Below are 129,887 nucleotides of genomic sequence, written 5' to 3'. Positions count from 1 at the left end.
ATCCCCTCCGCACCCACCATAAAGTTCAGAAAGCATATACGGCTTACAGTCTTTTTTAAAAAACCGCACAACAACCCTGCAAGGTAGGTCAGCTGCAGATCAGAATGACAGCAAACCCAGTACGGCGCTTTGGAGAGTCCCTGTTGTAAATCTGACTGGGTTCTTTGGAACCAGCTGTGCTCTCTGGCAACCTCACCTACCTCGCAGGGTTGTTGAGCAGACAAACTGTGGGTGAGGGGGCATCATGCATCCATGAGCTTCCTGGAGGAAAAGCGCAGTTTAAATGAAATGAATAAATAAACCCAGGTTTCCTCAGTCTAAGCCTAACACTTCAAGCCAAGTTCTACCTTGCAGGGTTGCTACAAGGGCTGGCCGGAGCTGAACTTTTAAACTGCAAGGAGAAATATTTCCTCTACCATGGCTGGCCTTCAGCTATCAACCTCAGTGTTCCCCCTCTGTAAAATGGGTCCATCCACTGGGCTATCTTTCATGAGGTCTTTGTTGGAATAGCTCCTCTGGAGCAACCCAGATACCCAGCTTGTCCTCGCGGAAGAGGAAGTGCATCAGAAATTACGAGGGTGCAAAGGGGATACACACACGCATAAAGCATCATGTTCTCATTTAGATGCATCAATGCAACGCAAGAAGAAAATGTTGAATAACAGAAATACAAGACGCGTCTGAGATTGCACAACCTGTGCGCTGGCTTCATCTGCTGAAACGCTGAATTAATTGACCCATCCACCTTATTCTACCAAACGAAAGCAGGAATAACAAGGCTTTCAAGTCTGACTGTTTCTTGCATCTTAGCAAAGAGATGAAGCTGGGAAATGAAAAAAGCAGAACAAAAGCAATCTAGCAGCTCTTGGATTCCCTTTTCTTTGTTGGCACGCCTGCTTTGCTCTTGATCTGCTTTGCAAGAGTTTGCATTTCCATGTTGAAGCTAAAGGCTGAATTTCAGCTTGCTGAAGATCTTTTGCTAAACCTCAGCATGTTTTACAAGTTGAACCTAATAAATCAGAAGTGATCAATATGAAACTTTTATTAGTAGTAGTTTGCATTGTTATTATTGAAAGCGTTTCATCTACAGCCAAAAAGCCCCCAAAGTGACTTAAGGAGTTTAATAAGAAAACAGTCCCCTGTGTTCTGCTCACACTTTCTGCAAAAAGCTGTGTCACCTGCCCCATTCAAGCCCCCTTGCTCAGTAGGGACTTCCCCCCTCCCAGGCAAGATACTTCCAAACCATCTTCAAGGGCAGCCCCATGTGGAGTGGATTGCAGCAATCCAACTTGGAAGCTACCAGAGCGAAGACAAGGCAAAGCCAAAGCTTTACCCAGTCTGGCATTCTGTTCCCAGCTGCCCACAGGAAATCCACCAGGAAATTCACTCTCATGCCCAGCAAGTGGTATACACAGACATAATGCTGTTGATGTGGAGGTAGCATATAACCATGAGGACTAGCAGCCACGGAGAGTCTGCTCCTCTATAAATGTGTCCAATTCCCCCTTTAAAGCCCTCCAAACGGGTTCCAAAAATCCATCCTGCGGAAGCGGATTCCATGCATTAGCTCTGCGCTGTGGGTCGTGCGGACAAACAGCCCCCAGCCTGGTGCGCTGGTGAATGGCACTACTCCTGTGTAACTTGCAGCCTGGGATCTGGTCCACCATTCCTTCCCTATTGATCCGGGAGGGTTTAGCAAGTCGGCATCGTTGCGGCCTGAGATGGGTCTTTCCATTTTTTTCTGTTTGGATAAGCAAGGACGTGGCACCTGCAGTGAATTCCCCGGCTAACGGGGGAAGTGCCAAGCCAGCGGGCCTGGGAAGCTCCTCTCCCTCGCCCCCCCTCCCTGATCTGCAGTGAGCTGCAATGCACCTGCAGCATGTCCGAACGCGCACCAGGCGCCGCGCGAGCCGCTGCAGTTACAAGAGGTTGGAGAGCTGCAGAGGCGAAAGAAGGAACGCCACACACGGCGAGCCAAGCATCGCCACCCCCTCCCTGCGGTCTCTTTGCTGAGCATGGGGTTGCTCTGATAGTACAAATCTTCCCGCCCCATCTGCCCCCCCCCCCACAACACATCCCGCGATGAGACGAGGCCTTCTATCAGTGCCACGGCCGGGGCCGCAAATCAGAACTGCGCGCCGCAAATAATTAACTTTGACATTGTCGCGCTTGACCCAAGTGGGAATCCATCTCGGCGTATGAATTGCGTTGCGGCAGCGGCTTGCTAAGGAGGGGGGTGGCTCAGAGGGGAGGCTTTTCCTCTGGAATAGAAGCACCCACTCCCCAAAAGGGTCAAGGCCAACCCAAACTGAGTCCTCGGAACCAAGACTGCCAGCGGGCCAAGACAGAGAAAGGGCCCGCCTGCCTCCGTTTGCCTTCAGTGGTGGAGCTCAGCAAGAGGAGAGTTTCATTGGGACGGAGGTCACCTTACGTTTATTTATTTAAAACATTTCTATGCCGCCCCATTGCAACAAAGCCTCGGGGCGGCTTACGTTGGCACTTCGGTGTGTGCAGAGCACCTCCTAAAAGCACAGGAGCAGGGATGGTGGATGGAAATAAGTTGGCAACCTGAGCATAGGCTCCTGGCCATTGGAAGGGTTTGCCTGGTTCTCCTTTTTTTGATGGGAAGGAGAGAAAACGATGGAAAGGAAAAAGGGACAGACAGACAGGAAGGAAAGACGAAACGCCTGGATTCTCCTCACCTCACTGGCTAGAGGTCCTCAACTTACGCTTTGCGCCCCGTCTCTCCCACCTAGCTGACCACAGCTGGAAACAGGATGATGGGCTAGCTGAAGCCTAGACGGATGCAATGGGACCAAGAGCTTGATGGAACCCATGTGTTCAGAGGCGGTGTGCTCCCTGGATACTGGTTGGTCACTGTGGGAGAACATGGGAGAGGACTGCCTTTCCTATGGGCTTCCCTGTGACGGAAGCAGGAAACTGGGTGAGAAAGGCTCAGATCTGACTCATCAGGAACGCCAGTGCAGTGAGGTTATTTTCAACGTTGGACTTTATGGTCTTTTGGGGTACATTAGGTTTAAGCGAAAAAAGGGCCTAGCATGCCTACGATGCCCTCTTTCTTCTTAAATTTGTATAAAATCACACCCTGAAAGACTAATGGTGCAGCACCGGAAGGAAAAATGCAGGGTTCTTTAGACAGCTGTATGTATTACTTCACTGACTTTAAGCTCATATGATTTGCTTTTTAATTAATGATATTGGCATCCCGCCCCCTTTCCTGCACGAACCCAAGACTGCTTTTAAAAAATCCTATTTCCCCCCACACAGCAATCCTGCGAGGCAGTGAAGCCGAAAGTCAGTGCCTGGCCGAAAAGTTGCCCACTGAGCTTTAAGATCAAGCGGGGACTTGAACCCGGGTCTCTCGGCGATGCTGGTTATGAGCTATTGTGCTGAAATGCACAGGCTGTGTGTGATTCTTTGTATTCCTTGCAAGAAGAAAGCTTGGGATATAAAGTATTAACACATTTTAAAATTTTGAAAGGGTGGTTTGTTTAACTCTCACAAACTATTCTGTCTGTCAATTGGCTGTCTGTGTTTTGGCTTGTGGACACTGCTTTCAAATATGCGTAATTCTGAATGTCTCCCCAGGTGCTTTATGAAAGGGAAAGGGCAGGTTATAAACATTTTGAATTGTTATTTGCACACACATGGAAATCGACAATGAGGTCAGACGGTGACTGATTTGCATGTGTCGTCCATTCACAGGCCAGAAGCACACAAATCTCTGCCCCAAGGAGCTTGCAGACTCAGCCGTGTGATCACTGTGAACTTGGCTACGCTCTTCAGATAGTACAGAACCTGCTGCATGGGGCTGATGGGAGCTGTAGTGCAACCTTCCCAGACTTGCAACCCACCCCCCTCCCTGAGCCAACCACACTTCTCATCATCCCAAGCGTCTGGCCCTGCTTTGTGGGGATGATGGGAGCTGTAGTCCCCCAAACAGGGCAGCGGGTTGAAGGAGGATACCCTTGGGCGAGCAGAGTTAGGGCTCCTTGGCTGGGAAGTCTGGAAAGGAGATGGTCCTTGGCACGCTTTTTCCTGCCGCGGGGAGCAGCTCCCCTGCAGGGCCAGCGGCTTCGCTCGCTCTCGCGCCCCCGCGCCCCCGCTTTCCCCCTCCCAGCTCCAGCGGCTCCTCAAGCTCCCCCCGCCCGCGGCGCCGACACCCCGGATCCTATTGGACCCAGGCGTCCGCTCCCAGGTCCTGCCTCCTGCCCGGAGCCCCGTAACTTTTGACCGAGCCGCCCTCCCGGGGCGAGGGCGCGGGTCGCTGCGGCATCGCTCCGTCCAGGACGGGGGCGGCCAGGGAACCCGGGGGGTGCGTGCCTGTGTGCTTGCGGGGAAGGCGTGCCTCCCTCCGCACGCGGTGGCCACGGAACTGCCCCCCCCCCTTCCCCTCTCAAAACCTCTCCAGCGCGCACCGCAAGGCTCTCGCGCCCGTCGACCGGCAAGGCTGCCCGCGGGGTCGCGCATCGCTGCGGGGCCCGTGGGACGGAGTGCCACGTCGCGGCAACTTTTGGCGTGCAGAGCGGAGCGTTCCCCGCCGGAGGGGCCGATGCAAAGGTATTTGGTGCCTCCCGGTCTCTCCTCCGCGCTCTCGCGTCCTTCCCCCGTTGGGCTGCCAGGGAAGTGCCGTTGCGCATGAGGAGGGCGACGCGTCTCGGCGGAGAGGGGCTTTGGTCAGCAGCGAAGGTCTCGGGAAGTTGCAGGGTTGCATCGCACGCCCCCCCCCTTCTTAATTCTGATGCAGTCTTGCTGCAGTGGGAACTCTGGGGAAAGGATGGGGAAGCTGCAGAGGTTTCTCTCCGGCTCTTTCGCTCCCTCTTCCTGCTGCAGAGCGAGCGAGCGAGCGCGCATCGAGGGCATTCCCGTGCGCTAAAAGCATGCAGCCGGGGGGCGGGGGGCGGGGGGCGGGGGGGGTCTCCCAGGACGAATCCTGCTGGCCTGTGATTCCCTGCATCGCCAAAGCAGCCGTGCGCCTCGGCTTGCCCTCCTGCATTTCAATCCAGCCAACACTGCAGGCTGGGAAGCTCTTGGGCGCCAAACGCCCTCTTTTTCCTTGTCATCTTAGAGTGCTTTTTTCTCTTCCATCAAGTTCTCTGCAGTAGCGGCAGCGGCGGCGGCGGCGGCGGCGGCAGCGAGAAAACCCAATAAGCACAGAGATGCGGCCGGGGCATGTGAAGGTAGATACAAACAGCTGGTTAACCCCACAACAAGCCATAGTTGTCTTCAGGGACTGTTTGCCCTCTCGGCAGGCTTCTCGCTTCTTCGAGCAGCATCCCCAAAAGCACCACTAGCACAGATGCTTTTCCTGCCAAATTCTCCTAGGTATTTCCCCCGCCCTTCAACCCATACGCAAAATATTTAAAAATAATGATCTGCCTTGGCGGGTGATGCTTTAACAGCACAAGATGTTGCTTCAGACCAGGGGAGCACGTTCAGCAAGCTTTGCTTGCCATGGCTCAGAGTGGGCCCCCAGTTTCTGGCTTTCCAGGCACCCACGACGTGTGAGGCAGAGATGGGGACCCACCAACCAAGGGGGACAAGGCCAGCCTGCTCAGGGATCCAGTCTGGTCTCCTGGGGTTCCCCAAGGGCTCCCCCATCTCTCAGCTGTTTCATGTCTCTTCACACCCATTCTGAAAGGTCGAATACCTTAGACCTGCCCCCTCTGCCTGCGGCCCCGCCCCTTTGGTCCTCAGCCCCGCCCATCTGTGGACGCCGCTTGCCCACCACCCTGGTGGTCTCTCCATCCCTGGAGGTGTTCAAGAGGGGACCGCACAGCCCACCTCTCAGGGGTGCTCCGAACAGGTTGCCCACACCAAGCAAACATTTCAAGGGAAAGCTGGATTCGTTTGCAGGGGTCGCCCTGTAAATGGCCGTCTGTGCAAAGCCGGCTCGTTGGCACGCCTGGAAACGTGTGTTTGAGCCTGTATAACAGTGAGATCGGCACTGCACCCCAAATCCAGCCAGATGGTGGTCCCCTGCTTGCTGACCACCCGGCCAAAAGAAATAGGGCAGGAAGCAAGGCTTTCTGCTACGGTCAAACCTAGCAAGGGCCAGGTGGGGGGATGCGCTGGCCTTCCACGGTGCCCTTCCTCAGAGGAGTCCTCTGGGACGGTCCGCAGCTCTTTATTCTCTTTCTTCATAGCAATGAAGGAAACTGAGGGTTCCTATTCACTGCATGGCCAGAGGTTTTCAAGCACTGGTGCCGGTTCTGGGCTTGAGGGGCACCCCCAGCACTGCCCTCCGTGGTGAGCCTCCTTCTCAGGGCTGTTCTTGCTCCCCAAACCTTCCCCTCATGGCTACCGCTTGCTTGCCGAACTGGCCAAGAGCCAGGCAGCAGGCAAAGGCGCTGGGGCATCTTCCAGTCCTTCCTTTCCGCAGCCCCATTGCGAGGCTCCCATGGGGGAGAGGAAGGCCAGGTCCTTTAGCGTTTGCCAGTGGGTCTCTGGGTAGAGCCCAGCCATGCCATACCCTAACCCTAACCCTAACCCTGTCCTTGGCCCAGTGCATTCTCACGATGCGATGTAGAACAAAGCATCTTAGAACCTCAGCTTGCCTTCTGTCCCTCTATTCTTAATTGTTGGGAAGATAAAACCTCTGATTAACACGGTCTTTAATTAAGCTATTCTGCGGCATAGCATCCCCTTCTTCTCCTCCATCTCAGAGACTTTGCCAACAGTTCCACATCTGTCCCAGCTTATATTCGTGATCTTAAGGGCTAGAAATTTGTGTTGGGTCATAGAGGGAGCCAAGGTTTCCAAGTGGGTGTTACCTTCTGAACGCCAATATAATGGAGAGGTTCTCACAGGTTGTTCAAAACTCTGCATCTTGCTTTGGTTTTGCTCTTGCAGAAGTAAGGGCTAGATGGTGGAACTTAATTATTTTGAGGGACTTTACTTTGGGATGGGCTAGATCAGATGACCTTTTGGGGATCTCTCCCCAATCCACTGGATATACTTTGGAGGCAGGAATCCACAGGAGCTGCAAAGTAAGACATCATCGCCCATTCAGAGTGAGGGCAGGAAACACCGTCCTCACTCTGATCTGCATTCGCGATATTGTCACATGGCCCTCATGCTGTGATCCCTGATTGGCTGGACTGTGGAACCAACAAGGCCGCAAACTTATATACAAAAATCCCATTCATTTCAGAGGGGCTGCTCTAAATGAGAACCACACTGGATATAGGTTGTGTGTGTCATGGGGCGTGACATTGGGGCATGTCGTGTCGTGACAGTTTGATCTATTGCCGTCAATGCTGCAGGGGGAGATCTGGGTTCAAGTCCCCGCTCGGCCATGGAGCCAACTGGGTAACTTTGGGCCATGTACTGCCTCTCAGCCTGCCTTACCTCAAAGGGTTGTTGTGAGGCTAAAAGGGAAAGAAGGGGGAAGATGCTGTAAGCTGTCATGGATTCCTCACTAGGAAAAGGTGGGATAATGATAATAATAATACAAATTATATATCATCATCAACAACAATAATGCAAAATAGTTTCCCTTCTACCCCATCATGGAAAATGCGCTTATTCACACCAGAAGCATTTATTCATCAATACTTGGCCCAGTCACAGTTCGCAAAGGTAGAAAACTGTCCCCGTTTTGCACTCGGAACAAGGTGCGATTAATTCCCCACTGCCTCCCGTCTGCCCCCTTGCAGAAGCGAACCCCTTTCAAGGCGAGATGCTTTGCAGCAATTCCCAGACATTCCCAGTAATCAACTTCTCTGCCTGTGAATCAATTTCTCCCGGAGAGGTATCGCCCGTCAAGCAGCTGTTGGCTTTCCTGGCTACTTCATCTTTTTCCAAGTTATCGTTTCTCTCCCCTTCATAACTCAAATGAGCGGCACATTTCCTCAACCCAGCGGCCAGCACTGCCGCAAACAAGTATTTCAGTCTGTCTGTCGCTGCAAGAAGTGGGAGAGAGCGGGAGGAAGGGCTGTGGGGTCCGGTTGTGGGGACAAGAGGTCCCTTGAGTGACACTGGGGCTGAAATCAGGCACTCCTGCTACCTGAGTGTGGAGGTATTTAGCCAGAGCGTGGCAGGTGATGGGGAACCCAGGACAGCCTGGGCAGGAGGAATCCCCCAGGCCTGGAATAACATCTTCGTTTCAGTTTAAACAAGTAACAATTAGAATCAAGGCGCCATCAACTGCGGCCAAACATGGTTACAGGCCCTAATTTATGATTCTGAATTTTAAAAAGTGTTACCCTTTTCTGCAGCAAAATGGCACTTTTTTTCAAATTTGGTCCACGTGTTTTAATACATAGGTTGCTGAGATGGCAGAATTCAGAGCGCTGCAAAAATTAGCAGGGACAAGAACTGTCTTAATAAGCGAATGTTTATGTATTTATAACATTTCTGCACCACGTTTTTCCCTGTGAGTAGTTCCTCAACTCTCAATTTTATCCTCACAACAACCCTGCATGGTAGCTTAGGGGGAAAGTCACCAGCTGGCTTGAAGTTACCCAGGGAGCCTCAAGGCTGACTGAGGGAGTCGAACTCAGATCTCCTAAGTCCCAGTCCAAATCTAACCACTATACCACACTGTCCCTCATTGCCCCACTACTTGCTCTTTTGCTGTCCAACCCAACTGAGGAGTTGAGGTGTGGTGGGATTTAGCACCAGACAGAATGGCATTGTAGGAGGTCCGTCTCCAATGCTAGTCGAAATTCAGCATCGTTGAGCGATGCCCGTGAGTCTAAGGCAGAGAGATCTATGAATCAGCAAAACCTGAGCCTGTCAAATTTCGCCCAATTCCAGCTCACCACTCTCCACCTCACTTCTGCATTACATTGCAAGTTTCTATTGTCTGTGCACGAAAAATGCCTGGTGTATTTTTCTAAATGCATATTGTCAGTTGCACTGGTTTTTTAAACTTTTAGACTTTTCCCCCATTAATTAACACGTGCTTCATGCATTTTTCCAAAGTGTGCAGGCTGTCAGATGCAGCCCTCTCACTCTCGTTTGGTCTGGAAATCATGCTTCGGACTGAGAAAGACACAAGCTTTGACTGGGCTTGCATTTGGGTCTCCGTTGGCCCGGGAAATGGGAGCTGGACCGAATTTCTCATCCAATCCTCCTTTCAAGCCCTTTAAATGCCAGAGGACAATTTCCACCCTCCGGAGCCAGTGTGTGATGGTCGTTCACATGTTCGACAGAGAGGCAGGACACCCGGGTTCAAGTCTCCACTTGACCGTGGGGCGCACTGAATGGCTTTGGGCTGATCACAGTTGCCCAGTGTAACCTACCTCGCAAGGGGGTTGTTGTGAGGGAGGAGAGAGGAGAGTTCCTCAGAAGACAAGGGGACAAGAGCAGTGGGAAAGCTGCCTTTCTCAGGGAGGGTGGCCGTGAGGGAGGCCTTGCCGATCGGCCTCTGAACCCCGGAACTAGCCCTGCAATGGCCCTCATCTCTGCCCGCAACGGATCAGAACTGGCCCGTCTGTTAAAAAACACTCTCCTTCAGCCCAGCATCCTCTAAATGCATCAGACCCCCAGGACTCCCTGCCCCTTGGAGCTTCCTCCCCTCCCAAGAGGCTGAAATGCCTTTGACTGCCGGCTCAGGCTTAGCGATGGTCTAAGCCCCGCCCCATTCGCCTTTGCCCCGCCCACCCTGGGATGCAGCCCCCAGAACCTCTCCAAAGTGGACGCTCCCCCCTTGAGCTCAGTTCTTGCTGGCACTGAGCATTATTTCATGGTGTGAAGGCCCTTTATTTGGGTCTGGGGTGTGCTGGTTTGTTTGTTTTTTAAGCAGTTCTTAATCCTTGTGTTTTGGGAGGAAAATGGGTTTTGTTGCCTTGACTGTATTTGTGCGTTTGTAAATCGGGGTTGGTGCAAAGTGAACGGGAGAATTTGTAGAGGAGGTTTTTCTCGGTGTCCCGACGATCGTGGCCTTGGCAGGACTGTGGAACTCCAGGCCACAAGAAGCCCATGTGGCTGCCTCTTTTGTGACTTTCGGTCACTTAGTCACACTTTGGGCCTGCCAGACTGACACCCTTTCAAGTGGCTTCTCCCTGGTGGGAGATTTCTTCATTTTTATTTATTTTTCGGTTTATATCCTGCCTTTTTCCTACAAAGGGCTCAAGGCAGCTTACATCATCTCTCCTCCTCCATCTTCTCCCCACAACAACAACCCTGTGAGGGAGGTTGGGCTGAGAGTCTGTGGCTGGCCCAAAGTCCCCAGTCGGCTCCATGGTTTGTGGTGTTGGTCTGTTTTTCAGCTGTGGGACTGCAAGTTCCCTTGTTGGAGTCGGATTCCAACATCTGGGAAGCATCCACGTCTTCATCCCTGTTCTTAATGTTTTCAATGCTGTTGTCGTTTTGCATTCGATGTTTGGTTTAATTTCTGGGTGTGTAAAAATTCGGTTGACTCTTTCGTCTGGTTTTTTAATTAACTGCTTAAATCCCGTTTTTGGCTTCTGTGAGCTGCTTTGGCTTTTGCCACAGTGGCCTGACTTTATTTATTTATTATATTTATATCCCACCCTTTGTGGAACTCCAGGCGGGTAGTTGAGATTCCCGGGTGGTCTCCCCTCCAAGCCCAGGCCAGTCGCAGACCTGCTTAGCTTCGGGATGGTAGACCCCTAATGAGCCTTCAGAGCATCCTCTGGGCATGTGTGTTTGGGGGTATGTTATGCTTTGGGGGTAAGAAAGCCCCAAAGCATCCTCTGGCTTTGGTGCAGTCTGATGCAAGTTACACAGCTTTGCGACAGTGGAGGTTTTTAAAATGCAACCGTCTTTGTAGGGTTTGACGCGGAGGCAGGCAGCACAGAGTCCCCTTCGGAAAGCCAAGTGCTGCATTCGCAGGTGTCCACACACCTGGGATTCTCCTCTTCTTATGCTGCAGCCGAGGCAGCAATGCGGCCGGTGGAAATGGCAGAACTGCTCCAGCGCGTTGCCCATTTCTGCTGCAATGATTGGAGCGGGACTAAGTGATGCTTTTAAGTCCCGGTTCCTTCCAACCGACTGCGTTCCTGCAGAACTCAGCGTAATTGCGGGACTGCATGCAGGAGGGGAGGGAGAGGCGGGGAAACCGCTGACCGTTTTGTGGAGGGCACGTCGGCATTTGATTAGGAAGCGGCTTGGCTGCTCGTCGCAGCGCCGGCCGGCCCTCCCCTGCCAAAAGTCTGATGGGGCTTACTTCTATCCCCAGGTGCTCAAGCACAGTTCCCTTGGTGTCCATGCTCTGTGCGGGACTCACAGGATCAAAACCCCAAGAAGATTTGAATTGCAGACAAGCTGCATGCCCTGGGCCTGAGTTTTCTTGAGTTTTCTTGTTTATTCTGTGCTTTGCTGCCATCCTCTCTGCAGCCAGGGGGAGGGAGGGGGGGGGAGGGAGGGGGGGAGGGAGAGAGATTTAAATTTACTATCCTCTAGCATTCGCCTTTGCAAGACAAGAGCATCTTGGGGTATCCTGGGGCTCTTCTAAAGGAGACATTTATTATGTGCCTTACACAGAACCATCCTCTTCTAGGGCCCTTCTGCAGCATTTTCTTTCAGAGCGAGAAAAATGTGGTATTATCAGGAAATTGTGAGGAGAAACAAATTTTGCAAATTTGGCTATGCCGTGGCGCCACCTTGTGGGTGTTGAGAATGTTTACATATCAAGGTTACAATGAATACGAAGTTAAGGACCATTATGGTTCTAGTCATATGAACTCGGAACCAAACTGGAGCAGGAAACGGAGTGGCGTGATTCATGTTGTTTTAGAGGACTACAAGTCAAATGAACTGCTCCCCCATTCCCCACAAAAAACTTTTAAGTTGGCCATCTGACATCTTTCAGGTTGATGGCCCAAGGGGAACATTTCCCCCATTTTTATAACACAAGAATGTCGGGTTCCCCCATGAACATGCACAGGGCTGTGTTTCTACATGTGCAGTGAAAATCATTTGTGGCGCTCGTGGGCACTGCCACAAAATGGTGGCAGGTGGCTTGGGCAGCCATGGTTGCATATGGAATGCCCAACCGGACGACTCTGTGGGCTGAACCAGCTGATCCACGTCCCTATCCCTGCACACTGATGCTGATTTTGTGCAGAGCCGGGAGCAAGAGAAGGTGGGGAGGTTAGCCCCGCCCCTTTGTCCATGTCCCCACCCCCTTTTCAGCCCTGCCCACCCTGGAATGCAGCCCTGGGGAGCTTTGCTGGAATGGCATGCAGGGAGGGAAGGGGGCTTGTGTCGGATGTGGAAAGTGGGAAATGCAATCCGGCCCAAGGTTGCAGGCCAACCCCAACTGCCTAACTCGGTGAAGCGACTGGACCAAGGCCAGGCCCGCCGGAGGCTTTTCCCGCCGAGCTGACGGACTTTCCGCAAGATGCAGGCGGGGAACTCGGCGCATTTGTGCAAATACTGCCCTTGCTCCCCACTTTGGCAAGCCAGGCACTCCTGCGAAATATTCTTTAGCTGTTTTAATTAGTACAGGGACTAAGTGCCGTTCCTCACTTGGTAATGTCCCCTTGCCCGTCTCCGACACAAAAGAAACTTCGGATGCCAACCCGGCCTAAACATAGCCAGGTAACCTCTGCCAAAATCAACACTTCCCGCCACTGCCAAAGAGTGTTCTGATGTCCCGGATCTGTGCCATAAATCTTGGCAGAACAACCTGCTGGCACGGGGGGGCACATCTGTCCTGGCGTGGGGCGCGAGTGTTTGCCGGAGGGGGCAGAAACGTACTGAGATCATCCGAAATGTAGCTGACCCCGAGCCAGAGTTGGTGCAGGGAAGTGCGGGGAGCAAAGGCCATTTGCTCTTGCGGCAGAGATGGGCAGAGGAAACCGCAGCTCTGGCACGACATGGGCTGGGTTCGGACAACACAGGAACCCACACCTGGGGGCGGGGCACAGGTGGAGCGTGGCTTGTCTCTGAACAGGGGGTTATCATGCTGCCTCAGCCCATCCGTACTAACAAACCATGGCTGGTTATCCACAAACAAGCCATGAAGAGAGCCCATGGCTTGCGGCTGGGTTTTGAACGGTGGGTTCTTCATGGTTAACCAACCATGGTTGGCTTGCGTGGCTGGGTTCAGACAGCGCGACAACTGATGCTTCAAAGAGGGGCTATGCTCCACCCTGGATTAGAGTGTCGGCTGGATGCTTCCATGGGGTAAGTCTTATCGGCTGCCCTTGATCCACGAAGGAGACCCTTGCTTAACAGTTTTGCAGCTGAAGGTCTTGTGGGTTGCCAGCTCACTCCTTGCAGAGAGAAAAGGGCAACCGTTACGGGGTAGAAGGTGGAGGGTGGACTTTTGAGAGATTCCCACTGCATTGGTGCAGAGTTTTGCAATCACAGGGAGAACCTTCCCCTTCCCCGGGGATGCCTGAAAGCTCAGCCTTCACAGAAATCACAAGTGAATGCTGCTATTATTTATTTATTTATTAAAACATTTTTATTATCACCTGGGTATGTTGGAAACATTTTAAACGTGCGGTTTGTGCGCCATTCTGCAGCTGCTTTAATTCTGGGTTCGATGGCCCTAGGATGGTTTTATTCTTTGCTGCTAGATTTATCCTGGTTTCCTTCTGCATCGTCTTTTAAAAGCATGTACATTCAGTTCTTAACTGTTTTGAACCCTGCCTGCGAACTTCAGTTGCTGGGCGGCTTTCTCAGGACACTGGAAACAAAAAAATTGAATGGTGACGAAGATGATACTAGTAGTACCGAGTAGCAGCAATCGGGTGAACTTGTTTTTTGGAGATAAATGGAAATCGAGTCCACCTTCTGGTAGGGCAAGCTTTCAACAGCATGAAAAACAAAGCGAGTCATAGATGGATCATCGACCGGCGGCCATCCCTTCCTGACCACAGTTCCCTTCCTTCCTCCCTTGGCCATGACCCTAGTAACCTCTGAGTAACCAATGAGCACACTCTTAAACACCGATCAAGGCCACCACGCTATTCCGGTGACTAAGAGGGTGTTTCAGAAGCCCTCCCATGTCCAAGCCTCGGTCCAACACAACACCGTAAACTCGGCATCTCTCCATCGATGGCAATTTCCAGATGTTCCCCCCACCCCTGCTTCCTCTGAGGTGGTTGGAACAACGTTCGAAACGGCAGCCTGGCAAAGCTCTGCAAGACGCCGTTCTAATGCTTCTTCGAATACTCGGCTCAGGGGCTGAGGGCCACCGGGCGTGTGCCCAAGTGGGGCCGACTGGGAACCTCAGTGGCATGGTCAGGGGAAGGCCAAACTCTGCACAAGTGCCCAAATAAATACATAATTTTTAAGAGCCCTTGTGGGGGCAGCAAGAACGTCAACAAAATGAGGACGGACATAGTCAGTCATGAGTCAATGCGAAGTGAGTGCTGGAAAAGCAAAATGGAACACAGGCCTCGGATATGCAGAACGGCCTGTTTGCAGGGATCCACTTGCTGGAAAACAGAACAAGAGCTCCTTTTTAGAAGGAAAGTCCGGTGCAATATATTGTTGCAGCTCCTGCCTGCTAGGAAAAAAACCTATGTTTTGATTAAGGATGGTCACTACCAGCTTCACGCTTCTTTCTCTTTGTCACGCTCCAGTGAGACTGTCTCTTTCTCTGCCTCACTTCCCCATTTGTAAAATGGGCATAAGAAACGAATTGCTCACTCTACAGTAAATCCACGATTGGATCCCCTGATAAATGCTTGTTTGCAAAGGCAGTTCTTGTAGCTGTGTTTTTTGCTGTTATAAGGGGCAAACAACCATTTTGGGGGGGGGGGGGTATTTCAGAGCAGAGCCAGTGTGTAGTGGTTAGAGCACTGAGGCAGCACTCAGGACATCTGGGTTCTGGGCCCCACTCAGCCACAAAGCTCATTGGGTGTCCCCCAGAGAGTCTTCTCCTCCAGGAATTGTCCATTCCCCTTTTGAAAGCCTCCAAACTGGCAACCATCATCTTGTGGTTGAGATTCCATAGCTGAACTATGCACTGTTTGAAAAATGCGTCCCTTTGATCTGTCCTGGGGGAGCAAATTCCCTCATTAGCAATGACTAATAAGAGCTGAGCCGGACTGGGCCAGGGGCCGAATGTCTAACTCAAATAGCAACTTCTACAGGCGCCTGGAAAAGGCTCCCACAGGAAGTCCAGAAACGGAATTCATGCACGAGAGGCTCTGCTTGCAGCCGGAGGGCCTTCCCCTTCGTGAATTGGACTGGCCCCTTTTTAAAGCCTTCCAAACTGGTGGCCATCCCAACCTCCAATGCTAGCAAATTCCAGTTTCACTCTGCAGCATGCAGAAAAAGTCTTTCCTTTGGTCTGCCCCAAATCTCTCACCCGCTGCTTCCTTAGAGAGAGGAAGAGAGAGATACCAGAAGCCAGACTTACTTCTTGTCCAAATAATTTCAGTTGGAATGCATCCTGCAGTTAATTTGCACTCTGTCCCAGATCAACCTGAAGCAAGACAAAATATATTCTCCAGGCTTAATTGCCACACAAGGAAAGAGAGAGTTCCAGCACGTAAGGCAGGGAGAAATTCCCTCCCTTGGGAATCTCCACTGGACCTTGTCAGTACCTTGGACAGCACACTGTGGTCCATGCTTGCAGGCTGGCTCTCCTGCAAGCAGAGCTGTTGTCTCAGCAAAGCGCTGCGGACAACAGAGACGTTAAGTTGCTCATCCAGTAACTCTTCACTTGCTGGTTGCGAACTGCCAACCTTAAAGTGGCTCTTTTCCACAGGCCCATGTCCCTGCCTGACTCTAGGTTAAGATATACTGCAGCAGAGTCACCCCCAAAGCAAGACGTCACTGGGAAGGCTCTGTGCTGAGCAGAGAAGGTCCCGAAAAGAGCTCTGAGCTCTCCCCTTGATGTGGGCGGACCACTGACCCATCTGAATTTCAATCCTCCTTCTGGCTTCAGAACCCGAAGACAAGACGCCATTGAGGGAGGTCCATGTATGTAATATTTGGGTCTTGTTAACTTTGTTATACCTTTGCTTGCACGTACCCAGGTTTTGCTTTCAAGTTTAGCTCATTTCAGTACTTCACACCATGCGGTATTTTTATTTCTTTCTGGCTTATTATTTTATCACATGTGGGGGATTGTGTTGGTATGCATTTTGTGGGTCAGTTTGTGTGCTCCCTTTTGCATTTGTTGTGTGGGCAGTATCCAAGGAAAAGAATTATTAAAAGAAAAGTGAGCAATAAATGCTACCGTCAAAGTAATACAGGTGGGGGGGGGAAACACCACAATCAATCGGTGAAACCCCGCCAAGCTACAGACCAAGAATCCACGCAAATAATAAGAGAACTCTTTGCCTCGATGCTAGAAAGACATTAAACTTGGCATTAGGTGCGCTTATCTGGCTTCAGGCCCACTTCCCTGGGCTTTCTAGGTACGGAGTGCCGTCTCGTTTGCAGGGGCTTCAAAGAGGACTAAGGTAGGGTGTAAAATCTCAGGTCTGGGGGTAAAATCCCACCCCCCCCTTAGGGGGTCCCTTGCCCGCAACAATGTGGTGGTTTAATGGCTTTTGTGCAATTCCTCCCCCACCCCATTCTCAAGACTTCGCTACTGGCGGTAAGAGTTTTACGCTGAATTATGTTGGCACCTTTGGCCACGCCCCTTTTGCATCTGGCCCCGCCCATCACTGGAATGCAGCATCACAAAGTCTGGGGCTGAAAGAGGTGCATCTTTCACCTTTCTTTGGTCAAAATCTCGGGGGAGGCTCTGTATTGCAAGAGTGGGTGTGGCCATGGCAAGGTAGGCAGGGGCGGAGTCAAAGTGAGCATGATTCTGCATGAAGCCAGGCCAGGGTCCGCTGCGGCTCTTGGCCCGTAGTTCCTCGCCCTCTCCACTTGTCTGGCTCCTCAGAGCTTGCAGGAGAAGCTGGTTGCAAGATCAAAGTACAAAGACAGGAGAGGGAAGGAAGGGAGTAGGACCTTGAATAGCTCCAGGTGAGTTTCCCGGACGGAGCTATTGCAATTGGAAGATGTTGTCTCAGCGTGGAACTAAAGCCCACTGACGTCTTACTTGAGCTGGCAAGACCTATCGTGCGATCAGCTCCTACCTTCCTGAAAATAGTTAAAAAGTTGTTTTCTCACTTTTTGGGAGGCCTGTGCCTCATGCTTGTCAGAAGCTCAAGGCACAGTTCTGGGCAAAGGGCTCACCTTGAAAACGCCACAGAAAAGATGGATTTTGACCAATGCAGAAGTGTTAACCTCAAGAGTTGGCTTAGCACGTTGAACAGTAAGAACTGCCAACAGTTTGTGTCCAGGACTGCTTGTGCTAAGGGCTGTGCCTTAACATCCACGGCCCCACACTTAAGGAACAATTCGGCACAAGAAGGTTATTCCCTCTGGAGTTCAGTGAAGCTGCCTTCCCCGAGCTGATGCCCTCCAGATATATTGCTGGGGATGGTGGAATTTGCAGTCGGACCTCTGGGAGGGCCACCAGCTGGGGGAAGGCTGCCCATAGAGATGTGGTCTTCCAGGTGGAACTTCCTGATTTGTTGGGCTCTGTTTATTTTCTTTGACCTCTAAATATCTTTGGATTAATTACTTTTTAAAACTGGGGTGCCAGCCCACTGCAAAGTGAAGGGCCCAAAACGAGGATTTGGAGTTCACTTTCCCTAGTCCTTAGGTCTGGGTGTGAGTTACCTTTATGTACGCCTCGCTAATATTTAAAATTTAATATTTTCCAAGAGCTTTAGTTCCAAGGACGTCTTCCTTTATTTCTCTATTGCATTTCTATCCCACCTTGCAGTCAAAGTGCTCTCTCTCAATCCCTCCTCCTCTGCCAGGATGCCACCTCTCCTTAGACCCAGCTAGCATGGACAGAAGCCAGGGATCATGGGAGGTGTAGTCCCCCACATTCTGTAGGACCAGTCCTTTCTTTTTTGTCCAGGCTAAACTTTTCCTTCCTTAATTCCACACTCTTCCTGTTTTTTCTACCATCTTCTGAGACTCGGGATAAATTCCCTTCATTCATTTAGCCTTTACATCTGTGTTATTTTTAGCATCTCCGATCATGTCTGTCTGTCTGTCTGTCTGTCTGGTGTGCTCGCTCTCCTGCAGTCTTTGCTTTCCCAGAATATAGTTCTATGTCTCTGACCGAATTCTACTGGTCTCATGACTGCAGCTATACGTTCCTGCCAATTGTCTGTGTGCATGTCTTAAAACTCTACATTCTTTCTTGCTTGCTTATTTTGTAGTTATGATATACAGGCATATCTTGATCTATTTCACCTGGACTATTTTTGCCCTAAATCAATATTAGCCTTTTCCAAACATTTTATCAAAGTAATGCCGTGCATCTGTGCCTGCGCTTTGACAAACTGCAATTTCGTGACAGTCCTTCAGCCCCAGGGGATCCCGCTGTAGTGTACACAACAGGGAAAACAAACCAAAAGCTGAGTCCAATTTAAAAAATACAATTACAAATTGAAAGGCAACAGGAATGGTGACAATTCTTCCACCGAAGGAAAACCCTGCAATCACTTTGTTTTTAAAATCATTGATTTTGAACGTTTAAAAGGCACAACTGCTTGTGCTAAAGTTTGTGTCCTTTCCATCTCCTTTGGGATGGCATTGCAAAGGCGGAGGTGCCACTTCGGAGAAGTCCTTCTCCTTGGGAGATGCGCAGTGCCTGTCTCCCAGCGATGGTATTCTGGGAAGGGCATCCTCTGAGGATTTTAAGACATGGGCAGGAACCGCATGTACACAGGCAGTTTTAGTTTCAGGTCCCAATCCTATGGCTGGCTGGAGCATGCTGGAAGTGGTAGGCCTTTTTTAGTCTAAACTTGCATAGGATTCCACCTTAAATCACAGGTGTATGCCCACCAGCCACCTAGACGGCTTCCAGAAGCCCTCTGACCACTTGCCAGACAAGGCACAAACAGAATCTGTGCTTGTTGCCCAGTGCACCAGTTTTCCATTAACTGCGAAAGTTTAACCCGTTAGACAAGACAGACAGTGTGGTGTAGTGATGAAGGGCATGGAACTGGGACTCAGATGACCCGGGTTCCAGTCCCTGCAGTCTCTCAGCCTGACCTACCTCACAGGGTTGTTGTTGTGAGGATAAAACCGAGAGGAGGAGAATTCTGTAAGCTGGCTTGAGTTGCTTGGAAGGGAAAAAGGTGGGATATAGATCTAATGAATAAACAAAATAAGAGTCTTTTAAAATGGCCAGAATATACTGACCTTAGCTAGCCTGGTCTACAGAGAACTGCCTCCAGTCCTGGCTGTTCCAATCCCAGCTTCGAACAGGTCTCTGTTGGGGCAGATTTAGAGAGCAGTGTCATTTTCCAGCCACTAGGATAAAAACAAGAAGACGGCCATTCATCCTGGCCTGCCTTGCAGGGCTGTTGTGCTGAGAAAGAGGACTGAAGGAAGATACCCTAATAGGAGTTCTCCTATTATTGGCATTGTGTAATATGTTGTTGAATTACTATTCATGGGATGTGCAGTAACACCAACGTTGTGTCTGGGGAGCCTGTGTAGTTGAATCCTTCGAGAGTTAGACTCTGGAGATCAAGTTTCTAGTCCTCACTCAGCCACAAAATCTCCGGGAGACTTTGGGCCAGTCACTGACTCAGCCTCGCCTACTTCACAGGGCTGATGTGGGGATGAAATGGATAGGAGAACCCCGTAAGATGTTCTCCTCTTGATGAACCCCTTGGGCTCCTTGCGAGAAGGGGGGGAAAGCCAGGCTGTCAGCACAGCAAACGAATCAATAACTGGTCGAACGGTCCGGGAAAGGGCGCGATCAGCCGGCCACATCTGCCATCCACGGAGGGCGCATCACGTGCACAGCCTCCGCCAGTACCCAGTCTAGCGCATAGATTTATCCCATTCCCATTCGTGCCGGAATCCAGGCTCATCTGTGCCTGGAGAAGCTTCTCTCCATCATTAGGGCGAGGAAGAAAGGGTGGCGGTTTTCCGATGACCTTGGCGATGCTCCCATGCGCCCTTGAGGCGGGAAGCTGCCAGTAGCGCTCCTTGGGTGTATTTATTTCCCATCCACCACTACCCCGGCTCACGTCTCCTGCTCCTTCCGTGCCTGCCTTCCCCTTTAAGAGTCCCCGGCACATGCTGATATGCAGAACTCCGCAGCCCCGTGTTGCGGCACGGTTGGGGGAAGTCTGCTGAGCCGAGCAGTTTCCTCTGCCAGAGATCCTGAACAATGTCATTGTAAAAGGAAGAGGAGACACTGCAGTCAACTTTTCAGAGCCGGCTCTGCCTGGGAGTCATTCTCGTCCTCGCTGCCGTGCCCAGCCAAAGCCTGTGCTCCGTGGACCCGAGAGCAGGTAAGCCTCCCCTCTACCTTTCTCCAGGTAGAAAAATAAAAACCGAGACAGGCAGCAGCAAAGGTGGCCTGCCTCCCTCGGACTCCGCTTTTTAGAAAGAAAGAGCACTAACTAAAATTCTGCAATGCTCCTCAGCCATGGATTCGTTCGTCTTGCTTTCAAGTCGTCTCCAAAAGCCAGACGTAAGATCAGTAGTCGGATTTTGGATCTGACTTCGGCAGGAATTTAAGTTGACGCTCTTCACTCAAGTTAAACAAAAAAAAATGGCATTTGGATCTGTTAGAATGGCTTTTGATAGAATTAGGAAGGGTTTATTTCTATTTTTAATTTTCTTCTTTCCATCCTGTGTTATGAATGTATCGTATTATCTGATGACCCATGGCAAGTTAGCAGATCTAGAAGCTAATAGACAATGAAGAAATAGTCATTTTGAGAATGTGATCATTCTGGACAGTCAAGCTAATTCTGGAACTCAGGCTGGGTGGGAATTATTTGTGCAAATTTACTCAGGGAGTAAGTTGCACCAAACTCAGTGGGACTTACTCCTGAGTAATGTGCACTGTAAGAAAATGAAGACTGCAACATTACAGCTGGGGGGAAAAATGAATAGTGTTGCTACGTATTCATAAGTCGAATGTCAGTTTTCCAAATGGTTGGGTTTTGAATCGGAAGGGATCTTATACTGCATAAATGTTGAGCATCAAATTTGCTTACCTGGATTCTGCATTTCCATTCTGAGCATCTTTCTCTTGGCAAGCCACGGCTCGTCTTGTGCCTTCTGGTCTAAACCCAGAAGAGCAGAGTTTGATTACTGCAGGGAAAAATTAGCGTCAGGATAAGTTACGAGGACACTCGGAACTCCATTAGCTTTTAAAATTTATGGCTTACAGAAAGCTCCTTGGGTGTCATGGCTTTTTGTTTTCTTGTTAAGTCTTCCAGGAAAAAAGGGGGGTAAAGTATTTTAGTTATTTATTCAGAACCAGACGGTAGAATCTGGAGATCCTTGGAATAGCACCCATCTTAATTCTACAGACCTCCACATTTTAGATTAAAGTTTGCTTGCAGCCCAAAGGGTAACATTTTCGCAGGCCAGCCTCTCCTAGAGGGTCTTTCTAGGACACGCTGCACAGCTGCTTGGCTTGGAGGCTCTCGTGCCCAAGAGGACTAGGAGCTTGAACAGACTTTCAGGTTCATTGGTGTGCTTCAGAAAAGAAACCTTGCGGCTTCAGTTTTCAGACAAGCTGCTGAAAAATCGTAAGAGACAGGACTGAAATTGTGAAAACTGGCGCTGGTGTAGCCATGGGGACTCCAAGGGTATTGATCTTGACCAAAGTTCATTTTACAACGAAGCGCATTTATGGCTGCATTTTGCAGCATTGCTTCCAGGAAATGAGTCCCATAGAACTCAGTGGACCTGATTTTGAGTATTTTGAGTGGACCTTATAAACGCACATGCTGTGGATTCCACTGGGACTCCACACTGCAATCTGCCTGCAAATAATTGCAAAGAATTATTTGCAAATAAATGCAAAGAATTGGATAACCTTGAGGATGCTAATCATACTTAAGCGACTGTCCTAATGTTAGCAAATCTGGAATTACAGCTGTAAACTAACAAGTCCTTTTCGCATCAGAGCATCAGTGGAAACCGAAAGGGGGATGCGGGGAGGCAGGCCTTTCCTGACCCTTGTTACCCCTGTGCATTTGGAAGTGGGGGTTGTTTTCTGCCCAGCGAGACTGCAAAGATTGAAATTTGCATTTCTGGCAGGAGCAGAAATTAGGAAAAGTTCAAGCTGGCTGGGAAAAGGCAGATCGCTTGCGTGGGCTGATCGTGGCCTGACCGGGAGTTGTGGTTTGTGATGTCATCGCTGCAGTATGCCACGCTCGTCCACCAATCGGGCTTTTCCAACTTACTCATGGCTCCAAGTCGAATGACTGCAAAGTGGCCCTCTTGTGCTCCTTTTCCATGAGGAAGACCCCCCAAATAATCCCTGAAGCCATGACTCAGTGCAGAAGGGCTGCTGGATGAGCCAGAATGGGCCAAAATAAGCTTTCATTCTACCCAACCATCCTGTTTCCGGCAGAGGAAAGCTCAAAACTCACGAGCAGGCCGCAGAAATGGTGGCTGTCCCAATGTTTGCTCCTCAGTCGTTGTTCTGAGTGGCGAAGTGGAAACTGTATTTACTGTCCCAGACCTGCCCTCCCTGAATCCATCCAGGTCTTTTCCAAAGTCCTCGAACCTGGTGATTACAGCCACGTTCTCTGACCAAGAATTCCACTCGTCAGTTTCTGCATTTCTTCAATCTCTCCTGAACCAGCTGCAGCCAGCACCGTGGGCTGACCTGATCACAGTGCGGTTGAAATATTCCTTGCTGCTCACAAATTGTATTTTAAAATGATCACAGTCTTTAATAAATATATGATTAGCTACAATTTCAGCAGGGCAAGCCCACTCGCGGGCTGAGCGGCTCCGTTGGAAGGGAGTGCATACCCAAGAGCTTTCCGTGTGCATCTCCATTGCCCCAAAGAAGTTCAGGAGACTCGAGGTTCTCTCAACGGTTGCCCAAGGCCCGGTGGAACACCAGTGATGTGTTTAAGAAGCCCATGAAAATTTGGCTCAAAGGATGCAAATTCTCTAGAAGGCACGGAGCGGATAAATTTTGAGTATATCCTAATGGAGTTGTTCCTCATGAATTTCCTATGCAGAACATGCTTCCACACAGGGAATTAATAATGCTCAAAACATACAGCCTGTTGGAAGTTAATTACCAATATTAGCATGCGTTCGGTTTTTTTTATAAACTGCTAGTGAATGAAAGCAGCTTGGAAAAGCCCACAGTCTGAGACATTGCACAGTGGTGCAACGCATCGTGGCTGCCCCATCGGAGTGGAGCCAAGCCTGTTGGCATCCCAGGCGTAACCCCCAGCTTGGTGCACCCCCATAGCCCCCGCGAGGGGGTTCACCCGACAACAGGAAGGGGGACCGGCCTATAAAAGTCCCTGAACCTATTCATTTTCCCCAGCTGCAAACTGTATGGACTGCAAAGCTATGCGCAGGTTTGGGAAGTCTGCCTCTAGTGGCTCAAGATGTCACTGCAGCTTTCAATAACAAGTTTAAATGGATTAAAATTAAATCCTGTCTTTTAAAAAGCCAAATAACCCCAAGGTATGCACTCCTAGGATCCCCTTACCAGGCAAGCGAAGTTTCAGGTGTCCAGTTTTGAAGCTATGGTGCTGATGGGTAAACAGACAGACAAGCATCTTTTTTTAGCATTAAAGAGTATTATTTCTACTACTGCTAGAAGTAGTCAGAGCAATAATAATAATAACAACAACAACAATAATAATTTTCCGGTGATCTGGGTTGGAGTCCCCACTCAGCCATGGAGCCAGCTGGGTGACTTTGGGCCAATCAGAGACTTTCAGCCCAACCTACCTCACAGGGTTGTTGTTGTGAGAAGAACATGGAGAGGAAGAGGAGGAGAATCAGGTAAGCTGTTTTGCGTTCCTGTGAAGAAAAAAGGAGGAATATAAATGTAATAAACACAGACATAATCTCTATGGTGTTTGAGGGGGTATAATGAGCTTTGGTTACCGGGCGCAGCAGAAATGAAGATAGTCGTGGTGAATCACTGGGTCTCAGCACGTGGCTTCCCGGGTGTGTTTCACGTCGGCGGGGCGTGTCACTGTCCCTGCCTCGTTGTTGTTGTTGTTGTTGTTGTCAGTCGCGGAGTCCCGTCCGACGCATGGCGACCCCCTGGACAGCATCCCCCCAGGCCTCCCTGTCCTGTCCTCCACCGTCCCCCGGAGTCACCTTTCCGCCCACCGTCCTTTCCCCAGCCGTTGCTCGGCTCCGCACAACAGCCCTGCAAGGCAGACCGCCGCCCGCGCCCCTCCCTCGCGGCCGCCCCGCTGCCTCTCCGCAGGCGCCCCTGCCAGCGCCGCGGCTTCCTCTGCGCGGCCCCGCGGACGAAGGATGCTGTGTAACCCGAAGCGCGCCTCCTCCCACGCAGCGCGGCGGGGGCCGGGCGAGCACCGGCCGGGGGCGGCCAGCCCGCCGCCGCCGCGGCGCAGGGGGAAGTCCTCGGGCTTGCCCGGGCTTGTTCAGCCGCCGCCGCCGCCGCCGCCGCGCGGTGCTCGGCGCAGGGCGCGTCCCGGGGCGGGGGAAGCCGCGGCCCTCCGCGCCTCGCTGCAGGTAAGCCCTGGCGCCGTGCACGTGTCTGCGCGCTCGCGGAACGGTCGGGGGGCGAGGGGGCGTGCACGTGTGGATGCCGCCGGGCAGGAGTGCCCTCTGGACCCGGCGCTCCGTGCGGGTGGCGCTTGACCCGCGTGTGCGGATGCGGGTCGTGTGAGTGCGGAGCGGGGAGCCTGCGGGGAAAGGGCGGGGCCAGCGAGTTCTTGCTTGGGATGGAGCGAGGCAGAGGCGGTGCGGTGCAGTTCCGAGCGGTGTGAACGAGCCGCGGGCGCATGGCCCGGGGGGGGGGGGTCCTCCGAGCCGATGGCGTTGCCGTGCGTTCCCGCCGCGGATCGGGGCCGTCGTAACAGCATGGTGGGCCCCGGGCAAAGCCGTGTCCTGCGGCCCCTGCGACGGCGAGCTGTTGTGACAAGTCCTGAACTTGTTCGGTGCCGGTGTGTATCAGGAACGGTGCAAAGCAGAGAGGAACTTAAATTAGCAATTAGTGAAATAACTACACGCCTTTGATCGTATGTATCTTATATGATACAAGGTGCATCGAGGGGTTAACATGCACGGATTAGTGTGGGGCCCATCAGGCCCATGCGCTGAGACGCCCGGCTGCAGATTGCTAGGCCCTAAGGCCAGGCCCTCTTGCAATACTGCAGTCTTGTGGGGCTGCCCCAAAAGGGATGCAGCGGAAAGGACCCTGATCAGGAACTGTGGGTGTGTGGGGTCTGTGGGGTGGAGGAGGAGGAGGAGGAGGGTGGTCTCGCTCACTCCCTCCTTTGCTCATCCCCAGTTACATGCGAGCACCGCCCGCCCTCCAGAGGTTTTGGTCTCCCAGTGGTGCTAGTCCTGATGGCTGTGTGCTACTCCTAGCACCTGAGGCAGTGTGCCCATGTGCATGGGTGCTGGGGAGCATGGGCCGGAGGGTGCTGTGGCACCCCCGCCCTGCTTGTGAGGCCTCGTGGGTGCTCGTTGGCCGCTGTAGAGACGCGGTGGCCCAGAGGGACCTCCGTCTGGTCCAGCGTAGCGTGGCGCGTTTGTAATATTGACCTTTGATGGAGGAATCCAAACATCTCTGGGGGGGGGGGGCAAGGTAGGAAAGAGCGGCTGTAGGGGCACACCTCCAGAATCCTAAAAAAACCCCTGCATGCAATGCATCCGGCTCACATTCAGTTTCCGAAACAAGGAAAAATGGGATCACTATGCTGGGAAGAGACAAGTGGAACAGCATTTCACGGCATGTTGTGCAGATGAGGCACAATTTGGGGAGGGGGGGTTCAGCTGCTCTCCCCTTTGCTGCCCCCCCCCCAGCAAGCATTCTTGGCCTCTTCGTCAGAGGTCCTTCCACCAGGTTGCTACCCCCCTTTCTTGTACAAATTTCTGTACAATTTGGGTTGCCCCCAAGCCTCCTGAAACGGCCCGCTTGTGAATGGGTGGGGAATCATTTATGAATAACTGCTCAAGGGCTCGGACCCTGAAATAGCAGGAAATATCTGGTCCTATGTCCATGCATTTGGAAGTAAGTTTTACTAGGTTAGAGGGAATTTACTCTGACATGGGTGAGCCAGGCTGTCAAGAATCTGGGAACCCCCGGGGTCACTGAAGGAAGTGCTGGAGAAAGCGTTTTGAACTCTTGTTTGGTTGCGTTTTGGAGTGGGTGGGAGATGCTTGCCTGGCATTTGTGCAGAGTATCATATCAGTGGATGATGGTTCTTACGGCAGTTGTCAATCGAAATCTGTCCTAAAGGGACGTGCCTAAAGCAAAACACATTTTAGTTCGGAAAGAAGTGCTATAATATCGGTTATTGGCTTCCTTTATGTATATTTATTATTTTTACAAAGTCGTTTGATAAATGCTAGAAAAGCAGCATGTGTGTGTTATGGGAAAATAAGGTGAAATGCCCTCAGACAGCTTTTCCCAACTTGAGCTCTCCAGATGTGTCAGAACTGCAAATGGGCCATGCTGGCTGGGGATTATGGGGCCTGTAGTCCAGGACAGGCTGAAGGTGGCAAGCGAAGTGGGTTTGGTGGAGACTCAGAGACAGACTTAAAGTCTCCCTGTGGCTGAGCAAGGATTGGGACGCATATCTCCTGAGCCCCAGTTCCCTGTTATAACCATGCCGGCTATCACAACAACTCTGCGAGGTAGGCGAGGCTGGAGTCTGCGACTGCCCCCACGTCACCCAGCAAGTGTCATGGCCACGGGGACAAAAGCTAGACCCCCTTCCCCAAAATGCCAGTCCATAACTGGGGTTCAGGGAGCAAACCAACTTGGTTTTCTGCTTTTTAAAGGAGATTCTGCAGAAAACCGACACGGCTTGGACAGGACAGTGGCCCAGATCCAAAGCACAGATTACACGTGTCTCAGGTCGTGGACTCCCTTGACCTGGAAAGGGGGGAGCACTGCTGAAACCTGGCAAAGGGAACCGTGGATCCGTGTCCCCATTTCTGCTTACCTCAAAACCTGCTGCATCCAGACCAAGGGACCGAAATGACTAATTCCCACCATCTCTCTCCCCCTCTTCCTTCCTACATTCCTCTTTTTAGACGCCCAGGCAACAGACACCAGACATGTTCGCATTCACACTCCCCGCAGAGGCATCTTACCATTCCTCCCTCGTGTGCCCTGCAGACGTCCCTGCGCAGGTGGGACCAGGGCAGTGCGCAGGTGGGGTGAGCAGCAGCCCGGGATCTCCTGGATCCTTCTGTGCACCAGGACGAGGGCCCGGCCCGGCCTGGCAAGGCTGGCTCTTGGCAGGAGGGGTGTGTCCGTACCTGTCGGCCCAGGTGAAAGGGCGGCTGACGCAGAGTGCCCAACCCACAGGGAGGCGGCCGTGGTGGAGGGTTTCTTCTGCAGGCCGGCTGACGTCCGAGGGGATTGTCCTCTGGTCGAAGAAGGAAGAAGATGGTAACTCGGAAGAGGTTTCTGGAGAAGGTAAATGCGAGTTTCTTTCCCACTTTTCCTTCTGTCTTTCCTGCCTGTTTTCCTTCCTTTCTTTTGTGTATCCCCTCCTGTTTTCCCCTTCTCTTTCTTCTTTTGCTTTCTCCCTCTCTTCTCCTCTTTCCCCTCTCCCTTTTCTATTCTTTCCACTCTTTCTTTTGCTATGTTTCCCTTCCTCCGTCTTCTTTTTACGCACTCATCTTTTTCTTCTCTTTCCGTCTCTCTCTTTCACTCCTTCCCCACCCGAGCACAGCCAAGTGCCAGCCAGGTCTGTCTGCCTTTTCTCCCCTTCTTTCCTTCCTTGCTTTCTCTCTCTCCCGTGGTCCTTCCTGTCATTCTGCAAGATCTTGAGTCTTTTGAAAACACATCTGTGTAGCTTTTGTTCTGGATATTGAATGAGTCACAGAAGGGGAATAGATCCTTTCTTATACTCTCAAGCTATTCCAAATGTTTGGACATTTCTTCTCTGAAGAATGTCCATTTTGCAACCAAAATTTAGGCTATTGGACTTGCTCACCTGTTCAGTTATGTGCTGTCAGAATCTTTTACATCCTTAAAAAGGTATTTTATAAGTTCTACCCAACAGAACCCACAATTCTGAGCATTTGGGTGGTGTGTTTTATGTATAGGAAATCCTGAGCTTACCTCTCACCTCACGCGGCTTTAAGAAAATGGGGGCTGGCAAGGGGAGGGGGTGACTCCTGTCCCACATCTTCTGATGTAGGGATACTAACTCTGACCTACATCACAGGGTCTTTGTTATAGGATATCATGTGACTATTTGCTAATCAGTAATAGGTTGTTCTTATTAATTCTGCTACAAAACGCCTGATTTCTGCCACTTACATAATTTCCTTCAGTTCTTCAAGATTTGCCCATTTCAGCCAATTAATTCCATTGTCCCCCGTCATGGGTTCAGGTTAACGAGCTACCAAAGGAATGCAAAGTCTATCTTCTTATCATAAAACTCCCTTGCTTCCTGTTGCTACTTTGTTCCTGCATCACATTTCCAGCCTGTTTTTGCCACCCTGAGGACTAGAAACTTGGCACACATGAACATTGGTGTTCTTGTACGGGGGGCAGTTTAATGAAAGGCCTTTCTGGGCTCAGACTTTGGTAGCCAGAAAAAAACGCTGCAGCCATGCAGTGGCCCTGATCCGGATCAAGGCATTTGTCCTTAATTCTAGCCCTGGCATTTTCTTCCTCTGTCATGCCACATTCAGCATCCCCCTCATCCCTCTCTCCTCCTTCACGCACCAAGAGGTATTCCCCTTTCGATTCTATTTGCTGGTGTGGTTCCCCTTTTCTCAGCAATACGCGTGACTCAAGATGAATGCAGTGATTCACCGGCATCATGTTCCACCCTCCATAATCCCACTGTGGTTTCATCTTCTTCTTTCTGTTTTGAGGGAGGTGGAGGCAGGAGTGAGGTATCGGTGCTCCGGCTTATAGGACCAAGGGCTGAACCAACAGAATCTGGACTACCTGAGCTCCCACAAGCAGCCCATCTGGGAAGCCAAATCCATCCTTAAGGTCCTGCGACCGTGTCCCTTTCTCCTGCCTCTCAAGGGTTTGGTGTTTCCTGACTTGGGTGCTTTTTCTCTTTCCAAAAAGTCAATACGGTTTCCCTAAGACTGAGAACTTCAAGCTGCTGCTTGTCTTTGGCCCCATTCTGTCCTTTTGCTCTGGAATGTGCCTCCTGACCCCACGAGCTTCTCTGAAATAGAATTTGGCCCTCGGACAGGAAAAGGGGGTGCACCCTCCATCGAGGGGTTTGTGAAAGCCAGTCCCTCCAACTTTACTTCCTCAAACTAATTCTGTCTGGAGGGTTTGGCTTTCCACACCCAGCAGGGCAGTGCTCAGTCATTCTGGGAATTGTAGTCCAGAGCATCCGGAATGCACCAGGTTCCTGGAAACCTGCATCCAGGAGATCGTGGCCCAGGTCCAAGAGGCCATCCCTACATTCTGCCTGCTCCCTGCTCGTGGAGCAAAATTGTGCCCCAGAATCCTTTTCAGTAGGGCAAGGGATTCTGGGATGAGCCTATCTCATCCATGATGGCAGCACCGTGTGCGATCTTGGATGTGGCAGGAAAGGAGATATTCGTTGCCACTGAAATGATACTGCAGAGACATTTCGGTGCTGAGAGGACACAATCGCAGGTTAATAACTGACCAGATGTCTCCCTTCTCCGGTGTTCCATGGCTCCCACCTCAGGTCGCCCCGCAGCGGCCTCTCCTTGCTAGAGAAGCTTCTCCTTTTTCATCCGATTTCCAACCAGCTCTTCCTTGAAGGACTACAAGACAGTATACATCAATCTGTCCCATTTTATCCTCCCAACAACCCTGTGAGGTAGGCAGGGCCAGTGCCTAAAGTAGGCACAGTTGGGAATCTGCTGAGGACCCACACTACAACAGTGAACAAGGGGTAGCCATGATGAGGAAGAGGAGGAGGAGGAGGCGAAAAGGTGGACCTACTGAGGGGATCCTGGAAGATGTCCAGGGCACACTGACGTTGTCAACATCCGCTCCCACGAGCATCTCCCTTCCTTTGCTTCACTGGGAGCTGTGTCCAGATATCTGGAGGGTCCACACTGGGAAAGGGTCCTCCATCCACCATGTCAGCTCCCTTGGTTCATGTCCCCTTCACCACTCAATCCACCTGGACCATTAAAAGTACACTCTAGGAGCATCAGGGAATCTCGCCCCAGAGAATCCTGGGTGTGGGAGTTCAGAGAAGGTTCACCCAAGCAGCCCTTCCAGAACTACCATTCCCAGAATCCCCAAGGACAGGGCGTGGCTATGAAGCCAATTTAAATCCACGTCACCCCCATCGGTTTTCTAGTCCTCTTTGTTGTCGCCGCTCAATGTTTGTTATGCCCTGTCTGTCTGGATTGCCGTTGCTCTCAGGACATTTATCTTCAAGGAAGACGACGAGATGAAGAGGATGCATTTTCTCCTCGGCCGGCGCCAAAGAGCCATCTCTGTGAGTGTTTCTCTGGCAGTGTCTTAGCTGGTTGTTGTGTGGAACTATCAAGGAAGCAGTCAGCAAGAAAACTGCCCCAGAAGTGCTGCACACTGTCGGGCCTCCTGGAAGCCTCCTCGTCTCTGGAGCCAAAGGGGGCGGGCGATTCCCGCGATTTCTGGAAACGGGTTCGGCCCCCGGCGTCTGCTTGGTACAGCTGCGGTTTTGCAAGCTCTGAAAGCATCTTGGGACAAGGAAAGTCACGGTAGGGGGAAAAGGCAAGTCGGGGGAGATGTGCTGGCGACGGATGTCGTTTGGCGTGTTGTAGAACTCGGGTGTGGGACCTCTTTGCTTGGAGACCAGACGCCATTCCCAAGATGCTTGGGGAACACATCCTGGTGGTCAGCTGGGCCACAGACGGAAGAGGTAGATATAAAAACACCCCCCCCCAAAAAAAACCCCAATAACCCCCAACTTTTAAGTTCTTATTGCAGGTCACAAAGACTTCAAAGAGGCATTTCTACTGTTTAGGTGGAGGAAACGTGTGCACGAAAGCCAGCAAACCACAAACAAATTTGTGTGGGGAACAGGGGGCGCAGCCACCTGGGGGAGTAATCCAGTTGGCTGGATTTGGTCTCCACCTCTGGGGTAGAGAAAGAGAAATGACTTTTCTTTCTCGCTCTCAGTGGTGGAGCATTATGGGGACATCCCATGAAGCTGAATGATGAGATACTCAGGAGAGGGAGGGGGAATGTTTCCACACCGTGTGGGACTCACTACCAAGACGACTTGAACTGGGAATTAGATGTATTCGTGGAGCAGAAGGGGCGTTTATGAACTCACTGTTCACCTTGATTTGCTAAAAAGCCATCAAGGTGATCTATTTATTTATCTTATTGGACAATATGCATATATTGCTCTACACCAAGACAACCTCCAGATCAGTGAATAATACAAAATAAAACTAAACCTTATTTTTAGAAAGCTTTCTCTGTGCATACAGCCCCTTCAGGACATGCTCATGGAGTTGCGAAAGTTTTAGCAAATGCACATTTGTGCCTAAATCTCAGATCTTTCTGGTGCTTAGCAATACCCTTGGTATGTAAGAATGGAGCCCTTGTTGCATTTTAAACTCTGCAAAGAAAAGCCCTTAACTAAAGGGTCCATGTTGTGCATTATATTTGTGGGTGTCATCCTGAAAGTCCAACAAGGGAATGCAGCAAAGCAGTGTCTTGTCCAGAAATATATTCAGAGATCGAGCATTGGCCCCGTCTCATCGGCCAAGATATGTTAATCCCTGAAAAAAATAGCAGCCAGGCTTTCCTCAAACATAGATTTGCAATCATGAGTTCTAGAAACTTGCTGCTGCTGTTTTAAATGAAAGCTGAGATTCCCTCGGGAAGCCGCATTCTGTGCCAAATATTACTGTTCCAGGGTTACATTTGGGTGTTGAATGGCAGCTAAGAGCTTGAAGAGTCCCACCTTTCAGCTATTTTTAATCTGGAATGAACTACTGAAAAATATGCTGAGACTTGTGTTCTTCTTTTCCTCCTCTTCGTGAAATTCACCGAGTATTTCATAAATTAAAATGGAGCAAATGTGTGGCTTTGGGTCTCATCACCGTGCTGAGCCCTGCAAGAGAGGTACGGCTTGGCCTGCTCATCTTGATCTCTCTCGAAGTCACGTCCTTCAGGCCTGCCCCTCCCAAAATGTGACATGTTCTGCCTGAGAGGTCTCCCATGGCCGAGTCAAAGTCAGAAAATTTCTTTCTGCAGCAAAGAGCTGCCCTTCTGCATTCCAGCAAGACTAGATCGCCTTGGCTGAAAGGAACGTTGGCACGCACGGGACTCCGGAAGATGACCTCGGTGTATATATTTTCTAAAAAAGTTGGATCCAACAGACCCTGCATGCCTCTCTTCCCCACCCATCATCCTCAGCTGGAATAGCCAGTGGCAGAGAGAGCGAGAGGCAACAGCCAGAGGCCACAGCTACGAGCGTATTTTATTTTTAAAAACTCGTTGGAAGGAACTGAGCCTTAGAAGAGGAGAAAAATGGCACAGAATCATGGATGGTGGTTTGGGGGAGAGAGGCCCCTCTGGCAAACTAAGGCTGTGTTTCTTCCAAGGCCCTGAAGATCACCCCCCCCCCCCCCCCCCCCCCCCCCCCCCCCCCCGGTCCCGAAGGGTCTGCTGATGTTGTGCAGTGGTTAAGAATTTTGGACTTGCAGGGCTGAAGTTCCAGTTCCTTCTTGGCCACAGAACAATGTCGGTGGGTGGTCTTCACTCATGCATGATTTCCCAGCCTGACCTACCTCACTGGGTTGTTGTGTGGATAAAAAGGGGCGTAAAAATGCAATAAATGCATCTTTTATTTAAAACTTATTTTAATTGTTTATTGGTATTTATAGGATTTTAAATCTTTTAAGCCGAGATGCACCGAGTTTTAATATTTTTATTGTATAATTGTTACATTGGTATATTTTGTTTTTGTTGTGAGCCGCCCCGAGGCTTTGTTGCGATGGGGGCGGCATAAACATGTTTTAAATAAATAAATAATAAATATTGGAAGAACACTCCTGTATCCTAGAACAGGCATGACACCCCATTTGGAATGCCTGCTGATGCCCCCAAGAGGTTGCCAACTGACCAAAAATATCAGCCCTGATCCTGTGCTTTTAGACCATCTTCTTAAATCATCAGGCAAACTATTTCAAAACAAGATTAGCCTGCTAATGCCTGCATCTCCAGCCCCCTAAAGGCACAGCTCCAGAGATTGGTGGAAAAGTTGGCCACCCTGCTCCCGAAGACTATACTCGTCAGACTTAAAAAAAGAAGAGTTGAAAGTAATTCTCCAAAGGCCGTCTGTGGTCGGCCAAGTGCTTTCAGCTCCCTGGAAAGGACTGTCTGCTGGAGATAATGGAATGAGACGGATGAGAGCGAGATTTATACCGTGTGTGTACAGGGTGGGCCCATATCGAACTGTTAAGATTCCTCTCCAATCCTGCAACCTGAACCCTTTGGCAAGCTCAGTCCAATCAAGTTTGCTGCCTCATTCAGCTTTCTGCATCACACTAAACATCAAATGTTCCCTCCCCAGCTTTGCTTGCAGTCCATTCTGCTGAAAAGCTCTAGAATTTGCTCACCAATTTGTGGCTTTTCTTAAGGAAGACATGGCCAAAATGCTTAAATTTACACATTTCTCTGCTTTTGACTGCAGATTGTCTGAACAACACACTCCAATTTGTAGTAGAGTAGGCACTTCAGAAGTTTGGGACTCCTTTAAATTGCCCAGAAAGCTTTGGATACTGGATGGTATAAGAAATGGAATAATAACTACTGAAATAAAATTATCCCCACTATTATTTTGGGCAGCCTTGAATTAGCAGCTGTTAGTCCCCACCCTTTTGCAATATGGGGACAATCCATACTGATCTACCCTGTAGGTGTGTTGTAAGAATCCTACAAAGTGCTTGAAACCATCCTGAGCGCTTAACCTTGAGAAAATGCTGGCTTCCGTTTTATTTTTTATTTATTAAAACATTTCTATGCCGCCCCTTGCCGAAGCCGCAGCCTTAACGTATTTAACCCTGCTTTTTTTTTTTCCTTCCAAGGAACTGAAGGCAGTTTTTGTAATTCCCCCTCCTCGCAATCTCATTCTCACCACGACGACCCTGTGAGGTAGGTTAGGCGGAAGGCCTGAGCGAGCTCCATGGGGCTGAGTGGCGACTGGAACCCGGATCCCCCAAGTCGCGGTCCCGCACTCTTAACCACTACACCATACTGTCATCTAGAGGCCGAAGCGGAGAGAGCAGGCCTCCAATCCCAGTCGTCCCAATAGTACTTTGCAAAAGGGGTGCAGAAAAATACTGGCATGCCCCCCCCCGCCCTCTGGGGGCCAGACGGCTGTGGGCACTGCCACCCCCTCGGGGGCCGTCCACGCATCCACTCCCACACTGAGGGGGGCACAGAGCGTTACGGCCCCCTCGACGGGGCGGAAGGGGCTGGGCGCGCTGCGAAGGCACCGGCGAGATGCGCCACCGCGTGACCCGCCTGCGCACGTGCCTCGGCCCCCGCGGCTCACAGGTGCCCTCGGCCGGGAAGGGAGCCGAGCCGGCCACCCGTGCGAGGCGCCAGGGTGGGGGGGTCGCCTTAATGACTCCCACGTGCTCTTAATTACTTCGGGGCGTAAGGTCAGGGGCAGAGGGCAGCTCGGGGCTGCCAATCCGCTAGAAGCAGCCCCCCCGCCCCCCCCGAGGGGCTCGCTCCGGCGGGCCGCCACCCCCCAGGCTCTGTTCCGCCGAGCGCCGCGCGCTGCCGTCGAAGGCACCGGAGCGGGCGTGGCGGAGAGAAGTTGGCAACCCGGCCACCACCCTGACCCGGGCGCCCAATTCCCGAGAAAACCGAGGAGGAGGAACGCGACTCGAGGGCCGTCCTGGCGACGCGCGCTCTGCGTATGCTCAGAAACGGCGCGTCCGCCGATGCAAACGAGCCCCGTCGTCGGAGCAGGGGGCGGAGGCCGGGAGGCAGGCAGGCAGGCCGGGCGAGGCGGGCTCCAAAGGCGGAGCCTGCGCCGAGCGGGGCGCGCCCGGCCCTCTCTCCTCCCTCCCCCAGCCCGGGATGAGCCAGGCGCCGCCGCCGCCGCCCGCGAGGCCCCCGCCGGAGCCAGAGACGCGAGGCAGCCGGAGAGGGAGCGAGGCCGCCGGCGCCCCCCCGCCGCTTTGTTCCCTTTTCTGCAGCTTCTGCTTTGCGCCCTCGCTTTGCGCGCGCCTTTCACTTTCCCCGCCGCGCTTGCTCTCGCCACGCACTGCCAGGACGCGCCTCCCCGCGCCGACTCTTTCCAGCCCGCGTTGCCTCCCTCTCTGCAACCCCCTTGCCAGCCCCCTGTCCCCGCTCCCTCCCAGCCTGCTTTCTTTCCCAACAGCCTTTCGAAAAACGTCCCGTTCCGTCCACCTCTCCAACATCCTTCGACGCCTCCCTCGGCCCCGCTTTGCGCCCCTGGTTCCCTCCTGCTCCTCCAACACCCTCGCGCGCTCCCGCTCTCCTGCCCCGCTTCCTCCGACGAGCCTGAGTTCCCATCCCCTCGCCGAACTTCGCCCCCCTCCCCCGGCCTGCGCCATGCCGCTCGGCGCTGCGCCCCAGACGGAGGTCTTCCCCTGGGAGCGGGTCGTCGTCCTGGCCTCCTGCGCCCTCTCCTTCCTGGGCTGCTGCCTCCTGGTGGGCACACACGCCCTGTGGCCCGAGCTCCGCACCCGGCCACGCCAGCTGCTGCTCTGCCTCTCCCTGGCCGACCTCCTCTCGGCCGCCTCCTACTTCTACGGGGTGCTGATGGATTTTGGGGCGTCGTCCTGGGACTGCGTGGCGCAGGGCGCCGTCTCCACCTTCTCCAACACCAGCTCCTTCTTCTGGACCATGGCGATCGCGCTCTTCCTGTACATCACCATCGTCCGCGGCTTGCCCACCGGCACGGGGCTCCTCAGTCTCTTCCATGTGGTGAGGTTTGTGGCTCCAATCTGTGCATTATGGCCCAGGGCCCGGACAGCAAATGCTTGACGGCTTCCCTAGACTGGCCTCCAGATGCCTGGGCCGGCCGTGTGGGCTTGGGCTGGAGGGTGTGTGTTGTTATTAGCGCGTTGCATTTGTAACCCGCTCGTCTCCCTCTTGCAACAAACACACAGTCGCTTAGGAGGCCAAAACATCTGTGGGACGCCAAGTTGGGGAAGTGTTGAACTGCGTTGTATGCTGCTTGGAACAGGGACCTCTTTTCTGTGTGTCCGATCCCCCTCCTCAAAATCTTTGCTGTTTCCAGAGCCCCCTTGCACCAACACAGGTTCTTCATCCCTGCCCTTAAAGTTCCCAGCCCTGTGCTTTTGTCCTTTTGGCTCATTTTCATCTGGTCTTTGCACCCTGCACTAAAAGCCCCAGGGTGGTATTACCTCACGCCCTCCCATGAAACGTAGATTGTAGGCTCCTAGGGGCAGAGCTAGATAAGAATGTGAATGATCATGGGACCAAACACAAGGACACTTGGAAAGGACCGCCAGGGAACTAACGCTGAAATAATCTTCTAGTTGTTGTTTTTTGTTTTGCTCACAGTCGGCCCATTTTCCCAGAAAAAGGTTTTATTGTGTCAGGCACAGTGGCCCGGTCACACGCTGGTCTTTGGTGCTCTCGCCTGCCAAGTTTTTGAAAGGAATTATGTGGGAAATGATCTAGTTAAGGCAAAAGAAACTTGCAGATTTTCTAACGTGCTTCTTGTTGTTTGATGCAATCTTTAAAAGAAGCAGTGGAGAGAAGGACCGTGCTCCCCAGAGTTTAGGGGCAGGGGTTCCTAGATAGACTCTGGAATGGGGTCCTCTTTTGCTTAGGCTGCTTTTGCTACCCATTTTACAGATGGGAAAATAGGAGTCATTGCCTTGGCTGTAACTCCTATGTGTAGAAATGTTATGTAAAGGGGGGTGGGATTTTTTAGTTTGAGGAAGAGAACGGATGTGAGAGAGGATATGATTGAGATGCATGAACATAACCTGGTCTGAAGAAACCCAGGGGTGAAGCGAAGTGATTGGAAATTCAGGACAGATAAATGAAAATACTGCTTTGCACAGGGCAGAATTAAACTATGTAACTCACTGCCACAAGATGGAACAATGTCTGCCAACACAGGTGGCTTCAAGCTCACAGAGATTAAGCTATCCATAACCATTAGTTACAATGGCTGTATGTTCTCACCAAGAATACACTGACTTTTCTGACTCTGCAGAAGCTTTGTGGGGGGGGGGTTCCTCACCCATCCAGATATTCGACTGGGTCCTTTTTTCTGTCCAAACATGTCTGAAATGGTGTGTGTGTAATTTTGCTTTCCTGGTCCATGTGAAAGCCTCCAAGGCAGAGTGGAGTGCATTAAGGCATCCTGAGCAATTAAGGATGCCTTAATTAAGTGCTGTGCAAAAAAGAGAATGAGCTGAGCTCGCTAGTCCACCTGTGAGCTTTCAGGGCAGCTAGCTGCCTAAGATTGGAGACAGAAAACTGGTCTGAGTGGTCCTAGCCAGGTTTGCTTTCTGATCTCCAGCTCACATCTGCTTGTACCCATGGCCCTGCCAGCTGGGGCTGATGGGAGCTGAACCCTTGTCCTTTTGAGTGGCCTTTTTCTTGGTAGGAAGGTGGGCTATACATTAAATAAATGAAGGTCCCCAGTTCCCCCGTCCCCATCTCCATTCCAGGTTGCTCTGATATTGTCTCCCTCCTCCCCAGTTTTCTGCCTTTGCACCCTTCGGCATTCTTTTGACCCCCCCCCCCCCCGAGCTCTTGTGGGGTAATTTTCACCCTCTGCTTCTGGAACCCAAGAGGAAAAACTGCTCTTTGTTTCTCCCAGCACAGGTCTGACCTCTGTCCATGCGCCCGTCTGGTTTCTCCGCCCTCCCTCTTTTGCATTCTTTGACTTTTGCTTTGTGATTGTGGGTGTCATGAGAACCAGAGTCGGGAGTGGCTCCAGATTAGCAAATTGAACAGCTCAGTGTGTGTGCGTAGGTCGGTTTCTTTTCCTGTTTTTCAGGGTTGAAGGTGCTCTTCTCTCCTTCTTCCAGCCTGCTATGCACAGTTCTCCCTTCCACCTCCTACTTTCCCTTTCACCTTACTCTAGAAATGTTGCAAAATGAGTTGAGCCAAAGGGAAACTTACCCATCCGTCTCACATCGTCCCTTATTATGCTGATACACTGCCAAAACTTTTTGGCCAGCTGGCCAAGAGAAAACCCCTAAAGCACTGTATAATGATCTCATAGAAAACCATTTGCAAATGATGGCCAAATAGTCACAGCACGAGTATCTTTTTTTAAAAAAATAAAGGAGAAGAAAAGAGAGAACAAAGCTCAATTTCGAATACAAAAATGATAATTGCGAACTGGGAAGTGGAAATGAGGCGGCTCGCAGCTGGTTGTTGTAATGCTCTCTTGGAAGGTGAGCAGAAAAGTCACGCTTAAAAATAGGCCACAGACAGAGCTGCTCTTGTCACGCTGTGGTGCGAGAGGCCAACTTCTGTGCGCCAGTTGCTGGAACTCCTCAAAGCCACCGAGCGCGGACTGAGCACCCTGTGGCTTGCAGAGACGTGGACTGAAAGACTATACGGCCGGTCAATTGCAAAGCAGTATGAACATCTTTGCTTGTGATCCATACGTATTTATAGAATTGCAGCAGTATTTCACGGATCAGCCCACTCAGGGCAGCCGCTTGCTCTTTCTGAATGGCGTTTAGACCTCCCTGATGTAGCGTCTGGGTAGGTTTGGCTTGGCGTTGCTTTGGCGACTCGGAGTTGTTCTGGATTGACACATGTCTAGCTCACAGATATCAAGCAGGTTTTCCAGCCTGCTGAACTGGTTCCAAACAGGGCGTGCTGGGAAATTCTGAGCTGAGGAAGGGATTTGGCTTTCCAGAGTTCATGAAGATCATCCCTGCAAAGAGAACCCACAGAGCTTTTTGAGAGAAGCAATTCCTTTTCGTTTTAAAATCTTTTCCTCGAAGAGCAGATGCAAGCAGTGAGTGCCAACAGAAATGGAGCCAAAACAGGGCGGCTGAGAACCAGGAAGGTAGTCTCCGTATGTTGGGGAAATCTCCAAGATGCTTAGAATACATACATCTTTTCTTTTTAAACAAACGCGGCCAAACAAACAACCCCAATTCCAAACTAACTGAATGAGCATTGCAGCTGTGCATAGTCGGGGAAAATTGGGTATCACGTGGAAAATAGAAACAGCATGGGGTGGAAATTGAAGGGCTGGGGGTGACTTGAAAAAAGCTTGTTAAAGGTGAAGATAAACTCCAGTATTTTCCACTGGGGCCGTACTTCCAGCCAGCTTGGCTATGAAGCTGTTGGTCTTCCAAGGCTGCGGCTTTGGATGCTCTTGACCTGTTTGGACCCCTCAGGTTCTTAAACTCACTTAGGCGGGTCCTTTGTGTTGGTGGCATCGAGCAAAGTCACGGTGGCTTTGCATGCCTCGGGACTGAGCACCTCTGTGTTGGGCAGGCTGGATCCAGGGCCAGCTGGCTCAGATGTGGTTCCTGAAGTCCGTGTTTGTGTCTCGAGGCTGGGGGGTGTCACATTGCTCTTTTCAGCAACAGCACAAACAAGCTTGCCCTCTCGTAACCCCTTGTCTACCTCTGAAAATAATCAGGATGACAGAAAAGGGAAGTGGAGGCCGGAAAACTTGCAGATTTTTAGGGTTGTCCCCTGAGCTGCGGAAGCCGTGGGACCAGATGGGAATGGCTTCCTTCTTCCTCTCCATCTGGAATGAGCCTCTCCGATGCCTGGCCGGTTCCTTGGGGATCTTCCGCACGCAGTTCCAAGGGTGGAGGTGTGTTGCTGGGTGCTTACAAGATTCGGGGCACAGGTCCTGAGAGGACAAGCCTGTATGCAAAGTGCGTGTGCTCATATTTATGTACAGATGCAAATCTGGGGTGTCCTCTGCTGAACAGCTCCAAGCAGAAGTTAGATTTCTTGCTGCCAGGGCTTGCGGGAATCTACAGGGTGCAAACGGGATTTTCCGTGTCGCCTACCCACCCTGTGGGTCATCACTTGCCAGAGACTGCTTTTGTGTGTGTGTGTGTGTGTGTGTGTGTGTGTGTGTGTGTTAAGCGCGAACCCTTGTCCCGCGTCTGAGGTTTCTTCCTCCTGCTCGCCCTTCCCAGCTTGTGCATACACACAAGGGGGCGGACGGCTGTCCCGTCGCTGCCGTTTTCGCCTGCATTGTGGTCCACAAAGTGGGAGCGGTTTCCAGATGCACTAGAAGAATAAGAAGCGGTCTCACTCCAGTCTGCCCCAGCTTAGTGGCTTCCTGATGCTGGGGACTGCAACTCCCAGCATTCTTGACCAAAGGCCATGCTGGGTGATGGAGTCTTCCCCCCCATCTTATCCCCAGAACAACGACCCTGTGAGGTAGGTTGGGCTGAGGGTCTGTGGCTGGCCCAGTGCCTTGACTCCTTTGTGACTGACCCTCCACATCCATCACGGACATTTCACGAGAACATCTGCAGAGCTCTCTCAAAAGCCGAAATGGACCTGCCATCGCAAATAGGGGCAGCTGGTGGGCCGCAGCGGTGTACCAGGGTCTTGCACAGAGGTCTTTTCCTGCCCCGGGCAGCCCATTCAACCAGGCGGCGTGGGAACGGGGCTTCCCAGCGCTTCTGCAGGCGGATGCTCGTTGGCGGCTTTTGCAGCCGGTCGTCAGTCTCCCCATGACGAACTGCGTGGCGCAAGGATGGAACGCCCAGCGGGACGATGCCGGTTCAGCCCCTCTCCCTCCACGGATGGGAGCCCCCTCCCCTAACCCCCCGTCTCCCTGCTCTCTCCCCAGCTGGGGGATTCCGCTCAGCATCACGGCAGCTGCCGTTGCCCTAAAGAAAATAGGCTACGATGCCTCGGACATCTCTGTCGGCTGGTGCTGGGTCAACATTGACGCTGAGGACCGGGTGCTTTGGATGCTGCTCACGGGGAAGTTGTGGGAGATCCTGGCCTACCTGACCTTGCCTGTCTTCTACATCCTCATAAGGAAGCACATCAGCCGAGCGGTAGGTATTCCGCGTGGCTGCCTTTGCCCACTGCTTGAGCACAGCTTGTTGCCTGGTCCCCTGGGGCGAGTGCGCAGTCCCTCCGGGTGAGCAGGCACAGAAATGTTTCCACATCAGAAGGTGCATGACTCTACCCTGTTTTTCCTCAGCCTGGAGTCTCCTTGTGGGGGAAAAGGTGGTTGTCAATAGAATAAGCACGTGTATGAAATCGAACAATTAAGAACTGTTAATAGATAACGGTTTCCAGCTCACAATATGCTCCAGTTTGGTCGTGAATGTTGGATCCATGTTCCTATTTTGGCTGTTTTCCACCCCGCACAAGAGCAGCTGTTGGCTTCACAGCCTGGAAACGGGATCCTCGCACGAGCGACTGTGCCAAGACATGCCTTTTGCTTTTGAAGGCCTCGGCTTGTTGCCTCTGACCTGGCTTTCAAACTCTAGGCAAAAAGAACAGAGGCCAAGTAAATACAGCTGGGGTGCTGTTTGGTTGCGGTTGTGAATATATTCTTCTTCTTGCATTTATATTCTACCTTTTTTCCACTCACATCCAAGGCAGTTTTAGTAATCCTTTCCATTCTGTCCTCACAACAACCCTGTGAGGTAGACTAGGCTGAGCATCAGTAACTGGCCCAGAGTCACCCAGGCAGCCTCCCGGGCCAACCCTCAACACCACACTGGCCACAAACTCATGAGCAGTGTTAAGACGGCAGTCCAGTGCACAGTTTCTTGAGCGTAAACCTGCTGCATTCAATGGGGTTTCCTTCTGAGCTGCAGGATAGTGGATCAGTGTTTGCCACATGGTCTGAGCTCAGTCATGCTAACATGGTTTATTAACCACAAACAACCCATTTGAATGACCCACGGCTTGCGGTTGGGTTGTGAGCTGGGCTTCCCTAACCCTGGTTTGCTTGCGCGGCTGAGTTCAGACAACGCGACGGTCCACGTCCCAAGAACAGCCCCTGGTTCAGAGACAACCCACACCCAATCCATGCTCAACCCTTGATACACCTTATTGGAACCTCACCACGGCACAAGAAGCAAGCCACGCATTAACGCAATACGTGCTTTGGCGGCCGGCGTGAGATGCCTTTGGCGGCTCGGAAGCTTTTCCGCTGAGCTCTTTGTTCCTCTCCCAGCATGCCGCACTCTCGGAGTACCGTCCCCTCTTGCTGAGGGGCCCAGCTTTGCAGCCGAGAACGTCTGTTGCGGATAAGAAGTTGATTCTGATCCCGGTAATATTCATCTGTCTCCGCATCTGGAGCACCGTCCGGTTCGTGCTGACGCTCTGTGGCTCCCCAGCCGTTCAGAACCCGCTGCTGGTGGTCCTACACGTGAGTCTCAAGTTACAGGCTGGGCAGTGGGACTTGGAGGGCTAGGAAAGGGCTCGTTCCCTCCGAGAGGCTCCCCCAAACCTTCTGATGTAGCAGGAGAGGTCTTAGACCAGGCTGCTGAAATCTACGCCTGAGACCAACCTGCCCTTCTGGCATCCCAAATAGCCGCACACCCAACCCCAGAGCCCTCCTTGCCCCAACCTGGCACTGCCCCCCATCTTAAAAGGTTGATGTTATAGACATTATGTGCTGTAAAGCAGAATGGGCTGGTATTGTTGGTCCTTTTCCTTCCACTCTGCCCGTTTTGCGTTTGGCCCTGTGTTTCAGCATCTCTGAAACGGAATGCGGCCCTCAGGCTGAGCAACCCTGAATTGAAACTGAGAAAATTGATTTACAGCTAAACTCCAAGAGCTTAGCCAGAGAGAGACCCTTCCCACCACCTCCCGCTTGGTCCTTCTCAGGGCGGACGCCAGGGATTAACCCTGGTTTGGCCGGGGCTGATGGCCCTGAGGTCAGTGGGGCAGTGTATCCACTCCAGATTTCAGCCAACTTTCAAGGAACTGCCCATGGTGCTTTGGGGAGGGCAGCCTTGTCAGCACAGGACAGGGAGCACCTTCCAGGCTCAGACTAAGACCTGTTGTGGATGCCACCACCCCACTGACTTAGGGCCACTGCGTCTAATTTTGTTTCTGAAGACTTCTTAACGTTTTAAAGAAATGACCGAGCAGCTCCCCTCCTGCCAGGCAGCCTGCCACCCCATGGCGCTCTCTTTCTTCGGGATTTCGGCAGAGCGCCCACAACATCCTCCCCACGTTCCAAACGCGCCTCCCAGACTCCAGGCTGAGACTTAGGCAACAGCCGAAAGCGTTCCCCCCAAACAGGGGGCAGAGCCCTGGAAGTGTCACCAGCATTCCCAGCCGGTCCTGCTCCAACTCGGAACCTGCTGTTTGCGTCGGATGGCGAAGAGACGCTTTCTGAAATGCCCCCCTCCTCCTTCCCGTCCTTCAGGGCATCGGGAACACGTTCCAAGGAGGCGCCAATTGCATCTTGTTCGTTCTGTGCACGCGGGTGGTCCGGGAGAAGCTGCTCTCCTCCGTGTGTTGCTGGCACCGCAGCCACCCTGACCGTTCCCCGCCGAGCCCGGAGTCACACTCCCAAGCTCGGGAGCCGTCATCCCTCAAGGACTGGGAAGTGCGTGAGAGCGTGAGAGCCGAGTTTTCAAGCACCTGACATCCGAAGAGCCCGCTTTTCAGAGAAGGACCTGGCCTTACCCAGTAAGGATTTCAGCGGTGAGTGTCTTCATCCCCACCTGTAGATTCTGCCTCTGGCCAGCGTTGCAGAGGTTGGTGTGAGGTTTGTCAACTGGCGCTCGCCTCTGGAGAGTCAAATTTGCTGCCAGGCGACCAGACATGGTCTGAGAGCAGTTGGAAGCAGGTGCCACCCAACTCGATTTCGGGAGACAGATGGCCCGTAAATGACTTCCATGAATCTTTGACTGCAAATCAGCTAGTCAGACATTTTCTGGCTTAATATCTTCGGTAGACTTATTTGTAAGGGGAATGCAGGTCACAGGGGCTAGGAAATTTGCAGGAACTTTGGGCTCAAATCTCTCTTTAGCTAGCTTTGAAGCAGGGACGGAGGCTTAGAACGGGCAAAATTAGCTCGTTTATCTCTGCCCCCCTGATGTGGGGATTGTGGCAGAGGAAGTACAGCTGGGGAGAGAGAGGGGCCTCAAGAACAAGAGGGAAAGTAGCCCCTGGCCTACCCAAATTTTTGTAGCTGCCCTCCTGCCACTGCCCCATGGCGGAGGAGAAGCAGTAAGAGAAAAAGGATCAGACTGATGGAACATCAAGGCCCATTCTAACTGAACTGTCCCAACACCCCACAGGGGTTAAAAGGCAAGGCAGGGCCATTCCGCCACCCCCTTTGACAGTCTTTTTTTCCTTTCCCCTCCCCATCTCTCTTTCCTTGTGTGCTGTGTCTTTTTAAAATGTAAGATCACAGCCTGTTTTTCACTGATGGCTGGTTTATAAATAAATGAAACGGCAAATTAAAATGCTTCAGTTGCTCACTCCTGACCTAGACCTTGTCCTTGGATTGGGCCTGTTGCAACCCCCGTGCCCAGAAAAACTGTCCTGTGTGATCCAGAGGCTTTGACGCATAGCATTGGAACACATCAATGTTTATTTTAAGGGTTTCAATCAAATCAAATTATTCTCAGGCTGGCATAAAGTATATTATAACAATATGCCTGCATACAAGGTCTCATTGGCTTTCTCTTGTGTTTTTGTTTTGTTTTTTCTTCAGTCAGGGAACAGAAACATAACGAAGCAGCTGCAGAGGGAACTTCTGCCTTGAGGAAGGCAGGCAGCAAGTGTTCATTTGGATCCGTCGTGGGCAAAGGATAATAGTGCCCCTGTGACAGAGCTCTTGGGAATGCCGTCCCTTTTCCAGCTTTCTCATTTCGCAGGGTTTTGGGAAGATGCTGAAACTGACTCTTTCTAGCTTTCCGTTTTATGAGCTGTCCAGGAATGGAACACTGTTTGTTTTTTAGAAACTTGCAGGACGCTTAAATCCTTAGAAAGGACATTTTGCAGGACTGGGTGAGAAGGAAGAAGTGTGGAGTTTTAAGTTCCTGTAAAGCATTTCATGATTTTAAGAGAGCTTTTTTACTTGAGGTGGCTGAGATGGAGGAGACAAGAATTCTTCATGTTAGGAATCTGATCTTGTTGCAGAAATTCTCAGTCTTTGGGTGTTTGAATATAACAGGAGCGTTGTAGAAATTCACAATCTTTGTGTGTATGAATGTAACAGCAGTGCAACAGAGACTGAAGTAGCATTCTTGGCTGTGATGACACTGTCCTTGCGTGAGAAGTCGGACATGCACTGAGAATTCGTGGGTATCTAAGTTTGTGCGTAAGCGTCTGCTGTGGAATCCAGGCGGGATCGGTGTGGGAATGGGGATCGGTGTGGGGATGCGTCGGGAGGACAAATGATAAAGAGTTTGCTCTTAAAGGTATAAACATGTTTGGTGGTGAGTGGGAATGCTGGTCTCCTGGAGGGCAGGAATTCTTCGCCCTTGTTTGTGTGCCCGCTTCAATAAAGAGCTTTTCTGGTAGACCTCACGTCTGGTGGGTATTTTGTCTCTTGAAGTTGACAAAGTTGACTTCTCTTGAAGTCTCTTGACGACTGAACCTGGCTGGTGGGGTTAAAGTCCTCGAGGCAGGGACACCAAAATCCCCTGCCACCCCCACCGGACGCCCACTGGTCTTTGTGGCGGGTGGTGTGGAGTGGGGTGCCGGCCATCTGGTTGAAATGCAGAGTTTGAGAGTCGTTTAATCACAGATAGTATGAAGAGTATCACAAAAGACCTGCTCTTGGGGGAGAGGGGAACAGCTGGAGCGGGTTTGTGGATGCGGATTGAGGCCGCTGCGGGCATTTGGGGGGGTGGGGTCTCTTTGCAGGCCTGTTTTGAGGACTGGCTTCATCTCAGAACGGCGTTTCCATGAGTCCCAACTGCCAACCGTTCGCTAGAATCTTCCAACCTGGATTCCCTGATTGGTTCACACAACACGGGGGGCCTTCCGCGGCTTCCTTTCAAGGGAAGTCGGGCCGGGCTGATCTGTCGTTTTGCTGGTCTGGGAAGCGACGTAGGTTTGGGGGCCCCTTCCTCGCCCCCGTTGAGCCACTGGGACAGCTTTAGACAAGCCATTCTTCTGGAGTGCAGCAGGGGTGCGATCCCTGAATAAAAGGCCTGCAACTCCCATCATCCCCCAAAGTGAGCTAGGGCTGGTTGAGAGGGCGGTCTGGCCACATCTGGAAGTCCACAAGGATCCTGCCCCACCTTCCTGCATTCAGGCAGTGGGGTAGCGTTTTCCTGAATAAAAGCGTGTCCAGGTTATCCTGGGGAGGCCCTTGGGGGTCCCACCACCTTCACAAGGACAGGGCCTTCTTGGTGGCTGCCCCAAGGGAGCCACCAAGAAGGAAAGCTAGTTGGTGCCCTGCCCTTTTCGTTCCAGCAGGCACTTGGACTGGCTGGGGCTGTGAGTTTGCACTGGGCTATTTTTGCGCTCTCTCTGGTTTGTAGTGTCTTTAATCTGGGTATTTCGTATAATGTCACAGTGGAACTGATTTAATTAATGTCTGTATCTTTTTGAATGTTTTAATAGTGTAGGTTTTTGATGTGAGCTGGCTTGAGTCCCAGTCACTGTGGCCTGGGGCAGTGGAGGGTGAGGGAGATCCTTCCCCGCCTTTCTGCTGTGGGACTGCTCCCCTGCAAGGAAAGGCGTGGGCAGAGCCCCGCTTATGGGGTGCCCCGAAGGTGCCTGCATGCGCAGCCTCACTCGCTTGGGCAGGCACAGCGGAACCAGCTCGGGCAGCTGGAAGCTGCTCTGTGTCGAACGACGGGCCGTTCCAGCCCCGCCGAGCGAGGTCCATGCATGCGAGCCACGGAGCTTGTAATGCATCCCAAGTTCAGAGCACTCTCTACCTTGCCAGGTGCGCCAGCCTCAGGGATGCTGGGGGGCTGCTGGTGCCGAGGGTGGGCACGGCTGAGCCCCTGCCAAGGGCCCGCAAAATCGGCCTTCCGGCTCCCCAGCTCCCTCTTACAGGCATGGGACGCTGGGCCAGGTGAGCCGCTGGCCATCCCTGAGTCCTGCAGGGGGTCAAAAGAGCCGCATCACACGGTCCCACGTCATCTCTCCTTCGCAGCTGAGTGGGATTTCTACGTCCTCTCGAAGGAAGCATGAGAAGAGAAGACGAAGAGCAGGTCCCTCTCAGGAAAGGGGTGAGTTTGCAGGCTTCTGGGCTGCTCTCAGTGCCGGTGGGGAATTTGCATAGGCCCTCGGACAGGGCTCCCACCTGGCCCCCTTTCTCAGTCAGCCACCACTCCGTTTCCTTCCTCCTCCACCGGGACCTTGACAGGCAGAGGATGCAAGGACTGGAGGAGGGGTGAGTCCGGCGCCACAGCTGGGGGGTGGGCAAGTCCCCGAGCATCCCCCCCCCACACCCCAGAACTTCCCGCCAGACAGCTCCTAGCACCACCGACCAATTTCTCTGGGCAGCAATCCCCCCTCTGTTTGTCTTTAGTGGATTTTTGTGTTATTTGTTCTTCAAAAAGCAGGAGAAAGAAAGACCCTTGAATTTGGGGGGAGAATTTACACTGGGGCAGAAAGAGGAGAGAAAATCCTGGAAATTTGCAGGATTGAAAAGCCAAGGGAAGATACGGGAAGGGGGAATCCATGACAACCCATTCCAAACACGGGAGGAATTCTTTTGAAGTCATCTTGGCTTGGGGTCAGAATCTAGCGAGCATTTCTAAACGCTGCATCCTGCATTCCTGGGTGATGACATCCACCGCTTTTTCCTGTAGAAGCTGACACGGGCTCTTCTCCTGGCCACATTGATTTCCGCCTTTGGATCATCTTTCCAATATGGTTATAACCTCTCCGTGATCGACTCCCCGGCGAAGGTAAGGAAGATCTCGGACGTGGCTGACAACTTACAGAGAGACGCAGTGGGCTGTCCAGATGTATATTGTGAGCCGCCCAGAGGCTTCGGCGAATGGGGCGGCATATCAATGTCTTAATCAATAAATAAATGTGTGGAACAAAAACTCCCAGAATCCCCCAGCTGGCTCCACACATGTGGACAACTCCACCTTCCAGAAGTTTGCGTCGATGTATATATTCCAGCCATCCCTGTGTATTAGGATACCCGGCCTTTCGGAACTTGTCCGTGAATCTGCTCTTATGGAAGTTACAAGCATCATTCATTTGATGGCACCCTTAACCCGTGGCTTGTTTGCAAGGACGGGTTCGGATGTGTTGATGGTTCAGAGTTCGAGAATCCACACCGTGACTTGGCAGGATGTGCAAATGGGGCCTAAAACTCTCGAATCGCGGTAAAGCAAGAGGTATTTCCTAGGCAATGGAGTACCAGTGCCCGGTTTTTGAGGGCTCTTGGGAGTCAAGTGTCCCATTCCTATTGCCACCGGTGGCTCTTAGTCCACTATCAGACCCCTGGGTTAGTTGGCCGGGCCCTCCTCCTTGTCTGGGCCTGAGAGAGAGGCAGGTAAGCAAATGGCTCCAAGGTGAGGAGGAGGAGGAGGAGCTAGTGCAGGTGCTGGTCAACCCGCCCCTTGGTGCTGGCCTGGTCGAGAGGCACGGCCTTCCACTGGGCACGCGAATTGGGCAGGTGGGACCAGCGGCCCCCCTTGGCAGGGTGCCTGCCACCAGGTGGGCAGACAATGCCGACAGAGTGTGTTTCTCTCTCCTAGTTCATGAAAAAGTTTTACAGGGAGCTCTACCAAGAGCGGAACACGATCAACATCGACCAGAGCTTGCTCATGTTTCAGTGGGGCCTCACCGTGTTGTTCTTCCCACTCGGGGGCATTCTGGGGTCTCTCTTGGTTGGCCCGCTGGTGGACGGTTCTGGCAGGTAGGGAGACCATCTGGCGCAGGCGCGATCGTCTTCTCTCCTGCCTGATCGCAGGGGGTGCATTTGCAGCCGTGGCAGAGCCGCTCAGGAAAAGGAAGCGGGGTCCAAAACTGACAAAGCCCACTTGTTGTGACTTAAAATCCCTATTGCTGGTATCAAAGTTTTAGGAGAGCAATTTCAGACTTTCAGAGGGGAGGGGAGCATGCACGGAAACCTGGAAATAGCCCAACAGGTGGTGATTGGGGAGAAAAAGTCAGCGGAGGAAGCAGTCTGCGTTGCTTGGTTGCTTGGCCTTTCCAAGAAGCAGCAAAACCAGAATGATCTTTCCAATCTAAAGGCTTCTCTATATATGAGGCTTTTTTCGGGCTCTTGCAGTTCCTCCCTCTCAGCCATTTGAGGTTGCGTCCCACAATGTCGTCATCCCCCAAGGCTTTCCCTCATTGCTTTGCAGCCATTTCTGCAAGTTTCTTGGGGTTTTTTTATCTTTGGTTGGTGGGAAGTCTCACATTCTCTGGACATCCCCCTGTGAAAAGCACGCCTATTTTCACAATTCTGCCATCCACCTGCGCCACCTAGTGGTTGTGTAAAGGAGCACACAGCAAGGTAAAAAGCAAAACCCAGGGTGGGGGGCACGTGTAAAGGAGGCGACCTGAATCCTGCAACGAATCTTGTGGCAGAGGCCTCGATAAAGTGGCGGTTTCAAAGCCTCGTCCAGCCCTAATGCCACTTCACACCCTCCTTCTCTCTCCGTGGCTGCTCAGCGCACAGGCACTTCGGCTTCCGTTTTTGCTGGTCGGTCGGTTTGTCTTTTCAGGAAAGGAACCTTGCTGGCAAGCAGCGTCATGGTCATCGTCTCTGCAGTGCTCATGGGCTGTTCCAAAGCTATTCATTCCCACGAGTTCATCATCCTCGGCCGCCTGATCGTTGGAACTTGCGCGGGTGAGGCGTGGCCCAAGCTGTTTGCTTCCCCCGGTGTGGGATTCCTGAGCCACGACTGCAGCCGCTGAGAAATTCCTCTGAGGGACGCTTGGTGAATGACCACAAGGGAGACGGCCTTCTTGGGAGTGGCCCCTCCAACTGCAGAATGTGCCCCCCAGTGAAGCCCACCGGGTGCCGGTGTATTTTTGGATAGGCCTTGCTTCTATTTCCAGGTGTTTAACCACAATGGGTGGGGAGTTTTCATTTTGTTTAAATTAGCTCTTGGTTGATTTATAGCTCATTCTTTTCAAATTGTTTCAAAACAGCCCCGAATTCTGGAACGTGGAGGGTTTCGTGGTCCTGTGAACCACTCTGGCAGCTTTGTCTGTTGGATGGGGTAGAACTGCGATATATGAACGAAACAAATTCAGTGCTTTAAGCAGCCAGGAGCCGGGGTGAAATGTCACGAGCCTCGTTTTGCGTGTGTTTACCACGTCACGGGGGCTTGAGCTGGGTTTTTCTCGGCACACGGAAAAGGGAATTTTCGCTGGTGGTTTCCCCTCCCAAATCCCCACCAAAAAATCCCACTTCTGAAAACCCTTCACAGTCTTTAGCCCAGCCTCCCTCGCAGGGGAGGTGCTGTGAGGGTCAGATCGCAAGGGGAATTGTTTGAGCCTCTTTGAGCTTCTGGGAAGGAGAAAAAGAAACCATTAAAATGAATCAGATCAGCACTGATGGGCACTTGGGACTTTGGGAAGGGGATTCCAGGCGTACCGTAGCAACACTCCTGGCTTGCGAGTTTCCGCACACCCCGTGTGAGTGGTCCTCTTTCCCCTGCCGCCTCCCCAGGCATCTCCTTCAGCGTCGTGCCCATGTACCTCACCGAGATGGCCCCCAGGAACCTGCGAGGCACCGTTGGCAGCGTGCCCTACATCTTCACCGTCTGCGGCAGCCTGGTGGCCCACCTTCTCAGCCTCCCCAAACTCCTTGGCACCGAAGAAGGTAAGGTAATAAAGGGGCACGTGCCCTGAACTGAGCAGAGCAGGTGGCTCATGACCAGGAACGGTGCTAAGAGCTGAGGAGGTCTGGAGATCAGGGGCACAGGCGTGTTTGGGAAAAGCTATGCGATGGGGCGGCATGGAAATGTTTTAAATAAATAAATAAAAGCTCAGCTCTGCGCGGGCCAATTTCAGTAAGCTCTCACGCCTGTGCAGCGGATCTCCAGCCCACACAGGGGGATCAGATGTAGCAGGAACGTGTGAGTCCCTTTCTTTGATTTCCTGGACAGGAGGGTAGGGAGCTTCCCAGAAATCCAGGGCCCCAGCCCTTTTGGCCTCATCCTGACTCCACCTGTTTTCACCTGAAGGCCAGGGAGGCCAGGTTTCGCTCCCAGGTGTGAAGTTCCCGGCCCATTGGGATCCGATGAGCTCAGGGATGGTTTATCAGCAGAAGTGTTATCGTTGGTCAGCTGCTTTTGAGAGGAAGGACGGGAGGAGGAGAAGCCGGAACAAACCTGTCTCCTCGCACAGGCTGGCCCGTCCTTCTGAGCCTCACCGGCGTCCCAGCGTTGTTTGAGGTGGCCACTCTGCCTTTCTTCCCGGAGAGTCCCCGGTTTCTGCTGATCCAGAGGCAGGACATGCAGCGAGCGAGGCAAGGTAGGGGTCCTCGTGAGCCGCCTGGGGCAGGAAGAGGGGAACGATGTTGGCTCCTGGCCAGAGGGACCCTTCAGCATCTCCGGCCCCCCATCCTGCATATTCCCGCAGCCCATGACAGAACTAGAGTTGAAACGAGTTTAAAACCAGAAACTGCTTCTGCTCAGAGAATCCCCATAGCAAATGGGGGTGTCTGGCCAGTCTGTGATTCTTAATTTAAAGCCAGCCGTGGACTGGGCTGTCCGTTGAGCTGTCCGTTGACTGGGCTATGCTATGCAACTTTAATCATGAAACAAAATTTGGGCTGGACCGCCCATTAAGGGCGGAGGTGGGAGTCCTCTGGGACAGCTCTCCCAAACAGAGGACTGCCCTCTGCCAGCTAGGCCACCAGACCGTGCAGCGCGGTGTCCTGCAACAGCAGGGGGTTGGACTCGAAGGCCTTCATGGCCCCCTCCAGCGCTGCTTTTCTAGGCTTCTGTGAGCCGCCTCCTCAGCCAGCCTCTTCCCACCAGCCCCGGATTCAGGTCCTTTCTGCTTCTCCTTCCACCCAGTCCTGAAGCAGCTCCGGGGCTGGGATGACGTGGAGGACGAATTGGAAGAACTCCGCCAGGAGGACCTTGCCGAGAGCACGGAGAAAAAGATGGACGTGCTGAAGATGTTGCGCTGCGAGGAGCTGCGGTGGCACCTTGTCACGATCGTCGTCCTGATGGCCGGCCAGCAGCTCTCCGGCATCAACGCGGTGAGCCGGCACCCCGGGCGGGTCAGGGCCTGAGCAGCTCACACGGCCGGCAGCCGGGCACCTGCAACTCGGGCTCCCCCACGGGATCCCCAGACCCTCGGTTCAGCTCAGCATGGCAGATCCTCCGGCCCTCTTTCAGGCCCAGTATTACACTGAGAGGATCTACCTGTCTACGGGGGTAGGAGACAACGAGGTCTGGTACCTCCGGCTCTTCCTGCTCGTGCTCCTCATGTCGGTAGCTCTGTTGGTGGTAAGACACTCTCTCACCGTTGTTAATGCATCACAGGGGTCGGACATTCGAATGCAAGAGCTGGGGAACAGTGGGTTGAGGGTGAAGCAGGGGCATCCACCGAGAGCCCCTTCCCAGCAGGGTTCCCCCAACAAGAGCCCTCTGGAAATCTTTCCCTTTCCTGGGTCCCAGCAGAATTCTCCTGTTCCCCTGGAGAAAGGAACTCAGTCCTAAACCGGCTGACATCTAGGGTGAAAATGCTACCCTTGAGCTACAGTCCCTTTCGGTTGTTCTGTCAACACTGCATTTGAGCACGCTTGAACCTGTGGCGGAGGCGTTCTTCACAGCAGAAGGACCTTGAGGCCCCTGGCCGGCCGCTCATGTGGCGTCCGCAGCCAGCTTTGTCCAGAAAAATATTCTGGATTTTCCCCGATGCCCCTGAAAGACCCCCCAGCCCTCGCCTGTCCCGCATTTCAAGAGGCAAAAAGCTTTGCCAAAGCGAGGTGTGCTCAGCACAGCTGAGGTTTCCGCAGGGACTGCAGGATTCCTTTCAATGGGGCTTTTATCTTGCAATCTCCTTGCTGATGCAGGTAGATGGCAGCTGCCAAGAACTGCGCCTTAGGAGAGACTTTGGCACCGAAGGCAGGAAACCAGGGAGAGCCAGTGTGGCGTAGTGGTTAAAAGCACGGGACTGGGACTCGGACGATCCGGGTTCGAGTCCCCGCTCAGCCATGGAGCCCACCGGGTGACTTTGGGCCAGTCACAGACTCTCAGCCCAACCTACCTCACAGGGTTGTTGTTGTGGGGATAAGATGGAGGAGGAGAATGATGCAAGCTGCCTTGAGTCCTTTGTAGGAAAAAGGCAGGATATAAATCGAAAAATAAAATAAAAAAATAAAAACCCCAGAAGGTCTATGGTTGGCGAAAGACTTTCCAGGAAAACCCACATTAGTCTGCCTGCCTTCCCACTCCCGTTCTTCCATCTTTTCTAGACCCGGGTTATAGATTCCTCAGGTCGGAGGATGCTGCTGCTTGTCGGCAACGGAGTCTGCGGTTCCGCCTGCATCCTCACAGCCATGTCTGTTGAACTCCAGGTTTGTAATTCCGGTCCCCAAGCCATGGCATATCGGGTGCTGAGCGCTGCCACTTAGCACCTTCTGCTCAAACCCACCCTCCAAAGTCCGTCACTACGGCTTATGGCAGTTGGGAGTGAAGCTTTATATTTAAAGAAGAGTCTGTTTGCAACAAGGGCCCTTTGGAATTTAAAATCCTGGTGGATTTGGGGCGGGGGATTCAATTCAAGAGATCTCCTCAAGATTTACTTCTCCCTTGTGGGCCAGTGAGGCAAACTTAATGTGGACTAGCCTCTTAATGCTCAGCGCACCCATCTGCATTCTGTGTCCAGGAAAAGCACAGACTGAGATGCCAGTGGCAAAGGAAGAGCATCACTTCAGGCAGAAACTCTTTCACCCCAGAGGCCTCATTCCTTTTGGGAGAAACTCTCAGGGCTGCATTCCAGGGGTGGGCGGGGCCTAAGGCAAAGGGGCGTGGTCACAAAGCTGCCATGTCTTAGCTCGCTCCGCTCGCCTGCTCCCTGGATCCCAGGCTTTCAAGCAAGTGGCAGCTGGTGATGGTGGCAGTGTGGGAGGTTACGTCACTGCGCTCAGGGCCCATGGGTAGCTCCTTGCCCCAGAGCACTCAAAAAATCGTGGCCGGGACCAGATGTGAGGAAGGCTCACCGCCATGTAAGGATTTAGCTGCCGCTGCTGAGGCTCTCAGCACTCCTGCCTGAAGACCTCATTGCGGCACGAGGGAGCATTGACAGCCTTTCCCCCTCAGAACAACATCAGATGGATGTCTTACTTCAGCTCGTCTTTTGACACCCTCCTCCTCGTCGGGCACTCCATTGGGCCAGGTAAGAGCTCCGAGGATGCCCAGGGAAGCACAGCCGGGGTGTAGTGGAACCGGGGCCCACAAGGACGCACTACCAGCACCTTTTCGTTCGCAGGATGCTGTTGTCATTTCCTACTTCCCACTCAAAAAACCCTCCCTGTTCCCCCGGAGCATAGCTGCCACGCTCACTGAATTTCTCCCGCAAGTGTCCGTTGTCGCCTGTTGTAATGCAACATGTTTGGACGTGGCCTGGCCTCGGATGGGGCGCACAGAAAAGGCTCTTCCTAGTGAAAGTGGAACCTGGATCTGTGGGTATAAATCACAGAATCATAGAATTAGTAGAGTTGCAGGACACCACGTTACACCATCCCACTCAGAGGGCTGCCCAGTTTCTCCTTGAATGCCCCCAGTGTGGGAGAGCCCCCCACCCCTCCAGGCAGCTGGTCCCCCTGTCGCATGGCCCTGACAGTGAGGAAGCTCTTCCTGATGCCCGGCCTGAACCTGGGCTGTTGCAACTTGACTTGATTATTCCATGTCCGGCACTCTGGCATCAGCAAGGAGAGATCCTGACCTTCCTCTTTGTGACAGCCTTGGAGGTACTTATAAAAGGACACCATGTCCCCACTCAGTCGTCTCTTCTCAAGGCTGAACATGCCCAGTGCTCTCCATCTCTTCTCAGTGTTTCCAAACCCTGGATCATCTTTGTTGCCCTCCTCTATCCCCTTTCCAATTTTTCTGCATCTTTCTGAAATCTTGTGCCCGGAACTGGACACAATACTCCAGGTGAGGTCTGACTAGTGAGGAGTCTAGAGGAACTCCTACTTCTCATGATTTGGAAGTCATACTTCTGTTAATGCATCCCAAAATCAAGGCAGCTTAAAACACTTCTAGGGGGCGTGACCATGGAAACGGTCACAGTAAAGGCTTAATTGTGTTGTAAGCCGCCCCGAGGCTTCAGCAAGGGGCGGCATAGAAATGTTCTAATAATAATAATAATAATAATAATAATAATAATAATAATAATAATAATAATAAAGGCCGGTGTATCAAAGGGAACGATGACGTCACGGCGCACAGGACAAATGTGGCATCAGTGAATGAGCGAGCGTGAACGGTCCATTAATCCAGGCACCTCTGTCTGTCTGCTCAGGTCCAGTAACCAGCGTGCTGATATCGGAGCTCTTCCTGCAGACCTGTCGGTCCACCGCCTTCGTGATCGCGGGCTGTACGCACTGGCTTTGCAAGTTCCTCATCGCGCTCACGTACCTTCACATACAGGTGAGCCGGCCGGCTTTGGTGTGACCGAGTCACGGCCCCGTGCTTGCTCTAAAATGGCCTGGGCAGTGTGGTGGTTTCGTCAAGCTGGATTTCTAAAGCTTCCTGTGGTTATTTTGCGTGGCTGATGCGTTTATCGCCAGCGTTTTGTTGTTGAAGCTGACCTTGCCTTTAAGCAGGATTTTAATTCTGTGTTTTGTGGGACTGCTGCTATTCTATGGGAGCTGCATGAAGATTTTTAATATTAAACGGTGCAGGGATATTAGTCATAATCAATTAAAAATGCCTCTCTCTCTCCCCCCCCTCAACCTCTCCCCCCCACCTCCTCCAGGCCCACATAGAGCCATACAGTTTCCTTCTCTTCTGGCCATTCTGCATCGCCACGTTCACTTATATCTCCAAAATGATCCCCGAAACCAAGGGCAAGACCTTTCTGGAAATCAGGAGGCTGGTGGCGATTCACCAGACCAGGAGGATCCTACTCAGGGACCTGGCGGGCACCAATTAGCAGACGAACCCTCTTCCAAGGGCAAAGACCCCGAGGAGGCTGTTCTGTGGTCCTTCGTGGCTTTCCTGAGAGGCCCAGTGGAGCTGAAGAAACAGCCTCGCTACCCTGTCTTTGCTTTCAAACATCTGTTTTCCTGCCATGAATTTCTTTGAGGAAGCGTAACAGGCAGGCATGGCTGAAGCAGAAGCTTGGCCTTCTGGCACACAGCAAACCTTCTTTCCCAAACTTTGGCCTGCAGCGGAGGGCCAGGATGGCCTCGCTTCTTGCGATCCCCGAACTTTTCCCATGCTCCCAGTCGGGAAGGAAAAACGGAGGCGCTTCGGCCAAGGTGTGCAGAGGTCTTTGGGGACACAGTGGCTCAGCCAGCAAGCTCCCGGCTGCATTTTCACTCGGGAAAGAGAGCTGGCTGGGCCACCGTGTTCCAGCAGCTCCCTTTTTGCTCCCGAGCGCTGAGCAGGAGGTTTGCTGGCAGATCCGGGCAACCAGCACTGCCTGTCTTAAAAGAACTGTTTCTATTGCACTAACTTCAAACCCTCGCGGATGTTCGGCTCCTTCACAGGCTAAGAATTAAAGCGGCGTGGTGTTTGAGGCGACACACACTCCAGCAAAACACTACGAAGGGAGGTAGCATGCCTGGGAAATGCTTTGAGGTTTCCTTTGCAGACACGACACAACACAACACAAAACAGCACAGCACAGGCCTGCTCTCTCCTGCCGTCCCTGCATCTGTTCCTTTCTGCGTTCGGAGCTAGAGAGAGAGAGGCGTTCTAGCTAGCGCGTGTGTTCATACAGGCTGCATAAAGAAGCATTCCTGAAAGATGCCGGCACCTTGCTGCCCTCGGTTTTGTATGTACCCCCATTCCTGGTTTATTTGTTTATTTTCTAAAGGGACAATAAACTTGCAACTCTTTAGGTCAGCAGCCTTCAGAGCCATCTGTCTTTTTTCTTTCCTTTCCCCATCTTCTTAAACATCCGGGGGGTGACGCCCCAGCAGCAACCGCTGTTCACGCGCCTCGTCCCCTTTCCCGTCACTGCCTCTCCCGCCTGTCACGCAAACGAGCAAGGCAGTGTCAAGGGTAGGCATGGCAGGGCATGTGCCAAGGACCCCAAGGCCCAGCGGGGGCCACTGACGGCAGCCTGCTGGACTGGGCTTCCTCTTCTGGCCCAGGAGCAAGCGATGCGTGGAGAAGCCGGAGGTGCCCAGCCTGCACCTTGACCACCCACGTCCCAGACCTTACAGTTCTGCCCGACGTCCTTCGAGCTCGGTGGGTCCCCTTTCGGCTTCATTGGGCATCCCCTGTGGAACAGCCCCGAGCCAAACCAGCTGCAAAGAGCCCACCGTGAGCGTCCGTCGCTCTGTGGTGATGGAGATGCCCTTTGCCATGCCTGAACCTCTCCAGCCAACCGGGAACCCTGGGAAGCAGGGAAGCATAGAGTGAAAATACTTCCCAGGCTGGAGGTATTCAGAGTTCTTCGGAAAGGCTTTATTGTGAGACCCCGACCTTTGCGTTCAGGTTGGCTGATTGTTGTGCTCCGCAGCCGCGGTTTGGAATTAAGGAAGAGCAAGATGCATTTCTGTTGGAAGGGGAGCTGAAACGGCCTTGCTGAAGACACACGGTGCAAGGAAAAGTTGAAGGCAGGAGAAGAAAAGGGAGACCGAATCAGAGATGGATGGATTCCATCAATTTAGAAGAGATGAGCAGGGCGGTCACAGCAGGACATTCTGGAAGGCTTTCCGAGTTGCCATAAGTCGGAGAGAACGTGGCTGCACGTAACGGCAACCCCAAGCCACAGGGAATGACTGGGAGGACTTGTGTCTACGTGGGCCTCCTTCCATGGAAGGGATGCACTGTCTTGGTTCCCAGCTGTTAACAGCTTCCCTTGGAACCTTCTGGAACCTTCTGGCCTCCTCTCCCAGGATTGGCTCTGGCAATGCCCTCCATCTTCTGACTCATTTCAAGGATAACCACGATGGGGTGACCTGGACTGGGCTTCCCCTGCAGTGGATGCTGCAGCTGTGTTGTGTCTGTGCTCCTCTTCCCGAAATCCCCAGGGGGGAAGCTACCTGACGCAGGTAAGGTGGGCGCCGGGATGCAAACGCCACCCCTACCAAGTTACAGCCCTGCTTAAATGATCCATCGCTGTGGGGGTCATACAGAGTGGTCGTGGGTCCTCCTTTACAAAAGGCAGTTCTGAAGTGCCATGAGGAAACAGCCTCCTGTGCGAAAGCACCTGCCTTGGAAGGCCCACCCAGCAGGACGGGGTGCCAACGGTCGGCACGGCGGGGCATTTCGCAAGGGCCCGTGCTCGGCAGGGACCCACTGACAAGCATCCCTGGAGTTGCCCCTTCTCTCCCTGCTTTTCGGGAGCTTCCTGCCCAGGGGACCCCCAGAGCAAGGAAGGGGCCCTCTTGAAAGAAGAACGTGTTTCTGGAACCTGGGGCCCATTCACATGACTTGGCTTTGACAGCATGCATTTATTTAAATGTTCGCCTATACACGTCCATTAAAATTTGCCCATTTTATGCAGATTGTCGTCCTGATTTGCCCCCTTTGCATATCTGGTTTGCTTTTTTCCACCGACCTCCTCCTCCTCCTCCTCGCAAAACAGAACCGGCCGGCCTGGGGGGCAACCCGGCATTCTCTTCTAAAGACCCCTGCAGCCTCGGACAGTGACCGGGAAGGGATCCTAATTGTTCTAATAATAATAATAATAATAATCCTGACCTGGCTCCATGTGGCACCCTTCGGGCCTTTGAAAAGCACCCCCCCATCTCCCCTCAGCCCCCTCCAGGGGATCGTGCCCGGTTCTTTCCATCCATCCACGTGGGGCTTTCTTTCCAGTCCCCGGATCATCCTTGTTGCCTTCTCTGAATGCCTCCATAACATCCAGTGCGTGATGCAGGGCAGGTGGGTGTTCGGTCACACATCTGGACATGTGCCAGGTCTTACCCTGCCAAGTTATCCTTGGGATGCTTGGAGACTCTGAGAGTCAAAAGTGTGTTTTCCTACCCACACAGGAGACGCCCAGCCCGGCCCGAGCGACATGGGGAGCCACAACCGGCAGACAAAGAGCGGAGTGGAGTTAGCGGCCCAACACGGCCAGCTGGTAAGTTCAGAGGGCTTGTTCCTTCTGCAAGGGTTAGGAAAGGGTTAACCGGCCCAGCCAGGGACCAGATGAAAACAAGATGCAGACAGAGGCAATTCCCATGGGAAGCGAGCGCACCTTTCCCACGTGCTGCAGCTCAGAAAAATTCTTCCCTAGCATGTCCTTTCTTATATTTTTTTTAAGTGCTCAGTCACCAAGTCTCCTGAATGCTTTACAACAAGCAGGATAAATTGCTGCTGCTGCTGTTCTATAATAATAATGTTATTTATTTATTTATTTGGGGTATTTCTAGGCCGTCCAATCACACTGAGTCTCTAGAAGGCTTACGACAAAATCAAACGGCTTCTATACCAATGTAATGTTCATAAAATAATGTTCTATCCCAACCAATAGCCAAAGCTTTTGAGGTGGTTTGCAACAGTTTATAAAACAGGATAAATTACAATATAAGACTAAAATACAATAAAACAGGATAGAATAAAATACAATATATACAAAATAACACTCACTTAATCAAATTGCACTGCAAATGTAAGCACTAGATTTTAGAGCCAGATTTCAACCATTCGTGCAGCTAAGTTAAGTTACTAAATGATACAGCAGATGAAAGAGAAGCTGTTTCTACACCAGGTGGACTTTCAGTTCACCATTTATTTATTTAAAACTTTCGTACACCATCCCAAATGTCAAATTCTCAGGATGGTCCATGGCTTTGGATCAGAAGGCTGCATGGCTTTTCCCCTACAGATCCGCTAGGTGGCGCTGTGACAAAGTGCAAATCACAGATAGTGCTTTGCTTTCAAAAATAATACCGATTTTCCCCTGCCTTCAAAAACCCCTGGAAAGTAGTCTTTAAAAGCAGAAACAAGTGTGAACAAGCACCATGCCTAAAGACCATGAGGGGGCAAAACCACACGCACAATAAATGCCTCGTGTAGCAGGGTGGTTTACGCGTGAGAAGGGAAATTTTGCCCATGAGCTTGAGATGAACCTGTGTTGAGATGAACCTTGATCAATAAAGGATCAATTTATTTGGGAATAGTGGATGAGGAATTAATTGGCTGGCTTTGCCTCCCGTGGAATTTGAATACATCCTAGCAAGTATTATTTTTTAATTGTGCAGAGATAGCTATATCTTTGCACATTTATTTGTTTATTTATGTCTCGGTTTATATCCTGCCTTTTTCCTACAAAGGGCTCAAGGCAGCTTGCATCATTCTCCTCCTCCATCTTATCCCCACAACAACAACCCTGTGAGGTAGGTTGGGCTGAGAGTCTGACTGGCCCAAAGTCCCCCAGTTGGCTCCATGGCTGAGCGGGGACTCGAACCCAGGTCGTCTGAGTCCCTGTCCCACGCTCTTAACCACTGCACCACACTGCCTCTCCACATGTGGATTTTATGCTGGTTTCTGCATTTGGGGCTCAGAGCTCTTCAGATGCCCAGCCATACCCCTGGCCTGGGCACCTTCCCATACCCCGAATGAGGAAGGGCGCCGCCGCGATGCATGCCCCGTCTAGCGCACCCCGCAGCCGAGCCCCACAGGGCTGTCCTCACATTCTCAGGTAAACTGCCCGCATCTCCAACCTCTTTTCCTTCCCATCCAGGAGAAGCCATCTTCAGTGTCCTGCCCAGAAAACATAGGAAGCAGCCTCAAAGACGCAGAGACACAGAAGGCCAGACGGGTGAGGTGCCATCATCCCACGAGGTCCATGGCAAGCTAATGGCCTTGCCACATTTCCGCAGCTTGACCCCTGCACTTCCTTCCAGCCGCCGCCTCCTGCCTCACCCACTTAGCTTCTAATCCTCTTATTCCAAAGAGAAGCAGGCCTTGGTGACCAGTCCCTCAGCTGCCCTGTGCAGGGGCTTGCTTGATTTGCCTGGTGGGAATCCTCTCCTGAAAGATGCCATGAATGCAGTGTGAGGCCCACGGTTTGGAGGGCTCTCAGCGGCCCCCAGCTTCTCACCAGCAGTGGCACCACTCTCCTGCCTTCCTCCTCCTCCTCCTCATCCCACTTGCTCGCTGGACAGGCAGCGAGGCCAGCAGCAAGGTGGCCAGCATCTCTGCTGCCTCTCTGTCACACCACCAAGCAGGTTACGATGGAGAAGAGGAACAGCAAGTCCAGGGAGGCTTTCTTGGTGGGCCCCTGCTGGCATGTGGGCCTTGGCAAGAGCCCAGCTATTCTCACCCTGGGAGGACAAGAGAGGGTGGTTGTACGATAAACACCCCATCTCGAAGCACCATGAGTCTGATCTGGGAAAAGAATTGTTCCTGCGTGGAGTAAAGGAGTTAAATGCCTCTTTTTCTTCCCCTGCAGAAAAGATTGTCGTCTGCTACCTACACACAAAGCTTCAGAAGCAGCATCAGAAGCATAGACGCAACAGTGATAATGAAGGAGAAGTCTGGGAGAAGGGTAGGTACCGGACTATTCAACCGGCAAAGCTTTTGCAATGCAAACGAATTAAGCCATCCCACCACCCCCGCCCAAGAGCAGAGGGGTGCAAATATACTGTGTCTAAGCATATCAAGAATAAAGTGGGAAGGCTAGCAAAAGTTCCCGGTTCACACATAACAACAACCCAGAGGATGGGTCATCACTGAATCATGGGTTGTTGTTACATGTAAAGCCTGAACTATGATTGCTACGGGATGTTAACCATGATGAGAAAGAGGAGGAGCAAGAACAGAAGAAGGGAGACCCGTGAAAGTTCTGGCACCTTGCCCAACAGCCCCCCGAAAAGCAGGAGTCAGTGCAGCTTTGTTTATTCAAAGAAAAACAGAGGCTAACTATTGGGTGCCGGCGTGATGGGGCGGTTAAGAACATGGGACTGGGACTCGCGTGATCCGGGTTCTAGTCCCCGCAGAGACGCTCAGCCCAACCTTGAGTTCCTTGGAAGGAAAACAGGCAGGATATAAATGTAATAAATAAGCTGTGCTCATTCCGACAGGCGCTGACAAGGCCTCTGGTCATGGTGACGCTGGTCACGTCCTTTGGGTCCTCGCTCCAATACGGCTATAACCTTTGGGTGGTGAACCATCCAGCAGCGGTAAGATTCGCTCCGGCGCTGACGGGGGTATTTGAAGCGCCACCACAGTGGAGGAGTGCGCCCTTTGCCTGCCATGAGGGCGGTCGGCGTGGCCCCACCGTGGCAATCCCGGCTGCCCTGTGCGACCCTCGGGACTGTTTCCACCACCACCTGCCCGCCACTTCTCCAGCTGGGCCCTGGGTTCCCCGGCCCCTCGAACCTTTCCATTATAACAAGGGATAATCCCGTCCTGCTGGGAAATTTTATTATTCATTGATTTTCTATCCTATACATAAAAGTCTCAGGAGGGCCCAACAAGAGAAGCACAGCATCACATCCATTCATATAAAAGCCCGATTAAAATAGAAATTCAGTCTTTAAAAATGGGGAAATAAAGAAGTTTGGCCTGGCACCAAAAAGGGTAAAGTGTCTGTCAGCACCAGGAGCACTTATCTGGGGAGCAAATTCCACGACCAGGTGCCACCACAGAGAAGGCCCTTCTCCAGGTGGCCGCTCTCCTACTCTCTTTCAAAGAGGGCTCCCGAAGAAGGACCTCTGGTCTAGTTCTTAAGGGGTGGGTTGGCACAAAGGGAAGGAGATGGGGAATTTATTTATTTATTTGGAATTTTTGTATGCCGTCCCATTCGTATAAACCTCGGGACGGCATCCAACATATAAATAAATATCCATACAAATACATATAAAATCTGGAAACATCCTGGATAATAATTTAAAACCAATAAATAAAATCAGCAATTATTAAAATATCGTTTAAATAAAAAGGTCTTCGCCTGGTGCCGAAAAACGAATCACAACAGCGCCAGGCGGACCTCTCTGGGGAGCGCATTCCATAGGTGGGGTGCCACTGCAGAGAAGGCCCTGCTCCGGGTGCTCAGCCTCCTAATGTCCTTCACGGAGGGTTCCTGGAGGAGGGCCTCTGCCGCCGATCTCAGGGGGCGGGCGGGCATATATGGAAATGAGCTTCCCTCCTGCTTTTGTGAGGGGGAAACAGCACAGCTCGGGGGAAGGAAGGCGTTGGAGGGGGTGGCGGCTGGTCTAAGTGCACGTGCTGATGAAAACATCTCCGTATTTTGACCCGTGAATCCCGCCACACCGCCTGTCACGCATGCCTCTTGCAGCTCATCCAAGACTTTTACAATAACACCTACCACCAAAGGAAGAAGGTCTACATCGAAGCCACCTTCCTCAGCTTCCTGTACAGTATGACCGTGGCCATTTTCTCGCTCGGCGGCCTCATTGGGTCCCTTTTGTCTGGTCCCATGGTGGATAAGTGCGGCAGGTATGTCAAGATGCTACGGCACCGGTGAGCCCCCGCGTTCGAGGAATGGGAGAGATTCCACAAGGGCGATGGGAGATAGGATGGCCACAAGACATCAGCTCTGGGAACAACGGGTGGCCCCATCAGGCAAGGATGGACTGCGGGATGCATGCAGCCCCTGGCTCTCCAGTGCCTTGCCAAGAAAATAAAATAAAGACACAAAAAAGCCCTGCTTTTTTGACACAACTCCGCACCCCGTGCCCTCTGTCCTCCCTTTCTCTCTCTCCGCAGGAAGGGAACCCTCTTCCTCAACAACCTTCTGGCCATAATCTCTTCCATCCTCATGGGTTTCTCCACCCTGGTGCACGCCTATGAATACACCATCTTTTCACGCTTGATCACGGGCGTGTGCTCAGGTAGGAAAGGCGCCTCTGTGGCTCGCCCTGCTGAGTTTGGGAGGGTTCCCGGGCAGCCCCTCCCGAGCGCGGCTGAAATGTAGGTTATCGTCTTGTCTGAACCAAGCCAAGGCAGCAGCCCGGGGAGAAGAGCCCAGAGTTCACAACACTGTCGCACACGGCGAGTTATCTTCGTGGGTTGTCCCACACTAGGAAGCCAGGACAACACAATATCTCAACCAGTCCTGGACCAGTGATGGTTGAGATAGTTCTGGGTTGCCGTGTCTTCTGCACCCAGCCAACAGCTCCGTGGGGAATGCTGCCAGAAGCATCCTGGGCTGAAGATAAGATGCCTGCTTTCATGCACTGCAGCGTCCCGTGGTCCAGGAAGTCAGTTTGTTTCATTCGTTCATTAAATGTGTTTGAAGGCCCTCCCCCGTTACAGAGTCGCATCTCTGCATGCCCACCCATGTGGCACGCACACCATCGATGGGCCTTGCCTTCTGCGTCTACCCAGGCATCTTCTCCTGCGCTGTCCCACTGTATCTTGCAGAGGTGGCCCCCAGAAACCTCAGGGGGACCATGGTGTCAGTGTCTGCCCTCTTCATCGTCATTGGCGTCCTGATCTCTCAGGTCCTCGGCTATGAGGAGCTGCTGGGTACCAAAAAGTGTAAGTCCCGAGACATGCTCCCTTCCACCCACGAGGAGATCGGGCCTCGTTCCATCCCAACCCCGATGACTCCTTTCTGCACAGATTGGCCGATACTGCTGAGTCTTCCCGGCTTCCTGGCAGTGCTGCAGGTCATTGTGCTGCCTTCGTGCCCGGAGAGTCCCCGGTACCTTATGATCCAGGAGCGGGATGAGGAAAAGGCCAGGCAAAGTGAGTGGGGCTTTCCCGGAGGCCTCGGGGAGGGGTGTCCAGCACCGTCCAGCCAGGGGAGAGAATTCTGGTTTGGAGGGGCTGGCGGGGGCCATGTCCTGGAGGTGGGGGCTGATGGCAGAAGGAAGCCAGCCCCGAGCTGCCAGCCCACTTCAGTGGGAAGCCCTCGCTGTAGCTAAGCTCTAGGAGAACATTTCAGCTTTTTGGAAGCGGAGGAGGACTCACATTCTAGGAAATTGCCCGAGCATCGGGGTTGCGTGCTGGGGGCACGGGACTTGGACCAGCAGGCTGGATTTGGAGCCCCGGGCTGGGAGAGGCACTGCGCCTCAGAGAGCGAGAGATGCATCAGAGAGGCATTCTGCCTCTTTCCTCTTGCAAGAGGCCCACGGCGACCTACATGGCCCTGCTCCTCTCCACTTTACTCTCACGACAGCCCTGTGAGGTGGGCTCGGGGACGCTTTCCAAGTCACTGAGAGAGCTCCGTGGCCAAGCGGGGCCTAGAACCCGGACTGCCCAAGCCCTGCCCAGCACGCCTGCCACCATCCTTGGGGGCTCCTCTCTCTCTCTCATTGGGTGCACTCTTCCTTCCCTAGAGCAGCGCGGATGAATTCGTGGGGGGGGGACTCCGAGGTCAGCAAGGCTCCCCCTCCATTGCAGCCTTTCTTTTGCGCTCCAGCAGAGCAATGCTCGGCGCATCAGGGTGCTGAACCAGTCCTGGGGATGGCGCTCAGCACCACGGAGAGCTCCCCTGGGGCTCCAGAGGGGCTCTGCAGCGGGTGAGGGGGTCACGCATCACCCCCAGCCCCACTCTTTCTCTCTCCTTTCAGAAAAGCTCTTGTGTGCTGCATTCCAGGGCAAAAAATCCCCCCCCCCCAAAGAAAAACCCTCTAGTGTTCTCTTAACACCTTTCTACCAGCAACTAATCTCAGAAAGATGATTTGGCTTGTTAGAAATGAGCAGGGTGGAAGCTGGGAGAGCATGGAGGCTGATGGGGCGAAGGAAAGGGGGCCAGACTGGGGCCAGACTGGGATCCCGGGGCTGAGACTTCCCAGTTCTGGTCTGGAGCCTCCCAAATCCAGGAGAAGAGGCCCGGCCGTCTTTTAGATCGCGCATGTGTGCGTGTGTCTTGGAAGAAGAGACTTTCCGCCACAGAGATCCCTTTCTCCTCCTCCTCCTCCCATCCAGCCTTGAAGAAGCTGAGGGGCCAAGAAGATGTCGAACAAGAGATAGACGAGCTCTACCTGGAGCACATCTCCGAGAAGGCGGAGAAGGAGATGGGCGGGCTGAAGCTGCTGTTCTACCGAGGCCTTCGCTGGCAAGTCATCTCCGTTGTCGTCCTGATGAGCGGCCATCAGCTCACAGGTGTCAGTGCGGTAAGCAAAGGCCCGGGCCCCGGACGTCCGGGAGGACAGGTACCCCCTGGCGGTGCCGACACTGTCGGCTGGATGAGACGAGCCTGCAATGCTTCCAAGGGTTCGATGGAGGCCGGACCCTCATTTTTTTCTGCCCCGGCGAGAGATGGAGAAATGCGTGCGTTTCTCAGACTGCAGGCAAAATGGGGGGGGGGGGGCGAAAGGATGAGGCAACCCCCAAATTCTCCTCAAAACAGAGCTACAAAACGGGTGGCCTCCGGCTGGGATGCAGGAGGAAAATTGTGGTCCCTCCGAAGAGTCCGTGGTGACAGAGCAGGGGGAGGTTTGGGGCCTCTTTGGGTATCCTCTTTGGACACACACACACAGGTTGGACTGAGCGTTTGTGGCTGGGCCAAAGTCACCCATGGCTGAGCTTTGCACTAAGGGTCTTGTTTGTTTGTTTGTTATTTTGGCCCTGGGCTTTTTGATGTCTTTGGTTCCAATCCCCTTTTTGTCTTCAGCCGCATCTTCCGGAGGAATAAAGCGTTTTCCATACCTGTTCAAGATGAAGTGGCACTGATTCCGGGGGAGGGGAGGGGAGGGGTCCGTGCTGAACCTGACTGCCTCAAAAACTCCAGATCCTTCTGTGAAATTATAAGATGCTGACTGTGATTTGCTTTCAGGTTTACTATTATGCAGACAACATCTATGCGTCCATGTTTTTAAGCAAGAAAGAAATCCGGTATATTGTCCTCTTCTCTGTCATTTCCCTCGTTATCACCCTGATGGTCGTGGTAAGCATCCCCAAATGCTGTCTCAAAGCTTCGGTCTGTCACAAAAGTCATTACGAGTATTGCTTATCGATTTCATTTCTAGAGCGCATAAAACAATGAAATGCAACACTAATAACACAAAACCTCCCTGAGAGCCAAATTGGCTACAGAGGTCGGTATATTATAGCTCGTATCAATAAATAAACAAATAGCCGTGTGAAAAGAATTTACAATTAATTTAAAAGTGCTTTTAAAATACAGTAAAAGGACGTGGGAAGAAGGAAAAGCACTTGGATAATGAAGGCGATTTTTTCAAGGCCACCACAGAAAGGACTTCCTTATCTGGTGCTGAAAAGATGGCAAATTTGGCACCAGCAGGGAGGTTGTTCCAGAGATGGGGGGCCCCCACAGAAAAGCCCCTTCCCCTCTGAGCCTTTCGTGGGGTTGGCACTCAGAGGAAGGTCCCAGAGACTGAGCAGAGCAGGAGAAGCAATTCGACAGGTCTAGCAGTCCTAAGCTGTATATATCTTTGCTGCAGGCCCTTCTCAGGTTCCGTGTGATTCTCCATGCATGGTCCGATCTTTCTGTATTTCAGTTTGGTTGTAAGATGCTGTAAGCCTTGCACAATCCCCAAACCAGGAAACTAATTCGGAACATCTCAGAGGCCTGGTGGGCTGGTGTTAGCTGGCAAAAAGATCCGGAACTCAGACACACAGGAATAAAAAGAAACGTATTTGCGAAGGACCGTGTCTCCTAAGGACAGCCCTCATTGCAAATAATAGGGAAGGAGCCAGTATTGGCTGGGAAAAGATTTTATCTGTATTATGTTTTGTTTTATTTTATTTATGTAAGCCGTCCTGAGGCTATGCGATGGGACGGCATACAAATGCTCTAAATAAATAAGCAAATAAGCAAACAAGCAAACCTCAGGCGGGAGGGCGGCAGGAGGAGCAGCTCATGTGGTCCAAATTGCCAGGATCTTCTAGCTTAAAGCTCTGATAAGCTGTAAGTTTAAAAATTGAAAAATAATTCCAATTCCTTTGAGCATGTGGGGTGAAGACTGCCAAAAGCTGGGAAACTCGCCTCCCTTGTGTTTGGGGGAAAGGGGTGTGGCCTGGGGAAGGGGGTGTGGCCATCTGAAGCATCCTGGAGGGCAGATCTCTCCTGCCCCCCACCCGTGCCCTAGGCCTGATGTGCTGCCCCCTGCACGACCCACTGAAACCCACTTATTCCTGTTGTGCCGCTTTCTTCATCCGGCCGTGCGCTCACACCTCACCTCGCTCTTTCCTCTGCTTGGGTTCCCAGGTGTATATCATCGACACCGTGGGACGGAGGGCCCTGATCCTCATTGGCTTCGGGGTCTGCAGCATCATCTGTGTCCTGCTCACCATGGCACTCGAAATGCAGGTAGGTGGGCAGTGCTCCCCCTGTGCTGATGCGGGGAATAATCGCACAGGGGCCCTGATGGTCTTTGCTGCCTCCGATCCCCCAGCATGAACTGGGGGTTTTGACCCACATGGGCTTCCCCTCCTGCTGTCCTCTCAGATCTGCCTGTCTGTTCTTCACCTAAAATCTACAGAGAGAGAGAGAGAGAGAGAGAGAGAGAGAGAGACTTTACAGCATATATAAATTAGCAGAAGCAAATTTCTGCTTGCGCTCGCTCGCTCGCTCTCTCTGTGCGTGCGCACGCACTCTATGGGCCTGAGGCCCTGTTCTCAGTACTTTCTGCAAGCCCTCAAAGGGGCAACCTGTAGCCGCATTTGTGCATGGCTGAAGCATGGCCAACTTCCTCCAACAGACGACCATCTCATGGATGTCCTACGCCAGCTCCTCCCTCGTCTTCCTCTTCCTCATCGCACACGTTTTGGGACCAGGTGAGCACCGCAGGGTTGCCAGCAGGAGCGCCGGTTCTGGTGTCAGTGCAGCACGGCACCCACCTCGGGACTCGGGAGCTCGTGAGGAGCTATCTGTGGTCCTGAACCCTGCCCCGAACATCATTCGGGGCCAGGCTTAGGCTGCTCTCAAACAGGGCCAGTGGATGGATCCGCTGTCCAACAGGTTCTACCTGATGATGGGCGGCAGTGGTGGGGAACTTCATCCCCATGTGCCACACCCTCTGCTTGGGTCCCAGCACCATTGGCCAGACCTGCCCTGAAAGCCCTGCCCCCTTTCCCTGGCCACGCCCCTCTTCAAACCACCAGTCGGTGCGTTTTTCTGTTCCCACCACACATTGTAAGGCAAAATGTTTCTTGCCTAAGATGTGGCTCCTGGCTTTCAGAAGCGTTGGCCAAAAATTCTGGAATTTGGGCCCCTGTTCCAGGGTAGCCCTGCACCCCGAGAGCTTCTCCAAACCAGGATATGGCCTCGGGCTGGAAGAGGCTCCCTAGCCCTTGACATGGAGGGTGTCTTGGAGGAGGGGTGAGCTACAAATTGGGTAGATAATTTGGGGTACTGGGGTTGCAGGGCCTGTTTTCTGGCCAGATACTCCTGTGGCTTGAGTGAGTCAAAGGGAATCAGCCTTCCGTGCCTTGAACCCCGCTCTCTCCACCAGGTCCCGTACCCATCCTCCTCACGACAGAACTGTTCCTTCAGTCCACCCGGTCCACCAGCGTCGCCCTCGGAGGGTTTGTGCACTGGCTGGTCAACTTCCTCATGGGCATCATATTTCTTCATATAGAAGTGAGTGGTTCTCAAGGAAGGGGTCTGAGCAATTTGGCTGAGGCCGCCCTTTGCTCCCCGGTCAACTATGCCTTTGGGGTGCTCCAGTCACAGACAGTCCTGGCAAAATCTGGGTGGTTGTTTCGACCGGATTTTCGAAGGGGTCTCAGCGACTGACTTCCCTGACAACATGGTACAGTCTCCGGGCTGTGAGTGGGTTCAGACAGCATCTAACAACCCACACTCGGGAGCCGGGCAGTGGGTGAGAGAGGGTCCTCGCTGGTTGTTGTGGAAACAGGGCCACCTTGTCAACTGGTCCCAAGCAAGATTACAACCAGTTGCAAACACACCACCCCCAGAACACTTCATGGATTATCTTCATGGGTTGTGATTAACAAGCCATGGTTTGTTATCTCTTCCTTCCCCGGCCCCCTTTTCTTCTTGGTTTTCACCTCTAGACGCTGATTGGGTCCTACAGCTTCCTTCTCTTCTGGCCACTCTCTGTTGCCACCTTTATTTATATCTTCAAGTACATCCCAGAAACCAAGGGCAGGACCTTTCTGGAGATAAAGAGACTCATGTCTGCCCAGTTGGCCAGGAGGATTCAAGTTCAGGGGCACCCCGCCAAAGAAAATTTGAAGAAACGGTCAGCTCACCATAGCAATAGGAGAAAAAAGAGAAGATCAACCATAGGCTAAAGTGATCCTCCAACTCTCTTGACCCACAGGTGATCACTGATTCCCTGTTGGTCCCCCACCCACGTCTTTGTTATAGCTTTTCTACTCTCTTTGCACAAAATTTTATATTTAAATTATAAAACGCATACACAATTACACCTTTTAATCTTTCAAAAGACCTCCTGGCTCTCTCGTCCGGTGCTGGTGCAGACTTCCCGCACTGGTTTTTCCCCACCTGTCTGGGTAGCCACAAGACTAGAAAACTTTCCTGGAACGCTCTCATTTTTTTTGAACATGAGGCTGTTCATCTCAGTTTCAATGCAGACTTAAGATCCGAGTGGTACATGAGGAGAGTTGCCTTTTCTGCTATGTAAATATTAGCCTATTTTCCCTGCTCTAAAAAAGAAAAAACACGCACTTGCACAAAATGCTCTTTACGGGCAGAAGTTCAACTGGAGAGTCTAAAGAACCCATAATAGGAAGTAAGGAGTGCACAAGTGCCTTGGATAGAAAATGCATTATTCCTGATGCTGAAAGTGCAATTTCTTCTGGTGTGTTTGCATTATAACACAGTGCCACCTAGAGGTTGCATGGGGGAAAGCAGGAAGGAAACACTGAACGGCTCAGTTCTCAATTCTGCAGTGAAAGCAAGAGTCCGTGTGCTGCGGGTCCTTGGAGTGTGTGGACTCCCCTCAACCATCACGGGGTTGTTGTGAGGCTAAAACGGAGAGGAGGAGGACTGTGCGATCCTCTCCGGGTTCTCTGTTGGTTGCGAAGTTGTCCCTGACCCATCGCGACCCCATGGACAACACTCCTCCAGGCCTTTCTGTCCTCCACCAGCCCCCGGAGTCCACCCAAGCTCACTCCGACTGCTTCAGCGACTGGTAGGGCGTAAAGGAATCATGCATCACGAAAGCGGACGGAGGAGCTATGCAGCCTTGCGTGGAAAAGCCCTTGAATGTTTGTGAGCATTCCGTTGCCTCCAGCGGCTGAGCTAGTGGCTAAACTGGATGGCTGTTTTACTTTCCCTGGACTCCGTTGGGAAATGGAAGGGGCGGAGAAGGAGAGGTGGAAGGTTTGGTTCTCTGCCGCTTGCCTGGCTTAGGAGAAAAGGGAGGGAGGGTCGCAGCTCAGGGCATCTTCTCCTGCTTGATCTGAAGAAGGTCACCAGCAACATCTCCAGTTGGAAGATGCATGGAACCGGTCCCCAATCCAAGTATTTCTACATGGATTTCACTGATGATTTCTAAGGGTGAAGAACTAATGGGGACTTTTTCTGAGGGACAAAGAAACAAATTCACAGTAAACTCAAAGAGCAAATTCCCCACTCCTGAATAAAAATAAAAATGCAAGGTCACCAAAATGCACATTATTCGGGTTTTATCCAATGGGATAAGTGCATTCTTGGCCAGTTTTTCATATTTTTCTACAACTAAACTTCAGAAAATTGGCCTGTAAGGGCACAGAATTGATGTGACCTGGGAAAAGCCAATTAGCTGTGAAAGCCAGACGTTGGATTTATAGAAAGGCGTAACTCCATTGAGTCTGTTGTGGATACCATTGACATCTTTAGACACAAAACACAAGGATGAAAGACAGGAGGGAAGAAGAAAACTCCACGGGGGCCGAGGACATGTCTCTGCCTTCTCTCCCATCTCTCTCAGCCCAGCCTGTGGGAATGACTGCTGGCTGGAGCATGCTGGGAGTTGTAGTCTAACATCTGGAGGGCAAGGGAAAGCCCCTTTCTATGGAATCCCTTCGATGCTCCAAACTTTTCCTTCCCATCATCAGCCATGCACATTTCCACCTTCAAATCCTCTTTCCACTGAGCATTCCATGCTCCAAACAATTCCACCCCCTCTCCAAGCGCAGACCCCAAATAATCGCTGTTCTTTTTGCAATGGGCTGATGGAGTGGAACTTAGCGGAACATTGGTCTGTAGCTGCTCAGCTTCAGCAGGTATTTGCCTTCAGGGGGTCCAACACGGAATGGAAGGAGACAGGTTCCTCATCTGGCTTTCCAGGCTGTTGATGTGCGGACCACAAACGATGCCTCTGAGCGGGGAAAGGGTCGGCGGGCTGTTCGTAACTTCTCTAGGGCCAGTTCCGGAGCAGCGTTAACGTGCGGCCCTCACACCCCGTGGGGGCCACGCCACCAGCCCGCATCCCTCGTGGAGATGTGTCAGCGTCAGCCTGACCTGGAAGGGACCAACCAGGCCTGCTGGCTTAGCCACATTGCTATATCTCCACCACACTCGGTGCGCTGCAGACTCAGCAAAGCATCGGCCATAGCGGTGCAGGTGAGTGGAAACCAGAACCCGCGTGACTTCAAGGATGCATCTCTGTGCACAGCCGGCTTCCTTCACAGGGCCGATTCCCTGTTTGTGCGAGACCGTTTCCCTCCCTGCGTCCACCTTCTCACCCAGCCTCAAGCCAGGGAAATAATTTCCTCGCTTAAAGGAACGGTCGTGGACGGAGAGATCGGGGAAGACCGGCCAAGCTGGCAGACTTGGGCTCCATCTTGTCACAGTGAAAGAATCCATTAGGCATAGATGGACTTTCACAGCAAACGCTGTGGGTTTGAAGTCGATTGGGAAATGGAAATTTAAGCCAAGTTCATAATAGTCTGCAAGAAAGCAGCCCTATGATAAGGGCAGCCCTGTGGAGTTTAATGCTTTGCTTCCCAGGGAGTGAACCAGTTCCCACCAAGGCTTTGGCTGGAGCTTGGGGTGGTCACGTGAAAATCACCCTGAAAGAGGAAATGCGTCACCAGAAAGCAGGATCCCCAAAGGACACTGATGTGCACAAGCTTGCGCATGCTGTGCATACAAACTTAGCAACTGTTGTTATAATTTAAAGAGATATACGGCACATGGAACTGGTGTGCCCGGCTGTTAGGTCGGCTGTTCAGGGGCTGAGTGTGAGTGTGGCAGGAGTCACGGGCATCCAGGAGGACAGGCGGCCACTGGAGAAGCATCTCCAGGGACCACGGCTGGGATGTGGGCCTCGTCCTCTGCCCATCCAGGCCACGCTGGATGCCTGGGTCAAATATCCTGCCCGCTCGGGAGTACGTCCAGCTGGGGTGGCCCAACCACCTCAGGGGGCAGACGCAAAGGGGCAACAGCTGCTTCTCATGGGCCCCCCAGTTATCTCTGTCTGGGGGGAGGCAGAGCCGTGCGCAAGAGCCTGTGGTGGAGGGAGCCACATCCGTGCATAGCTAGCATTCCAGTAAGGTTCATTACACGTCGGCCGGCTGGAGAAGGAGAGCCGTCTCGTCTTCTGCTTCAGGCAGCAAAGTGTCTCTGTGCTTCGCAGGAACACAGGCAGCCTTTCTGGAGATAGTTCCCAAAGGATGGGCGGGAGGAGCGTTTGGTCGTGGCAGGGGTAAAATGCGGGCGAGCCGCAAGTCACGACGCACAGGAACAATGCTCATTCGCTCAGCAGGCAGCTCATCGGGCCAAGACCAGCGTCGCAGCCGCTTTATGCTCTCCCGGGAATGGCAGAGCTCAGGCCAAACACAACCTTTGAGATGTCTGGACCCAGTTGCCGTAACAAGCCACGGGCCGTCAACTGCAAAGAAACCACCACCAAAACCCGTAGTTTTGTTGCCGCTTGTGAACGGCGGGTTGGTCTTCCAGGCAACATGTCTCGCAACCAGCCGTGCCTCAGCCCTCGCTCGCTTGCTCGCTCTCAACCCAGGCTCGGCCTGGTTGTGGCTGAGCTTGCCGAATCTAAACCTGGTCCAGGACTCAGCCAGTGCCTTGCCTCATCCAAGCCTCCCCCTGCATTCATAGCAGAAAGATCCTTGGAAGCAGTGGCTTCCGGGCTCACTAGCCCACCTAGGGACCAGTGTGAATCGGCATCAAGGGCTCGTGCCTGGATTCCCTTCCTTCCCATTCCTCTGGCTGCTTCACGAATATATTTCCATCTCTATGCAGAGCGTATCCACCCGGAGGCGCTTCCTGAGGTGACATGGATGGCGGCAATCTTCATCCAAGGATTCGCCCTCTCCTGTTTTATGGAGGCAATGCCTTGCATTGTCTCCCAACTGCCAACAGCTTCCGCCGGAACCTTCCCTCCATCAGTTCGCACAATACAGTTAGCCTTCCGCTGGCTTATTTGGTGGGGCGGTTCTTCCTGGTTACCAGGCCAGAAAGCGAGGTATGTTGGCCTGTTCTTCAGCTCTCTCTCTCCAGACCTGTGGGGGACCGACCTTGCCTATGGCAGGGCAGCCATCACCTATAGGAGACTCCAGAGTTGACTGTGTCTAAGCTTGGATCGGTCCATAATCTCTCTCTCTCTCATTCATGTTTCTGATATGGCTTAATGCAGGGTCGGGCCACTTGTAGCTCTCCAGATGGTTTGGCTAAAACACCATCAACCCTTACCAGCATGAGTAGCCAAGCATGAGGGGGCCTGGGAATCCTTCCAAATTGGCTATACTGGTGAAGCATCCATAGAGAAGGCCACCGTTCAGAGGAGCACTAGGTCTGTCATCCCTGGTCTAAAGCAAGATTTCTTTCCAGCATTCACTCCTGTTCCCCCCCCCCCACTAGTTTTTGGGGGTTTTTTTTACAACAGAGAAAAGGAGGTATTATATTACAACAGGGAATTGGCACTCAACTGCCTCGTGTATTTGCGCGATTCCACTAAGCAGAGCTCCATCTAGAGGTCGTGCAGTGGAAAAGCAGGAAAGAAAGAACTCTTTTGGTATAGCTTGAACTCAGTAGATAAAACAATTAACAGCTCACATAGACAAGATCTTAGAGCAGACACAACGAAACTTTAAATTAACATCCAGAGGCAAGAAAATTATCTCCAATATAGTTTTCCTGTACTTTTAAATATTATTTTCTCTTGTGCATAAGATTTGCAATTTGTCCAGTTCGCTCATTCTCCTTTTCCATTGTTGTTGTTGTTGTTATTAAATTTAATTTTATAATTTAAATTAATTTAAACAATTGTTTTGTTTAATTTTGCCCTCTTAAACAAACAGCATCCATAACCTCCTGCCATGATTCTCTTTGTCTTTCCACATAGTTCAGTCTGATTTCTGACCTCTGACCGAAGAAAGCATGGAATTCAGACCAGTGAAAGTGCCCAGGACTCACGGCAAGAAAGACGTGAGTCGAAGTGATGCTTACATGGGGCATCAAGATTTCACAAGTGTTGGACGCCAGCCCGTGGGAGGGGGCAGTGGGTCTGGGGGTTCTGTCCCAGAGGTTCTCCCAGCCAGTGTTTTTTTTGTCATAGAACGCACCGGAATGGAGTTCCGGCACCATTTTTCAACAGATTTTCCAAGTTTTAAAAGTAACTTTTGAAAATCTGATGTTTGGGCCACGTGGATTTGAATCGCCCTGTCGAACGTAGCAGGTCGGCGGCAAAATCATTAAAACGGTGCATGCGGGCTGCTTGTGTGTCGAGTCCGATGCGTGCGCACTTTGTCCGCACCGGTTGTGATGGTGCTGCTCGGCTTGTGGCGCTGCTCGGCTTGTGATTGGTCGTGTGGTCATGCGCTGAGTGCTTACTGCGGGTGGCGACTGTTATGTTTCGTTACACAACTGACGTGGGTGGGTGTGTGTACAGTGACTGACTACGTGCGAAAGGTGAATAATTTCATGAGTTCCGGCACCTTTTTTCTTACAAGAAAAGCACTGCTCCCAACCCTCCGGATCTTGAGGCGGAAGGTGAAAATCGCCTTCCCCTTGGCAGCTGCTTGGAGCACCCTGGGCATGGGCAGAGTACTGGCCAGCCACTGTCAGAAAGCAGGAGCCAGAGGGGCCGATTTCTCCTGCTCTCCGCTCCGCACAAGCCACTGTTTGCAGCCAAGGATTGGCACATGCCCCTGACAACCGGGGCAACATGTGCCGATGGACGCTTTTCTCTGCAGAAGCTGTCGAACACCCTGTTCCAGATCACGGTGGTCTCTGCTCTGGGATCTGTCCAGTACGGTTACAACCTTTGGGTGGTGTATTCCCCCTCCGTGGTAAGGAATTCCCTGCGAGGCGGGGGGGGGGAGAGTACGGGGGCAGCAAGGAAGAGGCCGTCCTTCCCAACCCCCCTGATGTGTCGAGCTGCAGTCCCACCACTGCAGAGCACCGGGCTCGGCCATGCGGGGCGTCGTAGTCCCAGACCACCAAAACCCAGGCCTGGCAGTTTGCACAAAGTCCGTTCAAGCAGTGAAGTGGGGAGGGGCAGAGGCGAGGCTAGGGGGTGGCCCAATGTCCAGCGTCGCTTGAGCTCCAGACCCGGTTTTGCCGCCACGTAATGGCACAGGGAACCCCTAAGCGCAGCATCTGGCTGGTTCTGCTCTTAGATCATCCAGGACTTTTACAACCTGACATTCGACGAGAACTTGGACACGGTCGACGCGCAGTTCCGGATATTCATGATGAGCATCTCCATTAGTTCCCTCCCGGTCGGAGGCATAGTCGGGGCACTTCTGGTAGGACCCATGGTGGATAACTTTGGCAGGTATATAAAGAACAGAGGGAGCCTCGGGGACAGAAGGTCTTTGGGTCAGTTCCTGGCGCCTCCAGGTAAGGCTGGAAAACCTCCTGCCTCAATCCTGGAGAGTCGCAGACGGTCCATGACGAAGGCACTGGGCCAGATGGACCAAGGGGCTCAATGCAATTTAAGGCCATTTCAGACACTTTGATTTAAATGAGCCCTTTTTTTTCCTAAGCCATGAGGACTAGAAACTTAGGGAAAGGGCTGGAATTCAGTGGTGCTTTACGTGAGGAAGTTCCCGGCATCTCCAGGGAAGACTGGAAGGGATTCTTGCCTGATGCTCTTGAGAGTTGACACCAATCTGTGTTCGGCACCTTCCTAAGTTCCTAGGCCCTAAACAGATCGTCCTGAGGATGGAGAGGGAAGTATGGCTGCTTCTGGCCAGCAATACAGAAATATCTCCTCCAAGCAGTTTATACGTAATCTCACCCTATTCCTCTGGATCCTGTCTCCAGGGCATCATCTAACATTTCTCCCCATCTTAGATAATACACCATGGGAGAAAGCTCCACGGTCCCATCTTCAGCATCTCAGGCTAAATCCTTTGGCATCACAAGGCTGCCAAATCAAGTTTCTAGCCCTCATGGTTGAAATTGTGATCATGCTTGCTGATCCAGGTTCACCACACTTGCAGGTGGCAGTTTCAGTAATTCAGATAAGGAAAGCTGGCAATGCTCATGTTCATGGGACTCCTTATCCAATGAAGCTTTTATTTTGCACTTTATAGGAACTATCCAGGCAGTGAACCTCCCAGCTATGGCATGATCTCCCCACTGAGGCCCACTGGGTGACAACTTTGTCATCTTTTCAGCACCAGGTTAAAGAGAGCCCTTTATGCTAAGGCATGTAAGAACATAGATGGTGAAGGGACTCCCCATTCCAGATGGTTTCCTTCATCATATGCTGATTTAGCTGTTTTTAACATCCTTTTAAATATTTGCATTTGGAGGGCGGGGGCAAGTGGTGGAATTTTATTGTATTGCTTTTATAAGCTGCCATAGACTGCCCAGAGAGAATTTCAGCTACTGGAAATGAAAGACCAGAAATGAAAATAAAAGTACAGAAATGAAAATAATAACAACCAGCGGCAGCTATTTGGTGTTGAGGACCACAAACAGCCGCTGCACAGCTCTGACCAGAAGCTGCAAGGATTGGGCCCCACAGAGACGAGAATTACCCATTGCTCTTGGATTGGTTTGAGCTCTCCACCTCTCCCAGAGTTCCAGGCAACCACAAGAGACTGGCTTGGAATTCCTCTTGGAATTTTACTGCCTTTGCCCAGCCGAACAGCCCCTTCTCCTTTGTGCCCCTTCCCCGGCACCCTCCCCCACCCCCACGCCACTCCATGTCCCGGTCTTTTCAGGAAAGGCGCCCTAATGATCAACAGCTTCTGCTCCATTATCTCGTCCATGTTCATGGCCTCTGCCAACGTGGTTCATGGCACGCTCTTCGCGTTGTTTTCCCGCCTCCTCATCGGCATAACCATAGGTAGGTAAAGATGTGGTTCCGCGATTGGACTGACTGGCAGGGGTGCGTCTGTAAAGGTGCCCTGTCCGTCCTTCGTGTCCTTTGCCTGAGCTGAAGACACAGGCTGTCATCCAAAGGTCAGAGAAAAGCACCACCGGCGCAGCCGAATCTTTGAACTCTTTGCCACCGCCCTTCATGCTACGGAAAAGCCAAGCCAGTGCCTTCAGCCGTGACTTGGCTCTTTGGCAGTGGGAATTCTTGCAGCAAAGGAGTCAAGCAGGGCTGGCACCCTGCATATCTTTTCCACACACGGACCCCGAAAGAGAGAGAGAGAGAGAGAGAGAGAGAGAGAGTGTCTCGGGTTGGGAAAAAAGTAGTTTTATTCTTTGAACCTCTGGGAGGGCAGGTATGAACACGGAAAGCCCTGAGTGGCTGGGTTACCTGGAGGGCCGTCTCTTCCCATTTGTGCCTGTCCACACTCTAAGAATGTGCTCAGCAGGCCACCTCCAGGGCCCCCCACCAAAGGAAGTGGGGTGGGCGGCTCCGAAGAGGAGGGCCTTGTCAGGGGTGGCTCCCTGGTCGCAGAATGAGCTTCCCAAAGGGTCTTTCTGTCTGTGACTCTGGATTCTTTCCAATCCCCAGTGGAGACCGTCCTTTTCCCCTGGGAATTTTAGCCATGTGAGTTTCTATCGTTTGAAATCCTTTAGGGGAACAGCCCCATCACTCCCTGCCCTAGACGGAAGCCAGTCTCTAAAGCAACATGGCAGCAATCTTGGCATTTTATCTGGATGGCAGTTTCCAGCTGCCTCGATTAAGTGCCCAGGGAAGGGAGGGGAGGAGTTTGGCAGACTGGCAGAAATCGCTGTTGGTAGTCAGCCCCAGCCTCGTCCCCCCCCCAGCACGGCCCGTCCTGTCCCCCGTCCCCCCAAGGCTCCTTTGAGCTCCCAGAGAAGCAGCGGGCAGTTCTTCCTGTGGGACCAGGATGAGCGGGTCAGTCCAGGGCTGGAACCCCAACGAACCCCACACCTTCCCTTAGTGATGCCGCACCCTTTTGATATTTCCAGTCCGCGCATTGCCTCTAGGAAGTTACTCTGGCCATTGCTTCTACTTTATGTCGCCCTTTTAAATGTGCTTTCCGAGGCCTCATAAATGCCTCTCTCCAGCCCACAGAGCCGCTGCATTCCTCTAGGATATCCTGATGTGTGTCTGCATGCGACCATGAATAACCTCTTGGCTTTCTATCTAACCAGGCATATTCTCCAGCGCCGTCCCGCTGTACCTCGGAGAGATCTCCCCCATTAAGATGAGGGGAGTCATTGGCATGATGCCACACCTGTTTCTCACTATCGGTGTCCAAGTAGCACAGATCCTGGCTTTTCGGGAAATCATGGGAACCGCAGAAGGTAAATCCAACAGGTGCTTTCCTCAGCCCAGGGATGGGGAGACACATGGTTCCAGGGGAGTCCTTGAGGAGTGCTGGGCTTTGGGTGCTCTGTCCCAACATGAAAACCTTAAAAACACCAGCTTGCTGTAGCAGAGAGCTTGTGCTGTCCGGAATACTGCAGGGGGTTCAGCATTTCGGTTGGAGGGAGACTGCACCAGGGCTGGAGAGCCAGCAAACCGTTGGTGGTGCAGGAAGGAAGCGGGAAAGGGGTGGGCAGCCGTAACTGCGTTCCAGCCCAGCATTATCCTGTCGCAAAGCGGATGTGACCTCGCCACTAATGGTTGCACCTTCTTCCCAGGTTGGCCCATCCTGATGAGTCTCTCCGGGATACTGGCCTTATTTCAGATCATTATAGTCCCGTCCTTCCCCGAAAGCCCACGCTACCTGCTGATTCAGAAGAAAGATGAAAACCAGGCCAGGGAAGGTACCGATGCCAGACATGGGGTGATAATCACGGAAGTGTGGGTTAGTGCGGAAGCGCAGGTTATCGTGTTGTCTGGACCCCGCTGAGATAACAAGCCATGGCGAGCTTCCCTCAGTTCACAACCCAAGAACAAACCCTCGCTTTTTGGCATGGGTCGTTCACGATGCGTCGTTGCCTCTCGCCATTTTCACTGTTGTGCATTGCTCGGCAGGCCTGGGGTCGCTGGGGACTCTGGAGGTGTATATAGGATCCCATTCAATTTAAACTGTCTCCCCACAATTCCCAGCCCTGCAGGAGCTGAGAGACAAGAACGACGTGGAAGACGAAATGGAGGAGATCCGGCAGGAGGGGTTCGCCGAGAGGGCAGACAGGAATATGAACTCGCTCAGGCTGCTCTGCTACCCGCCCCTGAGGTGGCAGGTCGTCTCCATCATCGTCCTCATGTGTGGTCAGCAGCTCTCTGGCGTCAACGCAGTAAGCCAAGTGACCTCTGGGGCAGCTCAGCGGCTGAGCTCGGACCCGCCAAGAGAAAGGGCTCGGACGGGGAGTTTGTGTCTCTCGGCCAGGAGGCGAGGCCCAAGCCTGGGGCCGTTGCCCCAAGTTAGCCACCCTTGTCTACGCAGGAGGGCCTTCCGGGGTCAAGCCAGGCGCGTCTCTTTCCTGGCCTCCAGAGTCATTAATCAGTCCCTGTTGCATCCCAGTGCTTGTTCACAGGCCGGAATTTCTTGGTGCCTTAAGCCATCTCTCTGCACATGTAAGAAGTTCTACATACCCCAGCCTTCCCCAGCCACCCAACTCTCTCTCTCTCTCTCTCTCTCTCTCTCTCTCTCTCTCTCTCTCTCTCATTCTCATTCTCATTCTCATTCTCATTCTCATTCTCATTCTCATTCTCATTCTCTCTCTCTCATTCTCTGCCACCCCCTTTCTCGGCCTGAAGGTCCACCCAGAGTTTTCCAGCTCACTTTCCAGCAAAGCTCCTCCCAGAGGAAGGGCCCGTTCCAGGAATCTCGAAGTAGATCTGTTGCATTTCATTGCAGATATACTTTTACACCGAGAGAATCTACCAATCGATGGGGCTGGCCAAAGACGCCGTTCGATACATCAGTCTCTTCTCCACCACCGCCATCCTGCTGGCTATCATGTGCGGGGTAAGTGCATCTCGCCCCCCCTGCTGCCCCCTTTATTATTCATTATTTATTTGTTACAAATATTTGTATCCCGTCCTTCCGCATCAGCACTTACAGGACGGCTTACATAGTATAAAATTAAAATAATGCAATAACGAAACCACCATTATTAAAAGCATATCAACAGGACATGATCAACTAAAAGGAAAAGGGCAAAAGAACAGGAAATGGAGAATGCAACGGTGAAAGCAGAGAATAACAAATCTTAAAACATCTAGAACCCTTGATTATTAAAATGACGGTTCAATAGAAATGTCTCTACCTGGCGCCGGAAGGATATGGCCATGAGGATTCAGTTATATTAAGCAGTTTATAGATACTGCTCATAAATACAGTGAACTAAATAAATACATAAAGAGCGATATCCCAGTGGTGTTGAATCTCCTCCAGCTGGTGGGGGACATCCCATGAAGGAGAGACTCTCGGGGGCCGCATTCCACGGGTGGGCGGGGCCACAAGCAAAGGGGTGGGGTCAAAATGCTCGTCTCATTGCCCCTGGCAGTCCTAACGATCAATCCGTCAGCCGGAGGAAGGCACGATAGCCTTTTAGGATGGGAAAAGAACCCCTGCACACAGACAGGGGAGGGGGCGTGGCCCTCTAGGGGCAGCCCGGAGGGTCTTGCACCCCGGCCGTATCCCTCCGGCATCCTTTGCCCTCCAGATGTACGTCATCGAGACGATGGGGCGGAAGAAACTCCTCCTCATCGGCTTTGGGACCTGCAGCTTCCTCTGTCTTCTGCTGTCGGTGACCATCAAGCTTCAGGTCTGTCGTTTCAGATATTGCTGGGACTTGGGGCCTCACGGCCCTTGCTGGCCGGTCTGGGGCGCCCTCTTCTTTCCCCATATCACCCCCAAAGCGTGGCTGAATAGCCAAGTGCCGAGTTAGCCACGACGGGCTCTTTTAGGAAGAGGTTCCCGCTGAGGGATTTTTTCCTGCAAAAAGCATTTGGGATGGTTCACTCTTCCAAATTAAGGATGCCCTTGCAAGTGCCGATCATTTCTTAGGACAGGGGTCTCCAACATGCTGAGGGACCCCTCCCTCCGTGCCTTCCCTGCTCCCCAAACTTCTCATGGCTTCTATTTCTCAAAGTTTGTCTTGATGGTTTTTCTTCCCCTTGGGTGCCTAACTTGCTGCAAAGCAAAACTCTGCCCTGTTTCTTGGCGGGGGGGGGGGAATACGTATTTTGGGGTTCTAGAGCTCACTTAGATACATAGAAACAGAGCAGGTCAGAAGGGGTCTCCCGGGCCATCTAGTCTGACCCCCGGCTCCAGCCGGCTCCGCTCATGACATGCCCACCACATGCACGTCCAGCCTGTCCTTGAACACCCGCACCGACGGGGCCTCACCGACCTCCCGGGGAAGCCCATTCCACACCCTCGGGGTCCTGACTGCCAGGAAGTGCTTCCTGGCATCCAAACGGAACCTTCCAACCTTATCACTGCCACCTTGGTCCTGGGTTCTTGAGTGTGCCTTTTTTATTTCTGCTCCTCCACCTGGATTCTGGAAGAGGCCTGCTCTGTGACCGGTCCTGCCCAGCACCACAGCCTTAAAAAAAGCAGCCGTTCCGTGTGGCAGCCATTTTGCCCAAGCCCAGTGCTCCGAAGCCCCGACCCAGAAAGGTTGGGGACCCTGCTTTAAGATGAGGGACGCTGGACTTCCTCGCTCGAGCGTGACTGAAGTGCGACCCACTTTCTTCAACAGACCACGTTCAAATGGATCTCTTACTTCAACTCCCTTTTCATCAACATCTTCCTGATAGGACATGCCATGGGGCCCAGTAAGTTCTCAAACGGGTTCAGGGGCTCCCTGAAGGGAATACAGGAGACGGGTCACCTGGATAAATGCCTGACAGCTGATGCTCTGCACCTTTCTTTGGATATGAAGCATCCCACGGGCTTTTGGCCGACACTTGGTGCTTCCTACACCTTCCACCCGTTAGGGTACTGAGTTGTTGATCAGTCACCTGAACCGTCAGTTGACGATTCAGTAAAAGGAGAGGCAGGGGCTGCTGAGACTGTGTGTGTGTGTGTGTGTGTGTGTGTGTGTGTGTTCGGGGGGTGGGGTGTCTCATGGGTCTGTACAGGGGAAATGCCTCTCTTGAACCCGGTCTCCCCACCCACCAGGTGCACTTCCCAACCTGCTGATCACAGAGCTGTTCCTGCAGTCATCACGGTCTTCGGCCTACGTGGTTGGAGGGTTTATCCACTGGCTGCTCAACTTTTTCACGGTGGTGACGTTCATTCTGATACAGGTGAGCCGTTTTTGCAGGTGGCTTTGGTGATCGGTTCCGGGGCAAATCCCACCCTCTCCTTGCTGTGGACTCTCCTGTGCTGATCTTTCCTAATCGCAGAAGCTAAGCAGGGTCAGGCCTGGCTAGACTCTGGATGGGAGACTTGAGTGGCCTTCTAGGTCCCTTCCAGCTCTGTGATTCCATGAAAGCAAATTGGCTCCATGGAAGGGAAGTTCTCCTCCTCCTCCTAACTCTGTGCATGGTTGTGCCCCCATGAAACTGGGTAGAAACGCCGGCGAGCAAGAGGCTGCGGTGGTGAAGAGGAGGAGGAAGTCCAGAGGGCTTCCGTCAGTGCACCCCCCGGGCAAGTGCCCAGCTATGCCCGATCTTGGCGCCAGTCTGCCCAGGAGGACGCACGTGTGAGGAACAAGGAGGGCTCCCACGCTGTTCTCACGTCCTCTCTCTCTCTCTCTCTCTCTCTCCTATTTTTATTTTCAGCCATTCCTCGAGTCCTACACCTTTCTCATCTGCAGCCCTATCTGCATGATTACCTTTCTATATAGCTTCCAGATGATCCCAGAAACAAAGGGAAAGACCTTTCTGGAAATCAGCAGGCTTGTGCCGGCCTTCGTGGCCAGGCGGATGTGGGTGAAGGTGCAGCCGAATGAGTAGAGACCGGGAGGCCCTCCGCCGAGAGCTGATGTCATTCTCAAACGGGCAAGGCGTTGATCCTCAGAGAGACCGGACTGCCTTTCTCGGCTCTGTCGACGCACTGGTATTTAGGGATGTGCCGAAACAGGGCAGGCCGGGTTTCCTGAGCTCAGCAGCCAGACGGCCTGATCCGCTCCGAGGTCGACCAAGCTAGGCTTGTTTTGCGTGGACTTCTGTCTCTAAGACGGGCTGTGATGCGTGTATTAAAAAGTTGCTCAGGAAGCCTAGGCAAACGCAGGCAGTTTTTGTCAAGAGTCAGCCGCAGCCTGATTATGCGGTTCTTGCTTGGTTTACGGGGCTGTTCTTTGGGTGCTTGTTTGGTTCTTGCTTGGTTGATGGGGTTCTTGCTTGGATTATGGGGTCGTACTTTGGCTGTGGAACTGCAGGGGGTGCCGTGCCAGAGACCCAGAGAAGGGCTGGGAAGGGCTGGGTGCAAGTCGACGGGAAGAGTCTGGGTGGACCAGGTGCAAGCGGCCTTCGGTGGCCGCCCAAGTATGCCTCATCTGTGCCCCCTCCCTGCTCTTGGCCAAAGCCGGGAGTACACCCTGCTCCTCACACGGCGCTGCCCGGGTGTTTTCCAGGTTCTTCTTCCTGCTGGCACTGGGCAAAGGGAACTTCCCAAACAGGATGGATTGCCAGTACTCCTTTTCCGGCTCCGTGTCTGCGGGACATCCCAAACCCATCTCCCTGCCCCGGGGGTGTGTCACGGCCGGCCCTCGGCACAGTCCCCGCAAGCATGTTGTGCAACACCAACACTGCGGAAGGGTTTTGACAGGGAGTCCTAGTGGCCAGAGCCAGGATCCACCCAAAGCAGCTGAGAAGCAGAGAGGGGACGAGAAGCCTGGCTTAAAATTGCCCCATGGTCTCCTGGGGGTGAAAGCTTGCCGTTCCCAGGTCCAAGGGTTCAGAATCCACTGATTAACCCGTCCGGGTCTCTTGGGCAGAGCCAGAGTCCAGGCGTGGTTCGTACAGCCTTTTTCTCGTAGCGTTTGCTCACCCGTCCATTGCAAAGTTCGTTCCTCACAAGCAGAACCGGAGAAGAGCGTGGGAAGAGCCATGTCCCCAGGACTTGCACAGAGGTAAGTTGTGGAGGGGTTTATAGTGTCACCCCCTCCCCCCGTTTTGGCCCGGGTAAAATATTGCCGCGTGGAATGGGTGTCGAGCAGTTGTTTTGTCTCACGTGTTGTGCATTGTGGTGCAACGGGGGTGCTGGGTTCTTTGACAGCTGGGAATCTCTGACTCTTCTCGGGGGGGGGTCACATCCAGCGTAAAACAATCTTTTTTGGCCAAGAGTTAGAGAAATAGCTTGGAGCTGTTTGGATCTGAAGAGGAGAGTTGCTTGCTCAGGGAGACTGGGGTGCAGCGGAGCCCTGTTTGCTTCCGAAAGTTCTGATACAAGCTCTCGGATAGTGCTACCTGCTGAAGGAGTACCTTTGTTTAATCAGAAAAAAGTGTCTGGATAGGATACCGGTGGACTTCGGCTCCAGGGCACAATGCACCTGGAGCATTTCGAGCGTGGCATTTGTGGGCAAGGCCTCCGGTGGCTGGCACCAGACTGGCCTTTGTGCCGAGACTCTGCGAGGCAGGTGGGTCATTAAATGGACTTGCAATGCCCATTTTACAGACTGAGCAGTGGAGGCTAAAATATAAACTCCTCCAAGCAGTATTACTGATTTGTTTACTTTGGACTGGATCATCTCTGAGATCTCTTCTGACTTTATGATTCTGAATGTTTAAAGGGTAGGTTGCAGGCTTGGTTTTGTTAATTTCTGTGACTCATGGCTCGTCTGCCCCTTTCCTTTGTTTGAGTTTCATGGCCTCCAGCGATTTTCCCAGTGTCATTTGGGTGTTCCAACAGCCTCACAAAACGTATAGCTCAGTGGAGCAGTGAAATAATTTTAGACCCTGGACATAAAGGTCCTTTGGTGTTCCCCCTTATGACTATGGATACAATAGTCCATAGTCATAAAGTTTAGACAGAACAAAATAACTCCTAGGATCCCCAGATAGCAAACCAAGGTGAACAATCCACAATTCACGACTATGAACCATGAGTTCTGTTCATGGTTTATTTACCATTAACAAGCCACGGCCTGTTAGCAATGCTGCAGACAACACAATAACCCATGGTTCAACAACAACCTAGCTTGGGGCATGCTGGGAGCTTTTGGCCTTTTTCTCTCTAAACTTGCAAGGGACCTAACATCTAATTTAAAAAGAATCTTCTCTCTCTCCTCTCTGTCATTCCTTGATTCATGATTGTTTCTACTTTCCTGACTAATAGAACAAACAAAACTATTTGCTTGCCCTGATTTAAAGGATGGAAGGAAGGAAGGAAGGAAGGCTCTGAGCATTGCATAGTTTTGAATTTTGACTCCACCGAATCCACAGCGCTATTCACTTCATCTGTATACTAGATTCTCTGGACAGTTTGCGAAGTGTAAACACCAGTAATGCATTAGCTGATCCTCTAGGAGTTTGTCTAAGCCCTTTAAAATATATCTGTGGCCACCTCTGGATTGTCCAGAAGTGAAATCTGTCCAAGAAGTGGAGAAGCCCCTTCCTTTAATCTCTGCCAAATCTTCTACTCATCAGCTTCATGAGAAAAAATGAGGAAAAAAATGTCAATTTTTGATGACAAAAAATGTCTCCCAGCCCAGGTTTCCCCGCTGTGCTTAATTTTGTACACTTCTACTATGTCGTCCAACAGAATCTGGACAAGGTTGTCCTAACCCAGCACGCCTCTTTTGACGTCTGTATGTTGTTAAACCTCCTTTTTGAGTACATCCAGGGGTCCACAGGGGACTGGGGACAGTTCCAGGTACAAGATCCAAATGGTCTGACAATGAGGTCTGAACCTCTGAACAAGTTGGTCAAGCAACCAAAAATCGTTTTGTGGTAACGGGTGAATTTCGGAAGTCATTGCCAACTATCCCACCTTATCAGCAGGCCTGGCAGTTTTGCAGGCTCCTAAACTGCTGCAAGTGCCTGCCCCAAAGACAATACAATCAGAATGTCAACAGTGTGGAAAACAAGGGGTGGGAGCAAAGGAATGGGAGAGGTGAAGGAATGCAGTCAAACACTCTTAAGCTTTCTTTTAGTTTATGGGAAGCTGGAGGCTTAAAGGATTAAGATAAAGGCATCCCAGAAGAATGTGGGCTTTCAGGAGGAATTTAAGGGTGGGGGGAGGTGGCTCAGGTAGATAAGAGTTCTAAGCACAGAGGAAGCAAAAGATTATGGGTAAAGCACCTTAAAGCTGCAGGTAGAGGAGCTGTAATTCAGTTTTGATAAAGGAGTATCATTTGGAAGGTTCTCCAGCCAAAACCTCAGGATCTCCAGCCACAAAATCCTAAAATCTTGCCAGTGCATGGAATGCTGATTGACGCAAAATGCAAAGTTTGTCCTTGGGATCTCAGAATAACTATAAGACGCTGATTACCTATCATTTTTCCCTGGCCTGTATTTCAATTAACTCCTGTTTATGGCCAGCAATTGCTCTCTGATGGTGTCCACAGAGTGCACAAGGAAGCAAGTTTGGCACCGGGAAGTTGCTGTCTGTGTGTAAATTGCTCGTGGTTATGAAGCAGTAGCATCTTAAAGGATTACGTTATATAAATCAGTGCACCATAGAAAGGGCAAAGAATACTCTGAAGTTTTCTTCACATGTGGATACTTGTTCTGCCTGTCAGCTGTGCGGGGATTCAGCTACCTGGGCCAAGATGTCTCCGAAGTACCATATTAATCTATGCAAGAACATTGCTCAAGTCTGAAGGCTTTCGCTCCCTGGCCTCCCTGCATCATGGGGTACAAAGGCACAAGATTCATTCATTCATTCATTCATTCATTCATTCATTCAACTTCTGCTATACTAGTCTGAAGACTCTCCAAGCAAATTACAATATTGCATAAAATAACAATAATAAAAACAACATACAATAAAACAGAGAAATATGCAAGAGACAGGGCTCTCTTGGTGGTAGCCCCCAGAATATGAACTTGTCTCTCAGGAGAGATGTCCCAGCCCCTTCATTCCCCACTTTTCAGTGGGTCCCCATCCCAATTTTTTTCCCCAGGGCATTCCAAATCAAGGAGAGAGTGAGCCATAAAGAAGTATGTAAATATTATTGATCAATACATAAAACAAGCTTTATTTGCTTGGAACCTCTCGCTGCTTTTGGATCACAAGGAACTTAATATGTCATTTCTACAACCCGTTGCTTTGCTTCATTGAAGAGGAAAGCTACCTTGAGTACCCTGGATTTTAAAAGGCAAAGTATAAATTGGTGGAAGAAGAAAGCAAAAAGATGGGAGGAAAGAACAGAAAATAAGTGTATTGTGCTTGATAATTGGAAGACACCATGATGAGGAATTAAGTGCCTGGCAGAGACCTGTTAGGTTAATTGCTATGAGAAACCTGTAGGGTCTCTGCCAGCTACCAGGGGCTGTGAAATTTAATTGGGAGAGCTGGGCCTTCTCTCCCTCTCCTCCTCCCCCAGGAAAAGGGGCTCATGCGCATTCACTGACAGCCTCTGCAGGAGGAGAGAGGAACTGGGTCGAATCCACGGCAAGGAGCGATTCTCACTGGGCCCCTGCTGGCTTGTGGGGCACCGGCAATGTTGGGACATGTTTATGCCCTCCCGAGAAGGACCCATTCCCTCTTTGCAAGAACTATGATGCAGCCAGAAGGAACGCTGGTCTTGGGCCGCGGAATGTTTTGAGTTTAGTCCACACAGGACAAGCAGTGCCGGATCTTTGGCACACAGCCCACAGGGCACAATTCTAGAAAAGCGTCCGGATAAAGTCCATCCAAAGATTATTTGTTCCATTGCTTAGTTATTAATGGAGCTGTGTTGTGACAGGCAGGCCTTCAAAGCTTTCTGAAGTTCCTATTAGGCAAGAATTAGTTTGCTCTGGAAAAGTTCGGGAAGGGGTTGTCTTTCATTCCTTGGGCAATATTTAGAAAACAAAAATGGAAAGTTAACAATCCAAAAAAACCCAGGATAGTTTTGTTGCCTTCCTGCTTCTGGGAAGCTGCTTGAATCAGGGCTCAACCCAACATCCCTGCCCTTGCTTAAAGACTCAGCCACGGTGGTGGGAAAGCTTTGCTACTTGGTTCTGCCAAATGTTCACACTTTCTTTCCTGCCTCTCTAACTTAGGAGGGGGGAAGAGTAAGATGTGCTGATTCTTTTCCTCCTCCTCTGAAATCACCTCTCACACACATTCCTGCCATTTTCCATCATCTTAAGGGCTAGAAACCTGACTGTGGTTTTGATTACAGTTTCTTTATGACCTGAATTTTGTGAAGTCTCACCAGCACGCATGCACGCACACAGCCCTCTGTTCCAGAGCATATGTGAAACATACATAGCTCTAATTATTCTGCAGAGACTTTACATAGCATTTCTTTGAAAGGGAGTGATGCATTTTGCTCAGACGTGTGAGCCATCTTTTCTCCTTTTAGGTAAGAGCTTTGCTTGAATTGGCTCAGAAAAGCCATTGAGTAACCAGCTGGTCAGTTGTGCCTGGGGCTTGAAAATGATTCCCTTTGGCAAATACAGAACAAAGCTAAGGAAGAAAGGAGAGAAGGAAAGGCAACTCTGTTTCAATGCTGTGGTAGCATTAGGGTTGTGGAAACGTTCGCCTTTTGGAGGGGTCCTCAAATTTAGGCTGAGAATGATAGGAAAGTCGAGCTCACTGGGAAAGCACAGATCTACAGAGATCTTTACCAGTCAACATTTTATTTTCCTCCAGTGTGTTCTGCCAAGGAAAGCAGCAGGTGCTCCCATTGAATAACAGAATTGCAGCACATGCAACTAGCAAAAATCTGTCCGGATAGCCAGTGTTACCAGTGCTTTGAGCAGGATACTGGGAGCTGGGCAAGCCAGGTCATGGTACCCGTTTGCCTGTGAAGCTGACTGGGTGGCGTTGGGCCAGTCACGGACTCTCGGCCTCAACTACCCTCTTCATAGGTTCTCAAGGAACAAGTTTTTTAAATTTGAAAGGCCACTGCAAAAAGAGATTATTTTGACTCCGTGCTGCCATCTTATTTTCTTGGGGGTTGGGCATGCTAAAGTCAGGGTGTTCCTGCGGAGAAGCTGCCTGCAAACGCTTCTTTCCTCTGTGGGTGGTACCCAGAGAAGGCCTCTTCTGAAGATCTTTATTCCTGGCCAGGACAAAATGGGAGGAGGGTCTCCTTCAGGTATTTGACCCTCTAGCCATTTAGGGCTTTAAAGCGGTTTACTAGCACCTTGCATTTTACTGCCTGGGATACTTTTGAGTCATTCAGATTATCGGGTCAGATCAAGCTGGGAACAGAGGATTTTTAGGTGGGGCAGCAAAATATGAGTGAGCGCACCCTTGTATCTCCATGCATTCAGGTGCATACATAAATTAGAGGTCATTCCCTGAACATCGGGAACATTTCTTTGGGAGCTGGAGTGCTGGACTGGAGCAGGAATCGGAGTCTCAGCCTGAAGTAGGGCAGCTGTAAGTACAACGGGGGGATTTGGGGTTTTTATTGTTTTATTATGAGGTTTATAGCCTGCAAAGAATACAAGGCAGTTTATATGACCCTCCTGCATTTTATCCTCACAACAACCCTGTGGGGTAGGCGAGGCTGAGAGTCCGGACTGGCCCAAAATGAGCTTTAGGGCTAGGTGGGGACTCGGCCCAGCTCTCCTGCATCTCAGTCCAGCACCCATCCAAGACTCTGTGTTGGCTGTCGCTGGGCTCCTCGGAAGAAGAGTGGGACAAAAACAGAACCAGCCATTATCTGTTTAGGGGAATCTTCCATTTCCCCTCCTGACCTAGGGGCTGGAGAATGCTGGCTGCCCCTCCTCAAGCGCTTGGTTGCTGCTTGTTCCGTGTTGCTAGGCAACTGTGCCCACCCTCCATCCATCCTGAAGCTCCAGGGCTGTATAAGGAAGAGGATGATCAAGGGATGCAGCATATTCTCGGTCGCTGGGCAACTGCAGGGTCCTTCCTGCATCCCCCAGAATATTTCCCAGGCCCGCGTCCTTGCTGTTTCCCCTCGACTGGAAGCAGTGCCTCCACCGCCTGGCATCTTCAGTGGGGCTCCTCATCCAAGGCAGCTTCCGTTTGGAGTTTGATCGTTGCCATCCACAGTGGCGAACCTAGCTGGCAGGTGGAGTTCAGCACCTGTGCAGCTCAAAAGACAAAATGCAGTGGGTGAGGCGGTGCAGGACCAAGCACCCTTTCCTGTCCAGATGTTTTGGACGGCCGTAAGATCTGGGGCTGACAGCTGGAAGTCCAGGCCATCCCGCCCCTACCAGGTTCAAGCGGCCATCCCAGAGGGTTTTGACAGCGGGGCAAGAAACCTGTGCTAACACTTTTCCCGAGTGAAACAGCAGATGAGGAGCGTGGAGTTGAGCCGCTGCACGGCCGTGCGGGCTTTCTCCTGTTGGCGTTCCAGATGTTGGGCACTTCGGCTTCCGGCCGTGGTGGCCAGTGCGGAAAGATGTCCTCCAAGGCATCCGGCAGGCCCCATGCTAGTGAGTTGGAGGATTCCCCGCTGGAGAGCCATATAACCATCCAAAGGATCAAGTCATTTCCGTCTGGAGAGAGAGGGAAGTTGTGGGCAGGGGCGGGAGGGGGAGGCGAAAGAATTTATTGCCCCCTTGTCATCCTGGCTGGGCCGCATCCTTTGGTCTTTCCTGCCTCGCTTCCTGGCCGCCCGCGTGAGGCCGGCCTGAAAGACACAAGCGTGGGAAAGAGGCATCCCGTTTGAAACCGCCTGCCCCACGGCCCCACGCCCGCCGGGCCCGCTGCGCAGCGGATCGCCCTGGCCTTTCCAACATGGGTGCTCGCCCCGCTGGCGCGCACGGACACGCGTCGCCCCTTGCGCACGCCCAGGCGCGAACCGAGCTCGGTTTCCGTCCGCTGCGTCGCCCCGGGGTGGCCGGGGGGGGGGGCGTGCGCCCCCCGGGGCACAGCGAGCGGGGCCCGGGTCTTGCTCCCGGGCCCGGGGCCGCGCGCCCTGCCTACGTGCCGGAGCCGCCCGGCCGGGGAAGCCGCGCGGGGTCAGCGGGGTCAGGCGCAGGCCGGGCGCTCTTGAGATGCAAATGCCCGCCCGGCCCGGCCGGGGCGCTGGCTGCCGGGGGTCACGTATGCAATGCCCGCCGGGCGCGCCCCCCCCCCCGTGCGAGGCGGGCATTTCCTGGCGGGGGGGGCCGAGGGGGATATATAGCCGCGGAGGCCCCGCTCCGCCGCCCACCGCTCCGGCGCGCTCCTCGGCTCGGCTCGGCTCCCAAGCCGCGCTCCTCGCCCACCCGCAGGTAAGGCCCGGGGCCCGGGGCCGCTCGGCTCCGCCACCCGCTGCTCTCCGCCTCAGTCCCGGCGCTTTTCTCAAAGGCGCGCAGAGCCGGAGTGTGGCTGTGGTTGCGGTGGTGGTAGTTGTGGTTGTGGTGGTCGGCGCGATCCTCGTTTCCAAACCGCCTAACCGCTAGAGCGCTCTGGGCGGTGCGCGTCCCAAATTTTGGAGCGGAGCGCGGGTGGCTGGGTGGGTTCTGCTCGTATCCCACCTTTCTTTCCTAGCTTGGCTCTCCCCGCAGCTCACACCTTTCTCCTGCGCTAACCCCCATCCTCGCAACCACCACCCAGCGAGGGGAGATGGCGAGGAAGCCGGGATGCTGAGCAGTGGGAGGGGGCGGGCGAGAAGGGGCCCTTCTCATTGAGATCTAGCAGCTCGAACTTTTCTGTTAGGCGCTTCCTTCACTGGACGGCGCCCGCCACTTCGTGTGTCCACAGGGCCTTCTTCCCCCATGTGCGGCATTGTGCAGGGGCAGCCGCTTGGCCCTTTCTGTTCGAAACACGTGTGCGCCATTCTCACGGGCAGGCGCGAGGAAAGAACCTGGGTGGTGCAGGCTGTGAACTGGCAGCCATCGCTCCGGGTCTCAAGCGGTGCGAGAGATCCTTGCCCTCCCCAGGGTTCCTGAAGGAACGCCACCCCAGGCTCCTCTCCATCCCTTTCTCCTTCCCCAGCCCCTTGGCAGCGAGGAGGCAGCTTTATGCAGCAGGCGGGGGAAAGCGCACGGCTCCTCACAGCCTGGGTCAGAGGACGGGCTGCGGAGCGGCGGGCGAAGCCAGACTGGCTCGGATTTTCAGGGAAAAGGTCTCAGGGTTGCGCCTGGGCATCTCCGGTTCAAAAATACCAGGCGATTGGAGGCTTAACACAGATTCCATGTTGCATGCGTAAAGATCACCAACTCCATTGCACCCAGTGCCCTGTTTCCAACAGGGGCAGCTTGGAAAGCCCCAAGAATGGGCTATAGGCTGTATGATTTTAAAATATTGTAAGCCGTCCTGAGATCTTGTATAATAAGATGATATACAGTGGAGACCCAGTGTGGTGTAGTGGTTAAGAGTGTGGGACTGGGACTCAGGAGCTCTGGGTTCGAGTCCCCGCTCAGCCATGGAGCCAACTGGGTGACTTTGGGCCACAGACTCTCAGCCCAACCTACCTCACAGGGTTGTTGTTGTGGGGATAAGATGGAGGAGGAGAATGATGTAAGCTGCCTTGAGCCCTTTGTAGGAAAATGGCAGGATATAAATCCAAAATAAAAAATAAATACAAAAGCGAATAATAATAGGCAGTCATTTTACGCCCAGCATTGCTCCCCAACTATTGAAACTGATATTCACTGGAAGACTGCTCCTAAGCCTGGATGATCCATTGAGCGATGGGTGCTGGTAGATTTATGATTTTTTCTTCTTGACTTTTCTAACCTCTTAAAGGGTCTCCATCTTTTATGTAAAGGGGTTTTAGCCCTTAATGGATTTGTGAGGCTTATTTTGTAAATCATCCAGAGAGCTTTGCTATTAAACAATATGCAATTGTTGGTCATTTTAGATTTATTATTATAAGTCATTGTAAATTATTATAGATTTCTAATGATCATTTTTAAACAATTATGCCAATTTAATTATTGTCTGTGAGATGCCTCTTGCCCAAATATGACCCCTCAAAGGAACTTAGTTAAAAATTCCAAAAATTTAGGACAGAACCCTATCTGGTTTCAGTAGAAAAAAGAAGTCCTACAATTCCCATCATCCCTGACTGGAGCATACTGGAAATTGCAGGTCTTTTCTCTCAACATGCACAGGACTGTACCTCTAATTTTTTTATTTTTTTTATTTCAAATGTTTTTGAAGCGATTTGAATACCTGCTTTCCAATAGCCCATCCAACCTTAACTTTGAAATAAACCCTGGAAAGTTGATGAACTCTTTTGCCCACTGAAGAAACAAAACTGAGCACACTGGCTGTGATTTGTTCTTCTCTTTCTTTTTTTAAGACATCCCCAGCACCCACCCTCCCCAAACCTACATCAGGGGCCGTCCTTTGCTAGGGTCAGTTCACGAAAGCACAGGGAAAGCACAGGGACAATCGCGTGAACTGAAGGTTTGTCTCCAGCCAGGTAATTCCCTGACCACATACGCCCGTCTGGCGGCGTGGCTCGTCCCACAGCACCGCTGAGACTATTTTCTTTCGTTATTGCTCAATCCGGCTTGTTGCACGGAGTGACCAGCTTGGCAGCAACCCTCTTCTGGAGCGGCAGTAAAGCAACACTTCAAAGCTGAGCCACCGAACACGAGAGAGCGAGGCTGAATGTGAGCCCGTAAAGCCGCCTGAAGAAGAGGCAGAAACTTGGTCCACAGAGTTGGCTCTGATGGACCAAGCCCTCCAGCATCTTGGGGCAGAGCGGGGGCTTTTTCCTCCTAGTCTGGCAAGCTGAGATCCTTTTCAACTGGCAATTGGACATGGAAACTCCTGTGCGCCAAGCAGGTATCGTGCCGCAGAGCAAGTTCCACGGACGGCCCGAGAGAGGCATGCAGGACCTGGGAAAATTCAGAAAGCAATACTGGGTGATAAAGTATATTATTGTTGGATGTCAGCAACTGTACTGACAGTGTATTTATCCAGATACGCACACCTATTCTTTCCTTTTCGGGTCGTTGCTGTCCCACTGCTACAGACAGAAGAATCCAGCTTCCTGGGAGCAATGAGGACTGGTGAAGATCCCAGAGGGCAGGAGACCTGTGAAGCCAAGAAAGGGGTGAGTGTCTGATTTATGTCGCTTATCGCTTTCGGCCAAGACTGGGGAGGGCAACCCTGGGAGAACTTTCCCAAACACAACACAGAGAGCATTCTCAGCCGCTTCTCAGGGAGCTTTTTAAAGATTTGGGGTGGAGGTGGCGTGGTCCTTGCAAGATGGAAGTTTAATTGATTTCTTTATTAATACATTGTACAAGCTGCCTTTTCACAAATGGTTCTGCAGTAGCGAACAGCTGAAACAGAACCAAGAGACCTCTCTTAAAATGGCATCATGACCATATTAAAGCTGTTACTATTTGAAAGTGGCTGGATTTAAGGTTTGGGAACAGTCCCTCTCTTGCAAGATTTGGGTCCTTCAAGTAGGAATGGAGTTCATAACCTGTGTAAAGGGACTTCACAAAGGGGTGCTGTGATATGCAGAAAAAGGCAGGTATTAAAAGAAAAGGCAGGAAAACATCTGAAAGTCTTTTGGAGACCTTTTTTGGAATATGTTTTAATAAAAGGAAAGGAACCACCACAAGAGTCAATGCAGTTCTGGGAAGGATGTGGAGCAACATGAATGATTAAATGGTTTTACATTAAGTAACTAGAGTTGTTGGTCCTGCTGGAGGTAGCACTGATATTTATGTATTGTTTAATTACGTTCATCAGGAATGTTTAACTATGATTATTGTTAAAAGAGTAAAATAAAGGAAAAGGCAGTGGAGCTAGGGCACTGCGAGGGGAGGAAATAGCACTGGATAGCACTGCATTCTGGGGTGTGAAATGTTTGTGGTCTTTCACACACTTGAGGTTTTGCTTTCAGCATCCTTTAGCCAAGGATTTGGGGCACGGATCTCAGGCCGCAATGCAGGTATGCAGTGGTGAGTGTTGAACTCGGGAGACCCGGGTTCTAGTCCGCACTCAGCAGTGAAGCTCTGGGAGACTCTGGGGAGGTCCTGGACTCCCAGACCAACCTACCTCGCAGGGTTGTTGGGAGGATAAAATGGAGAGGAGCACTTTGTAAGTTGGCTTGGGTTCTGTGCAAAACGAGGCATGGTGGAATATAATGTCAAAATAATTCTAGAACAGATCATCAAAAAATAATACAATTGTATACAGCATAAACATTCTGACATACAGAATTTGAAAGTTTTAAAAAATTTATTTATTTATTTATTTATTTTATTTATTTATTAAAACATTTTTATGCCGCCCCATTCGCCGAAGCCTCGGGGCGGCTTACAACAAAAAATTTAAAATAACATTTTAAAATATATACAATAAAATACAAATATACACTATAAAACAAGCCGCCCTGGCCAAATAAAATTCAATAATATTAACATTTAAAATACTGCTTAAATAAAAAGGTCTTCGCCTGGCGCCGAAAAACAAATAACGACGGCGCCAGGCGGACCTCTCTGGGGAGCGCATTCCATAACTTAGGCGCCACCGCTGAGAAAGCCCTCCTCCGAGTAACCACCCTCCTAACTTCTTCCATGGAGGGCTCCCGGAGAAGGGCCTCTCCCGCCGATCTCAGGGGGCGGCTGGGCATATAAGGATGTAAGCGCTCCTTCAGGTAACCAGGACCCAAGCCGTTTAGGGCTTTATAGGTCATAACCAACACCTTGAATTGGGCCCGGACTTCAATGGGAAGCCAGTGAAGCTGACGGAGAACTGGAGTCATGTGAACATAACGTCCAGTCCCCGTCAGCAGCCTGGCAGCTCTATTTTGGACCAATTGAAGTATCCGGACCGTCTTCAAGGGTAGCCCCACGTAGAGCGCGTTGCAGAAGTCCAAACGGGAAGTCACCAACGCATGTGTCACTGTCGCAAGGCAGTCATTCTCCAGATAGGGGCGCAGCTGATGAATTAGCCGAAGCTGGAGGAAAGCACTCCTCGCCACTGCTGTTACCTGAGCTTCCAGTGAAAGCTCTGGGTCGAGGAGCACTCCCAAGCTGCGGACCTTGTCCCTAAGAGGGAGTGCAACCCCATTCAGGACAAGGTTCAATTCACCCTCTCCGAAGCCCGATCCACCAACCAACAGGACCTCCGTCTTGTCTGGATTGAGCTTCAGTTTATTGGCCCTCATCCAGCCCATTACCTCGGCCAGGCACCGGTTCAGCACAGCCACTGCCTCACCTGGATTGGTGGAAAACGAGAGGTAGAGCTGGGTATCATCAGCGTACTGACGTTTTAAATGGACTAAACAATATCCCTTTTGAAAAATAAGCACTGCAGCGCTTCTGGAATGGTTTTAGCAGGCCGACCCCTTTGCTGACCCCCCCCCTGTCTTCCTGCCCGCAGCGGATGACGCTTATGCTTGCCCTGGTGACCCTTGTCGCTGCCTTTGGCTCCTCTTTCCAGTATGGTTACAACGTCTCTGTGATCAACTCTCCCGCTCCGGTAGGTTATGCAGAAATAAAAGGGGCAGACAGAGAAACACTTCCAATTTCAAAAGAGTTTTTCCAAAACACTGCAATGGTATTTGCATTTTATTATTGTTTGGTAGCCTCTTTATTTAAAGGTGCAATCCTGCACATGCCTAGTCAGAAAGAAGGCCTATAACTGCTAGCAAGCCCAGCTTGAACACCCTTCGGCCCATGTTCCCCAGCAACTGGTCTACACCAGTACTTGAGGTTGCATGTAGTTATAAAAGGACTAGTAAGCACAGATTGAGGTTCAGGATTTGAAGCTCCCCTGGTTAAAAGACTATGGTTAGGGTCACCTTGAGTTCTGCGATGGAAGAAAGATTAGACTGAATACAGAAGACAGACAGACAGACAGAAAAGGACGGATGGACAGACAGGCAGCACAGACGGACGGACGGACGGATTCTGGTCCATTACTTTTTCACATCCCTGGAAGGTGTTGAAAACAGTCCAAATGGAGCAGGCCCTGATTATTTAGATATTTATTATATTTATACCCCACCTTTTTCCCCTCCAAGGACTAAATATTGCTGCCGTTTCAGTCACTTGTCTCCAGCTTGGTGTTCTGCAGATACCTTGCACTTCAGCCTCCATCAGCCCTGGCCTACATGCTCAGGGATGATGGGAATTGTGGTCCAAAATATCTGGGACAACATGTATAATCGATCTATCGTGAGCAAGCCTCTTGCCTCTTTCTCTTCCCAGTTCATGCAAAATTTTTACAACGAGACCTACAAGGACCGGTATGGGAAATTCATGGACAGCAGCTTAGTGACGGCCCTCTGGTCTCTCTCGGTGTCTTTCTTCCCCCTCGGAGGCTTCTTTGGATCGCTTATGGTTGGCCCCATGGTGAACAAATGCGGCAGGTAATTGCCAAAAGACAAAACTGCTGACGGGGTGTGAAGCCGAACAGGGGGCGTCCCGTCCCGGTCGTGTGTGAGATTGTGGGACAGCCGTTTGCAGAGCTGTTTCTCAATAACACAACCTGCCGTGCACGGCACCCGCACGGGGCTCTCCGTGGCCCGCAACCAACGCTTGCGTGTGGCCGCTGGGCTTCTTCGGGCGGGGGCACGCGGTCCACAGACAGGGCGTTGACGCCGTCGCCTCCCTTGCAGAAAGGGCACCCTGCTGATCAACAATGTCTTCTCCATCATCCCCGCCATCCTCATGGGCAGCGCCAAGGTGGCAAAGACCTTCGAAGTCATCATCCTGTGCCGCATCATCATTGGCATCTGCGCCGGTAAGCGGGATGCCGCAGGTGGCTGGCTCACGGGCTCGTGCATGGGAGCGCCCTGGCCTTCCCTGCAGGGGTGGCGGATTCTGTCCCGGGCTGCCGGCGTGCTCAGGAACCAAAGGCAGGCAAGGCTGGGCACGTCCCCAGGGGCCCAGGGGCCCACCGGGGCTGGTTTCCCTTCCTCCGCATCATCGCAACCCAAGCTGCTTGCGCTTCTTCCAGGGATGGTGGGAGGAGAAGAGGAGATTCTGTGGTCTCCTTGCCCACTGGCTCTGTCAGGCAAGCGACTGTAAAGCCTATCATCCCCAGCCGGCAGGGAACTGCATCTGGAGGACACCAGGTTCGGGAAAGGCTGAAGCAAGCATAGTGCAGCTTTTCCCGCATCTGGAGCCACCTATATTGTGCCGCTTCTTTCCTTTTTAAACCAGGGCTGTCTTCCAACGTGGTCCCCATGTACCTCGGAGAGATGTCTCCTAAGAACTTAAGGGGCGCTGTGGGGGTGATGCCACAGCTTTTCATCACCATCGGCATCCTGGCCGCTCAGATCTTGGGCATGAGGATGGTCCTGGGGAGCGCTGAAGGTAAATCGAGCTTTGCAGGGATTTAATGCAACTGTTTCAGAAAATCGGCCTTGGAAAAGGAGCGCCAGAAGACCCCTCTGCAGTCTCTGTCATCCTGTAACGGTCTCAGGATGGTTCTTGGGCGCAGACTGTCCATCTCTGCCTGCTTAGTGAGGTTCCTCTCTCTTTCGTTGCAGGTTGGCCAATACTCCTGGGTCTCACGGGGGTCCCTGCAGCTTTGCAACTGATTCTGCTCCCCTTTTTCCCTGAGAGTCCCCGGTATTTGCTGATCCAGAAAGGAGATGAGGAGGGCGCCAGGGCAGGTGTGTACAGTGCCTGCTCTTCCGGCACCTTAAACCCTTCTTCTTCTGCTCAAGTCATGAGATGATGAAATGTGAACCTCACATCAGTGGATTCCTATACATACACAGGGGTGAAGAGGGGTGAAACTGAAGCTTTTGTGAGGGGGAACTGAAAGGCAAGAGGTAAAGATGATATGAACAGTAATTCACAAAACATAAATTTCCTGCATTCTAGGAAATTGCTGCTGCTTTTTGCAAGCTTTGCTTTAGCTCAGGGTCGGTGCTAAGGACCCAAAAGATCGGGCTCAGGCCCACAAGGCAAAAAAGGCACAGGTTCTGCATTTCATATTTTACAAACACCCTAAAGTTTATCTGTGTGTACATTGTTAAAAACATCCTGTCTCTGAAAGACCCCGTTTCTAAAAAATATCTGGACGAGCAGGAAGATTTGGAGGTGCAAGAGGTCTTTGGACAAAACGTGATTAATCCTGGAGGACTGGGTGCAGGATCCTTGCTTCTTTATTTCAGCAACTGCTCTTGGACAGCAGGGCCTCGCTGAGATTTGATGCTCCAGCCCCATGTTTTGCCCCCCAACTTCAGCCTCTGCTTTAGCTGTTTGTCCCTTGCAAACCACGAGGCATCAAGAAATGAAAACGTCACAGGTGGCCAATGGGAATGGGTTGCTACAGGGCATGTGCGATGTCTTCAGCCATTTCTCTGTGCTTCTTGCCCTTTGATTTTTGTCTTTTCTTCCCATCCAGCCCTGAGGAAGCTGCGAGGCAGGGACAATGTGGAAGACGAGATGGAAGAAATGCGGCAGGAAGACCTGGTGGAGAAAGCTGAAGGGCGCATGTCCGTGCTGACCCTGTTCACCTACCAGGGCCTCCGATGGCAACTGATCTCTATCATAGTTTTGATGATGGGCCAGCAGCTTTCCGGAGTTAATGCGGTAAGTAAAAGCTGTGGATTTTTAGTCGGAAAGAATCTTGGAGGTCATCTAAGCCATCCCTTGGTTCAGTGTGGGAACTGCCTTCTTGAGCTCAAGTGTTCATCATCTGCTCCAGCAGCCTTCTTTCTCAGGCTGAAGAGCAAGATGTAAACAATTTAATAGAATTGTTGAAAGGATGTCTCTGAGGTCACCTAGTCTGACCCCGTGCTTGATGCAGGCACTTAGTACAGTAACAACACCCATGACGGGTGACCTCCAGCAAAGGAGAACCCACCCCTTGCAAGATCACCTGCTCAGCTGCAGGACAGCGCTCCCTGTTAGGAATTACTCTTCTAATGTTCAGCCCAAATCTGCTTCCCTAGCCCTAAATGTGCCCCCATTCGAATTTTTGGTCCTGTCCTTTGGAGCAACAGAGAGGAACATCTCCATGATGGTTTTTCAGATATTGGAAGGCTGCTTCCTTTAATCTTGTCTTTTGCAAGCGAAACTTGACTCAGGCTGTGTGTAGGGCCCTGCTTATCCACTGGTACCTGCTTATCCATTGGTACCAATGGAGGGCTGTTTGGCTAAATTGAATTGCTCTCCAAGGGGGCATGATTCTCCAGGTGGGCTGCACCTGGAGACCAAAGCACTACCCACCCCAACGCTGCTCCCTGCAGAGCACTCGATCATAGAATAACCTTTTCACCATTCGCGATAACCGAGGGCAAGGCGCAAATACACCGCAGAACTTCTTTTTATTAGTCCTGTTTTATGGGTTGTACAAGGAATTAATTGGCTGGCTTCACGTCCCGAGGCATTTAAATACATCCTGGCAAATATTTCCATCTGGCAGCCTTCTGACTACACGGGTATAGGGATGCCTCTCTTTCCAGGGTAACTCAGTGCCCTCTTGGGTCCCATTGCAGGTTTACTACTATGCTGACAGAATCTACGAGAACGCGGGTGTGAAACAGGACCATGTGCAGTTCGTCACCGTCGGAACCGGCACCGTCAATGTGGTCATGACTCTGATCGCGGTACTGCCACCAGTTCGATCTCCGTGTGGGAGAGAGACATCCTAGTCAATGCCCTCAACCTAGTTCCCACCAGAGGTTTTGGACATCAAGTCCCATCAGCCCCAGCCAGCATGGCCATTGGTCAGGAATGCTGGGAGGTGGAGTCCAAAGCCTTTAGAGAACACCAAGCTGGGAAAGGCCGTTGATTTTTTTAATACTCTAGGAACATCTGTAGATGAAAATTGCAGGCCACTGCAACCGGAGAGAAGACCAAAGCAACACCTGCCTTGAGAGAGCAGGTGTTTCGAAAGATTCTTTTATCTTGCAGTTTGGTTCCAAAAACTGCCCCAGCAGCTCACAAAAGTACGCAAAACCCGGTTGGATGGACAGGCAGAGTGGAAAGAAATCCAGCATATAGGAGAATTATTTCCATTTATTTCTGTCTTTGTTTTCGGGGGAAAATATAAGCAAAATGGCAGGCAGTATGACATAAAACGGAGCACATCAAAGTGGTAGAATTTGTGCGTACAAGCAATCAGTGCTCATTTTTAGCAATAGTTAGAACACCTTGAGCCTTTGAGATCTGCTGCGAAATGCCCGTATTGGAGTAAAGTTTAGCATACCTGAAGTCAAGATACCTGGAGCATCTTGTCTGTTCTCACTGCAGAGACAGGTGGGGAGGAACCACATGGGTGAATTTACAGCTGCAAAGTTTCCAAATGTATGAATCTTTGCATATAGAATTTTACAATTTTACCTTTTTCTGTATTGCCTAGGTGTTTATTGTCGAGTCTCTGGGACGAAGAATTTTGCTTCTGGCTGGTTTTGGGATTTGTTGCGTGGCTTGCGCAGTATTAACCATGGCCCTGAATCTTAAGGTTTGTAGTGTGAAGCCCTTGCCAAGAGAGGAAACTGGAGGGGGACTGCTAGCATCGGGGGGGGGGGGGGGCGGCGGTTGAGGGCATTCAAACTGACCTCTGCATAGGGCAAATTCAACCCTCCCTCCTTTAATTCTCCTTTTCCTTGTCATTGGATAAACCTGGCTTTGAACAACCCCCACTGTCAAGGGTTGAATGTGGTTTGTTGTTAAACCCTGGATTGTTGTTGAAACGTGTGAACCCTGCCAAGTTAACAAACCATGATTCTCTCCATGGGTTGTTTGTGGTTTAAAGCTGTGGCCGAAAATAAAGCCAATCCACAGCCTTCCAAAACCATTTGGATTGTTTGTCTTTGTCTCCTTCCCCTACTTCACTCATCCCAAGCGTGCCCACCAGCTGGTTTGAACTTCAGCTCCCATGAGACGCAGTGAGCATAACCAGTAGCCAGGAATCCTGGGAGTTGCAGTCCTGACCAGCTAGAGGGCACCCTGTGGGGAAGACTGGCCTAGTTGCAGACCAGGAGTTACAGAGGTGACCAGAGGAGATGGGGAAAGGGTATTACTGCTTCCCAATGCCTCAGCCTCAAGACGAGACCCGTAGTGACTAACCAGATCCCTCCCACAGATGATCGCGTGGATGCCTTACCTCAGCATCGCCTGCATCTTCTCCTACGTCATCGGGCATGCCATTGGCGCAAGTACGTCTCCCCACAGCTGGGCCGTCGCTTTGCTCAGAAAAAACGGGGGGCTTCCTCCATTTCTCCGGGACAAGGGTCTCTCGCAAGGGGCACCCAGCAGCCACCATGCCTGTGGAAACCTCCTAAAGCCCCCCCCCCCCAATTAAAATAATCATCCCGGAAAATGTTCGGGTCAACTTCTTTCCCCTTCCTTTCCAGCCTGTCCCTTCCACCCTTCTGCCTTGCTGCGAGCGTCTCCCTTGCAAGCCCTCCTCTTGCTCCGTCTGTCTCCCCACCACTGTTTCTACCCCTCTGGACTTCTGCCCCCTTGCATGGCTGCCTCTCCCCCCCCCCCCCCGCCTTCTCTCCAGCTCACTCCTGACTCGCCAGGTCCCCAAAACGGCCATTGCGTGAGCGGCACATCTTCTGCGGGGGCCCAGGGGTTTTGGTGACTTCTGCTCCCGGAAAGACCCTAATCTCTTCCCAGGGAGGGGCATTTCCGTGGATTGGGTGTCCCAGGAGGCTTACCCCTTCCCAAGCAGCTTGCACTTTCAAAGGGGAAGAGCCCCATCCAAGGAGGCCTGTCTTCATCCTTGTGGAAGGACTGGGCAGGAGCCTCGCCAGGGCTGCTCTGGGAGAGAATGGGGATCCCACCCCCTTCCCTCTTCTTCTAGGCCCCATCCCGAGCGTGATGATCATCGAGATGTTCCTCCAGTCGTCCCGCCCGGCTGCATTCATGGTGGGGGGCTCCGTTCACTGGCTTTCGAACTTCACCGTGGGGCTGGTCTTCAGTTATATGGAGGTAAGGAGGGCACCCCGAAGAGATGAGCGTGGCCTCTTGGCCCACGGGCCGGTTCCACTCTGGAAGGTCTCAGAGGGGCTGCAGAAGGGCCCAGGTGCACACCTGGCCAGCAAGCTGGTAGCTTCCGACTCAAATTTCATTTCGTTTTGAGATGGGGAAAGAAACTGCTCAGACGCTGCCCCATTGAACGAGTGGGGGAAGTGGAAGAGCAAGGTGAATGGGGGCTTGTCTTGGAAGCTGCCCTACTAGGATCGTGGGAGGACTAGATTTGGTCTTGAACCCGTGTTCAAGAGAGCAGGTGATGCTTTGAAAAAGCAAATTTCATTCAGCGGGCTCGAGTTTGTGCTTCAATTCACATGGTGGGTTCTAAGCTGCCAGAAAACGTGTCACTTTCACCTCTGTTTATTCCCTCGTTTCGTCTCCAGCAAGGACTCGGGCCCTACTGCTTCCTGATCTTCTGCGGGGTTTGCTTAAGCACGGTCATTTATATCTTCCTCATTGTCCCCGAAACGAAGAACAAAACCTTTATGGAAATCAACCAGATCATGGCCAGGAGAAACGGCACGGGGGAAGACACGGACAAAGAGGAGCTAAAAGATTTCACCGCCATTTCCGTCCCTTACAAGAAGGGCGACATCGAGAGAAACAGTGCGCTGTAAAGGCAACCGGGATGGCTGAGGTCCTTTTCCCCATCCCTGTGGGACCAAGCAGCCTTTGCCACCTGTGGCATTTGCCCCACGTTGTCCTGGGTTCGCTGTAAATAAATCCCCAGAACCGCGTCTTGGAGTGACCCTGCGCCGAAAGCTCGCTTCCGCTGCTTTCCCTCCCTACGGCCAAATTGCCTTGCTCCCCTGACTCAGGAGCTTTCTGAAGAACAGCGGTGAGACCCCGAAATGTCACTTTCGAAATTTATCTACTGACTTGGGCAGCGGGCCATCGGCTGAGTGAGCTGCCCGCAGGCTCAGAAAACCGCACCAGGGCGCGTGACTTGTTCCTCAAAGTACTATTTTAATGAGGAGCCAATTCTGCCTGCGGGCCAGGAGCTGATACCCAATTTGGAAAGCGCTGCCTTGCCACCTTTAACAGGAGAAAGCTTGATGTTTAAGCCGTGTTGCTGACACGGATCGAAAGCGAGGTGAAGGGGGGCTCACAGGCGGAAGCCTCCGATAACCCCGGCCCAGAAAAATAGGATGATTGTCTGGGGCATTACTAAGTCATTGAATGTTACACAGGATCCGGACATTTCCCACTTTAGATAACTGGAATGCAGGCAGCCTGGACTTTTGGATTAAGATGTTTTCGATATGTGCATTTTTACTATTCGTTTACATTTGTCCCCCTTTTTCAAACTGCATTTTTGGGGTCTTCCAGAACATGTGCACACAATGCATTGTTTAATGGGCAAAACCCATCATAAATGCCCAGAGGTTGAGATCTTGTTTTTGTTTTAGTAACAGCAACAAAATAGTATATAAAATCCACAATATTTAATATTAGGACTAAATGAAACTGAGTAACCTGCTCCAGCCTCTCATGCTATGGACAATTCCCTGGCTGAACTGGCTGGGGCTGATGGGAGTTGAAATCTAAAATATTTGGAAGGCACCAGGTTGGTGAAGGTATTATGGCAAATGTCAGGAACACCCAGGGGAAGGGGAAGATGCCGCACTGTCCAAAGACTTAAGTTGAATGTTTTGCGTGCAGTTGAGATAGACTTGAGCCTCAAAGTGAATGTATTTGTATCCATTCAGAAGTCCCATTGAATTCAATGGACCTTACTTCCAGATGAGTGCGCAGGATTGCAAGATGCATGAATGAGTCACTGGTAGATGTTGTAGATTATAGGTGTTAAGGGTTTGGGGAAGGAAATGATGGCAGATCCTCTTTGTAAACAAAAGCCGGTAGTAAACAGATCTGCCTAGCACATTAAGGACCAAGCATGTTTAAGTACCATCAGCACAGACCAGCATTAATGTCTTTTGTATTTTTAGGTACTTTGGTGGAAGAAAATAGTATTTGCCAATAATGAAGAGAGAGGGTAGAATAGAAAAAAACTGCTGTGTAAATACCTTGCTGTGAAGTTGTGTGAGATTGTTCGTTTTTTGCATGATTCTTTTTCAAGTTGGGGGGCAAATATATTTTGTACAAAGGAGAATTGTGTTGTTTTTTAATGGAGCGCAAAAGAGAAATAAAAGCCATTTTATAAAGCTTGGAAAGGCAATAAAGATTTTGTTCTGGCCTGATTGTAACCACACATTAAATACCCAGGAAATTGGGCAGAATACCATCCACAGAAAAGAGAGACAGAAAGAAGGCTGGGGATGCTGGGAGTTGTAGGACTTTTCTGTCAGATTGTATCATACTAGCAAAGTCAATGTCTGCCACAACTGAAGAGTTAAGAAAATATGTGCATGATGCACTTCAATGTGTTTTGCTGCTATCCAACTACCTCTAGTGCATCTCCATCAAAGTGCTGGTGTTGCTAAAACTCAATAATGAAAGGGGGTCCAGCTGGTACACACTTTATTAACATGGTTCTGCTGATTGTATAAGCCACGGTGAAAGAAGACCAAGCAGGTTTGTTATGGAAGTTCTTGGGTGCTTATCCTCAATGCTGATCGAATCCTCTTTTCATTTTCCTGGCTAGGATGGGTCTAATTTAGCCCTAAGGATTTCCTCTCCAAATAAGTCTGCTTCAACAGAATTCCTGACCTCCCCTGTGTAAATAAGCCTGAACTAATTATTCCACAAGGCCCAATAATTATTCAATGAAACCACTCCAGGACGGACAACAGCAGGGATGTACACTGCATAATCTTCAGCAAATCCGAATTTCTACCTTGGTGCATATTTTTGGTCAGCCTAGTTAGGAAAGTAACCATAGCCAGCTCATCTAATGCTCTGTCTTCCATTCCCCCATTCCCACTTTTCTCATGGATTTTATTCCCTGCTAAACAGCTGAGCTTCCATTTTCATTTCCCAGTTTCTAGACCAAAGTCATGCAACAAGTGATCCTCCTCAGTTTGTGCTTCCCATGTGGCAAAACGGAGATAAACTGCAAGTAATGTTTTCCTCCCCACCCTCCACAGTCAGATGGATTTTATTCTATATGCAAACATGGCGGAACTTGCAGGGCATTCTCACCCTGTGGTGAGTTTTCCCTGTAACTGGAAGGATTATTTTAAGCTTCCCAGAAGGCTCCAGCTCAATTATTTGGTAACGGAGAGAAGTATTCAGAGTGGAAGGCAAAGCTTGAGGGGAAAAAAGCAATGTTTGCATGCCAATCTGTTTTTACCTGCAGCACTAACTTCCTTCCAAAAAGGGCATCAGCTGCAGCTGGTATCCACATCCACAACCACACCTCCATACAGCAGGAAGGGCGTTTGTCCCCAGGCAATGATATTCCCCTTCTTATCCTCATGCTTGCAAAGCGTGAGCTGCTGGATTTCATTGTAGTCAAGCACGTGGCTCCAAAGATTGACCTGGCTTATCCAGCCGGAAAATCCGTTGCCGAAGACATTGAGCATGCTGTTCTTGTACTTCCCCAGGATGGCCGTCCCGCCTTTCTGGATCACGTAGCCCTTCTGAATGTTCTTGGCCGTGCCGACCGCTCCGTTGACCCACAGATTGACGTCGCCAGAGTGGGAGGCCCACGTGATACAGTGGTGCACCCACTCCTCCGATTTGCGGTGGAGGTCGAATTGCACGAAGCTCCCGCCGACCCACACGCACACGTCCAGGCCCACGGTGACCACCAGCTCGTTCTCGTTCTCCGGGGTGGAGTACAAGAAGACCGTCTGCTTCCCTTGGTGAAGGTTGTGGACCCAGAAGCACAGTGTGAAGCTGTGCAGGGTCATCTCCTGCAGGGGCCGGACCTCGGCGTGGCTGGCCACCTTTTCCCGGGGGAAGTAGAAAGCTTGGGCATGGCCCGTCCGCTGACCTGCAGCAACCAAGCAGAAGCTCTTATGAATGGGCCGGACTTGAATCGAAACGTGGACCTACCTGTCAGAACCGTTCATGCCCCGAGTTGCTCTTCGCCCTGACCCCTTGTCTCCTCCTAGCTCAGCCGTCTCCGACCTGCATCCCTCCGGGTGCTTTGGACAACCGTCTCCATCAGAGCCCACCAGTGTGGGCAAGACTCATGGGAACTGTAGGCCAAAACCTCTGGAGGTGTCCTAGTTCAGGGAGGCTGATCGAGGATGATGGGAGGGGTATGTCTTACCGTGTTTAGACCACCCCTTTCCAACCAGTTGGAATGGCAGCATGTCCTTGCTCCATTTTGCACAAAGAAATTGGAGATTCATGGCACCATCGTGACAAAAGCAAGACAACAGACTTGGCTTCTGCTGCCCTTTCTAAACATTCTCGCTGCATTCAGACAATACGATAACCCACAGTCGAGCTTGAAAGAAAAGGCCGAATGGAGGATGGCCCCCCACTGACAGTCGCCCCCTATTGGGGGAGGGAAACAAGGCCACTAGGAGATCCGTATTCTTACCGACTTTGCTCATTAGGCTCAAAAAGTCCTTCTTTATTTCCTGGAGCTGATTCTGTATTTCATCAAGTGTATGAGTGACGCTTGCTGCGTGACAGGTGTCTAGAGATATGCAAAGATCATTGTCATTCACAGGATTCCTACCCGCAATCTACATTCACGCAACAGGCAGTAGGAGTTTTAAGCGAAAATGGGTTGAGGTCGTCCATGCGTTGGCCCCGCCCCTTCGGCCCTGGCCCCGCCCACCACTGGAGTGCAGGCCCTGGGGGGCTTCTCCGCTCTTGCTCAGAAAGAAACTTTCCGTATAAGCGTTCTCAGGGCTCTGTCCAGAATGATAAACGAAGTGGGGATTCCGTGCCCGAGAGACTGTCGTCCAGAACTTGGTCGTGGGGAAGACAACAGAGGCAAGCCTCCTTGCAAGGGCAAGAGGGATCCGCAACGCTGGTTGCTGTCGCAGTGCTTGCCCGAAATCAGCGGGAAGCGGAGCTGGAGCAGCAGGACGGGCGCACGGAATGGAGCCCCCTTGGCCCAGCAACGCTGTCCTGGAGGTCACCATCCCCACAGAGGCCCCGCTGCGAAGCGGCCCCTGAAGGGTTAATTAGAACCGTTGCTCCAGAGCTCCCTCTGGTGGCCAGAACCAGAGCGACCACCACAGCGCTCGCTGGGTTAGCCCTAATTAGTGCTAATGAAGGGCAGCTGGGAGCCCCGGGGAAGCGCTATGCAAGACCGAGCTCCTCCCTCCCTTGGGCCTTCTCGGTGGCGTGAGTTTTTCTGGCCTCCGCATCCTGCGAGCTGCGGTGTGTTTTAGTATCCTGCCCGACCGTTGCTGGACCTGCTTGCCGCTGTGCCGCCCCTGCTGGGAACACCTGGGCTGCTCCTGAAGCCCATCCAGGTAGGCCTCGGTACCCGCTTCCTTCTCTGTTTGCTCTCTGGGTTCTCGACCCTCGGCTTCTCCGTGCCCGTCTCTTTGTTGGGGTCTGGAAAGGGCCACCATGCCGTGCTTGCTGACATGAGTTTGCTCCCGGCCCTTTCATGGTCTTCTGTTCTGTGCGGCGGCGGCAGCGTTGGTGACCTCGGGGTGGCCTTTTGATTACAGCTTTCCAGGGGAGGTGGGGACTCCTATGCTAAGGGCTTCTGTATTCATGCGGCTTTTCTCTTGGGCCTCTTTTGACCAAGGACCATATGCCTGGAGGAGGGGACTGTGGGGAGCTGGAAGCCCAGACCTGTTGAAGGACACCGTTTTTGGAAGACTGGCCTTGACAGGGAGGACAGATAAGCAAAGCATTCATGGAAGGAGTTTTCTGAGCAAAGCAGTGGGTGGAATGAGCTGGGACAGACCGGCCCTGCAGCCTTCCGGTTGTTTTGTTCTTCAGAGCCCATCAGCCCCAGCCATTTTGCCCAGTGGTCGGGGATGTTGGAAGATCTAAGCCAGGATGGACCAGGAATCCCTGCTAGAAAGCCATAAAGTCAACCAGGAATGTGCTAGACTTTCCACTTAGAATGAAGGGGAAGTTGCCAAAAATTAAAAGAACCCGGAAGTGAGAGGAGGTTTTGCAAGGAAAGGGGGTGACCTGCTTGTCCGGGGGGGGGGCATGTGGTCATGCAGCGTTGCCCTGGCCACACCCATGTGCCTTACCCTCAGTGGGCTTGTTGGTGAAAGAGGCCTCGACCACCCTGTCCCCGAGCGGCTGGGCTTGCCGATAGTCGTTCCGCAGGGTCTGGTTCTGCCAGTCCAGCAGGGAATTCTCCAGCAACATGATCTGCAAGGCAAGGACTCCGCTCAGTCCGTTGGTTTTTCTTTTCTAAGGTGTGCGCACACAGATGTGGGTTCCAGAGACGGCCGGTCTGGGCAGCAGCAACCCTGGCCCCAGCCAGGGTGCCCAGTGGCTCAGAGATGCAGTCCAAACCATCCGGGGGCACAGATTGAGGGTGGCCATGTGTCCTCCCTTGCAGAGGAGCGTCCCCACTTGCTCATGGGCCAGAGGACTGACTTTCGTGAGTTGCTTGCTTTCGTCGCCTGCGCCCTGACTCTTGCCTCTCTCTCCCAGGGGCCCCTGTGTCCCTGTTCTGCTCCATCCCATCCTCACAGCCAACCCTTGTGAGGTAGGAAAGGCTGAGCTTCAGCAAATTGAACGGGAAGACGACATGGTTGCTGCCAAAGGCCCGAGCCTGCTAAAGCGTTTGCCCCAAAGGTCATGTGGAACGATTCTTTCCCACTGAAGGGCTAAAAATCAAATGTTGTGTCTTGCCAACCTTTGCACGGCTGCACTTTCTCCATTTGTGGCGCATCTTCTGCGCTTGCATCTCACCCCTGGCCTCGTCTGGGCCACAAGGAGACGGGGACAGTAAACAGATTGCAACAGGGAGGTGGGGGGGGGAAGGAGCAGCAGGGAAGGACAGGGCATTTTCGGTGTGTTGTATATTCTGCTGCGGTCACGAAGATGGGAGGTTGCTAGCAAAAAAACCTGTGGTGTTTGCACAAAGGGAAGGGAGTCGTGTGGATGCAAACCAGCCATTTTCAAGCTGGCGTCTTTCAGGGGTGCTGCACGGCAATGCCCCATTCAGCAGGGAGTTGTGGTCCAAGCCCCCGGAGGTCACGTGCTTGGGAAAGTTTGGCTTGGCCCAAAACGCCAATGCAGAAACTTGGGATGGGAAAGGCAAGTTTGCGGGGTGGGGGGAAGACAGGGAAATGCTTTCTTACCTGCGTGTGGGAAAGCTTGATGGGCATGTCAAAGACAGTCCAGATCACGTTCTCCGTGCAGGGTGGGGTCGTCAAGGAGCCTTGATACCTGTAGAAGCGTGTGAGATCCTCTGGCAACATGGACAAGACGTCAAGGGTGTCGAGCATTGCTGATTGCCCTGTAAAAAAAAAAAAAAAAAGCCAAAGTTTAGTGCATACACAATATGCAGAGTTTCTTGCTGACAACCTTGTCAGGTAGGCCAGTATTTTCAATGCACTGAAGCTGGAGGAATGGTAACAGGAGAGGCCGGGAATTTCTTGGCTTTCAAAATTGGCTTGAAAATTTCTTGAAAAAGGCATTGCTTGGCTTTTTCAAACCACAATTTGGGGAAAGGGGGGGATTGTGTCTGGGGGTGTGTGACGGGGCAGTAGGGGAGTAATGAAGTTAGAAGGACTAAGGGTGTAATCTTATGGCTGCTTGACTGTGGGGGGAAAAACACCTCGAGGTTAGAACCAAGAGCCCTTCCTCTTCCAGCTAGCCCAAAATCTAAACCCCTGACGTGTGGTGTGTGTATTAAGCAGATCCTTGAGGTGTCCAAAGCAGGGTTTCATTTTAAAAACATACTGATGGATTGCAATTCCTGTGAAGGTGACTCTCTATTTGAACCCTGCAGTAACATCTTCAGCCACAAGGGGCGGAGTTCCATAAGGAGCTTTTCAGTCCGCATGTGTGAAGTCGAAGGGGGGAGAGACTGGGGGCTCTGGGGTAGCCCCTTCTCAGGGCAATGGAGCGCAGCGTGGGCAAAGAAGCATCCAGACAGGGCAGGCGGAAAACACACATTCATGTGGGAAGGCAGCACTGTGGCAAACCAGGGCTTTGCCACCCGTGCAAAGCAGGGTCTGTTTGCTAGAGAGGAATTCTCGGCATTCCTCTTTGTCCGACCAAAGAATTCCTTGTCCAGATTGAAGGGGGATCCCCCAGACATACCTGCATATCTGATTTTGGCCAGGTTCGCAATGAAATTACTGTAGTAGGTATTTTCTAAATTTCCACCCTGCAAGAAAGAAGATGGAACAGGCATGGGGAATGGGTCCTAGGACGAAGAGGTGGGCGTACTCGTGCATAACCCATGCAGTTTCACTACAACCAACCAGCTCGATGTATTTTTCCTTTTGTTTCGTGGGCCTAGTGTTGACTTCATGGCTATTTCTAAAATTTGGGTCATTTCTGAGTTCACAATACTGCGCCTTCCCAGGAGCTACATATCAGCATAAAAATTATGGTAATATATGGAGCCAGGCACAATATCATTGTGCGATTCTCCTCTTGCAATCGCACACACCCCAAAGGCCAATGGGAGGAGAAAAGCAACAGACTGGAACAGTACATCATACTGAGATACAACAGGCAGCCTCCTGGATGGGCATTCCTGGAAGCTCCTGCCTGTATTGAAAGCTGGAGCAGTTCTTTAATTGCACAATAGTTCATGAATTACTGCAACAGAAGGGAAGAAAGAGGGAATGTTATCCCCTGCTAGTTAACCGTTCCTTTTGTTCACATATTACCAATTAACAGCCCAGCATGGTCTGGGAGATGGGAGCTAATCCTTAGGAAATGGTCTCCTGATAGCTCAAGATTTCCCTGGAGCCTTTGAAAGGTGATGCCCTGCTGAGCTTGGAGAAGATAGCATTTAGCCTTAGCCGAAAGGGTGGAGATTACCTAATCCACAGCTTATATTTTTACAGATAAAGCAAATAGGTTTCACAAAGGACACCGCCCCCCAAAGGACACCCCTGGGTTGGGGAAGCAGGTCGGACTCCAGCACCGACCCTCCGGAGGTCAGAAGACCGTGGAGGCAGAACTGCCCTGTCCCCTGGCATAGATAATGGAAAGCCAACTTTCTAATCACTTCTGCGGCCTGCCATTAACACAGAGCATAAGGGATGGATAAGCAGAAGGGAGAAAGCACGGAAGGACGACTCGGGTTGAGCAAGTGTCCTCAAGAGGCAGCGGCCGCTCTCTCGCAGTGCCTTTGCAGCCTCGGTTACTCCAAACAGGCTCTCAAATCTTCCGACTGTCTCTGTTCAGTCATTCACTTAGTCATTGTGCCCGCTTCCTTACGGGAATTGTTGCCTTGGTGGCAGTCACAACAAGACGTAACGGAGGCACATTCCAGAATGCAGCAGGAAGCCATTGGAATTTCAAATTTAGACCTGAATGGGGCAATCGGATCATGGTAGAGCCCGGAGTTTAATATTATATTTCTAGCCTGGCTTTGCCCCTCTTGCAAAGATCCCAGAGAGACTTAGAAGAGCTTTTCCAACCTTGCCCGTTTATCCTCACAACAACCCTGTGAGGTGGCTAGGCCCACAAGCACTGACTGGCTCAGAGTCACCCAGTAAGGTTCCAAGCCGAGTAAGGACTAGAATTCAGATCTCCCGAGATCCACTCCGGCGCTTTAACCCCTACTGGACACTGGTTATCACAACAACCCTGTGAGGGAGGTTAGTCTGAGATTCAGTGACTGGCTCAGACACCCAGCAAGCTGCTTGGTTGCATGAGCCCTCAAACTGGATGTCACCAATCCATGGCTCTAACCACTACATCACACAGCCTTTCCTTTCCATGGGCTACTGAGTGGAGCTCACAGGCCATTAATTGGAGGGGAAGAACATGCCAACGTTAAAGTAAGCCATTTAGGAGAGGCTACAGGGCTGCTGGGGTGAGACAGGAATGCAAGCTTGCTATTTCATGCATATAGTACCCAGCTCTTTCTGGGAAAATTGAGTAACAGCTCCATTTGCGGTAAGGACCTATAGACTGGGATCTTGCAGAGAGACTTGATGTTACAAGTCTGCGAACGGGCAAAGCACTTTACAGAGGAGGAACCCAAAGCCCTGGGCAATTGACCATCTACATTTCCGAGCTGGCAGGACCATTGTAGGAGGGGCAGATGGGCAGAAAGGAGCTGAGCCCCGGGGGAAAGGTGCAGAGGGCAAGGGACGGAGCTGAAGGGGCATGGACTGCAGGTGGGGGTCATCGGGCAGCTGCTGAAGGCCCTCCCCGAAGCTGCTCGGTCTGGGGGGGCAACCTACCACGTAGAGCGCAGCCAGGACAGCCAACCCATCTGGTTTGTCCGAAGCTTCTTCAATACTGGAATAGGCACCCGAATTGTAATGGACGATGTGAAGCTAAGAGGAAGAGGAGAGGCATCGTTAAAGGAAAGTGAGGATCCACAGGTCCTGCTGGCTGAGGCCGCTCGGAGCTGCCTGGGCTGCAGTCCCCCCGTCAGTGCATCCAAAGCAGGCGTCTTGGGGTGGGGAACATTGACCTGGACAGGCAGAGAAATAAGCCGGCCCGGTACAGAAGTGGCTTGCAGGACGCCCCCTGACCCTGCTGGAGCAGCTTACGGCTTGGGCTTCCTCAGTGTCAACCTTCCCCAACCAGGTATGTGCTGGACTTCTTGGGCCACAACCCTCCTCATCCCCAGCATGGGCTAAGAACAATGGGCACTGAATTTTGGGGAGGGGTGGTCCGATGGCCTGAGCAACCAGGGGCAAGCTGCGCCAAGTGGAAGCTTCCTCCGTGGCTGAGAAAGTTCCTGTGTTTGCAGGTTTAGCAGGCTCATCCTCTGGAAGGGAGACGGGGGGGGGGGCTGCGTACCTCGGCCATGTACCGCATTCCGTCTATGGTGTGCTCAGAGCCGCTGCTCTCGAGGTCCATGCCTCCCCAGTGGAAATGCAGCTGGACGGCTGTGTAGACCTCCGGGAGCCCTGCGGTGATGGCCATGCTCGGAGGCAGCTTGATCATAACTGGGAGGAGGCAGGGTTAAAGCAGGAAAGGCTGTCAGGGATTATACATTCTTTTGCGAAGCTTGCACTGCTTCGGGAATCGCCCGACTTTTTATCTATATTCCCCTCATTCACAATGTGCAGCAATCACAGGAGACAGATCAAAGTCATGGCAATAGGGCTTCATTCCTAGAATCATGACCCTCTAACTTGAAATGAATGAAAGGGAAAGAGAAAAATCTACAAGTTTTCCCTGGAGTAATTAGAATGTCTGTGAAGATTCCGTGACCTCACAAGCACTCAGGTAATGGCAGGAGCTCTGCTTAGGATGCAGTTCCCTCTTATCAATTTATACTGCTGGTAATATTTTCTAAGTGTTGTACAGATGCTAAAATATAAGACAGCATTTCAGCTACTATATATTTTTTTAATTTTTGGATTTATATCCTGCCTTTTTCCTACAAAGGGCTCAAGGCAGTTTGCATCATTCTCCTCCTCCATCTTATCCCCACAACGACCCTGTGAGGTAGGTTGGGCTGAGAGTCTGACTGGCCCAAAGTCCCCCAGTTGGCTCCATGGCCGAGCGGGGACTCGAACCCGGATCGTCTGAGTCCCAGTCCCACGCTCTTAACCACGACGCCACACTGGCTCTCAGCATGTTAAAAGCATGTCTCTTTGATGAACCCAAGAGGTGGTTATTTTGTGCTGTGGGATTGGCAACACCGGTGTGGCTAAGTTAGCATCATAGCCTACAATTTGCAAGTCTGCCATAGCACATGATGTGGCTCTTATTCCAAGTGGGGTTGGAAGAGGCACGGATTTTGGATCCTTTCTGTATAAAATACCCTGCCAGGTGGGAAAAGCAGTTTCGGGTCCTCAGAATGAATCTGTGAGCCTAGAAGTCCTGTGTCTTTTCTGTCTTTGGAAGTAGGAGGAGATGGGTACTTTGGTACAAAATGGGTGGATTGTCTGAAACCAAATAATAATTAAAAAGCCTTCAAAAACATGTTTCTTCTGCAGGTCTCACCTCTCCAATAAAAAAGCAAAATGCCAAGCCAAAACAAAACACAAACACCCACAGCTCCAGCGTGCAGTAAGCTGCAATTATAGGGGGAAAAGTAATTATGGAAAGACCTGTTGCTTTACAATGGGGGGTGTTCTTTGTTGCTTCTTTCTTTTGAATGATTCATAGCAATGCATAAATATCAAGGCAAAACAAAACAAGCAGGAAAGCAGAGAGGCAGAAGCTCCTGAGTCTAAATTCCTGCCTTGAATTGGACTCCTTTGCTAACTGTGTGCATCTCTTATGATTCGTGTGAGTTTGACCCACCACCCCTTGCATCCGCCCTTGTCCCTTCCTCAACGGAATCTGATTTTGTGCAAATGCATTGCTAGGTACTCACACAAATTTGCCCTCAAAATGCACAAGCCCCCTTATTACACATTTTCACGCTTTAGCCTTGGAGGGAAATGCACATAATGGATCAAGAATTTATTTTATTTTTCATATTTTTCTACAACTCAGTTTGCACAAAATGGCAGACAATTTAAGAAAGGGTACACACGTCTGTATCATCCGTGCATTTCAAGAAAAGCTGGTGGAATCTGCAGGTTGGATTCCTAGAAATTCCAGCACGTTTGAGTCTGTTCTGGATTTCTCCAAAATCGATGGGGCAATCCAGATCCTTGAATTGTCTGTGGAATTCCCTATTTGTTATCAGACAGGGATCAAAGTTCCTGGGGTCCACATTATAGTGATGGGCATGTCAATGGGGAATAGGGTAGTCCCCCAAATTTGTCATGTGCCATTAAATAATCTCTGACTTAGGAACGTTCCTGTGAATTGAATGCCTTCCAAAAGCTGCCGCTGAATAGATGCCCAGCTCCATCTGGGACCAACAGCAGCATCTTATTTGATGGCCTCTGTGACCACAAAGACTAGTAAAGCAGAAGGTGTTCTTTAAATATCTTTCTGCTGCCGGGCTTTATACACAAAAGACAAGGCATTAAAAATCACCAAGAAAAGGCGTGAGAGGCTTAAAGGTGCTGCCCGAGACAGCAAAACCTCCCAGCCCACGGTGCGCCTGATTTAAAATCGATTGCGGTGATCTGGCTAGCGCATCAGCATTAATGAGATCTCAGGAAAAATCCAGAGACATGAGCGAGAGCAAAGAAGGCAGGGGAGGGGGACCCCCCCCCCCCAATGCCAACTAATTAAAACACTCCTTTGCAGAGAGCCCAGCTGATAAATAGCACCACTGCACAGAAACCTTAATGAGAGGCTGGCTGTTGTGGGGCAAAATAAAGAGGCATCAGACCATTATTTTTCAGGGAACGATTAAGGATTCCTTCTCCCCAGAGATGCTGTCTCTCTTGATATGCCAATGGTTTTTCTCCTGCGCTGTCTCCAGACAGAGAAATGGAGGGCAATTATTATAGGAAGGGTCACTCCCGTCTCTTGCGAGGATGGCTAAAGAGGCTTTCCTAGTTTGTATTTCTGAGCTTGGCTTGGATGATGGAAAGCCCCTTGCTAATTCCTTTCCAAGCCAATCCTTCACTAAAATCCTTCCGTAAAGAATGATGTGTTTTGGTTACTTGTTTCCCTCTTAAAAAGCCATTTCATCTTGCTGTTCCTTGATTTCTGAACATTCTTCATTATTAGGAAAACCACTTCTCTGCTCCGCTGAGCTACCCACCCCTCAATTCCGGCCCAAGTGGAAAATGTTTTGGATGTTAAGCAGGCTTTTTAAAAAAATGTGTTGTCTGTTCTAACACATTGCTAGGATCCCTTTGTGAGGCCGATCAATGGACAGCGTTGAGGAGACTCTATTTTCCAGGGAGGGGGCAGAGATCTCTCCAAGGGACAAAGGTAGAGAGGCGTGTGTTTGCTTGTTTGCTGTTTGGGCACTTCAACCCTGACCTTTTCCGGTTAAATGTTGATAGAAAAGCCCTCTCTCTGAAGCTTGACTCCACCTTCTGCAGCAGCCCCCAGGCGATGCTGTCCAGTGCCAGGTCTCTTCCCCCCCCCCAGGCTCTTTGACCAGCAAGGTGACCTGGTGCCCTGCCCTCTCCCCACCTGCCTCGGCTCCTCCTCCTCCCATCTTGCTCCCACTGGTGGGCATCCTCGCTGCATCTCCTCTCCACCACCTTTGCTAGGCCGTGGGCGAGGGCAAGGCAGAGCAAGCCCAGGGGTTCTCGTCGGTGGGCCCCTGATGAGCTGAGGGCCCTCGGCAAGGGCCCAAGCCCGCCTACGCTGGACGCCAGTCTTGCCGCCGGTGCCTCTGTGAGCACCAGCTGCACCCCTGCAGCCTGCACCCCTCGGGGCACCCCGCAATGGCGCTGCCACCGCCGACAGCAGTCCTGTCCCCCCTCACTTGCAGGCTGGCTTGGGGTGCTCTCCGCACTCACCCCGTGAGCTGGCTGAGCAGCCAACAGGCCCATATGTTCCCTGGGGTGGGGGGAATAGGAGCAGTGGCGGTTCTCCATTTCTCCACCCCCCAGGCTGGACAGCTCCATGGGTCCCCTACCCCTGTGGGGTGGCCGTCTCACCACCATCGTCCCCAGCCATTCTCGCTCGGCAGATGGAGAGCCGCGAAGCAGGTCGGAGTCTCCTGTCCCTTCCTCACCACCACCCCTGCCTGGGCCAAGGTGAGCGGCAGGTGAACAGGTAGGACGCAGCAGGCCGAGTTTGGGGGCTCTTGTCCTTGGGACCCTGCTGTGCTGCGGCATTCGGCAACTGCCCAGCCGTGCCCACCTTTGGTGCTTGGCGAACCTGCTAAGCATTCCCCTGAATACCCTACAAATCAGCCCATTCCTTTTCACAAGCTGCAGCACTAACGGGCATTCCTGCTCATCTTTGACGGTAGGAAAAGAGTTTCCTGGTTATCAAACCCACTTTATGCAAAAGTCCTACATGAGGGGATGCGCCCAGCTGCTCTTCTGCACATACGCTCTGTGTTGTTAGAAGGATTTTCCAGCAGCTTCATGATGGAAGAATTGGCTGGTTCGTCATGCTGGATTGGTGCTTTTGTCCTTATTTTTTAATGTCTCATGCAGAAATGCAAACAACCACTACATTCTCGATTGTGTCCGCGCTGTTGCCGCCTGCCCTGCCTCTGGTTTGAGGAAATCAGCACAAAATTTAGCAGAATAGAATTTTTTTTAAAGGAAAAGAAGAAAAAGAAACCGTCGACAAAGCAGGAAGTGGCAATAAACGAGATCATGAGGGGTGGCTCATTCAATTAAAAAAAAGGCCTGACATTGTAATTGGCATCCGGATGAAAATGTTACATAATGGGCCTTGATATGCTTTTGAAAGGTCGATTTTCTGCACTACGATCAAGGTGAAAAGCAGGGCTTTTTTTTTTGGAGTTTTGTGCACTGAAACGTTTCAAAAAGGGTTTAAAGCAAATCTTGGCTAGTGCTAACTTGGAGGCAAATGTAATGCAACACGGGTAAAACACTCGGGTCTGAATCAGGCCCTCCTGTACATTTGGGCATTTGGGTCCCAGTCCTTTTACTTTGCACCATTGGAATGCAACCCCCCCAAAATTTTGGGGGTTCCTTCCATGCTTGGATTCAGAGAATACACGGCACAGTTGAGCACAGGCTGAGCTGAAGCATGCGGTGGTTGTCGAACCGTGGGCTAGCAAAGCGCACGCAACCTCTGGGGCCTTTCTCCGAGTGCTGACTGCAAGGGGAATGTGGAGGGTGGCTTTCTCAGTGGTGGCCCCCTATCTCTGGAATAACTACTCCTCTGCGGGTTGCAATGGGGAAGAAAAGGAGTGAGGCCCAGGAGGTTGTTGCCAGCGGGCTCTGGCCAGTGTGTGGGTCCCTGAGAGTTGCTCAGCCATACCTGCCCTTTGCTCTGAGCCCCATAACAAACATATACTTAAACAGAAGGCCCATTTACCAGATGAGGCAAGTAGAGGCTGACCCCTGCTCTTGCATGCATTTACCTGAGTGCCCATTGTTGGTCATCGTGAAGCGTCCTCGCAGGGGGCCGCCGTAGCCCTGAAGCTGCAGTGGAAGCAGTGTAGAGGTGTACTGGACGTCCCTCTTCTGAATGTTAATGGGGGACTGGTGCCGTCCCCGGCAGTCTGCAAAGTGCGTTCCCCAGTGTATCTCATCCAGTTCCCCTTTAGGCAATGTCCAAGATAACACAGGAAAAGAAGAGGTAGAGATGACACTTGCACAGGAGCCATGACTTTGGACACGGGTGCCTGTTTTCCTGATCTTCATTTTTCCTCTTCCCTCCCCATTCATTTTTCCTCATGTGTCATGACTTTTTAGATTAAGTCCCAGAGTCTTTTTGGCTGAGCAGTGGGCTGGAAAGAGAACGGTTTGAGGAGGGGAGCAGCCTGGTAGAATGTATTTTTAACACATGCTCTCCATCTTGCCCTCCACTGCAGCATGAAGGAGCAATTGCTGCCAGATGGAAATGGATTGAAGAACCAGCACCCTGCTCCCCATTTTCTTTGAACATAGCTGAGTAGCACCTTAAGATCAGAAAGAGAGGCCCTTCTCATTCACCCACCTGTGACAGCAAATGCACAAGCGACCACATTCATTTATTTATATATTTATTTTTCAATTTATATCCTGCCTTTTTCCTACAAAGGGCTCAAGGCAGCTTACATCATTCTCCTCCTCCATCTTATCCCCACCACAACAACCCTGTGAGGTAGGTTGGGCCGAGAGTCTGTGACTGGCCCAAAGTCACCCAGTTGGCTCCATGGCTGAGCGGGGACTCGAACCCGGATCTCCTGAGTCCCAGTCCTGCGTACTTAACCACTACACCACACTGCCTCTCATGGGAGAGGGTCTTCTCTGCAGTGGCCCCGTACACCTGAAATAAGTTCACACTGGGAGTGCGCAGGGCCCCAAGCTGGAGGCTTTTAAGACGGCCTTGTTGTGATGTGCTGTGAGGTTTCCAGCCCTTGATAGCCCTGCTCGGCTCTTGTAAGCTCAAAGGCAACTTTTTAACGATCGCCTCTGTGGTGATGTTTCTTGCTCCTTTCATTGCTTTTCTACTGTTGTATTTTTATCCCTTTTACTATCGTATCAGTTTTGGGAGGATGTCAGTTTATGGGCACTCCCTTCTTGCCCGGCCAACTTCAGTTTGTGCCGATCACAGAGTCTCAGCCTCACCTACCTCGCAGGGTTGTTGTGAGGATAGGCTGGAGGAGGAGGGCGGCTACGGATGCTGCCTTGATCTCCTTGGGGAAAAAGTGAGATGGAAATGCAGTGCATCACGAAGGCAAAGCTGCAGTGAGTCAGCACAGAGGCCTTGTCCTATTTTGAATGTGCTTGTTAAATATTCATTTTTAAAAGTCAGAAAAGGGCACTAAGAGGCCCCTCTTTGAACAGACGTTGGGAGTTGCTCTGCTTTTTCAGGGGATGCTTGTGGAGACTCTGCCGCAGTACTTTGCAATAATGGGGGATTATCGATCTGTATCAAATGGCTTTTCAAAATGAGAAGAATCCATGACATCATGGTGGGTCAGGTTAGGTCAGTCAGTGGCTTCTGGGAAGGCTTGGCTGTGGGCTTTAAATGTGGCTTGCTGTTCTGCTCCTGACCGTCCAAACCAGTAAGACACTCTTGGGGCCTTCCAAATACTCTCCCCGCCCCCCCCCCCCCGTGTGTGTGTGTGTGCGATCTTTAGCCCTTACTTAGTATTAGTCCTGTTGTGCATTCGGGATGGTTTTGCCTTTGCTTCAGATGGAAAGTTTCCTCTCCCACTCTGTTTCCCACTAATGAAAAATGTCTTGCCTATTTGAACATTTCAGTGCAACACTATTTAGTGATTTTGCAGGCTCGCCTTAGGGGTTCTCAAGATTCAGAGCAATCCCATGGCTCCTAGATGGTCTGCGATTTCCTCCTGCACGTCTTGAACCTCTCTCTCTGCCCACCGGTGTGACTACCTTTCTCCACCTTCTTTGATGAGATGCAGTTGTTGTCCAAGTTGCTGTTCTCTGTGTGTGTGTGTGTGTGTGTGTGTGTGTGTGAGAGAGAGAGAGAGTGAGTGAGAGAGCTTTAGCCCTTATGGTCTGGTGGAGCTCTGAATTCAAGGCTGCCTCTCCAGGCAGCCCGCTTGGTGGGCGATCGATACAGAGAGAACGCGCCTTGTTCCTTCACCGTTGGCCGTGAGCACTATCGATCCGTTCGGTGGATCGCCTCTTTTCCAGGGGGAAGAGCGGGACAGCAATGGAGCGAAACAGCCATTTTGCAGCCGCCTCCAAAGGAGGAGAAACGTTTCAGGAAAGGCCGCAGAAAGCGGCCTTATTGCTTTATTCATTTATTAATTTGGATATTTCTAACCCGTCCAATACAAAGCGTCTCTGGATGGCTTACAGAGCAATAAATATCCAACAAATACAATAACAAGATAAAATAATAGCAAGATAAAACGCGACTGAGGATAAATAAAATCTGAATTATTTTTTTTTAACTTTAAAATATTGGGTGAATAAAAGGGTTTTCACATGGCGCCGAAAAACATGTAATGTCGGCGCCAGGCGAACGTCTCTGGGGAGCGCACTCCGCAGCCGGGGCGCCACATGAACCCTCCCCAACACTGTGGCGCTCTCCCTGCACGTAATTTAGTTCCAAAAAGACTGAATATGGGCTGTTTCTACTTAAAATGACTGCTGGAATTAAGTGTGGGATGTGTCTTAGAGGAGGAGTGGGGAACCTCTCCCGGCCAGGGGCCACGTCCTCCCCGTGGGCCGCGCTCCTGCGGTGCGTGGGTCTGGGGCGCTTGCTTGGTTCAGCGGCTTGTTTGGTCTGCTGGGTATAGCCAGAGACGCCTTCCAGCCAGCCAAACTCAGAAGGTCTGGTCGTGATGGGCAAGGGCATTTTAGAAAGGCGCTCCCTAGCCTGTGTTGGGGCAGTCCGTTCTGCCACACCAGCTTTTATTCATGGAAATACTGTGCGTGGTGCTGTTTTCTCCCTGCTGGATGAGAGGCAGCATATTTTATGACTGAAGAGGAGCTTGAGTCTGAATTTCCATACATATTTATGCAGTCTAGTCCTGAACCTCCAATCTGGTGCCTTTGAGATGGGCTGGACTACCACTCCCATCATCCCCACAGCCTGGCCAAGGCGCTCTGTGTGATGGGAGTTGTAATCAGACACTTCTGGAGAGCCCAAGAATTGGAGCAGGTTGCTTCGATTATTACACCACACTGTCAGTGTACGGACCACACAACCCGTATTCAACCATGGGTTGTTTTTGAAGTGTGGGCTGTTGTATGGTCTGAACCCAAACACACTAACAAACCATGGTTTCTTGACTACAACAACTGAGAACTGGTGGGTTATGAACTGTGGCTATTATCTCAGCTAGGGTCAGAGAACACGATCACCCGCATTTCAGGGACAATCCACAATCAACCCATACTCTTCCCTTCCTGTTTAAACCCGCAATGTCTGAACTCAGCCACTAGCTCTTAACCTCCTGGGGCAGTTGTCCATGCATGCTGGATTTTACCGGAAGCCTGCGCACATTGAAGCAGGTACCCTAGTCAGCCATTAGGAGTGTAAACAGAAACCCTGCCTTGCATGCATAAGCTCCCAGTTTCAATTCGTGGCTTTTCCATGTAAAGCCAGGAAGGAACCCTGCCTGAACCCCAGTCTGTGTTGACAGCTCTGGACTTGAAGGACCCAGGACTGAAAGTGTCCAGCAGTCCTGGAAGTCTGCTGGCTGCATGCAGCAGAATGTTAAAAGCAGTTGTCGCAATCCCCTGATCCCTCTCCACCTTACCTTGGTAGCTCCAGTGTAGGACACGAGAAGAACCCAGCTGCAAAAAGAGCAGGAGAAACATCCAGTCGCTAGTCCTCATGGCTCTCCGATATCTGAAATCAGATCCAAGCTGCAAATTGCCTCCTTTTCATCTCGGTGTGGCAGAAAAGGGTAAATAACAATTTACTCCCAATCTAACCTCCCCCGCTCGTCCCCACACGCTCTTTGCCTGCCGAAACCATATCAGCTTTCTGTGGTTCTGTTTGGCTTTTCAGTCTGGGACGGCTCTAATGATGTCTTATTGACCCACCTGGAATTGGCTGGCGAGCGCCTTAATGGAATGGCCCAATTGCAGTGCAGAAGAGACTCGGATAAGAGCGGTTAAGGCAGTGTTGGGTTTGATCTTTAGCATTGCTCACTTGCTCCTCTTTGTGGAGACAGCAGGACTGGTTCTCTGTGCAGTGGCACCCTGGAAGCATTTCTGTTGAATGCGCCCTCACTTGCAAGGCACAGAGGTGGAACAGCCTTGATGAAGCAAAGCTGGCTCAGGTCTGGATATTAGCTAGAAGGGAGACCTGCAGAAAATACTGTGCATGTGGATTTGGGCCCTGCGGTTATATCCATCTTGAGGGATGCTCACTGCAGCGCCTTTGGGCACCTCCAACAATGCTCACGAAGCTCTCCTCTCTGCAAAATGTTAGCCAACCCTCTTTTTTGCCCTTTCTAGTCCCGAGCTGCTCTTTCTTTCCATCCACTACCGCCTTAACTCACTTTTGTTGGCCAATACGGGACCAACTACATCCTCCATGGAAGTGGTTGCATGGATACGCATAGCAGTTCCTCACCTTTCCAAAGGCACCCCCGATTTCCAAAAATGCATTACGACAGTTGGGTAACTCTCATGTAATGAACATGCACTCTGTGCTAGCTTTCAATGCGCAGGGAGTTGGATTCATTAATGGGCTGGAGTTCCGGGGGACTCCCAGTGTTCTCCCTTCCTGCCCCCACAGCAAGGTTTAGCCCCACAACAATACCATCTGTCCTTGGTGATGTGCTATTGTTACAAAGAACTAGGAAGTGAGGTGTCTTGAAAGTGAGGCATGCATTCAGAAGCGAAAACTGAAAATATAACTCCCCACTATCCACAACGGATAAGGACAGCTCTGATGGAGTGAACAGAAGGTCCCTTCTGTTCAGCTCTCTACCATTGAGCTAGGCTGCCTCCACCGTTCCTCTGCAAGCTGGGATTCGGGTTACCAATTTCTTTGAAAAATAATAGCACAATTTGGGTATGTAATAGTGACGTTCAGACAACATGATAACCTGTGCTCAGTCCATTAGTGTAGCTTGTCATCTAACCATGGGCGGTGGTTGAATTTGCAGGGTTTTGCTGAAACATGGGTTAGCATGCTGTCCGAACCCAGCAGTGTTAACCCTGAACAACCCAGGAAGAGAAGACATGGTTTGTTGCTGGTTGTGAACTGTGGGTTGCTTGCTGTAGAGGATGGTCCACTGCAAAAAAATAGGTCGCCTGGCCAGCCTGTTTTTCACAGCATGAAGTCGCACCTGTGGATGCCTTGAGCTGTTAACCTCTGGCTGGACACTGTAGGAAGTTTTCCAGACTCCGCCTGCACAGGACTTACACCCTTAATAAACCCACTCAAGTTGGGCTGGAGACACAAATGCTGATCGGGGGATTTTCTGTTCCCTAGCCATGACTCCTCGTTATATAAGGTACAGTGCAAAACAAAGCAAAGCAGTTTAATTCCACATTTTCAAAAGATTGGCACACCTTTTAGCAGCTATGCTTTGTGTGTATGGGGTGGGGATGGGTTCGTGTGCTTGCATTCTTTCTCTTTCTAGAAACAGCCTCCTTTCGATTGTGCCGTTTTAGCTCTCCCTTACGCCACTCCAGTGGCCAAACACAATGCCGTTTCTTTTGATGGAGAGTTCTTCACACGCACCACAAAAGCATCTTCAGAATGCAGCCAGACGGTTTGTTGTTGTCTGGTTGGGGTTATGGACTACACAGGAGGAGGAGGAGGAGGAGGAGAATAAACTTTCTACAGAATAACTTTCTTGGTTACCACCAAGAGTAACCAAGTGAGATCTTGCAGATAATTGGCAGTGGTGAGGCTTGGAAATTTTAAACTCTGGTCTAAGATCTACAGCCATCTAAAATCTGCGTTAGGGAAAGGTGGAAGAGCAAGTGATGGAGTGCAGGAAAATGGTGGGTCTCCTGAGCCATGTAAGAGTTCTGTAGATGGAGAAGGAGCAGGTTGGTGAGAAAGGTTTCCCCAGGATAAATGTGTCCAAGTGTGTTGATCTTTAAGGTGCCTCAAGATCCTTTGTTGTTTTGGCTGTTTGGAGAAATTGTGGGAAGTGTTTTCACAGCCAGGTAAATAGGTGGAAATAGGTCACCAGGTTATTCCGAGTTGGCTGCAGTGTTCAGAAGTCCCTTGGGCGAGGAAGGATCTAATTCTTTGCCACCGTTGTCTTGATTCAGACAGCATAATTCCCAGCACTTAGGAATTGAGTATCAGCTGAAGGTGGGCTGTAGATTGTTGTTAAAATGTGGGTTCATGTGTTGTCCAAACTAGCCAAGGCTTGTTGTACAAACAACTCATGACGCAAACTCATTGTTTGTTTCATTATGAACTGTGAGTTATTTGCTATAGTTTATATCTCAGCAGGGTTCGAAAATCCAATTTCTCTCACTTAACAACCAGTGACACAAAGCACACCCGAGTGTGTCTTCGCTGCTAAATAGTTCTCTGGACATCTACGAAAGGTGGCTTTCTGGACAACGAAATGAATTAAGTATGTAAATTCAGCAATGAAGAGATACATTTAGGCATCACTTTGACAGGCTGCTCAACTTACCTTGACCTAGGGGATGTGGAAATTCTCCTGGATGCAGAGATTCAGGTACCCTCTCTGCCCCATTCTGTCACCAGTTCATGGAAATTCTCTTTGCTCCATGCAAACTCATTTGTGACATCATAAGAGGCTGCAAGGCCTTGTTCTAACCTCCCTTTCAGCCTGGATGCCTTTCCCTTCCCTGCAAAACTTTCCGAAGCTTTGCCGGTTGCTGTTTTGCTCCCAGTCTGTGTGCGTTCCAACTCATGGTGGAAGCCTGGATGTCGGGGGGTCGATCAAGCACCCCAATTCAGCCCAAGAGGATTCCCTTATTAGCTAGGACACCTTCTAGGAGCCTCAGTCCATTCTCCAGAGTGTAGATCGTAGTTTCCCAGCTTTCCTGTTAATTTCCTCATCCTACGGTTTCTCTTTAACCATAAGGCTTTAAAGCTAGAATATGTTCAACGGACAGAGTTTGCGGCACTGCTAGTCAAAAGATGTAGTACACCTATTCCTCGTTTCCTTCCTCAGAGATGGAAGAGGTCGTGTGAAAACTCAGAAGGGTGACACAGGGGAGAAAACACGCTTCATCTGCACAATTCTGTGAATGAGACACTACGAAACTCAAAGGTGTGCATTGAGTTGCAGGCTCATTTTGGCGCTCGAAGTGGAACATCCTTTTTATTTATTATGTTATTAACGAATTAAGACCTGGCCAGGCCCTTAAGAACCACCTTTCCAGCGAGATGTTCGAAGCCATTCCAACTCTCAAAGAACAGCCTGCTGCTGTTGCAACAGTGTAGACAGTCACTTTCTGTTCCCGTCTCCCCATCATCGTGAGAAAGAATTCGGTTGTTTTTAAATGGGCATGCGAAGCCCTCGATTCCGTTGGTAATGGAACCAGATTCCCACGGAAAACCGAGCTGCTTTGTTATCCCAGAAGTGAGATGCATTAAGAATAATCATAATAATTTTTCAGACATTCAAGCCTGCATACATGAATGAACAAACGTTTTTCAGAGCGGCCTGCTTTCCAAGCCCCCGCCTCTAACAAACTGTACTATCCTATATATTTAAAAATATGCTGACGCCAGGAAAAATAATACCAACATCTGAATTATGCCAGGATTTTCAGGACAGATGTCTGACCAGTATTGCCTCCAGCGACAGGAGTACAATCACGCCAAATGGTTTCATCTGTTATGGGAAGGCGAGACCCTGATGCTGATATCTCCAATGTAATGAATCTAACCCTGTGATTGTAGGAGAAAGCACCATCGCAGTCTTGGGGTTCTTTGGCCCAAGGTACAGGCCATGAACGTAATGAAATATGAAAGAAATACGCTGCATAGACAACAGAAGTGTGCATTGTGATCTCGAGCATGGCACCTTGTTTATTTGTGCTTCCCCTGCTTTTAAACCACCCCATAACCAAAGTTCTCTGACTGTGTACAGTGCATATCTCTCCTCCAAACCTAACGTACAAATGTTGCAACAAAGGACACATGAAGTTACAACACAGCACAGGATAAAATCAAAATAAAACCAGCAGGGGGCAAAAACGCCATTCTGCCATACAAAAGCAAATGAAAACCAGCAGCAACATGAAGTGTTAAAAGCAGTACTTAACACAATAGCATTATTATTAGCTGCAATAAATGAAAGGTGTGATCTCATGCGTGTTTAGGCAGAAAAAGTCCTGCAGTTGTATAATTTTTCAGAGAGGTGTGGAGCTAGAAAGGTTCGATACAGCTGGAAAGGTAAAAATGCCCCTGGAAAGGTTGACCCTGGCTTGGTACTCCTTGATCAAGGATGTTGGAGGCTCCCGTCCTCCTTCGGGGCTTCCCAGAGGCTCCTGGTTGCTCCTGTGGGAGCCGAGATTGTGGACTAGATAAGCCTTTGGTTTGATCCACAAGGGCTCTTACGCTTCTGTAGCTATTGTAAAGATGTCAAGATAATTCCTGAGATGCTCTTCCTAGTGCGATTCTACTCAGGGGCAACCTCCACGGAATGCAGTGGGAGTCAGTCCAAGAAGTGCTAGATGCTCATGGCCACAGGGTCAAAATGCAGTGGTCAGCCCTCTGTCTCTGCTTTTTTCTCTTCAGAATGCCCAGGGCTCTCTATCAAGAACTTCACAGCGATTTTTTCCATCCTGCCAAGGGCCTGCCCTGCTGTGGGAGCCCCAACACCTACTCTAAAGTCCAAGCTGAAGAAGACTACTTCTTCCTATTATTATTATTATTATTATTATTATTATTATTATTATTATTATGAACACTTCTATGCCGCCCCATTCGCAAAAGCCCTGGGGCGGCTTCCAATACAAATAAATAACTATACAAATACATAAAAATACATAAAAATCTAGAGACATCCCTCCATAAATATAAAATCAATAAATAAATCCAACAATTAAAATGACGTTTAAATAAAAAGGTCTTGGCCTGGCACCGAAAAACAAATAACGATGGCGCCAGGCGGACCTCTCTGGGGAGCTCATTCCATAGGTGGGGCGCCACTGCAGAGAAGACCCTCCTCTGGGTACTCACCCTCCTAATATCTTTCACGGGTGGCTCCCAGAGAAGGGCCTCGGCCACCGATCTCAAGGGACAGGAGGGCAAATATGGAGGCAGGAGTGGACAATGGGTGACCTTGCCAATGTTTGGGCCTACAGCTCCCATCAGTACTAGCCAGCATAGCCCATGGTGCAGAATGTTGGGGGCTGTAGGCAAAAGGCGGGATGGTCCCTTGTTGCCCACCTGGTCATGGATGAATTGGAAATCGTTTTCATTGTTAAAGAATATAAGCTGCAACATAATGCATTCACCATCGTGTCTGAACATAAACTGAGGGGGGACTTAAAGCGAAATAAATGCTGTAAAAGAAACTTGTCAAAAGGCAGAGGAGCCAGGCTATGGGAGCCCTTGAATGAAAGCATTGGCTGTGTTTTGTATTCCAGTATATTAGAGCCGATGCAATATTTCTTAGTAATTTAGCTTCAACTGGTCTTTCCCGAGGCATGCATGGTGACAAGTCTGGCTATCTCCCCGCTCCTCACTGTTTATTTCACAACAACCTTGTATGGTAGGTAGCCTTATAGACTGCTTAGGATGGTGTATCTTTATTTTGAAACACATTCCATGTATGTTGAATGTATATTTGAAATAATAGGTCCTGGCTTTATCTCCTGTCGTGTTCAGATTTGTGTACTATTACATTATGAAATGAGTGTTTGCTTTATGCAGCTTTGCACCACTTCATGGTGGAAAAAGCAGAAGGAAGGAAGAGATGGGGCGTTGCAGAGGATACGTGTGATTCTTCAGCATTCAATTTTGAGAAATGGGAGAAGGAAAAAAAATCTAACTGACTTGGTTTGATTTTTGGGGGGGAGTTACTGACTAGGGCAGAATGATTATGCAAATATTGCACAGTTGTAAAACCAGGAGGGATTGAGAGCG

The 129,887-nt window shown here is 51.5% G+C and overlaps 7 protein-coding genes and 1 long non-coding RNA gene across 12 annotated transcripts; 6 read left to right on the top strand and 2 right to left on the bottom strand.

The window, feature by feature from the left end:
* Nucleotides 1–13,371: 13,371 nt before the first annotated feature.
* On the bottom strand, nt 13,372–24,149 carry LOC123031074. Of its 2 annotated transcripts, none has more exons than XR_006416220.1 (5): nt 23,824–24,149; nt 23,665–23,736; nt 20,943–21,039; nt 19,123–19,192; nt 13,372–13,630 (listed from the first exon to the last, which is right to left on the bottom strand). It is a non-coding gene; the product is annotated as an uncharacterized LOC123031074 (long non-coding RNA). The 2 variants fall into 2 exon arrangements; XR_006416221.1 differs by having other exon boundaries at nt 20,943–21,011.
* A 10,795-nt stretch (nt 24,150–34,944) lies between these two features.
* Nucleotides 34,945–45,325, top strand: GPR157 (G protein-coupled receptor 157). Its single transcript, XM_044445396.1, has 5 exons — nt 34,945–35,808; nt 40,656–40,869; nt 42,006–42,200; nt 43,209–43,489; nt 44,508–45,325. The coding sequence occupies exons 1-4, from the start codon at nt 35,429–35,431 to the stop codon at nt 43,428–43,430; spliced, it is 1,011 nt and encodes a 336-aa protein (XP_044301331.1). The 5' UTR covers nt 34,945–35,428; the 3' UTR covers nt 43,431–43,489; nt 44,508–45,325.
* A 2,285-nt stretch (nt 45,326–47,610) lies between these two features.
* On the top strand, nt 47,611–54,320 carry LOC123031000 (solute carrier family 2, facilitated glucose transporter member 5-like). Its single transcript, XM_044445395.1, has 9 exons — nt 47,611–47,670; nt 48,478–48,638; nt 49,453–49,577; nt 50,406–50,558; nt 51,086–51,211; nt 51,760–51,947; nt 52,087–52,197; nt 53,169–53,270; nt 54,016–54,320. The coding sequence occupies exons 2-9, from the start codon at nt 48,481–48,483 to the stop codon at nt 54,133–54,135; spliced, it is 1,083 nt and encodes a 360-aa protein (XP_044301330.1). The 5' UTR covers nt 47,611–47,670; nt 48,478–48,480; the 3' UTR covers nt 54,136–54,320.
* Nucleotides 54,321–54,952: 632 nt separating this feature from the next.
* Nucleotides 54,953–70,177, top strand: LOC123030996 (solute carrier family 2, facilitated glucose transporter member 5-like). The gene is made up of 15 exons (XM_044445387.1): nt 54,953–55,347; nt 58,872–58,960; nt 60,566–60,643; nt 61,277–61,372; nt 61,908–62,006; nt 63,125–63,285; nt 63,556–63,680; nt 64,177–64,329; nt 64,414–64,539; nt 65,725–65,912; nt 66,575–66,685; nt 67,970–68,071; nt 68,463–68,538; nt 69,216–69,343; nt 69,781–70,177. Exons 1-15 carry the CDS (start codon nt 55,167–55,169, stop codon nt 70,018–70,020), a joined length of 1,953 nt encoding a protein of 650 aa, XP_044301322.1. The 5' UTR covers nt 54,953–55,166; the 3' UTR covers nt 70,021–70,177.
* Nucleotides 70,178–70,695: 518 nt separating this feature from the next.
* On the top strand, nt 70,696–77,625 carry LOC123031002 (solute carrier family 2, facilitated glucose transporter member 5-like). Its single transcript, XM_044445397.1, has 5 exons — nt 70,696–72,298; nt 73,937–74,159; nt 75,039–75,121; nt 75,889–75,984; nt 76,315–77,625. The coding sequence occupies exons 3-5, from the start codon at nt 75,074–75,076 to the stop codon at nt 76,654–76,656; spliced, it is 486 nt and encodes a 161-aa protein (XP_044301332.1). The 5' UTR covers nt 70,696–72,298; nt 73,937–74,159; nt 75,039–75,073; the 3' UTR covers nt 76,657–77,625.
* Nucleotides 77,626–77,916: 291 nt separating this feature from the next.
* LOC123030999 (solute carrier family 2, facilitated glucose transporter member 5-like) lies at nt 77,917–84,194 on the top strand. 2 transcript variants are annotated; one of them, XM_044445393.1, is made up of 9 exons: nt 77,917–77,996; nt 79,226–79,378; nt 79,718–79,843; nt 80,130–80,317; nt 80,881–80,991; nt 81,692–81,793; nt 82,733–82,808; nt 83,155–83,282; nt 83,760–84,194. In XM_044445393.1, exons 1-9 carry the CDS (start codon nt 77,918–77,920, stop codon nt 83,931–83,933), a joined length of 1,137 nt encoding a protein of 378 aa, XP_044301328.1. In that variant the 5' UTR covers nt 77,917; the 3' UTR covers nt 83,934–84,194. The 2 variants fall into 2 exon arrangements, with proteins under 2 accessions (XP_044301328.1, XP_044301329.1); XM_044445394.1 differs by lacking the exon at nt 81,692–81,793.
* A 198-nt stretch (nt 84,195–84,392) lies between these two features.
* Nucleotides 84,393–106,909, top strand: LOC123030998 (solute carrier family 2, facilitated glucose transporter member 5-like). 2 transcript variants are annotated; one of them, XM_044445390.1, is made up of 14 exons: nt 84,393–85,051; nt 90,351–90,459; nt 94,967–95,047; nt 97,336–97,434; nt 98,166–98,326; nt 98,576–98,700; nt 99,123–99,275; nt 99,452–99,577; nt 100,318–100,505; nt 101,414–101,524; nt 102,280–102,381; nt 103,006–103,078; nt 103,732–103,859; nt 104,285–106,909. In XM_044445390.1, exons 3-14 carry the CDS (start codon nt 94,994–94,996, stop codon nt 104,516–104,518), a joined length of 1,554 nt encoding a protein of 517 aa, XP_044301325.1. In that variant the 5' UTR covers nt 84,393–85,051; nt 90,351–90,459; nt 94,967–94,993; the 3' UTR covers nt 104,519–106,909. The 2 variants fall into 2 exon arrangements, with proteins under 2 accessions (XP_044301325.1, XP_044301326.1); XM_044445391.1 differs by lacking the exon at nt 90,351–90,459 and having other exon boundaries at nt 84,394–85,051.
* Nucleotides 106,910–106,945: 36 nt separating this feature from the next.
* On the bottom strand, nt 106,946–123,973 carry CA6 (carbonic anhydrase 6). 2 transcript variants are annotated; one of them, XM_044445389.1, is made up of 10 exons: nt 123,881–123,973; nt 123,592–123,683; nt 119,785–119,964; nt 114,699–114,847; nt 114,131–114,226; nt 112,023–112,089; nt 111,056–111,213; nt 109,991–110,114; nt 108,358–108,456; nt 106,946–107,799 (listed from the first exon to the last, which is right to left on the bottom strand). In XM_044445389.1, the coding sequence occupies exons 2-10, from the start codon at nt 123,668–123,670 to the stop codon at nt 107,186–107,188; spliced, it is 1,566 nt and encodes a 521-aa protein (XP_044301324.1). In that variant the 5' UTR covers nt 123,671–123,683; nt 123,881–123,973; the 3' UTR covers nt 106,946–107,185. The 2 variants fall into 2 exon arrangements, with proteins under 2 accessions (XP_044301324.1, XP_044301323.1); XM_044445388.1 differs by lacking the exon at nt 123,881–123,973 and having other exon boundaries at nt 123,592–123,838.
* Between the last annotated feature and the right edge of the window lie 5,914 nt (nt 123,974–129,887).

Source organism: Varanus komodoensis, unplaced genomic scaffold, assembly GCF_004798865.1.
Source record: "Varanus komodoensis strain SLA01 unplaced genomic scaffold, ASM479886v1 scaffold48, whole genome shotgun sequence".
Lineage (NCBI taxonomy): Eukaryota > Metazoa > Chordata > Lepidosauria > Squamata > Varanidae > Varanus > Varanus komodoensis.
This window is presented reverse-complemented; position numbering and strand designations above follow the sequence as displayed.

Bases quoted from the DNA above. Each gene is read 5' to 3' on its own strand.
- LOC123031002 (XM_044445397.1), top strand. From the start codon at position 75,074: ATGGAATTCAGACCAGTGAAAGTGCCCAGGACTCACGGCAAGAAAGAC. The intron at 75,122-75,888 runs GTGAGTCGAAGT...TTTTCTCTGCAG, and splicing joins GGACTCACGGCAAGAAAGAC to AAGCTGTCGAACACCCTGTT. The intron at 75,985-76,314 runs GTAAGGAATTCC...TTCTGCTCTTAG, and splicing joins TGGTGTATTCCCCCTCCGTG to ATCATCCAGGACTTTTACAA.
- GPR157 (XM_044445396.1), top strand. From the start codon at position 35,429: ATGCCGCTCGGCGCTGCGCCCCAGACGGAGGTCTTCCCCTGGGAGCGG. The intron at 40,870-42,005 runs GTAGGTATTCCG...TTCCTCTCCCAG, and splicing joins GGAAGCACATCAGCCGAGCG to CATGCCGCACTCTCGGAGTA. The intron at 42,201-43,208 runs GTGAGTCTCAAG...CCCGTCCTTCAG, and splicing joins CGCTGCTGGTGGTCCTACAC to GGCATCGGGAACACGTTCCA.
- LOC123030996 (XM_044445387.1), top strand. From the start codon at position 55,167: ATGAGCGAGCGTGAACGGTCCATTAATCCAGGCACCTCTGTCTGTCTG. The intron at 65,913-66,574 runs GTAAGCAAAGGC...ATTTGCTTTCAG, and splicing joins AGCTCACAGGTGTCAGTGCG to GTTTACTATTATGCAGACAA. The intron at 68,539-69,215 runs GTGAGCACCGCA...TCTCTCCACCAG, and splicing joins CGCACACGTTTTGGGACCAG to GTCCCGTACCCATCCTCCTC.
- CA6 (XM_044445389.1), bottom strand. From the start codon at position 123,670: ATGAGGACTAGCGACTGGATGTTTCTCCTGCTCTTTTTGCAGCTGGGT. The intron at 112,090-114,130 runs GTAGGTTGCCCC...TCTTTCTTGCAG, and splicing joins TCCTGGCTGCGCTCTACGTG to GGTGGAAATTTAGAAAATAC. The intron at 107,800-108,357 runs GTAAGAATACGG...TGGTTGCTGCAG, and splicing joins GAGCCTAATGAGCAAAGTCG to GTCAGCGGACGGGCCATGCC.
- LOC123030998 (XM_044445390.1), top strand. From the start codon at position 94,994: ATGAGGACTGGTGAAGATCCCAGAGGGCAGGAGACCTGTGAAGCCAAG. The intron at 98,327-98,575 runs GTAATTGCCAAA...CCTCCCTTGCAG, and splicing joins ATGGTGAACAAATGCGGCAG to AAAGGGCACCCTGCTGATCA. The intron at 102,382-103,005 runs GTTTGTAGTGTG...TCCCTCCCACAG, and splicing joins CCATGGCCCTGAATCTTAAG to ATGATCGCGTGGATGCCTTA.
- LOC123030999 (XM_044445393.1), top strand. From the start codon at position 77,918: ATGTTCATGGCCTCTGCCAACGTGGTTCATGGCACGCTCTTCGCGTTG. The intron at 79,379-79,717 runs GTAAATCCAACA...CCTTCTTCCCAG, and splicing joins AATCATGGGAACCGCAGAAG to GTTGGCCCATCCTGATGAGT. The intron at 82,809-83,154 runs GTAAGTTCTCAA...CCCACCCACCAG, and splicing joins AGGACATGCCATGGGGCCCA to GTGCACTTCCCAACCTGCTG.
- LOC123031000 (XM_044445395.1), top strand. From the start codon at position 48,481: ATGAAAAAGTTTTACAGGGAGCTCTACCAAGAGCGGAACACGATCAAC. The intron at 52,198-53,168 runs GTAAGACACTCT...CATCTTTTCTAG, and splicing joins TGTCGGTAGCTCTGTTGGTG to ACCCGGGTTATAGATTCCTC. The intron at 53,271-54,015 runs GTTTGTAATTCC...TTTCCCCCTCAG, and splicing joins CCATGTCTGTTGAACTCCAG to AACAACATCAGATGGATGTC.